This window comes from Triturus cristatus, chromosome 5_2 (genome assembly GCF_964204655.1).
Source record: "Triturus cristatus chromosome 5_2, aTriCri1.1, whole genome shotgun sequence".
NCBI classification, from domain to species: Eukaryota; Metazoa; Chordata; class Amphibia; order Caudata; family Salamandridae; genus Triturus; species Triturus cristatus.
Window position 1 is genome coordinate 964,721,006 of NC_140588.1, and position 144,179 is coordinate 964,865,184.

Sequence of the window (144,179 nt, forward strand, 5' to 3'; positions counted from 1 at the left end):
GAAGGTGAATGTGTGATGCTCATTTTTGTGAGGACACATGCATGTCACCAGATGTGATTGTGCGACAACAGGCGGATTATTTGGTACATGATTCCGTGTAGTTGATGGGGGGGGAGGTGCCGGGGAGGGTGGGTCCTGGGGGTGGTGGCGGTGGGTCTTGTGGCCCTCTTGGGTGTCCGGCATGCATGTTAACTGGCTCCATGGCATCTGTTGTTCTTCAGGTGTGGCTCTAGGCTGGGCTCCCTTTTCTGTTGCAGGCTGCCGCCCGACTTTGCACCAGGTCAGAGCAGGTGTTAATGTTCTGCTGCTAACGCGCCTTATCGCATGTTTCGTGGTCTTTGCGCCGATGTGGCTGGTCGTTGAGAATGTTGTGGAGTGGTGTTGTCGTGGCTTTTTGCACGGGAACGCCTACTCTGCATCTCATTAGCGATAGTTGCTGAGGTCATCTGTGGCGATGTTTTTTGCGGCTGCTATCTAAGTTGGGTGAGCGCCAAGATACTCCCTGGAGTGATAGTAGCGCTATAGAAATAGCTTTTACATTACATTACATTACATTACATTAAACTGGTGCTATGGGCTGTTAGCACCAGCTTGTGAATGGGGAGATAAATTTATCGCAAGTTTGGCTGCGCTAAGGTGCTGTTAACTCAGCGATGGCTCCTTGAGAACATGGCCCATTGATGTTTTTAAAATCGATATTACTTACCTCAAGTCGATATTCTTTTTTTTTTTTTATTTATTTTTTTTGAAAAACCTTTATTGACATTTCGATCATTGACAAGTATGGGCCTACAACCCCCCAGGGCCGGCCGCTAAGCAATCAGAGCAATAAGGTCAAATATAAGCACATGCGGCACCTCGGTAGCAAAATCTTCATACTAAGATAGTTCGGCCCGGGAGCCGCGCAGGTAGGACACCAGGAGAAAAGGGGTTTTTCATTTTATAATGAAACAAAACAGTAGGATCAGGTGCCAAACAATTTCCCAACAGCGATAAAGGGCAGGCCGCATGATAGACGTTAGCAATAAACAGCAATCAATTGAATCCATGGCGCAAACACAGGAAATGACGGGGAAGAATATCAAAAACAGTTGCGCCTGCAGGCCCCCATACCTAACGCCCAGAGAACCCCCGGAAACTGTGGCACACACGGAGAGGCAACGGTTCACAGCAAAAGAGGCGTACCACGCTGATCCCAGAAAAGAAACAAAAAGAAACGGAGAAGAAAAAGGAGGCCATGGAAAAAGAGAGGAAGACTGAGAAAGAAAAGAGTCCCCCCCCCAACCCCCCACCCTGCACCTCTGCAAATGAGTATGGCCCCTCCCCCCAGCAGTGTGCCTGTCGCCCTGGAACTAGACCCGAAATATAGAAGAAGCAGGGAAAAAGGAATAAGAAAGAACCCCACCAGGCGGGGGGGTGGAGAAAATATAATAGACTGGAGGAGGGCCTTCAGAACATACCCCCGGCTTCTCCCTCCCGCACCGTAAGGTATCCCAGCAGCAAACAATAAGTAGCACCAAATCGACCATAACAAAAGGGGGAATGGGGAGCATTGCGCACCGAATATGCTAGTAGGTATGTCCTGGGAGTACACAACCATGAGTCCGTCCGTCTACCAGATGACCACCCCGAGGGATCAGCCTCATCCCTGACCACTCCCGGCGATGCTGCCCATGCCTACCCCTCGACCCAGCGCCATGTCCGATGTTCCAAGGTGAAGGGATGTCCCAAAACAACCGGGAAGCGACGCACACAGGTGGGGTGGAGGTCTCAGAACGCCAACACAGTCCGCATCTCGGAGGGACGTCTTTCCCAGTGCTGCCCCAGGATCTGTACTGCACACAAGGTCCGGGAAGGCTGAAGCATCTAAAGTAGACAGACATTGCTGGTAAAGTCCCTGGGTCACCGGAGGTCGTACACGGGACGAGGCCACCACCTTCCACTCGGAACCACTACCTCCGGAACAGATCAAACCCTCAGTCAGCCGATCATACGGTAGCATACTGTCCGGAGTGTCCGGCTGCGCACTAATCGCAGGGATGGCCGCGACATTATCCTCCTGTGTGCAGTGTAGGAAGTCCCTGCGCAACTGTGGACTAGCATGCCGCCATTGTCCCAACGCTGATGCCACACCGTCGATCTTACTCCCCAAGACCTCGATGCCACGAGCCAAGGAGAAATGAAGGGCACCAAGGGCCTCAAGGAGGTCGCCGTACCCCAGCACTGCTCCCCGCGGTCGCTCTGCCACACTCCCAAAAGTCACACACTCCCAATCCTGCTGCGACCCGGTGGACAGGATAGTAGGCTGCATCGCAACAAAATGGCCGCCGGGGGAGGCCCGGCTCGTATGGGGGCCGGGACCCAGGGACAAGCACCTCGGGGTCCACGTCGCTGGAGACAGGGGTCCGGGGGCAGGTACAAATTCAGCCGTTGCGTGGACTCGGGCAACAGTCGGCTCCACCAAGGACCAGCGGCCGCGAAAATCCGGGAGCAGTCTGCAAGGATCAGGGCGAGCTAGGGGCGGTGTCCGGGCAGCTCACCGTCAAAGGCAGGGGCAAACACCGAAGAGTCTGAGAACTGCACCCCCGGGCATGCCCTCGATCCACTACGCTTCAGCAACGGGAGCGGCCGTGGCAAAATGCAGGCCGGGGGCAGCACCGCTCCGGTGGACCGACTCCACCCAGTCACCACAGGCCGTTGTTGTTAAACTGCCACCCGGCCAAGGCGTCCACTCGAGGTCCCGGCTCCGGGGCCGCACGGGCCGCAAAGTTCATCCGCAAATTTCTCAGGCGGTACAGTAGCCAGAAACCCCGGAGTCACACGATCGGTTGCCACTCTCCTTCACAAACACGATCCCATGGCGCAAGCTGAGGATCTAGTACAGGATATCCGTGCGGGATGCGGAGGTTCACGGAGCCGGGAATCTACGCTGCCGTCTCGGTCGCCATCTTGGCTCCTCCTCTCAAGTCGATATTCTTGACCACGATATTCTTGCTGTCGATATTTCTGACCCAAGATATTAATGACTCGATATTGGTGCAACTCAATATTTTGTACTTGATATTCTGTCTCTGCACCGACAGGACACAAGACCTACTCTCCGCTAAATTGGAGGTGCAACTCTTTAAAACAATTTATAATTATAGGAGAATTAATTCTGATTGTCTTCAATGCGTGGCTACAAACACCGAGATTGCACATATGTTTGCCACATGTGTGAAGCTATGTGGATTTTGGAGGTGAATCTTAACTCACAACTTATTTAACTTGGGTAAGACAATCTGGCTCTAACAGACTCAGCCATTTATTTTTCAGTCTTCGTGCCAATGGAAATCGCTAGAAGTTGTATTGCCACACAATGGCTGGGATCTGACCCACGGCCTATCAGCAGTGGCTCTCGCTGTCCATCCAATTATTACTCTTACCATTTATAAACGTAAAGGGACAAGAGCAACTTAAAAAGGGAATCAGATATTGGACCTTTCTCCAAAACTGGCTTAACTTGATACAAGATGTATGATCAGGAAGATGAACTGGCCACTCTAGGCCAGTGGTGCATCAAGGAATGATTTATTCTTTTCAGTGCTTCACCGGGTCTCGTTATAATTTGTATAGCTTGAATTTATTTTCACTCAGCAGACTTTGCTCATTGTCATGATTATTATACTGGTACATGGATATATTTTAAATTATCATCAAATATGGTAATGAATTATTTATTCAGAATATGTTAGTATTCATACTTTGCCAGAAACAAGTGTATGATTAGTGAAATCCCTGTAGTATTATTTATCATCTTTGTTTAATCTTCCCCAAGGAAAAAATAATAAAAAAAGAAACCAACCAACAGAGCAGAGAAACAAAAATAAATGGCCCTGATGCACAGGAAGATTTCTCACTGTGCAGTTTTCCTCGCATGCCACGTAGGGTGGTCCTAGACAACAACAATGTGCAGAGGAATACCCACCGTAAATGGGACCTTCTGATGTACATCAACCGGCGTAAGGTTGTTTAAGATAACTGAGCCAGGTAAGTTTCTTCCATGAGAAACCTGATGATGTCCTGCTGATTTATGATGGGTCTAACGCCGTGCTAAGCTATGCATGACCCTCTAAGTTTAGGGTTATATTTATTGACTAAAATTGTGCTAAAAGTGTATGATGCCAAGGCAAAGGACAACATTTTTAGGGCACTAAAAACTGGGGGGCAGATTTACAAGAAAGTGACGCATCTGTACAGATGCGTCACTTTCCCTGCGCCACCCTTAGAAACCCTTGCGCCACCATAGATGCGCCGTATTTACAATACGGCGCAAGTATTGACAGATGCGTCAGAAATTCTGACGCATCTGTTGGCGGAAAAGTCACGCATTGCTGGAGTTGTGTCGCAAGTACGACGCAACTCCAGCAATGCGTGTTGAGGCCTATTCCCACTACACTGCGTCACTACTTACACCTGCTTGAAGCAGGCGTAAGGATTTGACGCAGTGGCGTCCTAAAAGTGGCGCAGTGAAATCTTGTAGATTTCACTGAGTCACTTTTACGAGGCCTTCCTGCGTGGGAACGCCCACCCTGCATACATTATACCTGACGCAGGTATAATGTGACGCAGGGCTCTACAACGTGACGCATCTCCCTAGATGCATCACGTTGTAAATAGGCCGCATTGTTTGCGCCGCTGTTGCGTCGAAACAGTGACGCAACTGCAGCGCAAAAGTCACGCAAGGGGCTTATAAATCTGCCCCTGGGTGCTTGTAAAAGTAAGAACATTGAGAAGAAATTTTATAGAACAGATTTGAGTCCAGTTTTACTCACGACAATATTATGGTGAAATCTATCGATAGATATGTATGTCATGCCAGAGCCATGATTCCCTGGTATCCCTTAGTTCAGGTATGTTTATCCCGCAATATTTAGGGGGTAGACAAATGTGGGAACACCCAGAGCTACTCACGGGTGCTGCTAGAGCTGTGTTTAAAAAGAAATATAAAGACTAGATTCAGCTGCTCTAAAGCCCCTCTGATTGAGCGCCTAAATATCAATGATGGCTACTGAATTACAAACATTGTACCTATACATTTGTTTGTCTATTCTCCACTTTGCCTCTGTTACTAAAAACTGGGCAGTACTAAGCGGCACCTGCGGTTGTTGCATTGTCTCTAAAAAGACCATTGTCCATCCCTCGTTTGTTCACTGTATGACTCTTGGAAATCTCTATTAGTTAAGCCGTATTGCTGCTATACTCTCCCAGTTGTTCCCGCCAACTCTCCCTTTGTTAAATATGCCATGGAATGCTTGTAAAGTGAGAAGAAATTTGAGATTACTATTTGCTGTCAATTTAGATGTTTGAATGAATCTTTCTCTAATTTAGAATGAGATTAGAAGTCTTAGGTATGATTAGTGTGACTCTCTATTCTACTTGTAACTGTATTGATTGTTAAAATATTTATTTTAATGTAAAAGTAATGCTGGAGAATGAGAGTGTATTGTAAGGTGATGCATTTAACTTTGTATTTTTAACTTTTAGGGGAGATATTTTTTGGTAAGACTATTGTCATTACAAAACTCTTTTAACATGAAATTATACAAAGCCTTGTTCTTACACTAATTCTAAGCCCCTACAATTACCATAAATCGCATTAATTAAAGCTAAAAATAACCACCATATACATTTAGTTCAATACAGTTCAATACTATTATTCTAACCCCAGGTAGAAATAATTCAGTTAAATGTAATTAAATTGATAGTAATCATAACTCTTTCTTTGTTACTAAATTACACACACAAAAATAACAAAAGTGAATATAATTTAAAAAATAAGCAGCGCTATCCTGCATTTCAGTGTAGATTCTTTCTTTCTTTGAAGTGATGGTATTTCTCAGTAATGGCGTTGAACTAAGGAAGTAGTTGAAGTGATGTGAGCAAACTAATAGCCAGAAGACGTAATGGGGTTAAACAATTGGTGGTACTCCTACTCATTGTGTGCAGAATTTAAGGTACAATGGTGGGTACCATTTAAAAAGTTGTGCACCAGGGTGGGTGTGGGTGTGCTGTGTTGTTCCTAGTTGAATTTCATAACGAGTGACTACTTTGAGATTGTTGAATAAAGTGTGAGCTCTATCTTACCGCATGACTTTATGTGGTGAGTGTCGTACCTGATCTGTGGGAGTATATTGAGGAGTAGTATTTGTAGTATTTGTTTGTGGAAGCGCATGTTGAAGATCTGTAATAGTTAAACTGCTGGATGTGTGTCAGAGCATGGGGTCGACAAGTAGTAGTGGGCTGCTGGGTGGCTATTGGGTGTACATGAGACATCAGTGTGGACCAAGAGCAGCTGGCTATTAGGTATTCATGAAAGCGCAGTTTGGACCAGCAGTAGGAAGCCACTGAGAGTGAACTATAGCATGACGTGCACCAGTGCAATGGTAGCCAATAGTTGGCTATGGTTTTAAATGAGAAAAAGTTAGGGAAAGGTACCAGTGGATTATTCCGTGTGCAAGACAGCAATGTATGGACTAGTAGCAGTAGGCCATAGGGTGAACCAGCGGAAGATGTTGTTACAGTGAGGAAGAGGTAGAGTGCCTCTCTTTTCTGTATACACTTGGTATGGCTAGGAAGAGAAGCCAGGTCTCAGTTGAATGTATGGTGGTGAGCAGGTTTACCCCATTTAATATTGATGGTGAGTATGAAGAAGAGGCAGGTGATGACTTTAGAGAAGACACACTTGTCCTAAAATACATGAATGAATGAATGAATGAATGTGGTAGTTTTATAAAGCGCGCATTACCCAAGGGTGTCTTAGCGCTAAGCAGATCCAGACCAAGAGAAGGTATCAAACGTTTGAAGAGAGCTCGCACCTGGGCAATCAAGCTGCTCAGGTGGAAACAACCAAGTCTTAAGCTGCTTTCTAAATAGCTGCAGTGCTGGCTGTGAACGGAGAGCCAGGTGAAGGGAGTTCCCCAACTTTTTCCCCCTGATATGCTAGCGATCTGCCTCCCCACTTTACTCTGTTGATTCTTGGAAGCTTGACCATGAAGGCAGAACTGGATCTAAGGCTTCTGCTTGGCTGGTACCATGAGCACCGTTCTTGAAAATAAGATGGGCCTGTCTTGTGAAGAGCCTTGTGCATAAGGCACATTGCCTTAAAGGAGATCCTCTTCTCTACCAACAACCAGTGCAATCCATGCAGTAAATGAGACACCGGTTTAAACTTAGGAATTTTCAAAAGTGTGCAGACTGTGGTGTTCTGAAGAGACTGCAATTTTGTAACCAGATATTTGGAGGTGCCAAGATAAAGTGTGTTACAATAATCCATTTTGGAAATAATGAGGGCCATCAGCACAATCTTCTGTAAGTCAAATGGAATATACCGGAGAACTTCTCGGAGAACTCGTAGCATTAAAAAAACCAGAAGAAATTGCATTGATTTGAGCTGAGAATTAAGTGTCGAAAACTACTCCTAAGTTTCTTGCCTTCTCCATAGGCTTCAGAAGGTTGCCCAGTTCTGCCGGCCACCAGGACACATTCCAAAAGGAGGTCTCTTTCCCAAAGAGTAATACCTCTGTTTTATCTGAGTTTAACTTAAGGCAGTTATTCATCCAACCTGCCACTGCCGTCATACATCTGCAAAAGTCATCTGCATCTTTTTCAACCTGAGATGAAATGGTTACCACTATCTGTGTATCGTCCGCATAGGACAATACAGTCAGACCAAAGCTGTGGTAAATTTTAATTACCTAGACTTAATTTATGCGGTAAAGTTCAATAAGAAGAACTCAGTAAAAATAAGAGGCAGAATCCGTGGTATTTGAGGGTTTAAAAGGGGATTTATTCCTTACAAAGGAATTGGTTCGAACCAGGCAATCGGATTCCGTCACCACGAAGGTTCGGGAAGGGATCGAGCAATACTTTATTGACAGGTTGTCATATATATAGTCAATGCATTACAGTAAAGGCAAATGCAGGAGGCGTAACAGCTGAGAAAAGAGATAAGAATACACATACGTAATGAAAAAAAGGCGTTACACTAGGCGTGCATAAGGGCGTGTACTAGAAACGTCATTCTGAGGATGTCACAGGTGGGTGGATCCATAAGAGAATCCTGCAATGTCAGCAGAAATACATGGCAGAGGTGCGCGCACGTCAGCATGACGTGTGATTGACGTGTTACTGGAGGGTGAAGGGGACTTGACATTTAGCCCTACATGAGGAGACAGAAGTCGGGGATGTCAGAACAACCTAATCCCAAATCGTATCTAATATCTTGTGTTTAAGGAACTGTATTATCTGGAAGGAAAGGTCTCTCAGGCAGAGGCTATCCTATACTGACTTCTAGTGCGTGTATAAGTGTCTACGTGTCTACATGAGATGCGAGGGGGCATGGGCCTACCATGGTAACAGGAGCTATGAATTACTTGCACGGAGACAGTAAGGCCGGGCCCTTTGCTCTGCAGCTGAAGGATGTTTACCTAAACTACTAGACAGGAATGCATTTTCTCGAGGAGCGGAGCAGATAACTTGAAGGCTAAATACAGTCTTGGCAGGCAACAGGCCGGGCCAGGCACCGTTAGCCGCGCAGGAAGTAAGACAAAGGTCATGGATACAGATGCAGGTCCAGGCTGGAGCATTCAGAGGCAGAAAGCAGGAAAAGCTCGATGGCAGAATTCAGGGCCTAACTTGCCAGAGCTGAAAAACGTGAAAGGTACTCTATAAAAGACGGTGGCAAGGCATACTTAAGAACGGAATATTCGACCCATTCATGGTGGATCTGAAAGAGGACATGTTAACGTTGGACGCATATGTATTTGCGTCTTCATAGCTGGAAGTGGAGGGAACATACATGTACTTGTAGCATGTACATGGAGCCGTTGGGGTCTAAGATAGGGGACACAATTGATCATAAAAATTCATATTTCCTCATTCCCTCCTTGTCCCCTACGGACCCTTCATGAGATATCGATCCTCAGGAATCCATCAATCTGTTCATGTAACATCATTTGTTCTTCTTTCTTCTTCCGGGATTTTGAATGAGAACTTGAGTGTGGAATACATGATGTGGCACACAGGCCGCAAATCGCTGGTCCACATTGTAGACACAGGCAGCAACTGAATACTATGAGAAGGGCAATACCTAGGAAGGATAGGACTTTCCATCCCCAGGCTGACAACACGCTCCAGAACCAACCGGACCACGTCCAGGTGCCTGGATTCTGGTGTATCTGACTTGCAATCTTATGAAGACGAGTTATGGCTTTATATACTGATGGCGCGTTTTCTGGAATGAAAACACAGCAGCTTGATCCGATGACTCTACAGGCTCCGCCCCTATCGGCCAGGATGACGTCAAGGACAAGACGATTTTGGAGAACAACAATCCGCATCGCAGACTGCTCCTCTGTTAAGTTGCCTAGGGCAGAGGTGGTTTCATTCACTACTGCTTCAAGGGTTCTGGTTAATCTGTGTATCAGTTTACTATTAGAGACAACACCTATGTAGGGGAAGAGACCTTTATTGAAGTCTGTGTATTGCTCCCATGCCGTTTCAGTGTAGTCGACAATCGGGAGATCTCTCTGGGGTCTATTGTGTACTAGATGGGTGTTTCTATGATAATCAGGAGGGGCTAGGAAAACAGGTGGCAGAAGGAATGCAATGTAACAGGTACCATCCCAATCTAGAGGTAAACGTATATATGCGGTATGACCACAAACGAAGTAGGAATGACGGGAAGCTCTAAATGTAGACTTGCCTTGATCACTGAATTCGATCACAGTAGTACATTTACTATGACCCAAGTGTACTGTACCATTCTTTCTTACACATAATTCACCTTTGACTGGTAATACGGACATAGCAGGCAAGACTGGTGCGGCTTCGGATTCAACATTCAGAATCATGAGGTTAAGTGTAAAGTTACCTAATCCATATACTTCATTTTCTAGATCAGTTCCTGTCCTTTTGGGAAGTCCCTCCTTGTTAGGGTAGCAGGCTTTAAGCAAAACTAAGTTCAGGTTTCCCCATACCCAGTTGCTCTGGTAAACTACGGTATTTGAATCTAAGGAATTAATCAAACTAAACCATGCACCACAGGAACCATTGTGTGTGAATGTATATGGAAAGAGGGGCAGAACTCCCTTGTATTTCTGGTAGGGAGGGAGTCGGCCACATATCCAACAATTTGTAGCGTTGTTGGCCTGATGGGAGTGATGTAACATACTAATGAATGTGTTATTGCGCAGCGCAAGTCTGTAGGGCAACTCATGTGGAGGTAATTCGCTAAAAGAGTGTTCGGCAGTAACATCAGAAGCAGAATGTGCACGCTTGAAAATAGGGTAGTATATGTGCAACAGTATACTTGCAGCAATAATCAGAAGATTTAGAAAAAACATAATCAATAATGTCACTATACAGTGACTACGAAGTAATTTACAATATGCACGTTTCTTGAGCTGTTTCTGTCTATCTTTCTCTCTGTTTCGGTCTAGAGGATGAATGTCAGAGACTAATTTAACCGATTCACCTAGGAGAGGACTTAAACAATCAAATTGTCTGACTTGCTAGACCTTAGTTTCAGTTTATATTCCTGGGAAGCAGTTTTCTCGACCAGGGGGAGTTTTGAGTCAGTCTGTGGAGGAGGGTAGGGCTGAGAGTTCAAATCAGAAGGCAGTCCATGAAATTTCTTGATATGGCTCGAATGTAGCCAACCCTTGCGACCCTCAATCTTCACTGCTGTCCTCGTGGTCAGGAGTACTAATTTCGGCGTTTGCCAGCGAGGCTCCAGCGGGCTCCTCCTGTCGAAATTTCTTATGAAAACGAAATCTCCGGGAACCACTTCATGGGGCTTCACCTCGGTGTTGTCGGGAAAGGCTGCAGCTACCTGTGAACGGCAAGATTGTAGTGCAGACATCAAGGAAGCAAGGTAATCTGTCAGCATATTACAATCAACATCAGTGATTTTACGAGGTATAGGCGTCCCCCACATATTTGGTGGCCTACCGAAGACCACCTCGTACGGGGATAGCCCTGTTCGAGAATGTGCTATCATTCTCATGTAAAAGAGCGCAACTGGTAAAGCTACTATCCAGTCGACGCCTTTCTCTCTACAGATTTTAGAAAGTCGTATTTTCAGAGTCTGATTATGACGCTCCACGAGACCTGCTGCCTCGGGATGCCGGACACAGTGGAATTTCCATTGATAGCCTAACAGGAGTGAAATGTGTTTCATTAGCTCGGATGAGAATGGTTGACCATTATCTGAGTACACGATACGGGGCAGACCATACCGTGGGAAGAATTCACGAACCAGCTGCTTGGCAGTGGTCGGGGCTGTGTAATCTGAGACTGGATATGCTTCTGTCCAACGGGAAAGTGCGCATACAACTACGAGGACATATTTGAATCCTCGACAACTTTCCATCTGGATATAATCCATCTGGAGGACTTCAAAAGGGTGATCGGGAGGTTGAAATCCACCTTGCTCTACAGGAACGCCTTTACCTGGGTTGAACTGACAACAAATCATGCAAGTACGCACTTTCTGTTTGGCTGCAGCTCGTAAGTGTTTATTAAACCAAATGTTTCGAATACTGTCTAACATAGCTTTCTCTCCTAGATGTGCTGGACTATGTATTGTGTTAATGATAACTTGAACCATGGAGTCGGGGAGAAACCATGTAGATTTTCCCTTCGTCATCCATCCCTGATCTGTTTGGATCCCTCCTAGTTCAGTCCATTTCTTGATTTCCTCTGGTGTAGCATGTGTCTGTATGTCAATTACATCAAGGGCGGGATCCCTAACTGTCATGCAGTGTGTCGTTGTTGGAACTATTGTCTTTGTCAAGTCAATTGCATGAGTCCGATTCTGTGCTGTTTGCTTAGCTGTTCGGTCTGCTAGGTCGTTACCCTGGGAAATGATATCGGTAATTTTTGTATGGGCCTTACACTTCATGATAGATATCGCAGTAGGTAGATGTATTGCATCTAACAGAGCTTGAATAAGGGGACCGTGTTGAATGTTGGCACCGTGAGAAGTTAAATAACCTCTCTCTCGCCAAAGGACTCCGAAGTCGTGTACAACTCCGAATGCATAACGTGAATCTGTGTATATGTTGACTCTTTTATTTTTGGCTTGAATACAGGCTTGTGTCAGAGCGATGAGCTCTGCTGCTTGAGCTGACAATGTGTCAATACAATTCGTTTCAATAACTTCGGTGTCTGTCGTGACTGCGTAAGCGGCCACTAACTCTCCTGTACTTGTTCTCATGCATGAACCATCCACATAAAGTGTCAGGTCTGGATCTGGTAATGGAATGTCTGTCAAGTCTTGTCTGGGTTTCGTCGTAATAGTAATGACTTCAATACAATCATGTGCCAATGGGTCTGTTCCACTTAATGGCAAAAGTGTGGCAGGATTTAATGTACTACAGCGTCTGATTTCTATGTGTGGCTGGAACAATGTTAATTCATAACCTGTCAGTCGTGCTATAGTCAAGTGCTGAGTCTGAGTTCGGTTTAAAAGAACTTCCACGGAGTGTGGAACTTGCACTATCAATTGATGTCCTAATACTATGGAATCGCTTTGTCTGATCGCTAAAGCTGTCGCTGCGACTGATTTCAGGCACGTAGGCAGAGCCTGGGCTACTGGATCTAATGTGCTAGAAAAATAAGCACACGGCTTGTGTGAACCTGCTTGTTCCTGAGTGAGTACTGACAAGGCAGTACATTCCGTTTTTTTGTGACAAAAAAACGGAAAAGGCTTACTGTAACATGGTGTCGCTAAAACAGGTGCTTGACATAAGGCTTTCTTTAAGTCTTCAAAAGCTTGTGTATGTTCCTGAGTCCAAGGGAGGACAGTCGAAGTCGCTGCCTCCTGGGTTGTCAACTGAATGAGTGGCTTTACTAGAAATGCATATTGGGGAATCCATTGCCTACAGTATGAAGTGAGACCTATGAAGGCCCGCACCACCTTTTGTGTCTTGGGTGGTGGCATGTTTACAATTAACTGGATGCGGTCAGGTGTGAGCTGTCTCCCCCCTTTGGACAGCAAGTGCCCAAGGTACACAACTTGCTGAACGCAGAATTGCAGCTTCGAAGGGGACACCTTGTGCCCCTTGTCGGCCAGGAAATGTAAAACCGTCAGTGATGCTTTTTCACATTCGGGCTCGCTTCGGGCGGTGATCAGCAGATCATCGACATACTGAAGCAGGGTAGTGTTAACAGGCATGTGGATACTGTCAAGTTGTCTTTTCAGTGCTTGGCTGTAGATGCTGGGGCTTTCTGTGAATCCTTGAGGTGCGCGTGCAAATTTGAAGCTTCGTCCATTTAAACAGAATCCGAACAAATATTGGCTTTCCGGATCGATTGGGACGCTAAAGAAGGCGTTCTTGAGGTCAATCACAGTAAAGAACGTTGCTTCTGAATCAATAGCTGTTAATAATGAAGAGATATCTGGAACCACGGGATACTGTGGTAAAATGCATTTATTCAATTCGCGCAGATCAATAATTAATCGATAAACGGGGGGTGCTTTTGGATCAGTTCGTTTAAGAATTGGAATAATAGGAGAATTACATACATTGGAGTCGGTTTCCACAACCACTCCTTGTGCAATGAGCTCGTCAATGATTTGCAGCAAAGCCACTACAGCATCTGGAGGTAACTTGTCTTGTCGAATTCGTGGTAATACCACTCCTGCTTTGAGTGTAACTCGATATGGTGTAATATGCATACAACCTACATCAGTGGGGCCTTGTGCCCATAAATGTGCAGGGACATTCTGTAACCGGTGATCCATGTCTCTAAATACATAGTGACCTTTAAAGTCACGCAAAAATAATCGTACCCCTTCTGGGGAACAACATATTACAGCTCCTAGAGCTTTCAGTGTCTTTATACCTAACAAGTTTTCTGGGCATGATTTTGTAAGCAATAAATCTGTAGTCCGTGTCAATGGACCAACTGCAAGAGGAAGAGGTTGCGATACTTCGTTAACAATAGGCTTTCCTGAAAATCCAAGGGAAACATTCTGTGAGCCTGAGAGGGGTACCCCTGGAACCTCGTCGTGACTTATAGTTGTTCTGCTTGCCCCTGTATCAATTAAAAACTTTCTGTCCTTCCCTAATACTTGACTATGTACATAAGGACCCTCTTGATCTACAGGAACCTCAATAAGGGGTAAGCCAACCTCCCTCTCTAGGCTGTTTCATGTGTATCGCTGATAATCGGGATAGTCATTTTGTGCATACTGGTACATCTGTTGTGTCGTGTTCTGTGTTGCGACACTAGGCTGTGGTTGTGGTACCGCTACGGTCTGTTGTGAAGCTGGCATAGGCTGTACATTCTGAGGTACTTGTGGTTGGATCTGATCCTGTCTAGGTGGACGTGGTCTCTCCTTGGTTTTACCCGTAGAGATATTATGTTTCAGAACTGCACAATCATTTATATAATGACCTGGCTGTTTACAATAGTTACATGTCCCTTTAACAGGAACCGCTGAATTACTGGACTGTGTCGCACCCTTTTTATGACTGTCAGCTGGAACTGACTGGGCGACAAGCATTTTCATTTTCGTGTCTTTCATACGTCTTTGTTCGTGTTCTTGTTCTTCTCTAATTCTATTCTGATGGTACTGTAACATTTGTAACATTTGTGAAGGGGTATTAGCTTGCCAAGAGCTCTCTACTTTCAATACTCTGTTCTTAACCTGGGGCAAGGAATTCTCGACTAATTTTGTTACAAAAAGATGTGGATATGAATCGCTACTTGCTTTCAGGCCGCTATTAATACCAAAACATTTTTCAAATCGGGAATAAAAATCACTAGTGTCTTCATCGGGTTTCTGTTTGCAAGCTGAGATTGCACCACAGTCTTCCTTTTTTGTGGTTAATAAACGTTGCAATACTTGCACTAATAATCCTGGTAATGCTTTAGTTTTGTCCCCAAGCCCTAGGCCTGCAGTTCGGGCATTTTCTTCGTTTTCTAATGCTGCCCAATCAATCTTTTGTTCTCCCACCTCCCATTCTTTTTCTTTTAGTTTCTCGTAAATACCGGCAGGCAATAATACTTTTAATATTTTCATAATGTCAGGATAGGTATAATCACCCATGAGTAACATGTCTTTTATTTCACGGTGAAAACCTGCTGGATCTCTGTCATGGCTAGGCACTAACTTTTTCATTTCCAATAGTTCTATTTTAGTTATGGGCGTGTACACAAACACGCGTCTAAAAGTATTATCATCATTTCTAACTGGGTGCACTTCGCGTAAGGGATTCTGTCTGTCTATGTAATACATTTTTCTTTCCATGGAGGGAGCTGGATCAAGCTGTGGACACAAAAAGGCACTATATCTGTGCCGATATTCTAGAAGTACTTTAATTAGATCGGTACCTAGACCTCTCCATTTATTCATGAGTAGTTCTATCAGTATATCAGGTAGGGGACCAGGATCGGAATGTTGACCTTTATACAATATAAGGAGATGTTGTATCATGTACATACCAGCTAAACGCTGTTCGGCTGGTGAAAGATTAAAAAACGTGTGTACTAGCGCGTCATCACTATATTTATCAGAACTGTCAGCCCATTGTACTGCTGACCTGGCTAATTCTTGTTCATCCATAGAATCGAGTACATGGTACCCCATTCGTTCTTGAAGTATTTTATCAGTAGCCTGAAATAAGTGTTCAGGGGTCTTTGGATTTGACATGGCTGCTTGAAAAATTCTCTTACTTTCTGGACGTATCGGACGTATTGAATTATTAAAGGATCTTCCCTTACCTACATAAGCTATCATTTCTCTAGCTGGTAATTGTAATTGTCCTGTTGTCATTTCTAGTTGTTCCTCCTCCCCCGAGGACTCAGTCTTATCTGCATCTGTTTCTCGTTCAGGTTGTTCTCTTTCACATATTTGTTCTACTGTTTTTCGGATCCTTCGGTACATACTTTCTATACTATTCTGTTTATCATGTTTTCCGTCCGCTATATTCTGACCCCATTTGTTAAGTGCTTTCATTTCTTCCGGGTCTACACCTGGCCTATCTCTGTGTCTTTTCAGGCAGTTTATGAAGAAGCGTAACAACAGTTTTTGCGTGTCCACTTTCTGGTATGCCATGGCCTCGCCAATACTTTCAGGACCTTGCCCTGTTTGGACAAAGTGATATATTTTGTCTAGATGATCAATCATTCCTGGTAGTATCATTAAATAGTTCGCAACTCGTCGTAGACGTACTGATGATAGCATCATTCTGTCGTCTTTACCGGGTACTGGATCATATCTACAATCTGTAAGAGGCTCTTTAAATATGTCATAATTCGCTGTTTGAGGTGTACGTTGGTGTGCTAAATCCCTATAAGTCAATCGACGCGCTGATGGCGGCGTATGAAGACTTCCTGTCGCACCTCCTGAGGTGCTAGGTCCAAAAGGATTTGTTGGGTGTAAGGTAGGAAGAATAGATGCAGGAAGGAGTGAAGGAACGGGCGGAAGGTTTGCAACAGAAGGAGGAGTATGTTGCTGCGGAAGTGGGGGCAGATTATCTCGGGGTCGAGCGCCGTTAGCAGGTGGTGTGCGTGGCGGCGGAGCATTAACATATTCGGGGGCTACATCGTCTAAATAGGAAGAAAGGAAAATGTCCTTTGCGGTCTTGGGGAGCAATTTAGTCGGAAGCAATGGAGGTGGCAGATCTTTCGGTACTTCCAGGGTGGCCTTAGGTAAACCCTCGGCCAGAAGAGGATACATACCATTCATAAGAGTGTTTCGTTGTCTGTCTACTTGTTCTGCTTTTGCTCGGATACCTTCCTCAATTAATACGTTTTCTCGGGCTTTGTCTGAATCTTCCCTACTTTTCTCTTCTTTTCTGAGTGCTTTCTCTGTGCGTCTATGCGATTCTTTACGCCATAATTCAATGGCATCTTTCTGTGACTGTCTGGCTTTCTTTTTCCATAATGCTTCTTCTACTCTCATGATGCAATCTGCATCCCATGTCCCAGCGGCGGGCCATCTCTGATTCTCTGCTAAATCCTTGGTGTAGTCCACCCACAAATCGAGATATAATACGGCATCTAGGCCATGTTTATGGTACATAAAGTACCCTGGAGTGTCCCTAGGTGGAATGGGAACGGCTTCCTCGAGTATCCCTTTTCTAGTTCTAATCTGTCTTAATTTTGAGAATAACGGCATCTTAAACCTTGCTACTTGATTCTTTCTCGGACTTGAACACAATTAAACACAGTACTGAAGATCGAACAATCACTCATACCACGACATTTAAAACATATCAAAACATTTTAAAACGAACAATAATAATTAGAATAAAACTAGCTAACTGCATAATACTAGATGTACTGCTAAACAGTACAGATACACTGCTAAAACAGTGCAGACCGTATCTGTGTACCCAAACCTGTCTTGACCGGCACAAACCAATGCGCACGTCTAGATGCGTCCCCAGCAACGGTACTTACCGGGAAGCACGGAACGGAACAGAAGGCCTCGGAAACTCTGGTCTGGACTAGACCAGACTGGACTCGACTCGACTCGTGACGTGGATACTTCGGAACTTCGGACCTGGTGGGCCTCTGTATACCTCGGATCTTGCTCTCTCAGCTAGGCTCTGGTCGGGATCCTCCGCACTCCTCACCGCCTCGTCTGGGTGTTGATCGCAGCCTCAGTCACCTCCGTTGGCCTGAGGGAGGTACAGGAAATCCTGCAGGTACGCGTAGTTGTCCGTCCGGCTGTGGCAGGAGACCGGGTCTGCAATGCACCTCCGGCGCGTGGGGTGGGGGAGGTGTCCCTGTTCGGGCGCCAATTATGTGGTAAATTTTAATTACCTAGACTTAATTTATGCGGTAAAGTTCAATAAGAATAACTCAGTAAAAATAAGAGGCAGAATCTGTGGTATTTGAGGGTTTAAAAGGGGATTTATTCCTTACAAAGGAATTGGTTCGAACCAGGCAATCGGATTCCGTCACCACGAAGGTTCGGGAAGGGATCGAGCAATACTTTATTGACAGGTTGTCATATATATAGTCAATGCATTACAGTAAAGGCAAATGCAGGAGGCGTAACAGCTGAGAAAAGAGATAAGAATACACATACGTAATGAAAAAAAGGCGTTACACTAGGCGTGCATAGGGCGTGTACTAGAAACGTCATTCTGAGGATGTCACAGGTGGGTGGATCCATAAGAGAATCCTGCAATGTCAGCAGAAATACATGGCAGAGGTGCGCGCACGGCAGCATGACGTGTGATTGACGTGTAACTGGAGGGTGAAGGGGACTTGACATTTAGCCCTACATGAGGAGACAGAAGTCTGGGATGTCAGAACAACCTAATCCCAAATCGTATCTAATATCTTGTGTTTAAGGAACTGTATTATCTGGAAGGAAAGGTCTCTCAGGCAGAGGCTATCCTATACTGACTTCTAGTGCGTGTATAAGTGTCTACGTGTCTACATGAGATGCGAGGGGGCATGGGCCTACCATGGTAACAGGAGCTATGAATTACTTGCACGGAGACAGTAAGGCCGGGCCCTTTGCTCTGCAGCTGAAGGATGTTTACCTAAACTACTAGACAGGAATGCATTTTCTCGAGGAGCGGAGCAGATAACTTGAAGGCTGAATACAGTCTTGGCAGGCAACAGGCCGGGCCAGGCACCGTTAGCCGCGCAGGAAGTAAGACAAAGGTCATGGATACAGATGCAGGTCCAGGCTGGAGCATTCAGAGGCAGAAAGCAGGAAAAGCTCGATGGCAGAATTCAGGGCCTAACTTGCCAGAGCTGAAAAACGTGAAAGGTACTCTATAAAAGACGGTGGCAAGGCATACTTAAGAACGGAATATTCGACCCATTCATGGTGGATCTGAAAGAGGACATGTTAACGTTGGACGCATATGTATTTGCGTCTTCATAGCTGGAAGTGGAGGGAACATACATGTACTTGTAGCATGTACATGGAGCCGTTGGGGTCTAAGATAGGGGACACAATTGATCATAAAAATTCATATTTCCTCAAAGCTGTGGATGAGCTGCACCAGGGGGGTAACATACACATTAAAAAGAGTGGGACTGAGTGCCGAGCCCTTTGGCACCCCACAGAGGAGTAAGAAATGATGAGACTTCGCATCTCCCAACTCCACCCACTGTGTCCTGTCGGCCAGAAAGGACCTCAGCAATGTTAGTGCAGTGTCCCTGAAGCCTAAGGCATACAGACGCTTAATAAGAAGCGCATGGTGGACCGTATCAAAGGCAGCGGAGAGATAAAATAGGAATAGTGCTGCTCTGCTGCCTTTGTCCACCCTAATTCTTATTTCCTCCGTTGCTGCTACGAGAGCTGACTCCGTACAATGGCTTGCTCCGAAACCATATTGGGCAGAGTCAAGCAGCTGATGTGTGTCAAGAATAAACAGAATTTCATCGTTCATGGCCTTTTCTATCAGCTTAGCAGGAAAGAAGGTCGGGAGATAGGTCTGTAATTTTCCACAGACATGGGGTTCAGAGAGGGTTTTTTCACCAAGTGTAGAATAGAGGCATTTTTCCAGATATTTGGATAATGCCCAGAGCTAAGCACCACATTTAATAGAGCTCTCATTGGTCCGTCCACCAGGCTGGCCACCTGGTTGAAGATCATCGGGGCAAGGATCCGATGGGGCACCTGATTTGATGGAGCTCATGAGACTGATTATTTTATCCCGTGAGAGAGAGGAGAACTCCACAAATACCGGGGGCGCTCTGTCCCCTGAAGATGCCGTCCTGGTCACCGCCTCCACCTGATGAAGAGCGAGCTCGGAGCTTCACGCTTTTAAGGAAAGAGCTTGAAAGATGGAGTTAACCTTGAGTTGAAAGAAATCAGCCAATTAATTGCAAAAGGATGCATCAGGTTCGAAAGTATTACTGTTCTTCCAATTGGACAGGTTTTTTACCGTTTTAAAGAGTTCCCTGGTGGAATTTGCAGCTAGGCTCATTTTTTCTGAAAAGTATTTTGTTTTACAGCTTTTATTAGTTGTTTATAGATCCTAGATGATTGCTTTGTCTTTCTTTTTTTACTATTGCCGGTATGATTGTGCAAGTTACAGGGTTTGAATGTGGTTGTAATATTGTCACATCTATACTTCTGATCTGTTTTCCAGTGTATAGGAGGAAGGAGTGTAATATCCTTCTGCTCTGTGTGCATTTTTTCATATGGCTTGTGATGTTTCATGGGATGAGTGTGAAAGTTGGACAGAACCTTGCCGATTCTGAGAAGGGAGTTGTTCCCTGCAAGGAAGTCCCATGCTTTCCTAGATCTTGCTACCTAAAATGAAGAGTAGGTTGTTTATACATGCAGCTCTACTACCTACTCTCAACCTACATGAGCTGAAACTTCGATATTGCACTATGGATCTGATGGAACAGGAAGAATGATATAGTGAGGGAAAAGGTTCCTCATCTTTTCAAGGAATAATTTTACTAAATGGATAGAGTTTTTTGTTATGCCTATACGGATCAATGAGAGAAGAACTACTAAAGGATGTAGTTGCAAAAAATGTAATGCAATTATGTTTAGATGAAATGAGGAAATTCCCCACGGAATACAGTATTCAATACTAACACATATTAGATGGAGAGGGCATACTGTATGTATAGGTGGAGAGGGCATACTGCATATAGACGATTGTACAAACAGTGTTAAGAAATGGATAGGGGTACTATAGAGGACTAGAAGAAGTTAGGAGCATAGGTCATCTGTGAATAATGTTGCAGGCTGAGAAGACAGAAGCTGACTTGCAACTGAATCTGGGGTGGTCCCAGAGTACCTCTGAAGAGAAACATAGTGATACCAACAAAATGAGGGTGCCCAATAATGTGCAAGGAGATTGGGGCAACATAGTTATGGGTTGGGATGCTCCAGGTTGATGAGCGAGAGATATGTGGTGAAGTTTGCAAAAGAACATCTTGGACGGAATTGTTTCCTTAGCCTTGGACGTATTAGAAGGAAGGTCTGTAAGCTGAGGCATTAAATACTGCTTGGAATCCTGAACTTTATTGCAACTCTGGCATAGTAACTAGAAAGACTTGTGGAAAGTAGCCTGTGTGTGTAAGGTCAGAGCCAGCTTTGCTAACTGGTAATTAATGAATTAATGGAATTTGGAAATCGAGCTAAGGCTAGGAACTTGAACCAATTCTTTTCATGGGGCATCTAGGGGCATATCAGCAACAACCGGCGATAATTATGGCTAAGCGCACTTAGCGCTAGGATAATTATCGCCGGCTAGCGTGGATTTTTATCGCTAATATAGCGTGCTATTAGTAACGCTTATCTCAAAAGCGATAAAAATCCTAGCGCTAACTGCCAAACGTGAGATTATTCCTGGAAACCCAGCGATAATCCCATGAAGTTTGGCGATAGCTTGCTGAGACGGCCTAACATACTTCCATAGGATATCATGGCTAAGTCAGTTTCAAAGCAGGCGTAAGGAAAGTAGCGATAACAGGGGTTATCGGTACTTTTCTTGTCGCTATGCTGCTTTGCGTGAGGCTTGATAATAGGAGAAGTGTCGCTTAGCGACATTTCTCCCGTTATCCTGGGGAGGGACGCCCCACTTTGCATCTCATTAGAGATGAAAGATGGGCGTTAGGAATTCAGGTGCTAAGGCAAGGTTTCACGCGATAGCGTGACCTTGCTGATATAGTGATAAAATTATCGCCGCTTTTTGGCCGAATACGGCAGCAAAAGCGGCGATAATTTTATATCGCCGCCTTGTAGATATGCCCTGATTTACCCCATACCTTGCTCCACGCCGGATTGTGACCAGTACATCGAGGAGGGCGGGACTGCGAGGACCAGCTCCCACAGCGCCTGGAGAAGCAGCGGCGCAGCTGGGTCCTCTTCCAAGCCCCTCCCCTTACTAACGAAGCGGCGGCTCGCGGCCCCCGCTTCGCGGGAGCCGCTCGCGCCTATAAATTGGTGTGGACACTTGATTCCTCTGTGCCCTGATTTACCCCATACCTTGCTCCACGCCGGATTGTGACCAGTACATCGAGGAGGGCGGGACTGCGAGGACCAGCTCCCACAGCGCCTGGAGAAGCAGCGGCGCAGCTGGGTCCTCTTCCAAGCCCCTCCCCTTACTAACGAAGCGGCGGCTAGCGGCCCCCGCTTCGCGGGAGCCGCTCGCGCCTATAAATTGGTGTGGACACTTGATTCCTCTGTGCCCTGATTTACCCCATATCTTGCTCCACGCCGGATTGTGACCAGTACATCGAGGAGGGCGGGACTGCGAGGACCAGCTCCCACAGCGCCTGGAGAAGCAGCGGCGCAGCTGGGTCCTCTTCCAAGCCCCTCCCCTTGGTCACTAAGCTCTACATATACCGCACCAATATCCGCGCTAGCGGAACACGTGCGGAACGAAGAGCGGAGCGAAGACCGGGCAAAGAGCGGGCCGTTCGAGGACGGCCGAGGCACGGCCAAGGCCCCACCGTGTTAACAATCCCAGCATTTAGTATTGGAAGATTTGGACGAGAATGGCGGCCAGGGAAACTAGAAGCAGATCTACTCGGGCCGCTGGAGCGCCAAAAGGCCCCCTAGACACTTACTTTGCTAAAGCTGGTTCTCTAATCATCGACGAAATTTCTATTCTTGAACGGCGAATATCCCAGGAAATTGACTGGGTTAGAAGATCTTCACTAGGGCCCCTGGCACTTGCTACCACGCCTGAACAAACTGTCGCCCTAAACAGGACAGACCCAGGAGGATCAAATGTTATCCCTGATCTAGCTGACCAGTGCAGTCCTATTTCAACTACCACTGACTGCGAGATGTCCGCTATCACGGAATTAAGCATCATGCCTCTCCCTCCTGCCAGAATGCCATTACTTCCCTCGAAGGGTATTTCAACCCTCCCTTCCGGTGACATAATCACTGACAATTCCATCTCCACCTTAGACTTAACACGGAGGACGAGGGAAGGGGCAATACCGAAAAAGAAAACCCCAAAAAAGGTTGGCTCCTTTGGCGGACGTAAGGTGAACGCTCCCAAGCGTCACACCAAAAACGACTCGTCCCATAAGATCCCAAAACCTAAGTCATCAAGCCAACCTGGGCAAAATGGGGTATCATCTGTTACAAATATGCCTGTGTCACCCCCCATTTCTAATTGCACAACAGGGAACGAGGTACCTACTCTCTTGGATATCCGAAACCTCCTAAGGGAAATCCTCAATCCCCTGGAGGCTCGCATCTCCAAGATAGAGTCACTTCTAGTGCAAATTCAAACGGATCTATTATCCACACTAGAGGGGAATGAGTCATCCAATGGCAAGACTAGCAAGGAGAGGGATAATAATTTTGAACACCCACCCAGAAGAGGCCTACCGTTATCCATGCCCATTCCAACGCAACAACCTTCTGCATGCACATCAGGGAAACCATTACCATCCAATCCAACTAGTGCTAACACAAATCGACAAGAAGCCTCGGCTCCTCCCCCTCCAGAGACACCAACGATGGCCCCACAGCACAGGATAGTTAACCTCCCACCTCAGGCTATTCCATACGTGGTGATTTTGGCAGGTATTCCGGAATTAACCATCCCTTCCGGAGAATCAGTGGGTGCACTAAAAAACAAAATTATTCACTGGTTGTCCATTAACAGACCCTTGCCTGAGGGCTCACACAGCGAGATTCTTATGGTGAGAAGAACCCCCTGGATAGGCTCCACTAGGAAGTCTATTCAGGGAGACTGTGTTGTGATAAATTTCAGGGACCCTGCTACTGTCAAGTACATTTGTAGTTGGCCCCTGAACACGCAGGGGTCGCCAATTCAAACCCTCCCCCTGTCCTTCTTTTATCCCGCAATGGGACGTGAGGGGGAGGGAGAGGGAAAGGGATGGGAACTTGTGTCCAGCAGAAGGAATTGGAGGCGGAGATCTACTGTACATAAAATTCACCCTATTCCTAGAAATATGATGGATGATTATTTTCCAACATACAATAGGTTCAGTTATTTAGACAGAGTGGACTGACTGGATAGGCAAAACTCAGGGGAGGCGGAGAACCGCAACAGCCCCCTACTACACGTTGCCCCACCAGACATTCTTACTCAGACTATTGGACTCCAGCAGACGCAAACGAATCTGCAATCTTGTGAAGTGTCTCCTACTGAATCTAGTGGTGCGGTACGGGGGAGCCTTGCACAAGATCAACTCCATGTCAACTTGAATGTAAATCCCATGGACACTATATCGTTATCTCCCAACCCAGGGAATATCAAAGTTCCCCTTTTAAATATTTTATCCTGGAATGTGGCAGGTTTGTCCAATAAACTTAATTGCCCGGCTTGGAATACCTTCATAGAGAATAGGAACATTTGTTTGTTCCAAGAAACCTGGCTGAGGGAAGATTTTACCTGCACTGGCTTCGCCGTTTTCTCGAAGAATGCTAAATGGTGTGGCAAGGGCCGCCCTTCTGGAGGTCTTGCAATTTGGATAGCCACAGATTTAGGCTGCAGGGCTGCCCCGTTGACAATAAATTCGGAGGATATTTTGGCCGTACTTCTAGAATGGCCAGACTCGTACCGCTTCTTGGTAATAAATGTCTATTCAAGGCCAGTTAGTTTTTCGAAAGAATCAAGTACTATTGATGAGCTTGATCTTGCCCTCAATACAATCCCTGAAGGCGTCCCCTATATAATAGGAGGAGATCTCAACTGCCATTATGAGCCCCTTATGGGCTCATCGGATAGCTTGACCAAGGAAGAGGACCTTGTCTGGTCTATACCCCCCTCCCAGCTACCGGCCCCAAGAGCCTGGTCTCCTCTGGCGGTGCAAATCTCATCACTTACTTTCAAACACGGACTTTGGGCCTGCAACGGAAGGTTACCATCAGATATACCTCCAAAATGTACCTTTCACAGGGGAAATATAACATCAAACCTCGATTACATTTTGGTTCCACTAGCATTATGGGCAAAATTAAGTGACTTTCGCATATTGCTAAGAGAGGATAGCGACCATAATGCTCTGGAGCTTGAGCTTCATTGCGCTGGACTTGAACCCTTGGAAAAGAACAGAGAGTCTCCAGATGTTGGGTTACTTCTTTCCAACAATAGGCGAAGAATAAAATGGGAGACTATATTAACGAAACAAGGGTTGCTATCCAAGTTATACGCCTTAGTCACCCCCTTGCTAGAGAAGGTTCAAGTCTTAAATATTGGTTCTAGTACGATGGGTCTATTTACGGAATTGGGTGAGCTACATGCAGATCTCACTACATCTGTGTCAGAAATTTTAACTAGCAAATCCCACAGGGCCCGTGGGACTATCACTGGTCCCCTCTGGTATAATTCCGCCTGTAGGAAGGCCAAAAGCAACCTCCTATTCTTAATAAAGAATGGACACGATCGGGACGAAATCAGCGAACAAAGAAAGGCATATAAATTCTTAATTAAGAATGCAAAGCTAGAATGGGAACAGGAAAAGTGGGAGAAATTAACGAAATATCTGGAATGCAGAGACTCAAGGAAATTTTGGTGCTGTGCAAACACAGGCTCAGAAGAGCTGGTCTCTGCGGTCGAACCCAACATTTCAGCTAAGACCTGGCAGGACCATTTCCAGTCCCTATGTATGCCATCAGAGGGGACGGTGGTGGATCCTGACCAGGCACAAACAAGTATACCCTTGGGCTCGTCCCTATCCCTCTCACTTAAAGAAGTCAAAGTAGCTATTATGGGTTTGGCGTCAGGAAAGGCACCGGGTCTGGAAGGCCTCCCGGGAGACCTGTTCAAACAGGAACCTGAAGTTTGGGCACCTTATTTTGTGTTTTTATTCAATTCTATTCTAAAGGGCATGAAGCTTCCTGATACTTGGCTGGGAGCAGAGATCGTCCCAATTTTTAAAAAGGGTTCGCCTCTGCTCCCAGCCAACTATAGACTAATTAGTCTCATAGACGTCTCCCAAAAATTATTTGGGAGACTTATTCTTAACCACTTACAAGAGTGGATAGATGAATCAAACATCATGAGTACATATCAGGCTGGCTTTAGGAGGAAAATCTCCACCCTTGACCAGATTTTTAGATTAAACTGTATTCATTGGAAAACTTTTTTAATAGAAGGTGGCACTTTGTATACTATTTTCGTTGACTTACGTGCCGCATTTGATTTAGTCCCACGGGACAAACTTTGGGGCGTCCTGGACGACATGGGGGTCCCCAAGGATATATTAGCCATCTTAAAAAGACTTCACTCGGGAAACTATGCAAGAGTGAGGTTTGGAAGGGGGGGCACCTTGACTGACCGATTCCCCGTTGACAGGGGGGTTAGACAGGGCTGTGTGCTGGCGCCAACTCTGTTCTGCCTCTTTGTCAATGGGGTGATCGGTCATTTAAATGCGCTGGAAAATATTGATGCTCCTAGACTCGGAGGCACAGGGGTACCTGCTATTCTTTTTGCAGATGACACCCTGTTGCTCTCAAAGTCTCCAATGGGTATCCAGCGGATCCTTGATGGATTCGCAAATTTCTGCGCGATTCGGGGGTTGGAGATCAATGCTTCGAAGACCAAGTATATGATCTTCAACCCCCCCCAGAAATTACGTCCCAACCCCACTCTAGGACCTATCAGGCTGGAAAGGGTCTCCAAATTTGAATACTTAGGGATAACACTAAATGAGTCCATGACTTGGGACTCACATTGTACTAAGACTAGACTCAAACTAACCCAAATGACAGGTGGACTGGCAAGGATGTCCCGTGGTTTGACTTACCAGCCACTTTCCTCTCGGCTACAGATCTATAGGATGCAAGCAAAAGGGGCAGTGACTTATGGTGCTGAATTATGGGGGCATTCTGCCACCCATACTCTTCAGGTCACTGAGAATAATTTTATTAGACAATTAGCAGGGCTCCCGTCTAGCACCCCTCTTTTGCCACTGAGACTGGACTTAGGCCTAAGACCGATTTTGGAAAAATTAAGTCTGAAACCGATATTGTATTGGCAGAGACTATGGTCGGTACCAGAATTGTCTAATTTTAGAGCCGAGCTTCAGGAAATAATGAGACTGCGCAATCCTGCACGGTTTCCTTGGCTCAGACATGTCAAACAAATATGCGAGGTATTGGGTAGGCAAAATTTATGGTCCAACCCAGAAAACATCTGCCCTAGAACTTCACGAAAGTCTCTCTCAAAAGCCTATTATGAATACCAACTGCGTACTAACATAATCAACGCAGAGGAGAGATCCCTGACGGGCAAATTCTTGGGGGTAAAAGACTTATATCTCCAGGAGGATGTTTTTGACAATATTTCCCCCCCAATTACCAGGAAACTTTTTCTGCAGTGGCGGTATGGCACCCTTCCTCTCAAAGCGCATACTGCACGATGGACAAATGCTGAGAGCTCACTCCAATGCCCAGCTTGTGACTACTGGAGGGAATGCGATTTGCATATAATATTCTTCTGTCCAGCGTACAGGAAAGCAAGAAATTACTGGCTTGTTCCAATACTGAGAAACCTGGGCTTTAGGCGCTATTATCTTGCTTACAGGATCTTGAAAAGTGATCTGTCCGCCCCAATTGTTTTTGCGGTGGCAAAATTTTTAACTTCAATGTGGCGCAGACGCACTCAGTGTATTAAGTTATTGAACGAATGATGGCTTTACAAATTGTTATATTAACTGTAAATTGTACTGTATTCCAATGTTATGAACTTTTTTTATGCTGTAATTCTTTTATGGTCCAAGTGACCGAAATAAAGAACAATTGAATTGAAGATATGCCCCCTAATGCTCAGCTGAATGCTTATTTTTTGCCTGATTCATATAATTTCCGGAATTATTAACGATTTTTGCTTTTTTGGAGGTATAACTGGGAAATTACAAATATCTACATCAAGTGTATGTCGCTAAGTCGAAAACTTCTTTTCGGGAAGTTTGATGCTCAGTCTTAAGTCGATCCCAGAGTTAAATCTTGGAAAGAAGAGTGCCCAAGTCGCAGGTGAACAATTTGTTTTTTTACCTGTCGTTTCATTAATTTTGGAAACAGTACCCTTTTCAGAATAATTTGTGATTTGGTGTTACAGTCTAGTTGCTTACACTATGTATTGCAATTGTTTGACTGACACGCCCTTCATTTTAAGTTGGAGGTCCAGGCCAGGGGCAGCTGGTGTGACAGAGAGGACAGCAGCACCACATTAGACTGACAGATTGTCTAATGTAATGTTGTTCCCCGTGCTTGCAAGCATTTTTCCACCAAAACTGCTCTAGGGTACATGGGGAAGGGACGTCATCTGAAAAGTAATATGTAACTTGAGGTGCACCATACCAATTCAGAATGACAGACTTGTCACTAATGCCAGTTTCAAAGTGAGAGGGGTTCATTAACATTCCCTATTCAGCCCATATGCTAGTAGTTTGCGCCCGGCACATACAGGCCATTTGCTTTTTCACTTTTTCTCTTGGGCTATCTTGATATAGATGCAGACCTGAACAGTGGAGCTCAGATACCCTTTGGATGTGTGTTGGGTCCACCGGTAGAAGCTTCATCTTTCCATTTACTGTAATTAAGGCAACAAGTCCAAGATAAGGAAGGGTGGGAGATCTATCCTTTTCAACACCATCCTGTAACTGAAATTGAGGTCCATTATGGTGCCCCTTTGACGACAGCCTTTGAAATCATCAGGTCTAGACCAAGACAGTGCATAAGCTATCTCTTGCAAGATGTATTGTTTTCTAACAGTGGGCGTAGTGGCCACACACTAATTACCTTTGGTTGGCTTCATTGTCACTCTCAGTTGCCTTTGGTTGGCTTCATTGTCACTCTCATTTGCTTCATTGGTCAGCTGCCGTAGGCTACCTTCCTTTTCACATGTTTGTCCCTCCTGTGGAGCATGAACACATTACTCGTGTCCTTCCACTGCTCATTTTTGTGCTATGTTTTCTTTGTGTTTAAGCACTCTACCAGACTGCATCTTTTTCAGCTGTTTCTCTCGTGTACTTCCCCCTTCCCGCCCCTCCACTGTCTGTTGTGTTTCCTCCCCATCCACCATCCCCCGTGCCTGTTGTCTGTGTTACTCTCATCCACCCTCCCTTTCTCCATTGTCTGTGTTGACCCCACACCTGCCCTCCCTCTATTGTCCATGCTGTCCCTCGCACCCGCCGTCACTCCATTGTTCATGCTGCCCCTTGCACCTACTTTACCACTTCCACCAGCCCTAACCTGTTCTCCATGTTGCCCCTACCACCCACCCTCCATTCATTTTCTGTTTTGCCTCTGCCACCTGACTTCCCTCCATTGTATGTCTTGCTCCTGCCACCAGTCCTCCCTCAATTTTCTCTGTTACCCTTACCCGCAATAACAAATAAGCTCTGTCATGGCGCTTTTCCCCACACCCTCTGTTGTCAGTGTTTCTCCCCAAACTCCCTCCCTACCTTGGTGCCCTCACCACATCTTCAACAAAGCAAACCACATCATCACACCCCAACTCCGGAAGATCATCAATAGCTCCTTCAAGACCGCCACCTTCCCGGAAAGCTGGAAGCATGCCGAGATCAACTCCCTACTCAAGAAACGCACAGCGGACCCAAAGGACCTCAAGAATTTCCAGCCCATCTCCCTGCTCCCATTCCCGGCGAAAGTCATCGAAAAGATCATCAACAGGCAACTGACCCACTTCCTCGAGGAGAACAACATACTGGACCCGTCCCGATCTGGATTCTGCAGAAATCACAGCATCGAAACCGCCCTCATTGCTGCCACAGACGACATCAGGACCCTACTGGACAATGGCGAAACCACGGCCCTCATCCTCCTGGACCTCTCGGCAGCCTTCGACACCGTCTGCCACCATATCCTACGCACACGCCTACACGACGCAGGAATATGCGACATAGCCCTGGAGTGGACCACCTCCTTCCTCACCGACAGAACCCAGAGGGTCCGCATCCCCCCATTCCGTTCTGAAGCCACCAAGATCATGTGCGGCGTTTCCCAAGGATCATCCCTCAGCCCCACCCTTTTCAACGTCTACATGGCACCGTTCGCCAACATCTTCCGCTCACACAACCTCAACATCGTCTCCTACGCCGACGACACTCAACTGATCCTCTCACTCACCAAAAACCCCGCCACCGCCAAAACCAACCTCCACGAAGGAATGAAGACCGTCGCCAGCTGGATGCAGACCAGCCGCCTGAAACTTAACTTGGACAAGACAGAGGTCCTCATCCTCGGATCCACCCCCTCCTCCTGGGATGACTCTTGGTGGCCAGCTTCCCTGGGAGCCGCACCCACACCCACCAACCACGCACGCAACCTGGGGTTCATCCTGGACTCAACACTCTCAATGACCCAGCAAGTCAACGCCATCTCCTCCTCCTGCTTCAACACCCTTCGCATGCTCCGTAAGATCTACAGATGGATCCCCACCGGAACCAGAAGGACGGTAACACAGGCCCGTGTCAGCAGCAGACTGGACTACGGCAACGCCCTCTACGCAGGAACCACGGCCAACCTCCAAAAGAGACTGCAACACATACAGAACACCTCCGCACGCCTCATTCTCGACATACCCCGCCACACCCACATCACTGCCCACCTGAAAGACCTGCACTGGCTCCCAGTCAACAAGAGGATCACCTTCAAGCTCCTCACCCACGCCCACAAAGCACTCCACAATGCCGGCCCAGCATACCTCAACAAACGTCTCACCTTCTACACCTCGAACCGCCAGCTTCGTTCCGCCAACCTTGCCCTTGCCACCGTCCCACGCACCCACAGGACCTCCACCGGTGGCAGATCCTTCTCCTACCTCACCGCCAAGACATGGAACACCCTCCCCACACAGCTGTGACAGACCCAGGACCTGCTGACCTTCAGGAGACTTCTCAAGACCTGGCTGGTCGAGCAGTAGCTGCAACCCCCCCCCCCTCTCAGCGCCTTGAGACCTTCACGGGTGAGTAGTGCGCTCTACAAATTGTTTGATTGATTGATTGATGTTGGCTTCCGCTAGCAATAAATAAAAGGCCATAACACGTGGCCACCTCATAGTGCTTTATTTTTACTTTTAGCCATGCTGCACAGCAGCCACACTGTTGTACAACATGGCGAAAAACATTGACAAAGCCATTAGCTCGCATAGGGAAGAGGTATGGGCTTTTCCAGTGCGTGTTTTTGTTATGTCTGTGACAAAGTGCGTGACTTCATTTTTCACCACCTTATGAAATTCTCTGGAAAACAAATGTTAACATCTGGTTAGCATCAAAGATTGCCTGTGGTATAGTCAGCAACATAAAGATGCAGCAGTTGGTGTTTGTTCCTTTCGCATTGGCACTTCCCATGTTTTTGTTCTAAACAATTTTGCTAATGTTCTTCCAAGTTGAAGGACTTTGTGAAAAGACTTTGTTGCAAAATACTGATTGCAAAGTTTGTTTCTCACTAATCATTAACAGAGTTAATGGAAAGAAGGACAGAAACACGAGGAAGCCATGCATTCCCAGCAGTGCACCTCTTCTGCTTCCTGTTGTGCCTCCTGACAGGCCTGCAGGATGGTTGAGTGAGGTAAACATGGACTGTTGACACATGTGTTGATGGGCAGGTTCAAGTCTTGGCAAGAATGACAGGTCCTACCATCCTTTCGAAGTTAGTGAATTGGGTAAGGAAAACACATGATATTTACAGCTCCCTGAAATGGATGAAGTGGTATGCAGTGCTATATCAAATCAATGTCACATTAGGCCCTGGACCAGATATACCCATGAGAGGTAGCTAGGCGTCCTTTGTTCTGATTGTTCTTCTTTTGACACTGCCAGATGCTTTCTTGTACAGTTTGGGATGATGGGAATGCATACAGGAAGTGTTGTTGGGTGTGGGACACCAGTGGTGCATGGTGTACGTTTTATTGTATTCTACCATTGACTACGAAGGAGGAGCAGAGATGCGTGATGGATATTCGAAGCCAACCTCTCATTGCTGGCTAGGCCAATATTTCACCAAAAACAATGTTCCTTGTATAGGGCTGGTGCAGGAACGCGTCAATCCCTCCTCGCTCTAGGTTTGCTGAGACAGCTAAATTTGTTATTTGGTTGGAAAATGGCTGCCATGTTTGAAGCATTATATGAAAATATCAAACACAGGATATTTGATAATGTTAGAGAAACAAACACAATCCCAGCAGACTGGTTTCTTTGGTATGGTCTATTGACTAACGCTGTCTGCTTGACTTTGTGCTGTGAAATACCTTAACCCAATGTACATCCTGGACTGGTCACGGTGTTTACTCATGAGGTTGGTAGGAAGGCAGTGATGTCAGTTTGCATGGGACTGGTTGATAGGTCAGACCCTTCCATGGGGAAGTTCAGAACAGCCTGTGAGTCTGATTTTGTAAAAGGTTTTAGTGATGTGTGGGAGAAGAATGTGTGTTCTCCACCCAGGGCTTCAAGCAATGCTAGTTTTCAACTGATGCAGTGCAGTCTCTACCTTCCTTGAGTGACACCAAGGTATTCAGATCTCCACCAGAGCTTGTGCTGGTCCGAGTGTGTTATGTTAGACATTACAAACGAATGCATGGGCGGTATGTTTGTCTGGTAGCCCTGGAAAGTCTAAGCGAGAGTGCTGACTCAATGACCTAGCATTGTTGCTGGAGAAACGTTACATAATAATGTCCTGGAAATCAAAGAAAGGCCACATATTCAAAGTGTGGCAAACAGACAGGTACAGCTGGGTGAGGGCAGAAAGCAATGTAAGCAGGGAGCACCCACAGTGGCAAGGTGGCCATGATCCCGCTGCAGTGCGAGAGGTGATGCTGCATAATTGGCCAAGATTAACTTGCCGCTTTACCTTGTAATGGAGCACTGCTAGTACAGTTGTGTTGCAACATGGATGTATGTATGGGAAATTAACTAATGGGGATGATGGGTTTTGAAAAGTTTTTATGGTTATGTTGACATGTCTTCTGGCTTCTGTTATGCCAAACTTTATAGACTTACGATTTATATCACCGCACTTTGATGAAATGTGAGTTTATTTTTATTCTGCTACCTGAGCTGAGGTTATATTAATTAAATCAATCAATCAATCAATTAATCTTTGATATTACAAATAAAACACACTTAAAACAATATTACAAGGTTACCTACTGTAGGAGAAGTTATGAAGGGTTGCTGGAGGGTGGTGGAAGTTTTAGATTGTTTGCCATTTTCTGGTGGTGAAGCCAATGGAAGAGGAAGTTGAGGAGGAGTGGCTATAGCCATTAAACGCTGTTCAGTATTTTTGGGTTTCCTACGATTATTTGGCGGTTGAAAAAAGTATTATGACTTATGGAAGGACTAAAGAGAGGACAAGTAAATGGAGAGTTATAGGGAGGAGGATAAAACCCGCCTATAGTTAATACTATTTTTTTTTATTTGGTTGTTGCCAGTAATATGTTGGTGGCTTTTGTTGTTTCACAGTCTGACGCTTGGCATTTCCGGAGCAAAGTCAGCCATTTTGTGTGTTGGACGTAAACTAGGCTCAGGCTAGGCAGCTCTTAACTAGAAGCTATATCTGGCCCACTTCTATCAACCTCCATAACATGCTTCATCGCAAAATAGTATGCCATACGTGGCAGTGTGGTGCGCAATATGTAGTTAAGGAGATTGGGTGTTTGTCCAAAGTGAGACCTCTGCCTTTAACGGAATGGGTGGATGTGGGGCGTGGAGGACATGAAGTCATGGCGTGGTGCGGATAAGAATATCACTCACAGGCAAATGGATGGCTGTTGCTGCTTGGGAGACTTATCATCATATATTGATGGTTATTCGGTAAATATTTGGCATCTCAAATACATATTTTGTGAAACATAGCAGGCAGCGCAAGACCGCCAGGATCCTGGGACACCCATTCCCAGAATGCCTGAGGTTCTTGAACACACTTGACTCATTGTTGGGTTTGTTGACGGAGGGCAGAGCAAAGTCTTTAGGATGACACTCATGAGAGCCAGAGGGATGCCATGAACAGATGGGAGGCACACTGTGGAGTGGGAGTGACGAATGGGGAGTGATCCATGCCCTCAGGATACATGGTGAAAGTAATTACCCAAAAAACATGAGGGTCAAAAATGCCCAAATCAGTGCGTTGTGTGCACATAATTGATTCTTGTTATGCTACACAGGATTGATCTGAACAGGGTTAGTGGCTGTCCAGGTGTACTTACCAGTGGCCGCCTTCTTCCATCTGGGAGCAGGTCTCGGACAGCTCTTCTGAGAGTAGATGGCTGCATGTGTGGATAACATGGAAGACACACCCACCGAGTACCTCTACCTTCTCAACAAAGATTTTAAAAAATGATGTTGGGAAATGGACTGATGCAGACAAGGTGCTCCTTAAAGTAGTCAGGGGGTGACAAGGTAGAAGAGTGCATATGTTCAAGAATGTTCCTACACACCCTACTGATCTCAAGGACAGTATGATCCTTGAGGCACGAGCGAAAGGACCATATAAGGAAAGTTTCAATATGTGCTAGAGAGTGTCAAAATACGTGGCACTCCCCCTGGTTCATATGATACAATTGCCAAGAAATTGTGTCACCACTGTTGTGTACCTTTATGTTTACTCCTTCAACTCATTGTGTTGTATTTGGTTTCCACAACGTGGCACGCTTTATGTTGATTGTTGTGATGATGTTTTATTTTGCAGCATTGAGAAAAGTAATAAAGTCTATTTAAGTATCAGTTAAATGCAGGGAAGGTGTGCTAAAAAGCCTGCATGTGTCTGAATGTGTGCAGGCTTGAAGGAGATGAGGGAGACGCCTTACTGTGACAGTCATCCATGGTTGGGAGATCAGTGGAGATTGTGCAGATCTCAACAGGAATGGCTGAGGAAGTTAAATTAGAGAAGGCGTGACAGGAAGACGTGCATTGAGCCACTACAAAGCTGTCCCTTTGATCCTCAAGCACGTCTCTTCTTTCATGCTGTCAACATACATCCTTACTCATATGAAATAAAGTTGTTCGTGTTCTGACACAATCTGATGACTCACTTGGATTGCAAAGGTGCTCACAGCTGCTGAAAAGGCACCCAAATTCCATTTGGTCACTTTTAGTTTGATTGTGTGGTATAAAGTTAGTACCGTTTTATTGTTTGCTAGATAAAAAATGTGGTTCGTGGGGGAATTCATCTCTCAATTATTAAATGTTTTTAATGTATTTGTGTGGTTTTCCATGTTTTTATCTTTTGTGATTATGATGTACAATCGAATAAAGATTCTTTCAATCATCTCTCAATTATATGCTTTGCTGGGCAATGTCTTTAATCTGTAGTAATTTTAACTTCTACAAACAAACTTCATTTTCCATTGTCAGGATAGTAGACATTAGCACTACTTACTTTGTACACTATCCACCAGCCCCTGATTTTAAATTGGCTGAATGGCTGATGGGTGTTGGTTTTTATTTATTAAATGGTTTGCATAGGAGGCCCTGGTGGGCAGAGACATATTCCTAAAGTGAGTGCTAATCAGAAGGGAAAAACTGAAAGCTCCAGGGGTGCAGGATGCCCCCTCCTTCTGCAGTAATGGAGTGGATAACCTCTTCCAGAACTGTAAGCTCCTGCTTATCATGTGACCCCTTCTCAGGACTGGCACACGCAAGGGGTATGTGAAGCTTGCTTATTTATAGCATGGCTAGTCCCTTCACATTTGTAGTTGACCTACTGGTCCTGTGACCTGCAAAAGTCTGTAAAACAACAAAAGTAATCAACCGTTCAATGGCAACAACCAAAATAAATTAATCCAGTATTTACTATGAGCAGGTCTTACTCTCTTCACTATAACACCCTTTTTACTTGTCCTTTTTATAATCAACAATTATGTCCCCCTTTCTTCCAGAACTCGTAATGCTTTTTCCAACCACCCACAGTCGTAGGACAGGAAACATACTGAACAACGCCATAAGTTGGCAGGGTATGCTCAGACGTGAGTCCCTTGCTCACTTTGCCTCTGGATTCAAGCAAGCCTGGCTGAAGACGGCTGAAATGCCAGAAACCGGTCCTAGGAAGCTTGTTTCCGGTCCAGGGAAGGCATGGCTTGGCAGTTCGGGCTGGACTGTTCCCATGAGGCACAGGGTCAGACTGATTTGCATATGGCCATGTCTGAACTGGGGTGGCAGAGTGGGCTAAAGAACGGTGATGGATCAAACCCACATCTGTTGACTGGGTGTGAGTGTTTGATTGGTTCTGATGCTCCGTCCATCACCACCCCTTTTTGTACCGCTTTGTTCGCCATAAGTTGGCAGGGTATGCTCAGACGTGAGTCCCTTGCTCACTTTGCCTCTGGATTCAAGCAAGCCTGGCTGAAGACGGCTGAAATGCCAGAAAACGGTCCTAGGAAGCTTGTTTCCGGTCCAGGGAAGGCATGGCTTGGCAGTTCGGGCTGGACTGTTCCCATGAGGCACAGGGTCAGACTGATTTGCATATGGCCATGTCTGAACTGGGGTGGCAGAGTGGGCTAAAGAACGGTGATGGATCAAACCCACATCTGTTGACTGGGTGTGAGTGTTTGATTGGTTCTGATGCTCCATCCATCACCACCCCTTTTTGTACCGCTTTGTTCGCCATAGGTTGGCAGGGTTTGCTCAGACGTGAGTCCCTTGCTCACTTTGCCTCTGGATTCAAGCAAGCCTGGCTCAAGACGGCTGAAATGCCAGAAACCGGTCCTAGGAAGCTTGTTTCCGGTCCAGGGAAGGCATGGCTTGGCAGTTCGGGCTGGACTGTTCCCATGAGGCACAGGGTCAGACTGATTTGCATATGGCCATGTCTGAACTGGGGTGGCAGAGTGGGCTAAAGAACGGTGATGGATCAAACCCACATCTGTTGACTGGGTGTGAGTGTTTGATTGGTTCTGATGCTCCGTCCATCACCACCCCTTTTTGTACCGCTTTGTTCGCCATAAGTTGGCAGGGTATGCTCAGACGTGAGTCCCTTGCACACTTTGCCTCTGGATTCAAGCAAGCCTGGCTGAAGACGGCTGAAATGCCAGAAACCGGTCCTAGGAAGCTTGTTTCCGGTCCAGGGAAGGCATGGCTTAGCAGTTCGGGCTGGACTGTTCCCATGAGGCACAGGGTCAGACTGATTTGCATATGGCCATGTCTGAACTGGGGTGGCAGAGTGGGCTAAAGAACGGTGATGGATCAAACCCACATCTGTTGACTGGGTGTGAGTGTTTGATTGGTTCTGATGCTCCGTCCATCACCACCCCTTTTTGTACCGCTTTGTTCGCCATAAGTTGGCAGGGTATGCTCAGACGTGAGTCCCTTGCTCACTTTGCCTCTGGATTCAAGCAAGCCTGGCTGAAGACGGCTGAAATGCCAGAAACCGGTCCTAGGAAGCTTGTTTCCGGTCCAGGGAAGGCATGGCTTGGCAGTTCGGGCTGGACTGTTCCCATGAGGCACAGGGTCAGACTGATTTGCATATGGCCATGTCTGAACTGGGGTGGCAGAGTGGGCTAAAGAACGGTGATGGATCAAACCCACATCTGTTGACTGGGTGTGAGTGTTTGATTGGTTCTGATGCTCCGTCCATCACCACCCCTTTTTGTACCGCTTTGTTCGCCATAAGTTGGCAGGGTATGCTCAGACGTGAGTCCCTTGCTCACTTTGCCTCTGGATTCAAGCAAGCCTGGCTGAAGACGGCTGAAATGCCAGAAACCGGTCCTAGGAAGCTTGTTTCCAGTCCAGGGAAGGCATGGCTTGGCAGTTCGGGCTGGACTGTTCCCATGAGGCACAGGGTCAGACTGATTTGCATATGGCCATGTCTGAACTGGGGTGGCAGAGTGGGCTAAAGAACGGTGATGGATCAAACCCACATCTGTTGACTGGGTGTGAGTGTTTGATTGGTTCTGATGCTCCGTCCATCACCACCCCTTTTTGTACCGCTATATCTGATCCAGGCATTACGTTTTTTTGTTGTTATAGAACGCTGCATCCTACTTCTTTTAGTTCGAAGAACCGTACATATCATTTCATTTCATTGCCCATCTTCAGAAAGATGGAAGGCGGTGTCATTTGAACCTGCACTTCACACAGATGTCCTGGACATTAGTCCATGTTTACCTCACTCAATCATCACCCTGCTGGCTTTGCAAGAGGCCTGTCATGAGGCAAACCAGGGAGCAGAAGAGCTGCACTGCTCGGCCACTGAAATGTTTCCTCTGGTTTCTGACCTTCTTTCGATTACCTCTGTTAATGATTTGTGATAACCATGCATTGCAGTCAGTATTTTGCAATAAAGACTTTTCACAAACCAAGAATTAGCAAAAAAGCTCAGAACAAAAATGATGGCCAGTGCCAATTATATAGGGAAAAGGCTGCACTTTCCATCTGCTCCGCCTTTAATTTTGTTTCATATAACATAGGGAATCTTTAACGCTGACCAGATGTTCAAATGTATTTTCCATGGAATTTTAATGTGTGGGCAAAAGTGAAATTTTGCACTATGTCACAGACGTATTTAAAATAATTCCCAGAAGCGGGAGAAAACGTTGATGCTTCAAAGGCAGTGGTCACAAAGACACCGGAATTATGGCCAATAGAAAGGAAACTGCTTGAGTGGTCAGTTATGCGGCACGCTGGTGGCAGGCTTCTGCCATACTTTCGATTGGACTGTAGCATAATTTCTCAGCAGGACTGCCATGCTTTTTGTGAAACAAAAAATGCAATTCTCTGGAGGGCAGCCATACCTTTACAGTTACACTGCCAGCACTTCTTATCAGGGTTGCAATACTTTTAAGGAGCTGGGACCAACTTCTCAGCAGCAATTTTCTGCTTTTTATCAGCAGTACTTCTCAGTAGGGCTGCCATACATGAGAAGCAGCCCCATCATGACTGAGAAGGGGTGCTCTACTTCGTAAGCTACAGTAACAACAATCCTTGCTAAACGTTACTTTTAATTATACTAAAGGCAGACATCTTTGCAAAGTTGCTACACTTTTGAATGGATATGACTTGTGCTTCTCAGCTCCTTGCTACACATTTAATTGAACAGGATGAGGTAGCGATGAAAGCCCAGCGTGGCAAGGATAACTTTGTCACGCTGCCCATTTTTGACTTTTTTTGGCCTGCTATCCTTTTTCACCCAGACACCACAACCTACGAGTCTACTAAAGCTGGTTCATGATTGTAGGTAAGAGGAGTATTATGTGGTGTGGGGGTTAGACCTCACCATGTAATACTATCACGATAACCCAAAGATGGTCTTTGGATTCACACTAATAAATCCCTAGCTCAGTCCTGGTAGAGTGGCAAAGAACAGTCAAGCTTTACTACAGCAGCATTTCAGAGTACTAACTAATATGGACGATAAGTAATTGACACAACTTGAGAAACATTTGACACCAATTTATAATAATAGTATATCTTTATCTTAATTTAGACACCAAAACAAGTGGAATTGCATACATATAACCAGAGCTATCTATTTTTGAAGCAATATATAATCCGTGCCGAATAATAGAGTGAAACTTTATCATCACGGTCAATAGGAAAAACCACTAGTGACAATCGGTTACTTGAAGGTCGAGTTTTGTGGTACCCTTGCAGGGTAAAGGTGATGCAGGTCCCAGGACCAAGACACAACAGTCAGTTAAATTTTACCTGGCCGTGGCGCTTGGGTGCAGAGTTGTCCTGGCTGTCTCTGTTACCCGATGGTCAGTGATTCTCCAGATTCGGAGCGTTATTTTACCTGCAGTTTGCAGGGAACTAGTGCCACTAGTCCAGGGGAGTCTTAGGAACTTCAGGCTTCTAGAGGAGTTCCTCTGTTTGGGGGAACTGAAAGATAGCGTAGGACGAGTCTCGATCAGGCAGTTCCAGGAGCGTTGCCACAGGTGCAGGGTATCCCTCTTTTTCTTTGGGCAAGATCCTAGATTTATAGGATTTAGCAGTATAGGAGCAAGTAGCCAATGGGCTATTTGTCTCTACTGCTAGTCCGCCCCTGAGATGACCACATCTGGGGCTGTGTGGTCACCTTTCCTATCCAGAAAGTTCTATTTTGCCACCCTTAAAAATGGCAGAAATCGAATTTTAGTGTACAGACCAGGCTGCTCAACCTGGAGGTGTGGCAAGTCTTCTGGGGGTGTACACCGCCTTGACCGGCTGTCTGGGTGCAAATGTGCCTGGGGCATGGGGAGGGCTGTTTCCTCCTCTGGAAGTCAGCCCTGATGCATATCAAAGGTGGTGCAGCCTTTGAAGCTCACCGCCTTGATGTGGCACTTCACTAGTCTGCTTGGGGGGAGGAAGGTGTGACCTCCTTCCTACACAAGCGTTTGTTCCTGACTCCTGGAAGTGTTCACACTGCCTGCCAGGAGGTCAGCATCCTGTCTTGGTGGCAGCAAACACAGGAAATATGGGCTGGCCAGCCAGAACACAGAGAGACTAGGGCATCCAGGTGGGCAACCTCTAAGATAGCCATGTGGTTCCATGCCACATCGTCCTCAACACATTATTTGCGTGAGGGGTGAGAAGGCACGTTGTTTGATACCAAACACAACATAGTTAGGCAGTATCATAATGGAGCTGTCAACCTTGGGTTTGCCCGGGTGCCTGCCCATGTTATCCTAAGGACCGTCTATCGCTTATAGTGTCCTTGGAATAGTAAAGGGCAATATAGCGTCAAAGAAGCTTGCAGTTACATTTCCACACCTTTGATATAATGCAACCTGCCTCCTGGGCTTTAGGAGGGCTTCCTTAGGAGTGACTGGCATATATCATAGATAGCGCATTGACTTTGCCACACATGGTGAGGGTAAAGTTGAGTTCGAGCAGTTCGCACTGCTCCTGATGTCTGCGAAGGCAGATCTGCTGTCAATAGTTTATCTGGGTCACTCAGGGTGGCACAAACAGTGGTGGAAACCCTGGGGAGCACTTTACCACACATGCCCTGTGTACCACTAGTACCACAAACTAGGGACTTATAAGGGGGGTAAAGTCCTTGTCAATTGGGATTGCCAATTTACACATAACAGTTTTAGAGAGAGAGAGCACTGGCACTGGGGCCTGGTTAGCAGGCTTCAGTGCACTGTCACAGTCATAAATCAACATCTAGGGGTCTAAATGGGAGCAACAAATGGGGGGACATCTGGAAAAGCACTGTTTTCTTACAATGATTTGCTAACATTACTCAGTGTTGAACCAGACATCCAAATTGCACCCCAGCCTATTATCGACAGTGGCTACTGTCTATTAAACCAGGTTATTGGTAGACTACAGATTCTAAGTTCAAAGGCATAGAACCTTTTCCCTTTATCCTTGGTGTGAAGGAGCCCTACCGACCTAACTGTGTAAACTCGGCTCAATCACCCATAAATGGGGTATGTACACCCTCTCCCCTCCAATATGAAACTGACTGACTGAATTGACTTGTAACACAGACTATCTTGTGGGTGCAGTTCCTTGGTATAGATATGTGCAATATGGCATATCACACATGGGCTGTGTGCCTATGAGATCATGCATGGTATGACTGGTGTCCTATGGAGGACCTAGTGAACATTGAGCACAGGGCAATACATCTACTACAGGTGGTCCTTGTGAGCATGAAATTACTGATGTTGCTGCCCCTTGTGCCTTAGCTTAAAAGCCTAGTAAATGCCTGCATGGCCTAGGGAAACTCATCAATTTCGTGTAGCGTGCAGGCTCTACTTCCTGTCTGTGTTCTGTTGGGAATTGGACAGCAATGGAGAGACCTAGAAAGGAATCTGTCTGTCCTCACCTCATAATGTTCAAACTGAGAATTTTGGTGTCTGCCTCTTTGTCTTCCTCAAAGGTCCAGGAAGAATGCTCATGACACTTGGATAGGGCTAACTTGCATTTCAGAATGAAAAGGCCCACTCTATTCTTACAAGGTCTCATGTTGCACAGAGTAAAGCTGCAGCCTGGTGGTCTCTATTATAACTGAAACAGCCTGCAACCATTGGACAAATCTCACCTGGTTCTCTTCCCAGGACCTCCTCTGTATTGTGTGCCAGATACAACCCTAACTGGACAGTTCCAACAAGGAGAAATATTACTCTATCTGATTGTCATGTTTATGGAACCGGGTTTCTCCAAGATGATTGTGAACACAAGCAATGTAGCAATTCTCCATTATTTTTAGAACCTAGAGGGTTTTACAGAGGCAGAGTGAAAGGCGCCTGTTGGTGCTCTCGGTATTTTGCTTTCTGCAAAGCCTGCAATGACGATAGCTATTGGACCTGTGGCAGGTCAGGTACAATGTTAGAAACTGTCCTGAGAGAAAGGTGGATGTGGTGTGACTTCCACAATATACAGCAACAACAAGGTGATGGATGGAATAGGTGAATAAATCTCAGCCAGTGGCAAACGCTTGGTCGGTATTCCAGTCCATGGTTTTTCACCCACCAATCTACTCTAGACAGAGGCTCACCTTAAGCAAATCAGTACTGACCCTGCTCCAGTCCGTCCCGAGCTGCCAGGTAAGGCCCCCGAGAAGGGATCACAAGGAACCTTACACCGGTTTCGACCTATTTAGGTCTCTTCAGTGAGCGCTGTCTTGAATCCTATGACGTAGTGAGCATGGACCCACATCTGGGCATACTCTAACACTTTGGGCATCAACTGCAACAACAATAAGGTGATCCACGGAATGCCTGAATTAGTCTCAGCCACTGACAATTGCTTGGGTCATATTCCGCAGCCCAGCAGTTTGGTTCCGGATCTCGCAAATAGACCAGGCCACCATCCTTGTAAAGTGACACAAGGTGCAAAGTACCACCCACGTGGACACCCCCAGTGCTCGAGTCTTGTTCTCACAGCGCAAGCCAGCAGTTCTACTGCCCAGGCAAAGAGCATGGGGAACAGAGGACAGCCCTGTTTTGTCCCTGTTGGAAATGGCCCTTTTTGCAGGGTTATCCCTACACTTTTAGCTTTTTCCTCCTATTTTTTCCTGACCTGTGTGTGTTGGTTTTAGGACTTTGGGCACTTCACCACTGCTGATCAGTGCTAAAGTGCATATGCTCTCTGTGTAAACTGTGTTTTGATTGGTGTTTCCATGATTGGCTATTTGATTTATGTGTCAGTCCCTAGTAAAGTGCACTGTGAGTGCCAGGGCCTATAAATCAAATGCTGTTGGTGGGCTGCAGCACTGGATTGTGCCACCCACGCAAACAGCCTGTAATGTAAAGTGTGTCTAAGGCCTGCCATTGCAGAGCCTGTCTGCAGCCTGGGGCTGCCATGTCGACTTGGCAAGTGCACACACTTGCAAGTCCCTAAACCTTCCCTTTTCTACATTTTAGTCACCCCTAAGGTAGGCTCAAAGTACCCCTGTGGGCAGGGTGCATTGTATGTGAAAGGTAGGACATGCCCTGGTGTGTGTGGCATGTCCTTATTGTGAATTACAGCCATTTTCGTTTCTCACTGTTGCAAGGTTACCTGTTCTCCATAATATACGAAAACAGAACGACCGACCAAGGTCCAGCGTCCAGCTCAACCAAAACACATGTATTGTTAATAATCAAAGACTTTGGTGCAAAAGGCACTTCCTACATCTGTCGTCCAAAGATGCAAAGTAAATCAAAACATAAATCCAAAGGTGGAAGGTGCACTCATTGAGATTGAACACATTAAATCAAATAGTCCAAATAATGTGATGTTTCTTTCTTTTTAATTCTGATGATTGTAACACGGACAACGTACAGCCAACGCGTTTCCTTCCTTGCAGGAACTTCGTCAGGGCTATTTCCGAAGTACACAAAGTATCAAAGAGTGATAAATATAATCTTTGCGATCTTTGTTCGTCTTGTGTATTGTTAATAATGTAGTGAAGTATATACAAGGCGGACCCTCATATACTCATAAAGATGGTACATATGAAAGATGGCGAAATAGGCAATTGAAGGCAAAAATTATCCCTCAAAGAAAACGTCGCGTCTCAGCATGGTTGCCGTAAAGTATGTCATACCCTACTGTGCCAAATATTTGCTCAGCATCGAGGGTTGCCAAAGCATATTCATCTTCGAAGGAGGCCAGCATATGCATGATATAATTTGGATGCCGTAGGTTGTACATGGTACTCCTCCCCAGGATAAACCCAGTTTGATCTGAGTGTATTAGTGTCTGAACCACCCGCAGAAGCCTGTTGGCCAACACCTTGCACAGCAGCTTAAGGACCGTATTTAACATTGATAGGGGCCTTTAGGAGGAGAGCTTGGCCGGTCCTTCCCTTCTTTAGGTAGAAACATAAGTGTTACCTCCCTCATAACCTGTGGCAACTGCCCTTTCTCTCTCACCACCATGCACACTTTTAGCAGCTTTTCAAGTAGGGCCAGCTATAGCATCTGACACAATTCTGCTGCGAGACCATCAGTTTGCGGGGTCTTCCCATGCTTCATATCTCCGTTTGCTGCTCCTTTAACTCTTTCAGCTCTATAGGGGCTTCAAGGAGTTGTCGATCCTGTTGACCCAACCTAGGCAGAGCAGCCGTCCGGAGATTCTGTTCCAAAGCATCTGCGGCCTCCAGTGGCACCTGAGCAAAACCCTCCCACAGATAGTCTGCACAGGCGGTGTTAATCTGGTTGCGGACCATCTCTACCGACCCATTGCCCCTGCACAGACTGAGATTATGGGATTGTGGCCTGTCCTTTTTCAACAGCCAGGCCCTCATCCTACCCGCTTTGTCTCCTTCCCTAAACAACCTTCATCTGTATTGAGTGTGGGTGTATTTCTCAAGGCATGCCAAGTTGTCTCCTATTTGTGGGTTGATCTGCGTTATCTGCTGATGGGCACTAGGTTCCTGGTCTGTGTGTCTATCCCAGCCTGCCTGTCTCTCTTCTAGATCTGTGAGGTCCTGCTCCAACTACTCTCATACACCATGCGTGTAGCCCTCACACTCCCCTCTCAGGGCTACTTTATATGCCTCCCATTCAGTCAACCTGCTGTCAGTAGTGTTCGAGTACTCTTGAAAGAAACATATAGATAACTCTTTCATTTGTTGCTCAATCAATCAATGAGGGGTTTGTAAGCGCACTACTCACCTGTGAGGGTCTCAAGGCGCTGGGGGGGGTGGGAGGGGAGGGGTTTGCAGATCTGCTTAGCCAAAGAGCCAGGTCTTGAGGGTCTTTCTGAAGGTGCTCAGGGAGGGGGAGCGTCTGATGTCCGTCAAAAGCTCGTTCCAAGTCTTGGCCGCAATGTGAGAGAAGGATCTTCCGCCTGCCCTGGCTCTGTGGATGTGAGGGGGTTTCGGCTAGTGCGAGGTTGGAGGATCGGAGGTTTCTTTTGGGTACGTGGAAGTTGATTCTGTCGTTGAGGTATTTGGGTCCGATATGTAGGCATTTGTAGGTGTGGATGAGGATTTTGAAGGTGACTCTTTTCTCCACGGGGAGCCAGTGGAGCCTTCGTAGGTGTTTGCTGATGTGTTCGTACCGGGGGATGTCGAGGACGAGTCTGGTGGCAGAATTGTATGGTCTGGAGTTTGCGGAGTAAGGATTTGCTTATGCCGGCATAGAGTGCGTTTCCATAGTCCAGTTTGCTGGTGATGAGTGCGTGGGTGACCGTCTTTCTTGACTCGAGGGTGATCCATTTGAAGGTCTTGCGGAGGATGCAGGGGTGTTGAAGCATCTGGAGGTGACGGCGTTAACCTGTTGGTTCATGGTGAGGGATGAGTCAAGTACGATGCCAAGGTTTCTGGCGTGGTCCGAGTGGGTTGGTGGGCTTCCAAGGGTGTTCGGCCACCAGGTGTTGTCCCATGCTGAAGGGTTGGTTCAGAGGACGAGGACTTCTGTCTTCTCGGCGTTGAGCTTTAGGCAGCTGTTGGTCATCCAGACTGCGACGTCCTGTATTCCTTTGCTGGCATGCATCATCATGTAAGATTTCCGCACAGACCCTCAAAAGCGGGATCTTGAGCCTGACCAACCCAGATAATAGCATAGGGTTAGAAAACGGTTTCCACTAACCTTGAATCTAGCGAGTTAGCAGGAGTGAAGAGTAGGCTGCCAATATTCCCTCCAGAGACTAGAATCATCATCAGATGAAGCCCTAACTGTGACTAAAGTTGTTGAAGGGGAAGGAGGATGGGATAACAAGAGAGAAGGAAGGCACTGATTCAGTCCTGTCACTTCACTTCATCGTCTCACTGAAGGAGAGGTATTGAGCTTCATCCATCCTAAACAATGAGTTGCAATCAAAGCCTGTGGAGTGTCTACTAGAAAAAACAATGAGAGGTCAATAACTGACCCTACTCTCTTACTTATACCTCCTGTCTTCATCTTTTTATCACTTGGGCATGTGTGGGCAAATGTCGTGCACCTTACCTCTACTCTGGGGTCCGTCTAACTTTTGGGCTTGGCTCTTGAGTTAGCTCACGCTAGTATTGACACCTCGTGGAGAGGGTCTCCCTAATAGACTTATTAGAAGGAGGTCTACGAAAGTCGTCCCCTCACTTAGACTATTTCCTACTGTGTCAATAAACACCTGCAATTCTTATTCTCTCCTTCTCCTTATGGTAAGTGGCATCCACAATTTCATAAAAGATGTCTTGTATTCAAATATCACCTTTGTCTTTAATCAGACTGTTCTCTAGTATTGTCCACTTGGTCAACTATTGTCTTTGACCTTTCCAAGCAATTCTACCAATGTGCACTAACCTTATGTCCAGTGGGCTGCATGTTGCACATGTGATGCATTCTTAGCAAACGTACTCTAAGGTCTCTTTTTCTTTTGTGCTTCTTTTGCAGGTTAAGAACTCTGAGCTGCTGATCAGGACGCAAATCTTGGGATGTTGATCAAGACGAGAATAGGCCAACTTCTCATGAGGCGAGGTGGGAGAATGCCACTGGGCTCGCAGTGAAGATACTCTTCTTGAAGGAGCATCAAAGACAAGCCAGGCTTAGGGGCATAGGCATGGTCTTTATGAGGCTGCATCCAAGATGGCTGCTGTCTTCTCCCAAGTCTCACAGGAGTTTAGTAAAAACTCTGAACTGGTTGCAGGCCTCCAGCGGAGAGTGTCCTAAGCTGGGAGGCGGAATTTGGCGGGGGACCCAGGATGTGATCTGGGGAGGGAAGAGAGGCTAAAGTGTCACATGGGGGTCAATCGTCTACGCACCAAGGAACAAAGGGTGCAGTGGAGGGAGGGGAGGCTATGGGGCACATGGGGGGAATCAATAGTCTTGACACCAAGGAACAAAGGGCGCTGGCTGCCCCATGCATGACAGTAGCAAGTAATGGGGAGTGGTCCAATAAATATAGGTTGAGGTTTGCGGAGATTTTAAACATATCCAGTTCTTCTACTCACCCCAGCCCCATATCTAGTCTGCTATGTACCCCATGTACAGGTGAATACAAGAAGAAGCTGCTTTAATTCAGGGAATGAGGTCGCCAGACTTCCAGCAGGTTCAGGCTCTCCAGAGTCTCCCTCAGGTAGATCTCTATATGGGGCTTGCGTCCTCGTCAAGGGAGAGCCCTATCCAACCTCCAATCAACCACACCATTAAATCCCCCCAGGCTAGGTGCATGTGCAAGTAGGGATCTATTAATATCAGCCTCCTAGGGTAAAATTCTTTGTCATCCACATTGGGCGCGTAAGAATTCACTATACAGGTTTCATACCCATTTAGTGTCCCCACCACGATAATACATCGCCCATGCGGGTAAGATGTACCTCCCTCTGCGAGAACGGGACTCCCGCTATCCATGGGACCACTCCCCAGGCGTAGTTAGAGTATGTAGCAGCAAGCATGTGTTCCAGACACCTTTTCCCCAAGCGCGAGGCTTCCGTCCGCAACAGGTGCCTCTCCTGGAGAAGTGCCACCTGCACTTTATATCTCTGCAGGTAGGAGTGCGCTCGGTAGCGTTTAGTCCAATTATTTATTCCCCGGACATTCTAGGTAACTAATGTCCTATTCATAGTGTTGTTGGGTAGTGAGGGGGAGAGCCTTCCCACCCTTGGGGGGCATTAGTGGGGTACAGGTCCTCCAGTCTCACACACCTCATGGAACTCTCCAAACTCAAGCACATGTCTCGGTTGCCGCCCTCACCATACTATAAACTGGGTCCCAACAACTCCTGCAATGATCTCCAAAATTAGAATGATCCTCAATCCTAAAAGGCACTAATATCTTGTGGTGTTTGGGAGAACTGGACCAACAAAGAACCTGTTTTATTGTTTGGCCAAAGGTAAACATGGCCTACTTCACACCTGGCTTCGTCGATGCTACGAGGACCTAGGGTGTCATTTAAGGACTGATGGAGCGGGATGAAGCGGATTTTCCCTGCACTATCTGCAAAGTCAGGCATGGGGGACCAGGCAGGGAAAATCAACCATGCGCCCCCCCCCCCCCCCCGCGCAGAGGGAGACCTCCATGTGCATTAGAGCTATTGATTTGTTTGCTTTTGAGAAAAACACCCTGACTTTGGGGTTTGTTTCTGAAAAACAAAAAAGCATGCTGTGTGGGCTGCAATCCCATGGTGACCTTCTCAGCATTCATTTATGACACAATTGCTCCACAGATGTCATCTGGACCATCTTTGTCTGAAAGACACCACCAAACAGTTGGTGAGCCCTAAATAAGGTGGTCGGTCTGTCTCAGGGTGGGAAGGCGGGGCCTCGGCCACCTCGTCAGGGTCAATGGACTGCCTGCTGGCGAATAATTGAGTCCCTTACTCTGCAGGTAGTGCAACACCTGTGGAGGTATGTGACGTTTTCTGTTTGCTTTGTTTTTTTTACACAAATCTTGCATAGATTTCAATTTTTAGCCTACCCTTAGATCGCAGACTTGTCTCTGTTTCCTGTGTTGGGGCCCTGGCGTAGTTTTCTCCTTGAAGCAGTCAATATCTCTCCAAGATTGCTAATAGATGCTGGAAATGGGTGCGCCATCTTCTGGCCAGTTAATTTAGAAATGATTTTTCCACACGACTTAAAATCTGAATCCGTATTGGCGGTCTATTTTTTTTAAGAAACAACTGGAAATAGGTGCGAAAACTTTTTGAACACCGAGAATTAATCTTAGTAACTATTCGCGAGAGCTGTAGGAAGTTAGCAAGAGAAATTATTTGGATCTTCACACACCCCTTTGTCGAAGCTGGTAGGGCTGGGAGGAGTCAGTTACCTTGTGCTTGATAGGCCGTCGGATTCTTCCACTTAGTGTGGAGAATATCAGTGATGCAGAGACAAGCGTTGTGTCACCGTACCGGGCTTGCTTCCTCAGGATGTCTCGCGGAGGTCGATGGGGTTGGGGTTGAGTCAGGTTCACGTTTAACACTTGGCTGTAGCTTATGGTGGTGGACGATGGCTCAGGACAGGAACGCTGGACAGTAGGACATTGCAGATGGAGGTCTCGTTGGCCTCGGTATAGCAGGCACTTATTCCTGTGGGCTTGTCTTTTGAGCTCCAAGGCTGGCGATTGGTACTTTGCGAATCATATTAGATTACCGGCCCCATCGATGCCCAGACGTTCGTGGTTCCTCGGGGCGCAACCACCCACCCACCTATACGGTTTAAGGTTGCAAGGAAATGGCACCCCTGACCTTTCACTTGACATGAATGTCTGGATGCAGTTCTTATTATCCCGGTTCTCTCTGCTCCCAGGTCACCTTCAGACCGAGTTAAAAAAAAAAAGTAATTAAAGGTTGCAGTTTACCCTTTACGGGAACACCCCACCCCTTGTTGTAGCAGCTGCTGTGGCTGGTAACTGGAATGGACAGGTTTGTAAAAATAATCAGGGCCAGAATCATGGTGCCCTGTGACCAGTGTTACCCACACACACTCACTCCCCCCGAGTCTGCATAAGACACGGTAAGGTGCGTGGGTTGAGGGATCGTGATGTTAGTCCTCACCAAGGTAGCAGGTAGCACAACATTAGACTCGTTATCCATTCAAAACATCACAGGACGTCAGCATAGTTCCCAAACACCTGGGTTCCCTAAAGTCTCTCATCTTTCTACGGCATTGCTTTACAAGGACGTCATTAAACCCGCCCGGCTTTCCTCCGCCTGAGAGAAAATCACTCTGGAAAGGCTCTCTGCCTGTCAACAATTCATGTCGGTTCACGCGCGCACCGCTCGCGGCGTCTTGGACAAGTTCCTACTACAGTGGAATTCCTGTCACAAGACCATCGACTCAGCCGTGATCTAACACAGCCGTGGACGCCGCCGCGTTTCAAAGAGCTGCCTGCGAAAGCAAAATGTGCTAATCCTCTGTTGGGAAATAGGGCGGTGTTCCAAGGAGGTGGAAACGGCAGGCATTACACAGACCTTGACAAAGCCAGTCGTTCTGGCTTTTGTGTAATGGTATGTGACCACTTGGCGGCCATATCTTACATGAGTGTATATTGAGAGGTATAAAGGAAGTGTCAGTACTTCCTGTTCCTTTCTAAGACCTCTCCTGCACCAGTACAAGGAGAAGAGGTAGAAGTGGGAGAGCCACTGAAAGCTCGAGCCAGGCTCGAAGTTAAAGCCTGGCCCGGGCTCAGCTCGAGGTCCTATGGAACCTTGAGCTCATAACCAGCCGAACCTTCAAGTGGCTTCTGCTTGTCACCCATGCACTAACCAGGATGTGGCATTACGGTCAGAGCTGCTGACTGTGAACCTAAGGAGGACACTTGCAAAAGAAACAATTGATGAACGAAATGCCCGACAATGCAAACATTCACTCCCAGTCACAAGGATCTGGGTTTAATCCATCATCATTATTTTGCTCAATCCATCATCATTATTTTGCTCACCACACCACCCCATATTAGACCCAGCCATATGCAAATCAGTCTGACCCTGAGCCTCATGGGAACAGTCCAGCCCAAACTGCCAAGCGAGGTCCTCTCTGGACCGGAAACAAGCATCCTGGGACCGGTTACAGGGCATCACCCTTCATCAGTCAGGCTAGCTTGAATCCAGGAGTGTAGTGAGCACGGGGTTCAGGGCATCACTCTTCATCAGTCAGGCTAGCTTGATTCCTGGAGTGTAGTGAGCACGGGGTTCAGGGCATCACTCTTCATCAGTCAGGCTAGCTTGATTCCTGGAGTGTAGTGAGCACGGGGTTCAGGGCATCACTCTTCATCAGTCAGGCTAGCTTGATTCCTGGAGTGTAGTGAGCACGGGGTTCAGGGCATCACCCTTCATCAGTCAGGCTAGTTTGAATCCAGGCGTGTAGTGAGCACGGGACCCACGTCTGGGCATACCCTTCCCACTTAGGGCGACACTTGCAAAAGAAACAATTGATGGACGGAATGCTGGACAATGCAAACATTCACCCCCAGTCACAGGGATCTGGGTTTAATCCATCATCATTCTTTTGCTCACCACACCACCCCAGATTGGACCCAGCCATATGCAAATCAGTCTGACCCTGTGCCTCATGGGAACAGTCCAGCCCAAACTGCCAAGCGATGTCCTCCCTGGACCGGAAACAAGCATCCTGGGACCGGTTACAGGGCATCACCCTTCATCAGTCAGGCTAGTTTGAATCCAGGCGTGTAGTGAGCACGGGACCCAAGTCTGGTCATACCCTTCCCACTTAGGGCGACACTTGAAAAAGAAACAATTGATGGACGGAATGCTGGCCAATGCAAACATTCACCTCCAGTCACAAGGATCTTGTGTTTGCTTTGTAAACCTAAGGAACCAGGTTTGAGTCTTGGGTTTGCTCAACAACCTTATATTCTGGGCCAATCACTTCATCCAGTGGTGTAGTGAGCCCTTTGGCCGCCTGTGGCGGTCCCTGAGTTTTCCGTCTGCTGGTAGCCGCATTGAAGAGGGGGGAGCCCCGAGACGGTAGGTAAGAACGGGGAGAGGGAGGCTGCCACCCCCAAAACCTGTGTCACCAGGGTGGACTGCCATCCCACCGCCCCTCCCCTGCTACGCCACTGACTTAATCTCCATGGCAATAAACAATGCAAGTGATCTTGTGTAATATAACAGGTGCTCGTATAGGGCCTCTAATACCATTGGGTTGAAGTCGAGCTTTATTTAAAAAACTGCAGAAAAATGCACTAAGATGTAAACAAAGCCTTAACATATACGGAAAGACAAATTGGTACCCGTTTACTGGCTGATTTGTACAAAGTGAAAGCAGAAAACCTGGATATCTCGAGGCTTCCCCACTTAAATGGAGTGATCTTAGACAAATATTCAATTTCATCGAAACTCTTTTTTCTTCATTATCACCCATAAAAGCAGGTTCACACATGTGAGTTCAGACTACCAGTTGTACAAAACTATCACATTTAATAATTATTTCTTGGTGCAATGCTTTAGTATGCCCTATTTATGTCAAAGCTTCCACATGTCAAAGAAATACACTTTTTTGAATTTTGAAGAGACTTTATCATATTTTACATAATGTTTGTTGCATGATTTACATAGGAACTATATTCAGGGCTCGGCTCGTGCATGGGCTCTAACATCCGAGCCAGACCCTTGGCTCAGCTCTACCTGTTAATTTATTGATTTGTGCACTTCTGAGTAGAGGTGCGAGGCCCAATGGCAGGGGCCGAGAGTGGTTGCTGACCTCGGAACCTGGGGTCACAGTTCGAATTGCAGCCTTGTTGACAGGCCCAGCATTGTGGGATTCTAGGCAAATCACTTAATCTCCCTGTGTTTAGGAAAGTATTTGTGTAATGCCCAAATGTTGTGAATGATCTACAAACGTCTGTCAACCTCCCCATGTCCCTATTTAATGCACAGTGCTTCCAGAGGGGTTTGCACTATATAAATACCATTACATACATACATACCAAGTCACCTGAGCCTCTATCCCAGCAGCTGCCCTGGCTGGTACCCAACTGCACTGAGCAGCACTGTAGCTGGCGGAGGTGGGAGCAGGGCAGAGGAGATGAGGACAGGAAACCATCCCTGGGAGTGGAAGATAGACTGGAGGTCAAGTGAGGTGGATCATTAGGAGGAATAAGGCATGGGAAATACAGAGGAGCGAGGATAATGTGAAAAAGGAGAGTGGTAGCAGGAGGTAGGTAGAGCGCAGAGATAACTTTAGACAAAGGAAAGAGGTAGAATGGTTTCAAAACAGATACATGTGACCAGTTTGAGAAGCAGACACTGGTGAGCAGTGAGAGAAGGCACTTATGGGCAGTGGAAAAAGATGGCACTTGTGTGAAGTGTGAGGACTGGGTGCCGGTGGGCAGGGTCGGACTGGCATTTAAGACAATCAGGCAATACCCAAATGGGCTGGTCTGACAGGTCAGTGCGTGGGCCGGTTTTTACAGTTAATTTTCCTGATATAACCACAAATATTGCCTGCAGGAAACAACTGCATGCACTCACCCATACCTTGCAAAATACCCATACAAGTTCAAAACTGGCCTGGTTTGGAAATGCGGGCCACTTTTTATCTATTCGGTTGGCTAATGAGGGTCACTTGTATTTTGGTGCCCGGGCCTTGTTTTTGTCCCAGTCCAGCCCTGCTGGTGGGTGGTATTTGTGAGCAATGTGGCAAGTAGCACTGCTGAGCAGTACTAGGAGCTAACGCTGGTGTATGGCATTAGGCGATAGCATGTTGGAGAGTGTGAGGATCTGGCAATGGGAGACCATGTGAGAAGCACACACTAGTGATCCGTAGAGGAAGAGAGAATGTGGCCTAATGGCTAGGGTGGTCGACCTTGGAACTGGGGAACCGGGTTCGAGTCTCGGCAGGGGCGCTCAACATTCTGTGATTCTGGGAAAATCCCTTAATCTCCCCGTGCCTAACAAAAATGAATGTGTCTGTATGTAATGTAACTGGTGCTCATGTAAAGTGCTCTGATACCTCCGGGTCTAGTTCGCACGATATAAAACTCCCCCCAAAAAAAGGGGGATGGCACTTTTGGGCAGTCTCAAGAGCTGGATCTAGTGGGCAGTCCGCTGTTGGGCAACAGAAGGAGTTGGCGGGTAGTTTAAAGATCTGCCACAAGTAGACTGTGCAAAGCACCAGGGCAGCACCAGGAGAAGCTCACATAAGTAGGTGGTGTGAGGAGATGAATCTGTGGGTCAGAGTGAATAATTGGACTTGGTTGTGAGTGTAAGGCGGACGTTAGTAGACACTGTGAGGGTCTGATGCTGGTAGTGAATATAAAGAGATGGCACTGCAAGCACTGGGAGAAATGAGCATTGGCGGGCAGAGTCAAAAACTGGCATGATGGGCAGCGGCGAGCAGTGTGAAACAGCATTGTGGGCAGCGAGGCGCTGGCAATGGTGAGCAGTGTGAGAATTGGGCTTCAATCACAAGAGAACTCCACACGATGTGTGGAGGGGGGAACTAGAGGCGTGGGGTTCTAGGAGCAGCAGCCTCCAATATTAAATGTTCATCACAAAAGAGCTGCTCCCAGTGTGATAACCCAAAGCGAGCTACAAGAACGTCGTGAGTGTGGGCATCTCACAAAAAGATACGGACTGGTCTCACACACCACCTGGTATCATGCTTCATCATTGACCAGTCCTCGCCCTCCAAAACCTTCGTTTGATGGAGGACGGGCATACACTTGACGACAAGGATGCACTTCTAAGTGATGGAGTGGGGGCCCGTGACTATGTGAGTGAAATTAAAATTAAAAATCATTATAGTAGTCAGTAGCAATTCTTTAATGTGAAGTGAAAACTATATGATATTAAAATAAGAGTGACGGTAATTGGGATATTTATTGTTCCCAACCGTCTAGTGAATGATCTCGTGGATGGTCGACATGTTTCTGCCTGGGTGGCCCCGAAGGGTCCGCGGCATTCATCAGGACCTAAATAGAATAATAATGGGCTCCGTTCTTACCACAATTTGGTAATGTGTCACCACTGCGGGAGTGTGGTATAGGTCACACTTCACCGTCTAAGGGATGCTTCCAATAGTGAAGCCTGAAACAAAGTTTTAATAAGAAACAATGTAACTCGCTGGGTCAGTTGTACCTGTAAAAAGGAAAAAAGACAAAACAATGCATGCATTGGGTGTCGTGCGTGACACAGGTGTGTGCGTGACTCAGTGGCACTCTATTTGTGGACACTAGTGCGAAAAATTACCCACGTGAAATCGATTCTGGCTAACTGCTTCAATTAGACACGGGGATGACAGCCGTTATAAACCCCGCCCGCTCCCTGACATTTGCACATCCGGGAGAACGATGAGCGGACGCATAGGTGGCAGGACGCGATGATCGCGAGTAACAGTAAGAGTATGCCTGAAGTGTGTGGTGGTAGCGCGAGTAAGACAGCATGAGTATGTGGAATGTGGAAGTAACTTTACTCGCCTTTTGAGGCTGGCTATACATGAGGACTAATCGCCTTTTCACATAACGCTTTTGTCTGAAATGTTTTCTCTTACAGAGGAAACACAGTTGTGGTTCTCTTCTCCGCCTCTTCTCCCATGAGGCTACTTGTCCATATTATTAGGGTAAGCCTGGTGGCAGCATTGTCTACCACCATAATTTTTCGCACTAGTGTCCACAAATAGAGTGCCACTGAGTCACGCACACACCTGTGTCACGCACGACACCCAATGCATGCATTGTTTTGTCTTTTTTCCTTTTTACAGGTACAACTGACCCAGCGAGTTACATTGTCTCTTATTAAAACTTTGTTTCAGGCTTCACTATTGGAAGCATCCCTTAGACGGTGAAGTGTGACCTATACCACACTCCCGCAGTGGTGACACATTACCAAATTGTGGTAAGAACGGAGCCCATTATTATTCTATTTAGGTCCTGATGAATGCCGCGGACCCTTCGGGGCCACCCAGGCAGAAACATGTCGACCATCCACGAGATCATTCACTAGACGGTTGGGAACAATAAATATCCCAATTACCGTCACTCTTATTTTAATATCATATAGTTTTCACTTCACATTAAAGAATTGCTACTGACTACTATAATGATTTTTAATTTTAATTTCACTCACATAGTCACGGGCCCCCACTCCATCACTTAGAAGTGCATCCTTGTCGTCAAGTGTATGCCCGTCCTCCATCAAACGAAGGTTTTGGAGGGCGAGGACTGGTCAATGATGAAGCATGACACCAGGTGGTGTGTGAGACCAGTCCGTATCTTTTTGTGAGATGCCCACACTCACGACGTTCTTGTAGCTCGCTTTGGGTTATCACACTGGGAGCAGCTCTTTTGTGATGAACACTGAGAATTGGGCTTGGCAGGCAGTGTGAAAAGCTGGCATGAGCAGTGAGGAGCTGTCGGTGGACCGCAGCATGAAAGGATGGCAGTGGTGAGCAGTGCAAGAAGCTGAGATTTTGGGGAGTAAGGCCTGACAGTGGTGAGTAGTGGAAGAAGAGGGAATTGTGGGCAGTAGGAGCAGGCCCTTGTGGGCAGCATTAATAGTCCATGTGACTTGGGACACTCTCTCAATCTGGCCTCTTTCACAAGCACCACAGTCCCTCTGACCTCTCACACACGTGTTGCCTGAAGACTGTCTGATATCATTAAATCCCCTTATCCTGACAACACCCAACGCGCTGCTAGGTGGAGGCAGAAAATAGAAGCTATGTCTAGTCATCCACACCACATACGGGGAACAAGAACTTAGGTTAGCTCCACGCTCTTCTGACACGGGCATTAGTAGATTTGTACTTCAGGCACTTCTGTCTCTTCAGTGGCTTACTTGATAAAATCATCTGTCGTATTGTGCACTCATCTCTCGCCACTTCCCCGTCCCATTATGGCGCTCAGTCCCTTGCCGGTCTCACTCCTGGCCTGTATCCTTTCATGGTGCTCAGACTCTTGTCAGTCTCAAAGCCTGCCTGTATCCTGTCATGGTTCTAAGTCCCTTGTCAGTCCCACCCCCTGCCTTTATCCTGTCATGCCGCTCAGTCCCTTGTCAGTCTCACTCCTTGCCTGTAACGTGTCATGGCACTCAGTCCTTTGTCAGTCTCACTCCATGCCTGTATCCCGTCATGGTGTTCAGTCTCTTGCCAGTCTCACTCCCTGACTGTATCTTGTCAGGGTGCTCCGTCCCCTCTCAGTTTTAATGCCTGCCTGTATCCTGTCATGGTGCTCAGTCCCTTGTCAGTCTCAGTCCCTGCTTGTATCCTGTCATGGCGCTCAGTCCGTTGTCAGTCTCATTCCCTGCCTGTATCCTGTCTTGGCGGAATTATCCTGTCATGTTTCTCAGTCCCTTGTCAGTCTCACTCCCTGCCTGTACCCTGTCATGGCGCTCACTCTCTTGTCAGTTTCACTCCCTACCAGTATCCTGTCATGGCGCTCAGTCCTATGTCAGCCTCACTCCCTGCCTTTATCCTGTCACGGCGGCGTTATCCTGTCATGGCGCTTAGTCCCTTGTCAGTCCCACTTCCTGCCTTTATCCTGTCATGGCACACAGTCTCTTGTCAGTCTCACTCCTTTCCTGTTTCCTGGTATGGCGCTCAATCCCTTGTCAGTCTCACTTTCTGTCTGTAGCCTATCATGGTGTTCAGTCCCTTGTCAGTCTCAGTCCCTGACTGTATCTTGTCATGGCGCTCAGTCCCCTCTCAGTCTCAATGCCTGCCTGTTTCCTGTCACGGTGCTCAGTACCTTGTCAGTCCCACCCCCTGCCTTTATCCTGTCATGCCGCTCAGTCCCTTGACAGTCTCACTCCTTGCCTGTAACGTGTCATGGCACTCAGTCCTTTGTCAGTCTCACTCCATGCCTGTATCCCGTCATGGTGTTCAGTCTCTTGCCAGTCTCACTCCCTGACTGTATCTTGTCAGGGTGCTCCGTCCCCTCTCAGTTTTAATGCCTGCCTGTATCCTGTCATGGTGCTCAGTCCCTTGTCAGTCTCAGTCCCTGCTTGTATCCTGTCATGGCGCTCAGTCCGTTGTCAGTCTCATTCCCTGCCTGTATCCTGTCTTGGCGGAATTATCCTGTCATGTTTCTCAGTCCCTTGTCAGTCGCACTCCCTGCCTGTACCCTGTCATGGCGCTCACTCTCTTGTCAGTTTCACTCCCTACCAGTATCCTGTCATGGCGCTCAGTCCTATGTCAGCCTCACTCCCTGCCTTTATCCTGTCACGGCGGCGTTATCCTGTCATGGCGCTTAGTCCCTTGTCAGTCCCACTTCCTGCCTTTATCCTGTCATGGCACACAGTCTCTTGTCAGTCTCACTCCTTTCCTGTTTCCTGGTATGGCGCTCAATCCCTTGTCAGTCTCACTTTCTGTCTGTAGCCTATCATGGTGTTCAGTCCCTTGTCAGTCTCAGTCCCTGACTGTATCTTGTCATGGCGCTCAGTCCCCTCTCAGTCTCAATGCCTGCCTGTTTCCTGTCACGGTGCTCAGTACCTTGTCAGTCTCACTCCCTGCCTGTATCCTGTCATGGCACTCAGTTCCTTGTCTGTCTCACTTCCTTCCTGAATCTTTCATGACGCTCAGTCCCTTGTCAGTCTCACTCCCTGCCTGTATCCTGTCAGGGCGCTCAGTTCCTTGTCTGTCTCACTTCCTTCCTGAATCTTTCATGACGCTCAGTCCCTTGTCAGTCTCACTCCCTGCCTGTATCCTGTCATGGCTCTGAGTCCCTTGTCAGTCTCACTCCCTGCCTGTCTCCTGTCATGGCGCTCGGACCCTTGTCAGTCTCACTCCCTGCCTGTATCCTGTCATGGCTCTGAGTCCCTTGTCAGTCTCACTCCCTGCCTGTCTCCTGTCATGGCGCTCAGTTCTTTGTCAGTCTCACTCCCTGACTGTATCCTGTCATGGCGCTCTGTCCCTTTTCTGTCTCACGCCCTGCCTGTATCTAGCGCCAGCAGGAGGCAACAGTTCCCACCGCCCCCCACAATAGCATGCATGTTCTTACGCATAAATAAAACACACCACACAAATTCTTTGTTTGGGTAAGAAACTGCTGCAGGTTTATTACAACACCATTATGTAATATGGTGGGTTATCTTACGGGCGATCCAAGGGCAGGCAACCAACTGGGCCGCCTGCCCGCCTGATGAGCCAAGCAGCACTGGGGCGAACCCCGTCTGTGCTGCCCCTTCGGTGATCCTCTTCCCAGATCACGGTCCCTTATTACTCACGCCCCTTTCAGGGCGGAGCGTAGCAAGGCAAGCCCCCGGTTGTTCAGGCCCACAACCGCCGAAGGACTAAAGGGGCGCCGATACGGTTTTCCAGGAACCTCCCATGAGGCTCCTGGGCTCTGGCTCCCCCTATGGTGCCGCGCAGAGGTACCCTTCGGTACCCATTTGCTTCCAGATCGCCCGGTAACTCCACCTGCAGCGAAAAAACCCCCAACATTCTATGCCTCCCCCACTGCTTCCACGCCGGGTAAGCGGTAGGGTGGGAGACGGCGTGTCCAGGGCACAAAAAGAGGAAGGTCAGAGGGTGGGGGAGGCCCCCGTTCCTCGCGCCCCGGAAGTGACGCGTCCTGCGCGCCGCAGCCACTGGCTGCAGAGAGGGGGCACCCCTCCCCGAGGGGTCCCCTAGTAGAAGGGGGGGGCTGGTGCCTTGCTGGCACTAGAGGCCCGCCCTTCTAGGGCACCCTGCAGGTGCCAGGGCAGCCGCATAGCGCCAGCAGGAGGCAACAGTCCCCACCCCCCCACAATAGCATGCATGTTCTTAAGCATAAATAAAACACACCACACAAATTTTTTGTTTGGGTACGAAACTGCTGCAGGTTTAATTCCATACACCGTTATGTAATATGGTGGGTTATCTTACGGGCGATCCAAGGGCAGGCAACTAACTGGGCCACCTGCCCGCCTGATAAGCCAAGCCGCACTGTGGTGAACCCCGTCTGTGCTGCCCCTTCGGTGATCCTCTTCCCGGATCACGGTCCCTTTCAGGGCGGAGCGTAGCAAGGCAAGCCCCCGGTTTTTCAGGCCCACAATCGCCCGAAGGACTAACGGGGCGCCTACACGGTTTTCCAGGAACCTCCCTTGAGGCTCCTGGGTTCTTGCTCTGGCACCCCCTATGGTGCCACGCAGAGATACTCTTCGGTACCCATTTGCTTCCAGATCGCCCTGTAACTCTGCCACAGCTCTGGAGGCGGCCACCGTCGCTGCCAGAGCCCCCCACCAAAATAGCTATAGTCTTGCCCGCTAAATCTACTGTCTAGAGCCTCCTGCAAATCTAGATGAAAGAACATCCCTACTGATTATCGATGCCCCATCTATAGCCCAATAGCCCTAGACGTTAGCTTGGATCAGCTAGTGTCTGATGAAACAAACGCCCAATGCCTGTGAAGTTGTGCCAAGCACTAATCACCTCACGCCGCAAAGTTCCACTGCGTCATATGACTCAACCCCGTCCCACACAGGGCGGGACAGTTTCAGACACCCTGGCTCACGATGCCCCACCTATTTGCTGATCACACTGGATGCCGCCCTTCTGGCACCGTGTGTGACTGGACACATGTGTCTCCGATCGTTGGGACAGCACTCACTTGTTAGGAGGCCGTTCCTACCCCCACTAGCCAACTAGGCTAATAGGGCGGGAAGGATTATACTTAACCTAGGCACCATCCCTTTACTTGCTAAATCAATGCGCACATGGATGTCCCTAACAGCGTAAGAACATTGAGCACAGCTGCACCCTAGCGCTTGCCCTGCATCCCCTATTCTTTATAGGAATTTCGACCGCTCAGCTCCCTCTGAGAAGTCCCCTAGGCATACCCGCTTAGAGAATCTGCTGATTCGATACAGGGCGCACTGTCTGTAATCTAGTGCCTAACCTTAGATGTGGGAGATGCCACACACCGCCTGGGTCATGGGGATCTAAAGGAGCACACCATTATCCCCCAGGCGTACCTCTAAGTGGGACTGGCTCCACCCAGCTGTAATGCCAGAGACACACCTCTTAAACATCTTACTCGTTATGCCACTTGGCACCCTTCTGGTTGCAGCTTTGTGTATTTGTAAAGCGCGCCTGCCCCCGGGGCACGATGGCGCTGTTAGCCAGTGTATGCTACCCCCTCGCTGATACCTATCTCTCCTAACTGCCTTTACTTGGTTTGAGGGGTTGCTGAATGCTACCCCAGGACTGAAGACTTAATGCTCCAACCCACTTTAACCCCAGAACTTGGGGACAACCCCAGTGGTGACCCTGCCTTACATGGTACATCTACCCCAGCGCTCGTCTATCAATGAGTTAGGGACCCCAATCCCAAAAGATGTCCGATCTATTGTCTGTTTATAGCCCGCAGAAGGATAAGCCGTGGGGGGCAGACAAGTCTGCGGTACCAGGGGGGAAAGTTGTGTGCAAATACCTGCCCTTTCCTGAATTTTGGGACGCCAAAAGGTCGAAAATACCCTGTCGCCGATTTGCACTATGCAGAGTTTACCAAACTTTTCCGCGCCACAGCACACAGGTTAGCTGACAACTACCACCACCCGCCTGCTGCCCTGGTTGACGCGCGGATGAATATGTCTTACTGAAGCTACCTGATACCAGCCCATGGCTGCAGGGGACTGCCCACCCAGTGTACATGGTACCTGATTCTATATGGTGCCTGCAGGTGTTCCCCATGAAGGCGCTCGTAGCCAAATGCGCAATGCAGTCCCAGTATTTCGCGGTGCCTCTCTTTGCGTTGAAATTAATTGAGTAAGTGTAAAATTATACTTTCCCACCCTTGGGCTGTTAACCGGTGGCAAAGGCCGGCTGTTATTTTGCGGCTTCTGACCTTGCCTCTGTATATGTACTACAAAACCCAGTACCTTACTACACGTCAGTACCCTTGGCTTTAACAATGCTTGTTAGTGTAAAAGATAACTGAAGCCAAAATTTTGGCTTCCCTGCGTAGCATATTGAGGCTGCTTACATTCTGAACTGGTGGGACTGTCACCTTAACGTGATGAACATTCATTAACTGTCTCCCTCCGATGAATGGCAAGCTCAACCACAAATGGGACCAATACACTAATCAACTTCCGCAACAGCCAGACAGGTCACCTGCACGTGAGCCAGGTGCCTGAAAGCGGAAAGCAGGAGCCCTCTGGAAATGGAATAGTGGCACACAATCCCCGCGTAGGAGACAAAAATTGACCTTGTTGTACTGCGAGAGAGGCACATGCGAGACAACATAACTATTCTTTGCCAAAACAGAGCCTGTCCGTAACTTTTGTCTATATTGGGACAGAGGATGAACCAAGATAATATCCCTGATCAAGTCTGTGATGTCATATACGCTACCTCTGGCATATTTATCATAATTCCCATATATGGCTGACACCGCACTCTCCCCCTGTGCTTTGTATGATCTTGGCCCACTTTGGTGTGAGCAGAGCCCCATGAAGTATACTTGGGTTTTAGGCCGATACTGCCAAGTGTTAGGTGAGAAAGATGAAACCATACTTGCCGAGCCCCGGCCAAAACCGACAACCATTTTACCCTTTGTCAACAGTAGCACATACATCAATAAGACATTGATAAGGGCCACATGCATAACTCCTGGTGGCCATAGGACCTTGTTGGCCAAGCAGCGAAATCTTCGCTCAATGCAATAATACGAAACAGATTTCTCATGGCGCACACCACCCAGGCGCCAGACAGGACACCGAGGTTTGCACCGAACATCCCGACTCCAAAGGAAAGGCACCACAAACCCAACCCTCTGCGCAAGTTACCGTGAAAGCTAATTAATTGAAGACCAGTGACCGAGGTAACTCCTCAGGTGTTTATACTCGCAAAGCTGGAGTCATGAGACACAACACGTTTAGGATACCAGAGCCTGTCCAAACGATCCCTTAATATCCTTCTTGAATGCTTTAAACCTATGATGCATCAGGCTGCATAGACCACCTTTGCAATTGCCCACATTAGTAAAAAGTCCCTAGGTTGTATGTTAGCCACCCACCGGTTAGCCAACTCCATGTGCTTGCAAAGAACACAGTCCCTGCTCAAGTTTGTGCCAACCAAGAACTAGTTTCTTTTTGATCCTCTAAACCTGTGGGAGCAAAACTAACATCAATGGTCGCACTACCGACCCACAACGCTCCAACTACAGACCCCGGTATGCCTACCTGCAAAGCTTCACCATGCGCTGCCTGGGCCAAGTGTTCCACACTTACAACGTCACTACAAGGGGTTTCTTATGATCAAAGCCGAACCTCCTAGATGCTAAGTGGTGGGGTGGCCTATTATTTCGGAATAATAGTGAGCTGCTGCTGTGTGACCATGTTGAAAACGCGTCACCATCCCTGAATATTGGATGCAAACTCATTAGAAATTGGAAGAGTGTGTCCGTGCACTGTCAGTAACTTACCCAAAGTGGGCATAAAAGCTGGATTGTATCAAGTACAACGCTGTTTCAAACAGGGGCCCCCAGATAAGTTTCTACCACGGGCGGCTGCTACTACTACCGCATGTGCTGTTATGCACGGGTAGGCACTCCTGACCTAAAACCTACAAATTGCCGTGTTAGCGGGCCAGAGCCCCCCACGCATCCTGAAGAAGACAGTGCATTGCCAACAGGGCGAAGGTGTTAATCAATCAATGTGCCCCCCGGCAACCTCAGGCACGCCTGTGTTTCCCCAGCCGCCCAAAACATTTGCTGTGATACGATAACTAAACATCAAAAGCCCCCCCGAAGCAGTTACAGCAAAGCTTTCTCTCCTCCGTAACGAGGGTAAGGGTATGGCTAACCCGTGCAAGCAAAGTTCTTTGCATGGCAGTGGAGTCGCACGCCAAGTATGCTGCTGTTTCTGCCCTTGCATTCTAATTACATTGATAAACCCAGAACAACAACCTGCACATGTCAGGCTTCTTGGCTTTGTCACAGGTTGTTGGTCACCTGAGGTAAATACGCAGCACTGGGCTTGTGTCTGATATTGAAAGCTTTCACTTAATGCCGCTAATACCATGACAATGTCGCAGCACTGCCCTGACCTCATTCTCGACAGACAATGCAGTGAAGGACTCGATGTGCCCCCATGCAATGTGCGTATTACACTTTCTAACGTACAGAGCTCTGTATTTTCCGTTTTCTTAACCACCACAATGACACAAGGCAGGGGGAGATGGAAGCCACCAGGCACCCGCAGCCCCTCCCGTTCTCACATTGAAGAGCTCACGCGCCAGGGAAGCACAATTTATCCCTAATAAATTTCACGGCAGCTCCTGTGCCCCGCAGCCGTAACGGGGGTAGGACATATCTGGGGCAGGCGCGCGGGGGAACAGTGCAGCTAGCCAGTTGACATTCGGAAACATTTTCGGAAACACTGCCTCCTCAATAAAACCTGTTTATTAACTACCAAATTGCTGCACCTGGTATTCCCAGACAGTCACCATCCAAGTACTAACCAGGCCTGACCCCGCTTAGCTTCCGAGGTCATACGCCTTCAGGGTGATAAGGCTTGAATATGCTAGCTTAACTAGTAGCAGGTTAACCAGGACTGTGTGTAACAAACACCCGCAGTGATTGCACCAGGGGCTGACCGCAAACCGAAAGTGCTTGTGATCATCGATGCATCGGCCATTCACACTCTGTCAACAACCACCAGCAGTTAGACCTCCCACGAGGGGCGGCTGCCATAGAGAATCCAGCAGACCCGACGCTGCAGCAACCTCAGGAAACGCTGTCAACGCTGACTGTGCCACAATCAGAACCGTCATGCGCCTATATACAAATACAAATTGCAAAACATTTAAAAAGTGCGCAGGGACACCGCAGCAAGCCTCCACACTTTGCAACCGAGAGAGGCTGCGACCCTTGCTTCTGCCGACCGCAGCATGCTCAGTGACACCTATACCCAGGTGCTCATGCTGGCGCCATTGTATCTGCAATGAGCTCTCCCTGCTGGGTATAACGTTAGTGGGCCGAGCAATGGATCCTTGTTTTGGCCACACACGCCTATGGTCCCCAGTGATGGCAGTCACTGACAATGCACGACAAGGTGCAGGACCATGAGACAGCACCTAAACGCTTGGCCTAACTGCACACTTATCTAACACGATGATTGCAGGGACTGAACTTGCACACTTATCCTCCCGCCGTATAACATAGCACCTAGGCACGGAGGAAAAGTGGTTTGCCCAGAAGCCCCGACGGTATTGGCGCGCTAACGTGCGTGGCCACGTTACACTGCACAATCGGGCACCGGGGTCAGTATACCCAACAGCACAGTACGGCCTAGGAGCGCTAGCAGTGCCCCGCATCCATTGCACAGGGGGCCCGGGAGATAAGTGGATTGCCCGGAAGCAAGAAACGGCATGGGGGCGCTAGCATGCGCCATGCTTTACACTGCCCGCACAGGCACTGGAGGAATTTATTTGCTCTAAAGCACAGGTCGGTATAGGTGCGCACCGCCTTACATAACCTTCAGGCGCGGGAGATGGGTGCCTCGCCCCGGAGCACAGCACGGTACTGGAGTTCTAGTCTGCACAGCGCTAGCATAGTACCTTCAGGCAAGGGAGATAAGCATTTGCCCAGAGGCACCGGGTGTGGGTGCGACGCGTCTCCATCCCTACCCAGACACGCTCATAGAGCCTCACCTACTGCTCCTAAAACCCACGAGCAATCGCATCGCCCGCGTCTAACCTGCAGCGAGGAAAATGAAGTGAATCGCTACCCTCACTGGATGGGGGGTGCACCCACAGCTCGCCGCACTCAAGCTATTCTGAGTTATGGTGGCGGCAGAATCCAGCACACGGGCACTCATCGCCCCACCCCACACCTTCCGAGCCAAGCCCACGACATGGCTGAAAACGTATGCGATGCAGGCCACGCTGATTTAATAATACCACCCTCGCTTCAAAAGCCACCCGATGAAACTCCTGATGGTGAAAAGGTACTGCGGAAAGTGACCCCCCCCAGCGAACCAGCTACACACAACATGTAACACGCTTTTGTAACATGCACACCTGTCACTTTTTCCTTTTGTAACGATCGTGTGCTGCCTTTCGCATTTTGTATGCTCTAGATACTTGCACAATTAACACTATTGCCTCATGTGATGTAACGTTTGCTTTTGTAACATGCTCACTTGTTATTCCTCCTATGTATCAGCACTGTTCAAGTTATGAAGCGCTCTGACACCTAAGAGAAAAGTCCGCGCTCTATAACGCATGAGATAATTAAATAAATAAATGAATTGCTGCCCCCAACCTCTTCCAGGCCGGGTCACCGGGAACACTGCGAGGCAGCGCTATCGCCGCCAAGACCACCGAACATGAGGCTTCGAGTGCGCGCACGCCACCGCCGATACCCGGACCCACGGGGCTGCCTGGATGAGCGAGCGAAACCCGCCGCTGGCGCAATAAGCTGCTGCTCCGACCACCCGGGAACGGCCCGGCAATGGGCGGAGCGGGTGGCCTCAGATCGTCATTCTCTAAGGCTTGGGAATACGTAAGGTCGAGGGGCCGTCAGGGTTCGAACTAGCGGACTGCGATACGGGCAAGTCCAACCCCCCTCCCTGTAAATGAGGATGGGTAGTTTCCGGGGGGGGGGTCAGACCACTTGAGCCGCGCTGATCCCGCCAATGGCGAGCAGGGACCGGTTCACATGACCCGACCTGGGAGTGCAGCCATCGCGTTAGACTGGCCGTGAAACCGGCCGTGCTTCCCTCCGCTCTACAGCAGTTTAAGCCGATGCGCACGGGCTGCAGATAGGGGCTTGCGGGTCCAGGGAAGGCCTGCGAGTGACCTGGCCCGCCTCACAGCTCCCGCAGCATGCACAGTCCAGTCTCCCCACTTGCCCCCCCACCTGCGCATCTCTACGCATGTGTACACCAGCGCTGCCCTCTCCCCAACCCAAAGGGCCTCCAGGGCAGCTGGCGGGAAGGGGAGGCTGCTGCTGGATTTAAATGTTCCAGGCCCCCCTCTGGTTGCCCGATGCCGTCTCCGACCGAAAAGCATTCCCGTGTCTGGATCTCACAGAAACCCGCTCCGTGGGCTGTTCCCCACCTCCTCCATCGGCGGACCAGGAATGGGCAATGGCCAATACCGGCCGCACATACTAGTGAGGGGAGGAGGGTGGGGAAGGGGATACACTCACCGGAGAGTCAGATAGGGCACGGACTCGTGGAGAGACGTGGCAGACGGCGTGTCCAGGGCGCGAAAAGAGGAAGGTCAGAGGGTGGGGGAGGCCTATATACCCCCCCCCCCCCCCGTTCCTCGCGCCCCGGAAGTAACGCGCCCTGCGCACCGCAGCCACTTGGGTCCCCTAGTAGAAGGGGGGTGGGCTGTTGCCTTGCTGGCACTAGAGGCCCGCCCTTCTAGGGCACCCGCATTTCATGACGCTCAGTCCCTTGTCAGTCTCACTCCCTCCCTGTGTCCTATCATGGCTCTTAGTCCCTTGTCAGTCTCACTCCGTGCCTGTATCCTATCATGGCGCTCAGACCCTTGTCAGTCTCACTCCCTGCTGCAGCCTGTATCCTGTCATGACGCTCAGTCCCTTGTCTGTCTTACTCCTTGCCTGTACCTTTCATGACGCTCAGTCCCTTGTCAGTCTCACTCCCTGACTGTATCCTGTCATGGTGTTCAATCCCTTGTCAGTCTCTCTCCCTGCCTGTATCCTGTAATGGTGTTCAGTCCCTTGTCAGTCTCACTCCCTGACTGTACCCTGTCATGGCGCTCAGACCCTTGTCAGTCTCTCTCCCTGCCTGTATCCTGTCATGGTGTTCAGTCCCTTGTCAGTCTCACTCCCTGACTGTATCTTGTCATGGCACTCAGTCCCCTCTCAGTTTCAATGCCTGTCTGTGTCCTGTCATGTCGCTCAGACCCTTGTCAGTCTCGCTCCATGCCTGTATCTTGTCATACAACAAACAAATGATGGACGGAATGCTGACAATGCAGACATTCTCCCCCAGTCAAGAGATCTGGGTTAAATCCATCGTTCTTTTGCCCACTACGCCATCCCAGTTCAGACATGGCCATATGCAAATCAGTCTTGACCCTGTGCCTCATGGGAACAGTCCAGCCCGAACTGCCAAGCCATGTCTTCCCTGGACCGGAATCAAGCATCCTAGGACCGGTTTCTGGCTATCAGCCGTCATCAGCCAGGATAGCTTGACTCCAGTGGCGTAGTGAGCACGGGACCCACGTCTGGGCATACCCATCCCACTTAGGGCGAAAAGCGTTACAACAAACAAATGATGGACGGAATGCTGACAATGCAGACATTCTCCCCCAGTCAAGAGATCTGGGTTAAATCCATCGTTCTTTTGCCCACTACGCCATCCCAGTTCAGACATGGCCATATGCAAATCAGTCTTGACCCTGTGCCTCATGGGAACAGTCCAGCCCGAACTGCCAAGCCATGTCTTCCCAATGCATTGTCAGCATTCCGTCCATCATTTGTTTGTTGTAACGCTTTTCGCCCTAAGTGGGATGGGTATTCCCAGACGTGGGACCCGTGCTCACTACGCCACTGGAGTCAAGCTATCCTGGCTGATGACAGCTGATAGCGAGAAACCGGTCCTAGGATGCTTGATTCCGGTCCAGGGAAGACATGGCTTGGTAGTTCGGGCTGGACTGTTCCCATGAGGCACAGGGTCAAGACTGATTTGCATATGGCCATGTCTGAACTGGGGTGGCGTAGTGGGCAAAAAAACGATGGATTTAACCCAGATCTCTTGACTGGGGGAGAATGTCTGCATTGTCAGCATTCCGTCCTTCATTTGTTTGTTGTAATGCTTTTCGCTCTAAGTGGGATGGGTATTCCCAGACGTGGGACCCGTGCTCACTACGCCACTGGAGTCAAGCTATCCTGGCTGATGACAGCTGATAGCCAGAAACCGGTCCTAGGATGCTTGTTTCCGGTCCAGGGAAGACATGGCTTGGTAGTTCGGGCTGGACTGTTCCCATGAGGCACAGGGTCAAGACTGATTTGCATATGGCCATGTCTGAACTGGGGTGGCGTAGTGGGCAAAAAAACGATGGATTTAACCCAGATCTCTTGACTGGGGGAGAATGTCTGCATTGTCAGCATTCCGTCCATCATTTGTTTGTTGTAACGTGTATCTTGTCATGGCGCTCAGACCCATGTCAGTCTCACTTCCTGCCTGTATCCTGTCATGGAGCTCAAACCCTTGTCAGTCTCACTCCCTGCTGCAGCCTGTATCCTGTCATGGCGCCCAGTCCCTTGTCAGTCTCACTCCCTGCCTGTATCCTGTCATGGCTCTGAGTCCCTTGTCAGTCTCACTCCCTGCCTGTATCCTGTCATGGTGCTCAGTTCCTTGTCAGTCTCACTCCCTGCTGCAGCCTGTATCCTGTCATGGCGCTCAGACCCTTATCAGTCTCACTCCCTGCCTGTATCCTGTCATGGCGCTTAGTCCCTTGTCAGACTCACTCCCTGCCTGTGTCCTGTCATGGCTCTTAGTCCCTTGTCAGTCTCACTTCCTGCTTGTATTCTGTCATGGTGCTCAGCTCCTTGTCAGCCTCATTCCCTGCCTGTATCTTGTCATGGTGCTCAGTCCCTTGTCGGTCTCACTACCTGACTGTATCTTTCATGACGCTCAGTCCCTTGTCAGTCTCACTCCCTGCCTGTATCCTGTCATGGCTCTTAGTCCCTTGTCAGTCTCACTCCCTGCCTGTGTCCTGTCATGGCTCTTAGTCTCTTGTCAGTCTCACTTCCTGCTTGTATTCTGTCATGGTGCTCAGCTCCTTGTCAGTCTCACTCCCTGCCTGTATCCTGTCATGGAGCTCAGTCCCTTGTCAGTCTCACTCCCTGCTGCAACCTGTATCTTGTCATGGCGCCCAGTCTCTTGTCAGTCTCACTCCCTGCCTGTATCATGTCATGGCATCAGTCCCCTCTCAGTTACGAATCCTGTCTGTATTCTGTCATGGCGCTCAGTCCCTTGTCAGGCTCAGTCCCTGCCTGTATCCTGTCATGGCGCTCAGTCCCCTCTTAGTCCTTTTAGGGGCAGAGCGTTGCAAGACACGCCCTGGTTGCTCAGGCTTACAACCACCCAAAGGACTAGCGGAGTGCCGACGTTTCCATGACGTGAAGACTCCTGGGGTTTGTCATAGAGCACCCTTGCTGTGCTCATTGAGAGGGTATCCCTTAGTACCAATCAGCCACCAGATTGTTCTGTTACTCTGCCAACGCCCTGGATATAGCCACCGTCATAACCGGGTCCCCCCCCACCATGGCAGGCTCCATAACTTTCTGCAACCTGCAGTTGCCAGACCTGCTTGCCGGAACAAGTACCTATTCACCGTGTGTACCCTGTCCATATCTGAGAACCATGTGGTGTTTGCACTAATGAGGCCACGCCCTATTTAACCAAGCCCTTCTTGAGAGCTGGGGGCCTGCTCCCTGCTGGTCCTAGCTGCCACTTTGTGACAAAACTGTACTTGTACATGCTGGGTGACCCAGCGCTGCTGTCAGAATGAGGGGGGGCGCTTCAACATGTCAAAAGTTTATCCACTAATAAGACGTTGCTTAACGTCAGCCAATTCAGTTATCTTACCAGCTACCGCTGTTTGCCAGCTTCCACAGCGGCCCCCTTCCCCGATCGATTTAAAACTACTGCTCTCTTCGTAACCACAGTTCTGTGTGATATAATCCAATGTGCACCGTGTGCAAATTTGTGCATTTAAATTTGGGGGTTGACTAAGCCCTTGCTTACCCCTCCCCCTACTTGGCGAGTCCCAAATTTGCGGGTTCCAACTGATAACCATGTGCAGCACCCATCACTTCATTTGTTGCCTTTGGTAGATCCCTTAAAGGTGCCACCCGGTGAATGATTTCACAATAAATCTCAAAACCGACGTTGAAATCATCAAAGAAACAAACATTCTAGAATGTCTGTTAGTGAATGCTGATGATGCAGGACTGGGTAAAAATCAGGGCCGGATTGGCCATAGCGGGCACCGGGCATTTCCCCGGTGAGCCTCCAGGGTTGGGGGCCAGTTTTGGTACCCTGGGGGCCGATTTTGTTGCAGGGACGTTTTTTGCAGCATAGCTGCAATATCGGCTGCTGTAACGAAATCGGCAGAAACCGGCCCTTGTAAACAGCTCAGCCGCTCCCCCAAACCCCTGGGGGGCTGGCCAAGCACTTTGCCAGGGCCACTTTTGGGTCCCAGTCTGGCCCTGGTAAAAATAACTCCTCTTTACTTTTCACTGGAGGGCCCCTTTGAGTGTCTGGATCAGCTGGCTCCCACTTATCTCATTCATAAAATTAACTGCTACTCTCTTTTCAACCTAGCACAGGAAGATAAGCGCTCTCCTGCAGATACTGTAAGCCAGTCCCATTACACAAGGACGTTACCCCATTTCGGTTCAGGCCCCTGTCATTTAACATATGGGCCTTTCCTCTGACCATCTTCAAGGGAACACGAACAACTACCTGTAACGTTTAAATGAATCAATATCCAGCCATGGGTTCAATACCAAGTAGAGGTTTATTCATATACACCTCAGCCATCAAGATCCTCCAGTAACTGACTTTTCAGAGCATCCACAGAAATTCTTTGTGTTCTATGTTCCATAGAACATAGAACAAAATACCATAGAGATGATAATATCACACTACCCTGTTTCGAAAGGCAGTATCTTAAGTCCCGCGCCAAGAGACCCAGTCGTGCGCTGAGCACTATCAAGGCACTATTTGTCAGGGGGAACAACCTTTACAACGCAACTTTTACAACGCACTACACTTACAATGCATTTTTTACAACGCAACATCCACTACAACGCATACCATTACAACGCAGGACACTACAACGCATTTTTAAAAACTACCTTTACAACGCATTCCATTACAACGCATACTACCTTTACAACGCATACTATTACAACGCATAATATTACATTAAAACCCCTACACTATCCAACACTTGCCCTACTGTTGCACCCCCTGGAGTTAGAATAGTAATTTTTACCCCTATACTATCCAACACTTGCCCTACTGTTGCACCCCCTGGAGTTAGAATAGTAATTTTTACCCTATACTATCCAACACTTACCCTACTGTTGCACCCCCTGGAGTTAGAATAGTAATTTTTACCCCTATACTATCCAACACTTGCCCTACTGTTGCACCCCCTGGAGTTAGAATAGTAATTTTTACCCCTATACTATCCAACACTTGCCCTACTGTTGTACCCCCTGGAGTTAGAATAGTAATTTTTACCCCTATACTATCCAACAATTGCCCTACTGTTGCACCCCCTGGAGTTAGAATAGTAATTTGTACCCCTATACTATCCAACACTTGCCCTACTGTTGCACCCCCTGGAGTTAGAATAGTAATTTTCACCCCTATACTATCCAACACTTGCCCTACTGTTGCACCCCCTGGAGTTAGAATAGTAATTTTTACCCCTTTACTATCCAACACTTGCCCTACTGTTGCACCCCCTGGAGTTAGAATAGTAATTTTTACCCCTATACTATCCAACACTTACCCTACTGTTGCACCCCCTGGAGTTAGAATAGTAATTTTTACCCCTATACTATCCAACACTTGCCCTACTGTTGCACCCCCTGGAGTTAGAATAGTAATTTGTACCCCTATACTATCCAACACTTGCCCTACTGTTGCATCCCCTGGAGTTAGAATAGTAATTTTTACCCCTATACTATCCAACACTTACCCTACTGTTGCACCCCCTGGAGTAAGAATAGTAATTTTTACCCCTATACTATCCAACACTTACCTTAAATCCAATGTAATATTATGCGTTGTAATGGTATGCGTTGTAAAGGTAGTATGCGTTGTAATGGAATGCGTTGTAAAGGTAGTTTTTAAAAATGCGTTGTAGTGTCCTGCGTTGTAATGGAATGCGTTGTAGTGGATGTTGCGTTGTAAAAAATGCGTTGTAAGTGCATGCGTTGTAAAAGTGTGCGTTGTAACGACATACATCCTATGTCAGTCAGCTCGCTACCTCTCCCCACCTCGATATGGCAGTCTGCCTCCGTTCACAGTTTACAGAGAAAGTGCACCTTTGTGTGACGTCAGCACGCTAACAAGAATATACAATCAGGGTAAGCTGCTGATACAGTCTTCCAAAATAATAATTTTTTGTCCTTTTTTATGCTTGAGCAGGGTGGAGTCAATATCAACTCAAAACTCTCACTACTACCTAAAATATACAATTTTTAAAGAGTTGCTATTTTTCCATGACATGCACACATTATAGACATACATTCTAATAGTCAAGGCACATACATAACATTTAAAAAATCGTCTGATTCTATTGTCAAGCGATATTAGTAGCCGTATGGAAAAGTAATCTAGGAGGAAAATTGAACCAAAGTCCAGAGATTTAAGTCTAAAACCAGAAAATTACCAGGTCTTGTCAAAAGCAGAGTGAGCAATGACAATGGCATTCTCAGACTTCCCTACTCCACAGCAGGAGAGCGGAACCATATACTTTATTTTTTATGGTGAGGGAAGGTTGCATGTTTGCTGCATGTGGTTGTACCTGCCCAAAACCTGCACTGCCGCTGTCCATGTTGTAAGAGTTATGTGAGTATCTGAGCGGATCTTGCCTGAGTTGTACCTGTCCTGTATGTGTAAGGAAGCTTACACCCTTGCTGCTGCATTGCATGTGTTATCTCTGGTGCAGGAAGCTTACATCATTGCTGACACTGCTGTACCTGTTGTGTGTGTGTTTGTGTATAGTAAACATTCTGTACTGCTACAACCTGTGGTGCACTTGTTCTGTTTGTGAGTCTTGCTGACACAAGTCTAACTCTAATGTGTGTGAGAGAATATTGCGCTGCTGCTGGCACAGCTCCTCTACCTCTTGTGTGTGAGGGACTCTTTCACTGCTGCTGGAACAGCTCTACCTCTTATGACTGTGAGGGAAGCTTGCGCTGCTGCTGGCACAGCTCTACCTCATGTGTGTAAGGGAACCTTGTGCTGCTGCTGGCACAGCTCTACCTCTTATGGCTGTGAGGGAAGCTCGCACTGCTGCTGGCACAGCTCTACCGCTTATGTATGTGAGGGAAGCTTGCACTGCTGCTGGCACAGCTCTACCTCTTATGACTGTGAGGGATGCTCGCAGTGCTGCTGGCACAGCTCTGCCTCTTATGTGTGTGAGGGAACCTTGCTCTGCTGCTGGCACAAGTCTAACTCTTATGTGTGTGAGGGAAGCTTGCCCTGCTGCTGGCACAGCTCTACCTCTTATGTGTGTGAGGGAACCTTGCGCTGCTGCTGGCATAAGTCTAACTCTTATGTGTGAGGGAAGCTTGCACTGCTGCTGGCACAGCTCTACCTCTTATGACTGTGTGAGGGAAGCTTGCACTGCTGCTGGCACAGCACTACCTCTTATGTATGTGAGGGAAGCTTGCGCTGCTGCTGGTTAAGCTGTACCAGTTGCGTTTATTAGTGAAGGTTGAGAAAACCTTTTTAAAATAGTACAAAAAGCGGAACCTTTTGCCTTTGCCAGTGGTTGTTTCTCCTGGGCTTGACATCAGCAGTGTGCGCGCGCGTGCGGTAGTCAGACAGAGGCGGGAGAGGATGCCTGCTGCCTGCCGCCTCTGCCCCTCTAGCGCATCCCACATTGCCGGGGAGGGGGGGGGGGACTGGCAGCGCTTCCTGCGTTCCGCAGCGTGCCAGTGTCAACACTGGCGTTCTCTGTCTCCTTCCTCGGTGTCACGTTAGTGAGAGAGCGACCTGTTGTGTTGTCGGAAACTATGGCGTCCCAGGGGACGGAGCAGGGAGTTCTCTGGCGAGCCGACAGGTACACTGTGTTCTGGAGGAGCGCGGCGGCATTATCAAGCGAGGCGCAGCAGGATAGCAGGAGGTGTCTAGGACGGCTGATTAGCAGGGCTGCTGGCGAGCAGGCGGAGTCAGGAGGGTGGCCGGGATCGAGTGAAAGTGATTCATCACAGCGCTCTATGCACGCCTCAAGTCTTATAGCGCCTTTCGGCGAACCCCTGTTGAAAATTGGGAAGAGGCCATTAATGGTGTTTTAATAGAAAGAGTTGAGAGATTATTTATTGGTGCTTTCGGCATACCATGATTTGCCTTTCGCAGAAGCATATTTACATCGCACACCTAAAAAAAGAGAAATTAAAACTGCTGAAATGCAATCAGAGCCTGGGGGGCACAGTGTACCAGGAGCCTAGCGTGAGATACATCGGTTAGTCTAGCTTCCAGTCTGTTGTTCAAGGTCTTCCCTCTCAGGTCCCAGCTTCTGACCAGGTGTGTTGATGTCTGCTTGGGCGTCTCACTAACAAAGCAGAAGATACATTCGCCATCCATCCAATTGAGATGTTGTTTGTCAAGGATGCATATAAGTGGCGCTCCTGATGTTATCACAGGACGAACATTTTAACAGAAAATTCGAACTGTCTTCGGTTTTATTACAAAGACAGCCCTGCCTGGTTTTTAGCAGGTGGTTTAGATGAAGGGTACAGCTTCCGGTTCACACGGAAAGCCTTCTAAAAAGAGGGGGCTGACTTAATAGAGGAGACATGGTACATTGATGTGCGATTATCCGGTTAAAGATAATATCAGAGGCAAAAACAATGTCTGATTCCTGTTTTAAGAAGTCTTGTATTGTGGACGTGTGAAGATCAAAGTATCCACTATTGATTGCAAACTATTGCGAATGTGGCTGTAAAAAGGTGATCCAGACCCTCTAAGCTGCTCTCCTGGAATTTACAGCTGCAGATGAAAATCGTGCAAAGGACAGACAGATAATGCATTTATTGTTACCATCAATTAACTGAGTTTACCTTGATATGTGTAGTAAGCACATACCATAAGCTGAACCACTAATGTCATTAATCACTGTGATCAGTGAATAGTGTAATATTGTTTTTGTGTCAGTTTTGACACCTTGGCCTCAGATGGTTCTAGACCTTCTATTCTCCTGTGCTACTCCTGATTAACTTAACTAACTTTCCTACACATAACAACTGATCTGTTTTTAAAAATAAATAATAGCTGTGTTTTGAAAATTATTGTATTGTAATTTTAATGTAATTATTGTGTCATACTGTGTATAAGTTGCAACTCAACTTTCACCTCTAGGAGTCAGCTTTAACCCCTCATCCAAGCTGCATTTAGAGATTCTGAAAAACAACGACCATTGGGGCATATTATCAAGGGGCGACGATAATATTATCGCCGCTTTAGAGCCCGTTTTCGGGCGCAATGCGGCGATAATATTATCACATTATCATCAAGGGAACGCTAGCGCGTGATTCCTTGATGTATCGCCCCTTTTTGATACGCTTCGCCTCGCATCGATAATGAGATGCTAAAGAGGCGTGGCTGTGAAAAGCAACATGGGATAATATCGCTAAGGCAGCTTCGCGATATTATCAAGGAGGGTTAGCAATAAATAAAATCGCGTTAAGTATGCCTTAACTCAGGAATTTAACGTCTGTTAAATTCCTGACTAAGGCATACCTAACATGGGGGGGTGGATTGTGTGGCTACGACCACAGGCCCTATTATCTAGGATATCGCCGTTTTCCACCATGGAAAACGGTGATATCCCATCTATATCTGGAATTTTTATCGCCTCGGCGATGCGCGTTATTGATAACGCGCTAACCGGGCGATAAATTCCAGAGATAGCCGGCGATAAATATGCAAGCGCTAAGTGTGCTTTGCGATATTTATCGCCGGCCCTTGTTAATATGCCCCATTGTAGGTTAGGCAATAGTTAGGTAATAGTATACACAACCTTTGGACATCAAGGCTGAACTACAAACCCCCGTATTCCACACACGTTATATTTTATAAATGTACTAATTAGCATTGTTGCCTTTTTTCCAACTCACAGCCGTGGGTACCCACCCTCCACTGGATGGAAAATACCGTAAACAGAGGTAAGGACCTCTCCACTGGAAAGAAAATACAATACACACAGGTAACAGACTCTTTTTTTACCTTGAGGTCACACAGAATCCTACACAAACATTTTCAAAGAAATTATTTTATTCATGAATATTTTCATAAAAATCATCAATGTGCTTCTGTGTCATTGATTACATTTTATTCTGTTGTTAAATATAAAGCTTATCATCCTTGAACACAAAATATTTATTTTAAGTCAATGTAAACTATCATGAGCCAAGCCTTTGCATGTTTCTTGTATGTTCGAAGGTAAGTGGAGAGCAGGCTCATTCCACTTCATGTACCCGAGCCCCGCTCCATCATGGTCGGCCATAACTTTAGACTTTAGCCTGGATTCGCCCAGCTGGATGTCCATGGTTGGCGCTTTGATCTTTTAGGTGCTATTTTACACTTAAAACTTAAAAAATTCATAACTCTGGTTCTACTAATTGGATTTTTGTTGTTTTGGTGTCAAATAATTTATTAAAATTTTCTCTTTTTTAAAAAGTATTGTGGGATTTTTCTTGTGTTGCGTCTTTACTTTATTACTGTTTAAGTGCTGTATAAATACTTTACACATTGCCTCTTAGTTAAGCCTGACTTCCTTTGTACCAAGCTACCACAGGGTTAAGCCCAGGTTAATTTAGTGAATTTTTGTGTTTCACCTTGACAAGGACATTGGCTGTTGCTTGAATAGGGTTTCACCTCCCCTTATCCAGCAATCTGATTTCTCACAGTTATTTAGACCAGATTGCAGAAACGGGAACAATCGTTCAGTAATTCAGTGAGAAGGGTTGAGCAAAGCAACCTCACACAAAAATACAAAGGTTTGTTCCAAAAATAAGTACATGAAAGAGGGGTTTAGCAGCATACAGAATGGCTGCAGTGTAGGGAGCATGGTATCAAGAACACCAGCATTAGTATTTGTCATAAGACCAGAGAGTTCATTGATTCTGAATAGGTAAAGAAGCCAAGCACACGTTGGGATTAGAAATGAGAGTAGACAATGGAGGTAGTTGACAAAGATGAGAGTCAGATGTAAGTTTGGAAAAGCATGATGGCCTAGAAGGAATTCAGTGATGTTGAGCTATCAAACGGAGAGGAGAAGGAAGGACTGCAGGAAAAAGACTCAAGGGTGGATTATTACGATCAATGAAGGGGAAGATTGAAAGCGTGGGTATGGCAACAGATGTTGGTTGTAGAAGAAGCGCAATTGGGAATGATGACAGATAGGAGACAATTCTGTATACAGGTGACCATGGCAGCTGAGTTTTAGATGGCAAAGATTGAGAGACAAGGGGAAAATTCAAAATACTCGGGCAAAAAAAGGAGCTACGGATGGGTAGAACCAGCATGTTTGATCTACCTAGCTCAGACGCCCCTTGAGAACTTAAAAGATTATTTTAGGATGGGGATGGTAGCATTGGGTCGAGAGTGTGTGACTGAGGATACTACAAGAACGGCAACAGGTGAGAGGATAGGTATATGGTGGAGAATATTATCCACGCTGTGTTCAATGAAAGTGATGGCGTTACTGTTGTGAAGGAAGATGCAGACACACTAGATGTAATTAACAGGTTTAATTCAGTACAAGATAGGAGCAGACCTTATCCCAGGCCGGCCAATCACCAACTGCCCATCCCACCAACCAACCGTTCCCACCACTCTGGAACCCCCAGCAATAGGTATGACGTGTTATGCACGAGACATGGAGAGCAGTGCGCAAACTCAACATAAAGTTACCAGAAGAGTGAGGTGGTGTGAGGTGATGCAGAGATGCCCAATGTAGGAATAATAATCCAGAATGTGGGAAGGAAAGATACTGGAAGGTGGAGATAGTATTGAAGGACCATGTGAAGCTAGCAGCAGAAAGAAGAAATAAACTCCAGGAGCAAGAGAATAATAAAGGGGAATTAGAAATGTAGCATATGGAGATGGATCAAAGGAGTTTAGAAGAGTAAAAGTGAGCTGAAAGAGAGGTCATTGGCTGCATAGACCAGAAGGACAGATGAGCGGAGTTGTTGTAATGAATTTGTAGGGGCCAGGAAAAAGGAGGAAAGATAGAGACACATTAAGGAAAGAAGAGATTATGTGGTTATAGTTCTGTTGGCCAGGATTGAAAACAGCCTCCCACTAGTCACAGGTTCTGGAAAGTGAGCTAGGATGGCCTTTTGTGAGAATAATTTTAGAGTTACAAAACTTTGAAAGGGGAATGCTTAGGCAGGATGATGCTGCCAGAGCGAGCAAGGGAGAGGGAGAGGTAGGAGAAGCAAGTGCTGAAGGAATGTTAGGGTCGTGATTAGAGACATGTTCGAGAAGGGGGGTTTAAGCAATATCTCACATGGATCTTCTGAGGGGTCCTCAGTGACCGACGGCTACAAGTAGCACTGGGAAAGGGGAATTAGGAACATGTAAAGATTTAAGGAGGAGAGCAAGCAAGGGGCATGAATGTGGGCGAGGAGCAGCAGGGCAGGTTGCGCTGTATGTGTGGAGAGTATTCAAATATTCTAATGAAACTAGGGGCATGGTCAAGGGGACAGCCATTCTTAGAGCAGCATGTGCAGTAGCACCATGGCCCAGTAGTGCACATGGCCATTGCACCAGAGTAATTTGTGTCTTTTGTTACCTAAATGGATCCATTTTTCTTGCTTGTGGTAGGGCCCACAGTACCCATGCTATGACACTGAGCAGGAAAACTCGGTAAACTATTTGGAAATTCCCACAAAATCAGAACTGTGCTAAAATATGGACAATTTCTTACCTTTTTGTCGATTCGTTAGCGATAAAAAATAGTGATATGAAAAGCTACTGCATTGCTCTTGGGACACTAGCCTTGACGGACTTTTTTTTTTGCACAAAACATTTTTTATTTATGGAATTAAAACATACATACGAGACAATACATAATGCCGTAGCTGTAAGGAAAAATATGTGAAAAATCACCTTACGTAAGCTTATTAGAATATTGTGATGTATAAACAAACATATTTAAAAATAAAAAGGACTACTGTATTGAAAATTGTACGGACTTATTTTACCTCAAGGAAACGTCTGAAAACGACAGCTTTATTTGCATGTTCGTGTTTTCAGTTCTCTTTCCATTTCCTGCAGGGTTTTCTACAGTCAGCCTTTGTGGGACCTTGGAGCCGGTTGGCCTGGAATGTGTGGAATGCTTTGTGAAAGAAACCACCCCCACGTGAGCCCACCTTAGGTCATTTCCCAGCCTCATTAGTCCTGAAGCCATTTGCCCAGGGGCATCCCCCTTTTGGGCTTTGCTATCAAAACATGGAGCTGTGGGCCGGTTGTGAGCGAAGTATGTGGGGCTGTTGTGTTTCAGAAACGTGATCTTTCAGATGTGGTATTTACAGGGCAAGTCTCGGATACTAAGGTTGTTTTCACTGTGATGAGAACACAGGTGTGCATTGGGTTTTTCGTTTGGACTTGTAGTAGGCGGGTGACGAATGCCACTGCTATGCACCCTAAACAGGTACATCATGTTCATAAAGCAATTTGTAATAAAAAGCCTTTATGTCACGAAAAGAAAATCACAGCATAAGAAGCGAAAGTGGCCTGCAAACGGAAAATCGGGTCGTTTGAGACAGCTAAAAAGGCTTGCAGTATGTACAAAGCCTATTTTGCGAGTCAGTAACCTATTACCAACTTGCAAACTTGGGTTTGCGAGTTGCTATTAGAAAGGGGCGTGCCAAGGGCGTCCCTTCCTAATAGCAAGTAGCACTGGTATGTACAAATGTTTTACATCCGCAAATGTCGCAAAACAATCGCAGTTTACCACCTACTTCAAGTAGACGGTAAGCTAGTCGCAAATGGGAAAGGGTCCCAATGGAACCCCTTCCCATTTGTGAATGTATGCGAAAATAATTTTTAAGGGCAGGTATTGGTCCTATGGACCACTGACAGCTCTTAAAAAATGAAAACAAAACTTTCAATTTTTTCTTTTAAATTCATCCCGTTTTCCTTTAAGGACAACAGGCTGCATTCGGAAAAAAAATTGCTTTATTTAAAAAGCAAGCACAGACATGGTGGTCTGCTGTCCCCAGCAGGCCACCATCCGTGTGATTGTAGCCCATTCCCAATGGGTCGCAAATGGTGATCTGTCTCATGAATAATGATGAGGCAGGTCATTTGTGACGCCATTGGGAATCGCAAAATGTGTCTGAGACACATTAGTCTGTTTTGCGAGTCAAAAATTTAGATTTGAAAAAAAATCACAATTTGTGACCCGCAAAATGGAATGGTCGTACATCTGGACCCTGATGTACTAAAAGACTGGTTGCAAAAAATGGTCGCAAATGGCACACTATATTCACAAATTGCATTTTGTAGTACAATTTGTTGTAACATTGCAGTACGTTTAGGAGTACTACAAAACATACTACAAAATGCTATTCGCAAACCTACTTGCAGAGTTTATCTCTTCGTTTCTCCTATCTTTTTCTGTACAGAGATCTCCACCCCATATGAGGAGTCTGCACACGTAAGAATACATTTTAGGAGTAAGTGTGGGAGGGCCAGAGGAGAGTAGCTGGAAAATGGGGAATATCTACTTTTAAAGTAAAGACAAATAGGGAGGAGTAATAGGGGAGTAAGAGAGGATCAGGGAAGGTTTTTTTGGGGGGGCGCCTACCCACCCACTAAAGAGTAAGCCTGCTCCTTTTCACAAACAACACTTCTGAGGCTACTACAGCCACAAATGGACCCAAAATGGTGGTAACATACTCCAGCTTCGAGCTGAAGTAAGTCCAGCACCACCTGGCTAACTACTGGTACTGCTACACCCTCCCATTGAAATCAATGGAGTTAGGGACTAAACCCCATAGAAAATAATGTTACATTAAATTAATTTAATAGTTAGAAATATAAATACATATTATTTAATGTTAAAAAATATGTAAAAATAGAACATATTTGTAATTTATTAATGCAACATTTTACTATTTGTTTTTGTATATAAGCATTAATGTTGCAATTCATTGTATTAAATATAATATTTTTACTGTTAGTACATTCTATGCATCACTTGTAATAAATAATTATTAAAGCATAATACAACATGTTTTTACTTTAGGCAGGAATTTATTTTCTAATTAAACTTGAGAAAAATTATTTTAATGTAAATTAATATATTTTAAATAGTTTAATTTGTAATTCAGAATCTAGTTTATAGTGCAGGGCATTTTTTATTTAGTTCTACATTTAAAATACACACATAAATGTAATATATGCTAATATTTAACATAACAAATATTTTAAGCATTTTTTCCCAAGATGAGTAAACTTTTTTACTTTTTCCTCTACGTTGCCATAGGGAGACACTGCACTCGGGTGGAGACCTATGGATTGTAAAGTATAGGGAAAAGTAATCTATACTTTACCATAGGGAGATCTCAGCAGTTGGGGCGGAGATCTCTCCATGGTAAACTATTGGGTAAAATTCCCTATACTGTACCATCCACAGATCTCCACCCCAGTGGCAGAGATCTCAGTATGTTAAAGTGTAGGGAAAAGTAAAAGGGTTTATTAAATTTGTAAAACGTTTGTAAAAATATGTTTATATTAAATTGTAATGCAAATGAATATTATATATGTATTTTAAATGCAGACATAAAGAGAAAAAGATACAGCACTAATAACTACACTTTAACAAATCTTTAATAATTTATTAAATTAAATTAAAATATTTTTCTCAAGTTTAAATTCAAACATACATTTCCAACAAAAATAAAAACATGTTTTTTAATGATGGTAAGCAAATAAGTAATACGTTTATTTCTAAGAAATTATCTTATCAAAATACAAGTTTAGAATACATTTTTATAATCAATCAAAATAAATACACAGACTAGAATAAATCCATAATTATACAGACTGTATCAAACTGCAGATTAATTTCTCTAGTCATGGTAATAATATCCACAAAATAATAGTCATTAAACTTAAAAGAATTTCCTAAAAGTCAAAATTACAATCTTCATTTCATTTAGCATAAAATAGACATCTTATGAAAAACAATGACAGTCTTGATTTCATTATTCCATATTAAAAAGACATTCTCTTAATTAGGCCAATCAATCTAATAATAGGCACAACAATATCACATTTTCAGTAGAAAACAAAATAGCTTCCCACTACGTTTTGTAATGCCCAGTAAGAAATGAGTGGCTTGGACTATCACCTGGGTGTCTGCTACCCTGCACCAGCAAAGTTTACCCAATGTCTGCACAGATTTTATTGACGCCTCCCATAGGACCATTCAATAATCAACAGTTGAATTTTTGGCCTAGAACCTCCTTGTTCTCTGGGGACTATAACTGAAAAGAATGCCCAGCTCTCAAGTTACAAAAGTAGAATTTTAGCATAGATCTTAGATGGTGTATCTATTAGTGATATTAACCTATATTAACCTATAATTGACAGGATTGCCCTTGTCTCCTTTCTTATGGAGTGGTTTAGTAATGGCACCATGCTTTAAGTCGGACAGAATTTCTGTTGAGGTCATCCATTTAATAAATAAAAATGGGCTGAGCAAGTTTGACCACCAAACGGGGTCTGCTTTGAATAAAACAGCTGGCAGGCCAACCATCCCAGTGCAACTCTGGGTTTTTTCAGATTAGCTATGATGTCTCTGATGACACCAACATACCCTGTAGATAAGAGTTGGGTAGTCTCTGCTTGTTCAATATTCCCCATAGCGGTTGTTCCCTAGAGAGGGCTTCTATATAGGAGTGAAATGAATTCCACCAATTGGTCTTCATTTATCTGTGCCTCAAGGTGGTTAGGAGATAATACCATCTACTTATTCACCGAGCGCCAGAACTTTCTTGAATTGACTGGGACATCACTTCATTCATTGTGCCCACTGTGAATCAAAGCAACCTCTTCTTTACATTACAACAATGAGTTATATTTCTGTTTTGCTTCTTTCAATTCTTGAATAACAGATGTACTCTTATTTCTCAATAACCTGCATCTGATCTTATTGAACAACCTTCTCTCTGCTTTACAGTCTTCATCAAACTAACCTGAGATTACTTGAGTATTATTTCTAGTATTTGATGGCCTTTACTGGCAAACTGCCTTTAACACCGACTGGATACATTTTAACAAATTGCACATGTGATGCCACTTGATGTCACATGAACATCCCACACTTGGAATAAGTTCCTTCAACCTAATCTTAGACAGGACCTTAAGGTTATCATCAGACATCAATACCCTGTTCCTATTATTGTAGATCAAATCTTCTACTATTGATACTGTATTCCTTGTATGGCCTGGAGTATTAAACGTCAAAACCATAGTGTAGTGATCACTAGGCCCCAGATTGACAACTCTAAAAACATCAATTTATCTAATGTGCCCTATCGTATCAAATAGTCAACTGGTGCCTTTGACTTACTGAATCTAAAAGTAGCATGCACAGGGCTATCACCTGGGAGGTGACCATTGGGGCTAACCAGATTTTGTTGCTTTACAAGAGATAGCACCTGGGTGGCTCTTCTACAGTTTTTACCCCCGCCAGCAACCGGAAAAGGAATGTAATTTATTTTTAGAAACTCAGAGTATTCGGCATCTGAGCTACAAGTTGTGTCCAGCTCCTCAATCTTCCTCCCGAAAAGAACTGACACCAGAGTCATTACACCACTGGATAGGTGCCCTCACAGACTTGAGATCGCATTTTTTACGCAAGGCACATACGATCACGGAATGGGCTCTCCCGCAACCATGTGCCATGAAAAAATAATATGAATGTTTTTCTGCTGTAGGATTACTCAGTAGATTTACCAAATTCTTAGATCCATGAATGTTTCAATGGATCTTAATGGTGCAGGATGCCCTTTGATCTATAGACAGGAACTCATGTTCTTCTACCCTGCAGTGAGTTTGAGAATTGTTTGACTTGTAGATGAGATGAAAAATAGTGATTGAGGCCATAATGGCGTAAATCGTTATGAACTAAGGATGATATTATTCTACCGGGGGTGTTTGAGTCCCCATGCTTAGACTCCTGAGTGTTAGGCTGGGAAAAATGGAGAAGTTCAACTTGTGTTGTTGCCAAACCGCTGTTCTTTGTAAAAATGGTGATTGTGATGGGTTGGTTTGGCTGGACTACATCTGCAGGTGCCCAGCAGAATTCAGTACCATGTGCGGATAGTTCTGTTGCAGCTTCCTGAATGATTGAGCTAACTAACTTTGAATGAAATTTCGCCCAGAGTGCTTTGCGCCCGTTATTTATTACAAACCCCACTACATCCAAGTCTGAGTATCCTATTTCTTTTGATCCAGTGCAAGATTGGGACTCAAGGAATACATACAGATATCCTCCCTGCGTCGCAGACCCGTTATCACACTAGCTCATTCATACATGCATTCATTGGTGGGGCCCATAACACCAACACTCGCACATCTCCATACACAAGTCTGCACACAGGAGGGATGAATAATTCAAGCGCTGGACATGTGGGGGAACACCTTATAACCTATAGGGAGAGAAAAATTATTTCTACAAAAATATACATTAACATCCGTCGTCTATAGATCCCTAATCTTAAACATCAAGGCACTCCACCCACTTGGTCGCCGGACCAATTAGTTGGATTGGTTGATAGTGATTTGGAACCAGCTAAAACACATTTTAAAAATCAGAATCCTTATTTCTCTTAATGAAAAACCACAAACTCATATTTCTTGTTAATCAATTTTTGTTTATCTAAATCTTCATAATGATTTATATTTGCATTTGTCTCGTCAAAGTTTAGAATTTCTAGATCAATTCAAGTAAATCGCAGAACATCATATTTACCTAATCTGGCTATTTGGAGTCCTCTAATTCATTGGCTCTGCATAGCCGAGTTTGTCGTAAATTGTCCGAATAAACAGGCCAAGGCTCAAAGTTCAAAGTCCTCTGCTCAGCACGTCACAGTCCCCAATTTTATCAAAGGACCAGAAATCGTGCAAGCATCTATCATAGCCCGTGGATTTGGAAAAGTTTGCATCCATCGAACGGTCGGGCAGCATCTGGACCATCAAGAAAGGCGTCGCAAACTCTCACCTCTCTATTCTACCACCCTTTTTTATAATGATTTCAGGTTAAAGAAGATATATTTTTTGGACAAGAACAGTGGTGATTGGCTGGTTGGGATCATCTGATTCTTATTCCCAGATTCTCAGTACAGTTTGAGGGGTGAGGTCACTTGTCAGCTAAAGTGTCGGCTTGTTCCGGTTTACTGTAAGGTTGATTGTTCCCCTATCTTGGCGAACCACCATATTCTTATCCTTGACCGGGAACATGATGAGCAAAGGTCGCTAAGAGGTTCACGATACTGTTCGCACATGCGCAGTTCACTCCGCGCCTCACGAGACGTGCGTGCGATGTCAGCGGCCACATTGGATTAGGCCCAGATGTCAACTTAAGCAAAACAAACACAAAAGAATAACGAATACATAGAAATGGTGATTCTAATGTTAACCCCTTACTAATCCCTCTATGTGCTTGTATTTATCTAGCATATAGCGACATTTAAAGCCATTATATTCACCTTTTCCGATCCTCCACGACGATGCAACGTCACAAAGCAACATATATCATGCGATATTCTATTACCACATATACTATTCATTAATATGCTTACAGATATTAGTTATGAGTTATTAAGCCATGCAAATAGCAAATCCCATGTGTAGTTTATGTTTTTATAATGTTGATTAGTATACATGCAACACTCGTTTAATAATATTATAGTTAATAGATTATATAATTTGTATTTTCGTGCAAGAATAGAGGAGTTATACAAAAGTTTGCACTACCTGCTCCATCAATCCCCCCTTTGGTGATTATATCACCACAATACCTAAAATTTTGTAAAATGTATTATAAAAATAAATGAATTCACATATTATTAGTTCACATTTCTGTTTCAGCAATTTCTTCTCCTCTTGCTTTTCTATACATACTATCTTTCATTTCTTCTAATTCTACTTCTTCCAATTCTCTTTCTCGTCTTTTATTCTCTCTCTTTTTCAAAGTTTCTCTTTTTAAATGTTTCTGTATTTCCTTTCTTTTGCAACATAAACATCCTAGTCTTAAAATTAATACTAGAAAAATCACACAGGTTAATGGAATTAGGATCTTACCTATAAATGTACTACCTAATTTTAATAGGAAATCTTTAATAGAGGATAATTTCGTTTTAATCCTTTCCCAAACACCTTCAACCTCCAGTGGTGCAATTTCCTCATGCAAATCAGTTATATTTTTAATGTACGTCTTTAGATCTTGACTTTCGTCAGGAATATAAGTACAACAATGTTAAACTTTCAGCATTCCACAGACTCCACCCTCTTTTCCCAAAATTATATCAAGGGCAAGTCGATTTTGCATTACCATGGCACGCATGGCAACCATCTCTGTATTTACCAATAAAAATCCTCCAGCGGTGCTTGTTGACAAGCGATCCACTACTGTTGATAATTTTCTAATTTTGTGTGCGTTCAGAGATATTCCTACTGCTGGTATCAATGCTCCAAAAATGTCTCTCACAATTTCTGACCATGTTTCTCTTTTTCTACGTGTTAGTTGACTACCTAACTCATGTACACCATCTCTTCCTCTTCCCACATGGAGTAGTTTTGGGAAAAACAGGCCTACACAACATGTGCCAAGCCAATGGTCTGGTAACCGATAATATGCTTTGTTCCCGTAGATAAAATATAATCCAGGAAAAACTGGATCATTTCGTCCTTTAAATCCCCATCCACCCATGATTCGATATGTATCATGGCAATCACTTGTGCCTACAAAATAATTATCATATACAGTTTGATTTCTTCTAATGCACAACTTTCCTTTCTCGGGCCAATCTAAAGCCATTGTTGGACTAGCTTCTCCTTTCAAATGTATTTCCCTTTCAACATCCCAAACTGTCTTTTCTTCTTTTCCTTCAGGTATTTTCCTTTGCATCTTTAATCTCCTTTCTTCAACCATATCTAAGAAAATCCTTTCCTCCTTCTTTAAGCTACAAGTTAGATTATGTCTAAATATGAACTCTAATGTTAGTTCTTTAGTTTCTAAGAAAAATTCACCTAACACCTTTGCAGGCTTCACTTTATTCAATTTGCTAACTACAGGTACTTGTGAAAATATGTTATCTACATCTGAAAAATAATATTCTAATTTCCCTATTTTGTAAAACAAACTTGCTATTACACTACATGTTATTCCATATGTTACTGGGAGGTGATGATTTGTCTCTCCCTCAGACACAGATGCAGGTAACTGCATGCAGACGTAGCCGTCCCTCACGTCCATCGTCTTTACTTTTTCGTATAGTAATTTTGAAAATACATTGTTAGAGAAATCATATATAGACCTGTCTTTATGTAAATAATTTCTATCTATATTGTTATGTTATGTTATGTTACTGTTTGTTTTGTAGAGCGCTCAGCTGCTCCAAAGAGCGTCCCGGCGCTAAAGATCATCACACCAAATACCAGGAGCAAACAAACAGCCATAGCAGAAAACATAACCAGAATTAACCATAACAGCATTACAAAGCAAACAGATAGGTTTTAAGTCCTTTCCTAAAAACCGAGAGATTGGTGCACACCCGCAACGTCAAGGGCAATGTGTTCCAGAGGCGGGGTGCAAGGTAACTAAAGGAGCGACCTCCACAGCGAGCACGCTTCACTGTTGGAACAATAGCCTTGGCCTGGGCAGCAGATCTCAGAGGTCTAGATGGAAGATAGAAATTGACCCTTCTCTGCAGATATTCAGCGCCGAAATTATGAAGCGCCCTAAAAGCTGTAGTTAGGGTCTTGAAGAAGATACGCTTACGAATCGGCAACCAATGCAGAGAGACAAGGAGATTGCTGGCCCTAGATCTTCTAGTTAAACCGAAGATTGCCCTGGCTGCAGAATTTTGAACTATCTGCAGACGAGTCAGCAGATACTCAGGAAGACCTAAGTAAAGGATGTTGGCGTAGTCTAGGCGCGAGCCAATTAATGCTTGCACCGTAATTTTCTTATGCTCCAAAGATAAATAGGGCAGAAACTTGCGCAACATCCTTAAGATGGCAAAGCACTTCCCAGTCAAGCCGGCAACCTGGGTTTTAAAGGAAAGAGTGTTATCGACCATCATTCCCAGGTTCTTCGCTGTAACCGAATCGCTGGCAGGGGGAGACATGGCCGAAGGCCACCATAGCTTCCAACGTGGGTCTGCAGGACAGCCAAAGAACAATATCTCGGATTTGTCGGAGTTGCATTTGAGGCCATTTTTCCCAAACCAGTCAAACACAAACTCCAAACACTTCCGAATGGCTGCTCCATCGAAGTCACAGCCCCTGTCACAAGTGAACAGGAGCTGTGTGTCATCCGCATAGGATATGATCTGGGCCCCTAGCTCCTCCACCCGTGCCGCAAGAGGTGTAAGGAAGATATTAAAGAGGGAAGGACTCAGTATGGAGCCCTGCGGGACCCCTACCTTAAGCTGCGGCATCCGGGCGGAGAAAGGGGGGGCCCAGATCGTTTGTGTCCGATCGGCCAAAAAAGACTGAAACCATGCGAACACCGTACCCCGCAGCCCAATCTCCCAGAGTCTAATTAGGAGGAGGTCGTGGGGGACGGTGTCGAAGGCCGCCGACAAATCAAGCATGATAAGCAGGGCCTTTCCACCCCTATCGAGGGTCTCCTTCACAATCTCAGTAACCTCAAGAAGAGCGGTCTCGGTGCTCAGGTTAGATCTAAATCCAGACTGTGACTGATGTAAAAGGGAGTTGCCCTCTACAAAGTTGGTAAGGGTGGTATGAACACACTTTTCAGTGATCTTGGCCAGGGCAGGAAGCAGCGAGATTGGCCTATAATTAGAATGCAGTTTAGCATCTGCATTTGGTTTTTTAATGAGGGGAAGAACTAAGGCCTGTTTCCAGGAGGAGGGGACTTTGCCCGACTTCAAAGATGCATTAATGAGAGGGTTGATGATCGGATTAAGGGCAGGTGCCAGGGTCGCAAGACACTTGGCGGGGCAAGGGTCCAGAGGAGAGCCAGATTTCAGGCTAGACAAAAGGTCAAGCGAGGCCTGAGGCTCTAAAGAGGGAAAACAGTGCAGGGTAGGGCCCACAGAATCCATATGCATAGCTGGTGGGCATAACCAGGGGTTGGAAAGGCCATCGACCTCTGAACCTTTGCTCAAGATGATCTGGGTTCCTTGTAACGCTGACTGGATAGTACGTATTTTATTAGTAAAAAATACTGCAAGCTCCATGATCCAAGGTTCCGAGAAAGCAGATGCAGAAGTGCAGCAGGAGGGAGAGATGAATTCTTTAACAATCTTAAAGATCTCTTTGCAGGAGCTATCTGCTTCCTCGATCCTTCTGGCCAAATAGGATTTTTTCTCTGCAACGAGCTCCCTGTGATATTCTTTCACTGCTGCTCTGTAAGACTGCTTAGCCAATGTATCATAGTGCCTCCTCCAAATTCTCTCCAGCCTCTTGCAGTGCCTTCTCTTGGCCGCCAAGGCAGCAGAGAACCACGGGGCTGATGCTCGTGCCAGTTCAGATCTAACCTGGCGAGATGGTGCCAAGGCTTCCAAACGTGCAGTGAGCCAATTCTGAAAACACACCACATCATCCTCCAGTCTGCCCGTAAAAACACAAGGATGGGTATCTAAAGCCTGGGTGATCATGGCCGGGGTGACTTTGTGGAAGGCTCTAGAACTACGAGCAGCGAGCCGCTGCGAAATGCGGGCGGCCACAGGCTGATGTCCTAGCGTGAAATCCGCTAGGAAATGGTCCGACCAAAGAACTGGGGCAAGGGAGGAAAAGACCACCGGAACGGTCGAAAAAATTTGATCTAAAATATGCCCCTTCTCATGTGTAGGGGACTGTAAATACATATGCAGTCCCACCGACTATGTCATATCCAGAAATTTTTGCACTTCAGGATCCTCGCCCTTATCCATGTGGATGTTAAAGTCCCCGAGTATTAGGCAGTGTTTTGTTCTAAGACTCAGTGTGGAAATGATCGATAGCAAATCCTCAGTAAAAGAGCCAAGAGGGCCAGGTGGTCTATAAAGCAAAAGCCCCAGGCAGGATTGATGGGGGGATAGGGCCAGGGAGAAGGCAAGGATTTCACAGTCAGGTAAATCATCCGTCGACAAGATGGTACAAGGAATGTGCCTTTTAATGATAAGTGCCACTCCGCCTCCCCTTCCCTTGCATCTGTCTCGACGGAAAATAGCATATGAGGGAGGGATGGCAATAGCCAGATCAGGTTCCGAGCCCTCACCGAGCCATGTTTCTGTGAGAAAGAGACAATCTATGTCATCTTGTGTTAAGAGATTATATATGTCGAGAGCGTGCTGAGGAAGAGACCTAGTATTTAACAAGGCGCAGTTAGTACCTAAAAGAGGGAGCTTGCCAGGACAGGGAATTGTGGGGTCCGGCATCCACCCACACGTGGGGCACTTAGTAATATCCCCAGCAGAGCAGGGGATAGCTCGCTGACATGAAGCAGTGTGTACATTGTAAGACAGAAGATCATCTCTAGTGTACATCGAGCCAAGAGCTAAAAGGAACCCACCAGAAAACGTTCCCGAGCGCTTCCGGGACGCTGACGGGCGCAGACGGGCTGACTCAGGCGAGACTCCGGCGCAGCGACGGCGCCCCCGCAAACGCGACCGCTAGCGCGGTGGAACACTGTTTCCTAATATGTGGTACACTAGAGCGCTCCCACCACTCTAGCCCCCACTCAAGATGGCCGCCGAGTGCAGAGAAGCCTGAGCCCGGTTTGAAGCTCTAACGGCAGCTAGCGCCGTGATAGATGGGCGAAAATGCGTGCAAGTGTATCAGAGGTATGCTGAGTGCATTTACAACATGAAAATCACACAGTTTTAAAATTAATTAAAAATCACAAAAAACGATCCTTTTTGCTCAGGGAGCACTGAATACAATGCACATGCTCTGTGCTTCACCAAAAACGATTCTGACTGGTATAAGGGATAGATCTCGCGAGCGCTGCTTCAGGGCTCCTTATATGTGGTACACTAGAGCGCTCCCACCACTCTAGCCCCCACTCAAGATGGCCGCCGAGTGCAGAGAAGCCTGAGCCCGGTTTGAAGCTCTAACGGCAGCTAGCGCCGTGATAGATGGGCGAAAATGCGTGCAAGTGTATCAGAGGTATGCTGAGTGCATTTACAACATGAAAATCACACAGTTTTAAAATTAATTAAAAATCACAAAAAACGATCCTTTTTGCTCAGGGAGCACTGAATACAATGCACATGCTCTGTGCTTCACCAAAAACGATTCTGACTGGTATTAGTTGGATATACTTTCTGAATCTTTTCTACATTAGTTTTATTCTCACTATGTCCTTCTATTGTTTCTAGTGTAACTTTAAATGAAATCATTAAAGCCAATGCACTCCATAGAAGCATTAGTAATCCTGTACAACAACAACACATTTTAAACCATCTTCTAAGAAATACACATTTAGTTTTTCTACTTTCTGTGTTTGCCATTTCGAAAAATGATCAGTGTCTTTTGACTTAGCCTCTTCCACTTCACAACTAGTATTGTCTAACCCAAGGCTCTAAGCACCCACTTGGTTCTATCAGTTATGTCTTTTCCAGTAAATTGTCTTTCCATTGGAATCACTTTTGGTCTTTTCAGTTTGGCATTTGATCGTCTTTCACTTTTCTTTCATAATCTTGATACAGAACTTCCTGAACATCCGTTTCTTCTCCAATGTTGGACAAGATAACTCTCAGGATTTCCGATTCTTCGTCTTCCTCAACCACTTCTGGTACAGTCACCTCTGGATTTTCTTGGCCATCCGCCTCTTCTTTTATTTCAGGCAGCGCCACATATGACCATTCCGGCGACTTATACTTCTGGTTAGGTTTTCTCGTTCTCTTATTTTCCTCTGCTGACGCTTTTCCCTTGTCTTTCAATTTTTCTCGACCAGATACTTCATTAACTTCTTCAGCTCTAGATGAATTCACTCGTGTCAATCGGTATCTCAATCTCTTTATTTTGTTTGGCCAAATTTCATCTCTTGCTGACCTTTTCAATTTATTTCCCTTATCATTTTTCTCAGCTCTCCATGCTCTTATTCTCAGGACTCGACCTTCTGGTACTTCTTCATCACTGTCCTCTGATTCTGATTCAACTTGACTTTTACTTTTGACTGTTTTTCTTTCCACCACTTCTTTTATTTTCCCTACTTCTGTCCCTCCTCGTGGTTCTTCCACACAATCTTCCTGCTGACTAACCGTCCCTTCCTCTAACTGGATGTTTGAATTCCCTACAACTCCTCGGGGGTCTTCCGCAAAAATCTTTCCCTCACTTTCTGTATCTGGTACCTGACCATCTGCTTTTGTTACTTCAGGTGGAATTTCTCTCAACTTTCCATCAGGAACTTCCTTATCGAAAATTTCTTTAATTGTCTCTTCACTGCTTTTCTCTTTTCCAGTATATACCTGTGTTTGTTCAGTCTCTGAGTCTGAGCTGGTGTCATAAATCTGCAACTTCCTCCTCAAGGGAATGTTCTCTGGGGCAAAGATCAAATTTGGTTCTGACTCCCCCCTTTCAGAATTTTGTCTTGTTCTGGTGTCTTCAGTATCAGATTCAGAACTAGTTTCTGATTCTTCAAAGTACTCTCCTTCCTTGTTATCCACTGGGTTTGGAATTCGTAAGGTATGACTAGCATGAATCCAGTTCTTTACTCCTGCACACTTCACAGCTGTTGTCGTAGTTAAAATCACTTGTCGTAGTTTTCCCCAACGTGGGACCAAACAGTTCCTTCTTCTGTGCACTTTAATTCTCACCCAGTCACCTGGGCTTAGATCATGAGCTGGCATCTTTTCAAGGGTGGTGGCATCCGATCCAACCTGATGAAACACAGAATGAACGGAGTCAGCCAACCCCTTACAGTAATCCAACACCAAGTCATCAGAAATAGGCAATAACTTGTTTACTGGTATGAAGACATGCCTCATTGCTGTCCCCATCACAATCTCGTGGGGACTCAAACCTGTGTTCCTATCTGGAATTGATCTAATAGTCATGAGTACCAGAGGCAAGACATCAGGCCATTTCAATCCTGTGGCTAAACACATCATTCCTAATCTGTTTTTAATAGTGCCATTTACTTGTTCCACCACACCAGAAGCCTCTGGGCGATAGGCACAATGCAGTTTTTGTTGTACATTCAATGCCTCACAAATTAGCTTCATGATTTCATTATGGATATGTTTTCCTCTATCTGACTCAATTGTGACTGGAAACCCGAATCTAGGGATGAACTCCCTCAAAAGTAGTTTTGCTACTGTAATTCCATCACTTCTTCTTGTGGGATATGCTTCTACCCATCTAGAAAACAGGCAGACCATCACTAAAACATACCTCAACCTGTTACAGGGGGCCTCTCAATGAAGTCGATTTGCATTCTGGTGAAAGGCCCTCCTTCTAGATCTATCGTTCCTAGACTTACCACTGCTTTTCTTCCAGGATTGAACTGTTGACATATAAGGCATCTTTGACAAAGGCTCTCAGCTACAAGTCTGAATTTTGCATTATACCATGTCTGTTTAAACAATCTAAGCATTGCATCTCTCCCTACATGTGCTTGTCCATGATACATCCGTGCCATGGCGGACACCATGCTATCAGGCATAACTGGTCTTCCATCTCGATAAACCCACACATGAGCTGTTTCCCTTGGTGCACATCCTGCTTTTACCCACTGTCTCATTTCCTCATCTCCTGCTTCTTACTGTAACTGCCTCACTTCTTGCCATGAATTCACAATGTTAGTAAACAACAAGGGACATGAATTCATTTCCTTTTCTTTTGCCCAATTTACAGAATTCTGATTTCGCGCACAAGATTGAGCCATATCGCTTGCATACTGGTTCCCAGCTGCGATATAATCTCCAGTCTTTGTATGTGCAGCACACTTCACAACAGCCAATTGCTTAGGCAGCTGTATCGCCTCAAGCAATTTTCCAACCACTTCAGCATTCCTTATAGGGGTTCCACTTGAAGTTAAAAACCCTCTTTGGGACCAGATTTGGCCAAAATCATGCAATACACCGAAGCCATATTGACTATCGGTTATCACAGTCACTCTTACATTCTTTCCCAACTTGCATGCTCTGGTTAACGCAAACAGTTCAGCAACCTGGGCTGATTTTACTCCCTTTAGGTAAGATGCTTCCATTACCGCTGCTACCGTGCATACTGCATATGCTGCACTCAGAATTCCTTCGTCTGTTCTCAAGCATGACCCGTCCACAACCATCACATAGTCACTTTCTGTCAAAGGTACATCTTTTATACGTGGATTGGACGTGGATTGGTACAGAAATCAAGCACATCCAAACAGTCATGATCCACATCATCTCTGACTTCCACATTCTCAGCATCAGGCAATAAAGTTGAAGGATTCATATTCAGACATCTTACAAGGCTCACATTTGTTGCACCTAATATGACTTTCTCATATTTAGTCAGTCGACTATGCGTCATGAACTGAGTGCGGCTCCTTGTTAAAAGGATTGCCACATCATGAGGTACAAACAGTCACACAGAATATCCCATCACAATTCCTTCACTCTGTTCTAGGCTCTTACAGGTGGCTGCTACAGCTTTCAAACAACCAGGCAATGCTACAGCTACAGGGTCGAGTATAGCTGAAAAATATGCAATTGGTCTTCTCAGTTTTCCATGTTTCTGTATTAATACAGAGAGTGCGCATCCATTCCTTTCGCTGCAGTATAGTTCAAACTCCTTCTCATAGTCAGGCATACCAAGTGCTGGCGCTTCACACAAACTGTCTCTCAATTGTTTAAAGGCTGTTAATTCTTCCCTATTTAATTCAATGGGGTCTTTTACATCACTTCTCGTCAGGCGTACCAAAGGTTTTGCAATCATGGAAAAGTTACTTATCCACTGACGACAATATCCAACCATTCCAAGAAATATTCTCACTTCTCTTTGCGTCATTGGGGCTCTCATTCCTTTTACTATCTTGATTCTCTCTGCAGTTATTTTTCTTAGTCCTTTTTCAATTTTATGGCCTAAATATTTTACTTCTTTCTGACAGAATTGCAATTTCGATGGGGATACTTTAAGTCCTCCATCTGCCAGATGATTTAGCAATGCTAAGGTATCCACTACACAAGCTTCTCGAGTTTTTGACGCCACAAGTAGGTCGTCAATGTACTGTACCAGTACTGAGCTCTCAGACATCTCTAGATCTTCTAAGGACTTTTTCAATATCTGGTTAAATATTGAGGGGCTCTCTGTATACCCCTGTGGGATTCGGCACCATGCCAAAATACGTTCGCCAAACCGGAACGCAAAAATCTGCTGACTGTCATGATGCAATGGGATGGAAAAGAAAGCATGACACAGGTATTGACCTGTGTACCATTCCGCATCATGAGGAATCTGATACAAAATCACAGATGGATTTGGTACAATAGGACAACATGACACAACAATTTTGTTTATTTTTCTCAAGTCTTGCACTATTCTAAACGTTCCATTAGGCTTTTTCAGGCCCATGATTAGTGAATTACATGGACTACTCATTATTTCTCTCAAAATACCTTGTTTAATCATTTTCTCTACTATAGGAGTAACTCCTTCAATTATTTCGGGTGTCAATTTGTACTGAGGAATATTTGGGTAACTTATTCCTTCCTTCGCAGTCAGTTTTACAGGATCTACATTTTTCATTAATCCCACATCTTCTCCTGTGAAATCCCAGACTTCCGCTTTTACTGTCTTTTTCAGTTCTTTTGGTAGTTCTTCAGGGTTAAATACAGCAAATGCCTCAGTAATCTTAGGTGCCATATTAGCCATAGTCATTTTATACAGTACATCTTCATCAGGGGTCTCAAATGCTATACCATCGGGAGTGCAATATATGGTGCAATTCATTTTGCACAGTAAATCTCTTCCTAACAAATTTATAGGGCTTGAATCGCACATGACAAAACGGTGCATTTCAGAAAATTTCCCTATGTTAACTTTTACTGGTTCAGTGAGATACGTTTTAATCTGTCTGTTGGATACTCCAACTACTTGGATTGTTTCGTCCGAGAGAGAAGGTTTTTAACATCAGCTGACCTGACAGTTGAACGAGTAGCACCATTATCTACCAGGAAAGTAATATTTTCATCATTTACCTTTCCATCCACAAAAAGACCTGTCTGGTCTACTTCTAGAGTTGCGCCAAGTAAGCACTCTTCTTCCTCCCCTCGGCACTGTCAATAGCTTTCTTCTGACTCACTCTCATCGCGTTGTAGTTAATACTGCGAAACAGCACTAGCGCGCGGCAGCTTAGTTACCTGTTCGTCGTTGTAGAATCCTGTCTCATTACTGTATTTCTGAGGATTTACGCTCTGTGGAAAAGGTGGTTTTGGCGCCTGATTCTGTTGGGCAACAACCTGCTGCTGTCGCTGTGGTTGACAACTCACCTCTTTCTGCACCTGCGAATTCAATGATGCATTATCACCATTAGTACTCGGGGGAAATTTACACTCGGATTTCCAGTGCCCTATTCTTCCGCAATTATGACATGGCCACTTCTTTTTGGCTTCTTCTACATTAACCCCTTCAGTGCCCATGACGAGCTGGACTCGTCATGGGCCGCGGTGGCGCTGTGCCCATGACGAGTCCAGCTCGTCATAGACCCCGCCCGCTAATGCAACGGCCGGCACTGGGCGGGGAAAGGGGCGGGCACTGAAGGGGTTAAATTGTCCCTTTCTTTTTCCAACATTATATTTGGGTTTCATACCTGCACCATTTGCCTGTTCAATCAATTGAGCTTCCTGTTTTTCTGCCACTTTTACCTGTGCCCACATAGCCTTTTCTTTTAACTTACGCTGTTTGGCTTCAATTTCATCACTAAAATATCTTGCATGTCTCAGTACTTCATCTATTTTCTTATTTTGCCAGTCCACTGTATGCTGTTTAATCATTTCACTTATTTATGGACGCAGCCCATACACAAATCGGTATACAAAGTGACTTAAATCTTTTTCACTCAAATTTTCATCAGCACTAAACTGCTTAAAGGCGAGTATTAACCTTTCATTATAAGCATGTACCGATTCTTTAGCTTCTTGATGAGTTCGGTCAATTTTTACCCAATAAGTCTCCTTGGAAGGTACTTTGTTTTTCAGAAAGGTAATCCCCTGTTCATATTTTTTCATCACTTCAGGATCAGGGGCACCAATTTTTGGGTCCCTAGGGTACTCTTGTGTAGGCCAGCTAATCATAATTTTACATTCTGTCCATAAATCTGCTGGTACTATTATGTCAAAAAGAGTATTTAAATCAATCCATAAAACTTTTGATAACTTTACAAACCTATCTACCTGCCTATAAAACTCGACTGGCTTTTCGCGTAGTTGAGGGAAATCATTGGTAAATGAGAAAATATCTTGTCTAGTCCAAGGGACATGTACATATCCTCCTCCTGGAATTTCTCTCATGGGACATTCTGTTACTACCTTTTCCTTTTCACTTACGGGGAAGGCTGCAAATGTTTTGTCTGAGACATCATCTCGTTTTCAAAACCACCTACTTTTCCATTTATCTACATCTCCCCATTTTCTTAACAAAATGATTAAGTCTTTAATCGGAGTTGTTCTTCCTGCTGTGTTCAGATTCTCAATATCCTTTTCAGAAAAATCTACTCGGTATGGTTTTTGTAAAGCCTTTACTCTTTCAAAGTCTATACCCATTTCATTTGCCACTTCTTCTAGTCTTTCGTGTACATTCCTTGCTCTCCAGGTTATACTTTTACATAAAAATAATAATTCTTCATCCTGATAGGCTTTTAACTTCTCCGTGGGGATAGTCCCTACTATTAATTCTTCCAAAACAATCTTCAGCTTGGCCACATCTATAGATTGGGATTCTGTATCTTTCCGCTGTAAACTCCTCAGCCATTCACTTAATTCTTCTGAATTAGGCCCTACAGGATTTTTCTCATTATTTGATTGTGCTAAACTCTTTGGTGATCCTGGGACTGATTCTGTCGTCATTATTATTCTATCCACTAAACTTTGATTTAATGTCAAATTTTTAGGCGTACTTTGTTCTAAAATACCTGCAGTTTGTTTCCATTGGTTCTCATCTGAATTTTTTTCTGGCCTCTCTGTCTGTTTATTTCTGTTATAAGGAATTGTCAGACAATGCTCACTATCCTTTTGTTTATCAAAAATAGTTATTACAGGTCCTATAGTTACAAGAACGGTTACGGCTTCCAAATTTTTGGTCAATTCCCTAATCTTTTCAGTTAACTCTAAAGTGGTTTTCGCTAGTTCAGCTGAATTTTCATTACCCGTTTTACCATGTTGTGTTTTCTCTATTTCTCTAAAGGGATTGTTTCTTCCTACTTCTTGTGGTACTGATTAAATTTTTATATTTCGTGGAGTCTCTCTCATTGGAGCACTTGGTGTCAATAATGTGGAATCTGATTGATATGGGGGTGGATTTTTATAAAACATGTCGTCAAGAACATCATCCTCCGATTCATGCACGCCATACCCTCCTGATTCTGTATTGTTTCTCTTTTCCATACATTTTCTATTGCTAATTTCTTCAGCACTTCTCACAGGAAACAACCCATCAGTCATTTTTGCGCTTCATCATCTCCTCATTCTATCATCATGATTCTCCTGTCCATATGATCTACCAAACATATATTTGTACCTTCCGCCACTCCTCTGCCGTTCTCTGTCAGGCATCTCGTCTTCCCATTCTGTCAATGCTTCAAACTGAGTTGGTCTAGGTCTCGGTTCTAGATTCATCATTCTCTCTCTCAAATTTCTCAATACTGCTAAATTGAACAAACCATGTTCTGGAAAAGCTAAAACTCCATAATCTTTTGTATACTTTGCCCAATTGTCCAACCAAATACAAGTATGATATCCGTATTTCGCAACCATTAAGGATGCGAGCGTTTTTGGTGGAGGAAGCAACTGTCCCTCTCTAGTCAAAATCGGTTTGTCCTTTTTAAATAAACTCTTGATCTTTCCGAACAAGGACTTTTTCTCTTTTTCTGGTGGATCGTAATACATCATTTTGTCTTTTCATTATCGCTAGATTTTTCCCTACGACTATTCTGTTGTTTTAACCAATCGTAGCACGATTCACACTAACGCACCAATCAGGAGCGTCTATGTCACTTCTGTAATTCTCCATTCCCAGCGCGATTTACACTAAAGCACCAATCAGGAGCGTCTACGTCACCCTGTAATTCTTCACTCTCAGCGCGGCATACACTAACGCACCAATCAGGAGCGTCTATGTTTCTTACTGACTGGCCAATCCCAGCGCGGTCTTTCTGACGTCAGCTTTTCTCGCTACTCCTGCCGACCCCTCCTTTACAAAATGTATCGGCAAACTTTTTACGTTCTTTCAGACTCACAATCTGTTAGTAACAACATAAACACGCCACCATTATCTGTTTCGCTAACAAAAGAATAGTTAATGACCTTTCTTACAAGAATTCCGTCTTTCCCTAGAGCAGCGAACAGCGAACAATCTGCCGTACTACGGAATCGTTACTTCCGTTGATAATGTAGCACTCCCCTCTACTTTACCCTTCTAGCAAGCATTAGCTAACTGTTTCTCTAGAATTAAGACACCTGTTGGAGACGCTCTGCTCCTGAGAAATAAAACCAGAGTTTCACAATTAACCCGAATGCTATTTCATTCACGCACTTTCATACGGAAAATGTAGTTCATTCCCACAGAATTCTGTCTTTCCCGAGAACAGCGAACAGTCTGCCCTACTACAGAATTATTACACTTCTTAATAAAGTAGCACTTCCCTCTACTTTATCCTTCTATCAAGCTTAAGGAACACCTATTACCTTTCCAGTGATAAGCGTAATCAGAGTGCCTTTTGGACTCCTGGTACCTAAGACCAAAATTTCACAGGTGACCTTCGCTACCATATATTTCTCTCATACAGAAAATGTCCCTAGAGGCAACACACGATGATGTTACGAAATTGAACCCAGACAATGCGTCGTGCAACTCCAATCGTCACACATTTTCCCCGTGTACCTACAGGGCAACAACAACAATTCTGTCTTTCCCGAGAAGAACGCTTACCTCTGCTCTACTACGGAATCGTTTCAAACTTCCGACTTCCTACATCCCAGAAGCCATCAAACAACATAGAACTCAACACAACTCAACATAGAGTGTTAATACATAAACCAATACTTATCCCCAATCAATAATCAATAAGCAATTTACAAGCAATAATCACCAAACCAATACAATAATAACCATCATACTGCTACCAGAAAAACTGATCCAGCGCAAGATTGGGACTCAAGGAATATATACAGATATCCTCCCTGCGTCGCAGACCCGTTATCACACTAGCTCATTCATACATGCATTGATTGGTGGGGCCCATGACACCAACACTCGCACATCTCCATACACAGGAGGGATGAATAATTCAAGCGCTGGATATGTGGGGGAACACCTTATAACCTATAGGGAGAGAAAAATTATTTCTACAAAAATATACATTAACATCCATCGCCTATAGATCCCTAATCTTAAACATCAAGGCACTCCACCCACTTGGTCGGCGGACCAATTAGTTGGATTGGTTGATGGTGATTTAGAACCAGCTAAAACACATTTTAAGAATCAGAATCCTTATTTCTCTTAATGAAAAACCACAAACTCATCTTTCTTGTTAATCAATTTTTGTTTATCTAAATCTTCATAATGATTTATATTTGCATTTGTCTCGTCAAAGTTTAGAATTTCTAGATCAATTCAAGTAAATCGCAGAACATCATATTTACCTAATCTGGCTATTTGGAGTCCTCCAATTCATTGGCTCTGCATAACCGAGTTTGTCGTAAATTGTCCGAATAAACAGGCCAAGGCTCAAAGTTCAAAGTCCTCTGCTCAGCACGTTACAGTCCCCAATTTTATCAAAGGACCAGAAACCGTGCAAGCATCTATCATAGCCCATGGATTTGGAAAAAGTTTGCAGTCATCAAACGGTCGGGCAGCATCTGGACCAGTAGGAAAGGCGTCACAAACTCTCTCCTCTCTATTCTACCACCCTTTTTAGGTCTCGCCAGACCCAGCGCATGCGCTGGTCTGGCGAGACTTATTGAGAGGGCTCCAAAAAGTGCTACCAGGCCAGCCTAGGGCTACAGTGCATGTGCGCGGGTGTGCTAGCCGCGCTTGACCGCAATTACTTTCACTTTCGCGGCCGCTTTGATGTTTGATCGCGATCACTTTTGCGGCCACACGGCCGCTTGGCGTAGCTAATAGGTCTCGCTTTTGGGACCTTATAAGTATTTTTTTGTTTACCCACGAGATGTCTTATTCCATTCTACTCGTTTCGTGCTTTTCATTCAGCTTACTGCTGCCTCTTTACATCTAATCACTTTTCTCCATATATTTCAGTAGCTTCTTATTCTTGACTTTTGACCGTTTCTCTTTCTTACTCTCTTTTCAAATTGTTTCTCTTTTTCTCGATTGTTTCACTCCCTCGCCTTCTCGCTTGAGATTTAACTCTTTTTGTCTCCCCACCTCTCTGCTTCATTCTCTCTCTTTCTGTTTATCTATCTCTCATCTTCATCTTTATAGTTCTCCCCTTATCTCTTACCTCCCCCTTCCTTTGCAGCCCACTCCCTCCCCATTGCTTGTCATTTTTAGCTTGACTCTTCCAGTTTTCTGCTGCTTCTGACAGGCTCACAGATCCTGGGCTCAACCGGCCCTCGGGCCTCTCAGGACTTTAACCTCAATTCTGTTTGTTCCTAGACAATTATCAGGTGTTTGAGAGAGAAGTGATGTGCCGATCTGTCATATCTGATGCAGGCAACCACTCCGACTCGTTTTAAGTCTGCAACTGCACCGCCCAAAACTGATTCACAAGCCCACAGTGTTTTTTTCACGAAAAAGAAAAATAGATGCCGATAATTGTTGTAGAATGCTATGATAACTAATGTTTGGTCTCTTCTCTTTTTTGTTCCGCTGGCATCCCCCAGGGGCCCATTATGGTCATTTTTCTTCAATAACTGGCAAATTGCTTAACGAGTTGGATGATAAAGTAGCAAGCAAGGCAGAAATTTGCATTTTAATACAACTGTCTAAATCACTGTCCCACTGACCGGCCGGATGGGACACTTTACAGCTCGCTGACGTCCCCTTGTTTTTTAGGTTTTTTTTATTTTTATTTTTATGAGCTCAGTGTTTTTGGCATGCCCGGAACTTGATAATGAGATGTGGCTGTCAGCAGCGGCTCAGAATATCTTGTTTAGTAGTGTGTTGACATCGCTCGCGGACATCGGCGGTCATTCCCTTTTGAGGGTGGGCAGATACAGGAGCGCTGCCGCTCTTATAACGGAACGTGCTTTGAAATGCACCTTGGTTGGGATCCCATGCTTGCCACCAATGCTAAGGGTGAGGCTCTGGTGGCTTCATAATCCCGCAGTGTACAATCAGTGGCGTAACGCAAAATGATGGGGGTCCCCTGCAGAATGTGATGAGGGACCCCGGCGTCTAACGGAGCGCAATAAAATGCTTCCTTCTTGAAACTAGTAAGTAATAGCTGTAAATTGATTGATTACTTGTTATTAAATGCTTTTTTGACATCTGAGTCTGTAACCCTACTGCAAGTCCCTAAGTCAGCCTTGGGCTGCTTGACTCTGCTGCCTTGAGTGACAAATGCTAAAAGGGTGTACATTGTGCTTAGGTTTGGGCTCAATAAGAATGTTAAACGCCAGGTGACCAGCAGAAACAAGCACTGGCATAGCCAATAGGTCTTGCCTTTGGGACCTTATAAGTGTTTAGCCATGCAGCGGTTGATGTTGTTGCACCAAGGATATTGTGCTGCATAACTAAATACTTATAAGGTCCCAAAAGCGAGACCTATTGGCTATGCCAATGCTTATTTATAATGATTTCAGGTTAAAGAAGATACATTTTTAGGACAAGAACAGTGGTGATTGGCTGGTTTGGATCGTCCGATTCTTATTCCCAGATTCTCAGTACAGTTCGAGGGGTGAGGTCACTTGTCAGCTAAAGTGTCGGCTTGTTCCGGTTTACTGTAAGGTTGATTGTTCCCCTATCTTGGCGAACCACCAAATTCTTATCCTTGACCGGGAACATGATGAGCAAAGGTCGCTAAGAGGTTCATGATACTGTTCGCACATGCGCAGTTCACTCCGCGCCTCACGAGACAGTGGCCACTTCTGCGTGCGATGTCAGCGGCCACATTGGATTAGGCCCAGATGTCAACTTAAGCGAAACAAACACAAAAGAATAATTAATACATAGAAATGGTGATTCTACTGTTAACCCCTTACTAATCCCTCTATGTGCTTGTATTCATCTAGCATATGGCGACATTTAAAGCCATTATATTCACCTTTTCCGATCCTCCACGACGATGCAACGTCACAAAGCAACATATATCATGCGATATTCTATTACCACATATACTATTCATTAATATGCGTACAGATATTAGTTCTAAGAGTTATTAAGCCATGGAAATAGCAAATCCCATGTGTAGTTTATGTTTTTATAATGTTGATTAGCATACATGTAACACTCGTTTAATAATATTATAGTTAATAGATTATATAATTAGTATTTTCGTGCAAGAATAGAGGAGGTATACAAAGTTTGCACTATCTGCTCCATCACTTTCAAAGAAAGAAAATTGAAAAAAGTAGCAAAAAGTTTACTCTGGTTAATCGGTTATCCCTTAGATCTCCTCTTTCTCTCCTTTAGGGATTTAAAGAGCAAATAATTTGTGCTGTTTACCTCGTGTAAACTGAATACACGAGGTGTGGCGAGGGGAGAGATGTGGCCAGAGCGACTGACTCTGGAGCATGGGATTCACGGTTCGATCTCCAGCAGCAGCTCAGCTCAGAATCATCTGACTCTGGGCAATAGGTCACTTAATCTCCCCGACGGCCCCCAGCGCCTTGAAACCCTTAAGGGTGTGATATTTTTGCTAAGTTTTTCTATTTCCTTAGGAGTCTCATTGTTTCTTCCAGAGGAGAATTTATTGTGGTGTTACTTTTAGGTTCTCCTGCGTTGACCATATTGACCTTGAAGACTGGGACTGATTTGAAAAATTGGCATTATTTTCACGGACCTCTCCCTTTCCATATGTAATAGGAGATGGATTAAACCTTCCCATACAGCCCCGTTCTTCAATCTGTTTGAGCCTATGCCATTGGTTGGAGATTCCCTAAGCCATTTAGAATGCTTTTGGGGGTCCTCTTTCTTAGGCCCTCTCTTACGATTTCCATTTTGATGATAAAGATTACACCTTCTACTTTTCCCATATCTTTCCCCAAATTTATAAACCAAGGCAGGTACGTGTGGCACAAAAACATTTTTAGATTTGCCATTCTCAGCAGAGGAGTTTGCCATAGGTCTTTTAACCAATTCCTCAATACAGGGCATTCCAATTGGCCTCACAACTAGTTTGCTAGGATTGCCTCGGTTATTAGTTAATGCTGTCCTTATACTTTAAATGAGCGAGACTTGCTTAGATTGCTGAGAATTTGAAAGGACCAAGACCTGTAACATTTTGTGAAATGTTGTTTGCATAACTAAGAGCATGTTCAGCATTGATAACTCAAAAGTACCTTCAGCCTCAAGTGAACTGAATACCAATCCAGGCTGACAGCTATTATGAAAAAATGTGATGGCTCCGCTTGTCGACGCTGTGGCTGTAACAACAGCAACTGCACATGGTACTGGTGCAAGAGGATGAAGATAATCTTGATGGACGAATGACGGACTCATGTAACAAATAAATCACAAGGTATCTGCGGATAAGAGCAAGAAACTTTACTGGCTATCTTCCTTAGGTCCGTCTCCCTCTGGGTTCCAATTCTGCTTGGATTGAATTTTCATACTGAGAATGAGCTGCTGATTTTCTTGCCTCTGACAAGGTATCCCAAGGAAAGGAGGTTAAGTCAAAGACAAAGGGGGTGTCAAGATTTTGATTAAGGTAAGTCAAAATTAAATCCTTTTTCATAGGTAGATCTGAGTCGTCAGAAAATGTTAAGTGCTCAGTAACAAAATATCTCAAAGTGGATGGTAGAGAGGGCATGTTAGGATTCACTGTGTCCTCATAGGTGCCAATGAGATCTCCTCTACCTTCCTGCTCTTTATGATGCTCTGCACAAGAGCCCAACTTAAGCCCACAGTTAGATCGTAGGTTCCTGTTTGACATTAGCGTCTTCAGCATTACCCACGATTCAGCTCCAGTAAAAAATCCCACCTGCTCAGTCTCTTTGGCCACAGTAGTTCTCTAGATAGACTGCCCTTACTCCACTCTGCCATAAGCCTGCTCGTCGAGCATTCCTATCAGATAACAGACCACTGTTACTCCTCCAACCAACTTCAAAGCTAATGGTCAGCTCCCCTACACCACTTGCCGAGGAGGCTGGTGCTAAAGTACAAACACAACAAACAGGAACACACAGCAACCACCATGGTCAATTTCTGAGATTTAAATCACAGATTACAGCGGTGAAATATCGCACTTGGAAGTGTAAGGCTGAGCTGAACGGATCAGAGCTGAATTGAAGGGGACTAGCAACTGGGGCCCTAATCAGGCCTTCTGCCCAACCTGTGCCAAAACCCTTTTCAGACGGCTGCTCCGTTGAGCTGGATTAAGGCAGCTTCTCTGGTGGTCCACAACACTTGGGTGGACTCTAGCAGTTTAGTCCTGGTGTCTGTTGGCGTTCTCCGATGCCTCTGACGTCACATGACCACACATCACGCATCGCAGGGCTTCTCATCAGCAACTTCCACCTCTCTGCAAAGTCTCTGGAAAATGGACTGACATAAAATCCAAAATCCAACAACTTTCTCAACAAAAATTTGAGTTTGGCCATATGTTATGCTATGCTTACTACTGCTTTTTTCAATAATAACTTACACTTGTACTTTCTTTTAAAAAGTATCTTACACTTGTAAGATAGGCGCCTCCCCTTTTTTAGGAGGCTACATCTACACGTCCTCAGCCTACAGACACACGTCTCTGTTTTGCAATTAATTTCTTTTTGGTGACCTTTAATGCATTTCATTGTTGACTGAATGGGGCCCCTGGGCCAAATGGCATCCGCCAGACCATTTTTAAGTTGGAACCTGACTACTGGGCCTGCCCTCTATCAATGCTGTTCAGTGAGGTGGGCTTATCGAACACACTACCTAAGAGCTAGAGAGGGTCAATAATCAAGCCGGTGTGCAAAGATGGTGACTGGTCAGACCTGGATATTTACAGACTAATAGCCCTTATCGACTGTAAAGCAAACTATTACGCATCACTCATCCTCAACGAACTAGTAGAATGGTCAAAAGTCAAAATATGATTCTGTGTAACCAGACAGGATTCCACCGAGGGTTCGGCACTACAACAAACTTCTTAGCGCTGGGTCTAATGGCTGACAAGAGCATTTGAAAAGCCTGTACTTATGTTTCATAGACTTCAAAGCGGCCTTCGACTGGGTAGATAGAGGCCTTCCATGGGAAAAATTAAGGATGTGGGACCTCCCAGATAGAACTCTCCGAGCCATATTACAGCTGTATACGGACACATGGATTTTGATTAAAATAACCGTTGGTACAAGACTATTGTGGAAAAGACTTACTGAGAAGGGCCTCAACCAAGTCTGTGTCTTAGCCCTGCATCTGTTTAACTTGTTAATGGACGACCTTTCCCCAAAATTAGATCAAGTAAATTTGCATCCTCCGGTGGGCGCTAGGTGGCGCACAGCGGAATGGCTGCCTGTGGGTGAAGCTCCCGCAGCCCAGCGACGAAATCCTGCAGAAATCCTTCCTGACCGTCGCAACTCCTGTCAAAACAGGCTTTCGTGAGCTGTCCGACATCTCTGACGACGATTGAGCCCTACATCACCCTGAGTGACCCCGTGGTGCCGGACTGGGGGGCTGCTGCTGACCGCGCCGGCCGGCGCGAACGTTCTGCTGGAGCCGAGGTCGGGGTGCGGCCGCTACGTGAGAGCGGTGCTGTACACGTGCGCGGGAGGCCTCAACTCTGACCTCTGAGACGCGGGCGGCTGCCCCGCATCGGAAATACAATGGCTTCGTAGTGTCCCGCCTGGCGATTCTATCCGGTGGCGGGGTGACTGCCGCGGCGACGACCACGCCGGGGGCACACGGTGGACTTTGGCGGTGAGTGTGCGAGCTGGCCGCTGACGCTGTGGCCGCCGCGGTCGCCTTCTGTGCTCTCTTTGGAACTTTGTGAAACGCAGCGCTGCTTCACCTACCTCGCTCCGCGGTGGCCGTCCGGCCCCCGCTGGTGTCTGACTGCCGCCTGCACAGTGTGGCTCGGAGATCGGCGAGATCGGCTGCAGTCTGTGGACAGGGGATATTGCCTATTGGGAGCGGCCGTCGCTGGACTGTCCTGCCTGGGCCCGCGCTGGTGATCGCGCTGAGGTTGCTGCGGGACTGTGACGGGTGCCATTGGCCTGAGGGCGCGAGACGGCGTGTCCTGGCTTCTCCCCTACCTGAATCCTGAATGATGAGCTGCTGCTGTCGGGATCCTGCTGTGTGCTCCTAGGGGATCCGGATCGGGCCTCCCCCCTCCCGCCCCCCCCTGGTTGGCTGCTGGAGACTGGAGGCCTGGGGAAAGGTCACTCCCGGTATCCTGGTGGCGGGCTGGCCGCTGTGGCAGTGTGTGGCAGGCCCAGGCGGTCGCGGCCGGTTCCCGGTGGGGGGATCTGTTACTGACGCGGCCATTCGTTGATTGTGGAGAGGACCCGATTGTGCTCCTGTGGGGATTAAAGTGGGACTGGAGGATTGCCTCACCTCCTAGATAGCTGTGTCCTTTTTCCCGTGGACTAACCTGCGATCCGGACTGTACATTCCCGGCCACGCTCCTGTTGAGGTCTGCTTGTCGGTGTCACCATGGGGAAGCCGGACAGCCGTCAGCCTCGCCTCACCTTTGAATCAAAAAAGACCACCAGGTCCCGGCCGGAGGACGGAGCGGGGGGGTCAACCCCGTTGGACGCCCAACCGGTGGATGATGTCAAATCCATACTGCTCGACATGCGGCAAAGTGTAGCGACCTTAGTGGATAAAATGGACTCTATGCAGTCCCGTAAGGACTCAATAGTACACAAGGTAGACAGTCATGGAGAACGCCTCACAGAGACGGAGCGGCGTATTTCAGATTCTGAGGATCGGGCATCACAGTTATCTGCCACTGTGACGAGCATGGATAAAGTCCTCCAAGTAATAGCGGCCAAGAATGAGGAGTTGGAGGCGCGTAGTCGGAGGAATAATATTCGCATAATTGGCATATCAGAATCGACCCACACGGGCAAGATGGAGGACTATGTGGAGGGTCTACTGAGAGCGGTGATGGGTACGGAAACCCTATCTCCTCAGTTCATCATCGAGAGGGCGCATAGATCACTGGCCCCGAAACCGCCGCCGGGGGCTCCCCCCCGTCCCATCATCGCTCGCTTGCTGAACTTCCGGGACCGCGATGCGGCGCTTCGGACGGCGAGGGAGAAAAGAAACCTATCATACGACGGCAATAACTTCACTATATTTCCAGACTTCACCCCAGTTGTCCAAGAAGAGCGGAAGAAGTTCATCCAAGTCAAGCAAAAGCTAGGAGCTGCCCAAATCGACTATGCGCTACTCTACCCAGCCCGTTTGCGCATCACGCATCAGGGGAAACAGATCTTTTGCACTAAACCCCAACAAGCAGAGGAATTCCTGAAACGTGTCAAGAAGCGTGAACTGGAACGTCCCTCCACGCCAGCCTCAGAGTGAAGGCGCCGAGTCATCGTCGCGCAGCATCTGGGCCAGATGCTCAACGGTTGGTAAGAGGGTGCGAGTGCATGCCGCTGCGGGACATGGTACGATGGCTCTTGGGCCTGGCTGACTTATAGTACGAGACAGTAACCAGAGTCCTGCTCCTATTTCCCACGCGCCAGACTCTCAGGACTTTTCATTTCGCTGGGCACCCTTTGTCCACGGAGAGGGCTCGGTTGTTGGCTGGGCGTGCTCTCCTGGGTCACGGGGATACAGAGTCTTCACCTAGATTGCACCCCCAAGGGTATTACCCCACTGTTTTCAAGTTTGAATGTTGACCCCTTATGGCACTGGCTATGGGGGGGTGTTGTTGCGGGGTGGGGGGAAGGGGGATCATCCAGATGGCATGATTGGGATGCTGCTGTGGGTGGGGGGAGGGGGGAGATGTTGGGGATTCGTTGTGACCGATAGTTTCGACTGGCATGAAGTGGCATTTGCATCGTCTTCCTTGCACCATTCGGGGGGCAGTGGGTACATTGTGTTACATCATTTGAATATTATTGTTACCTATGAGTGTTCTGCAGACAGGTAGGGACTTTACTGGACAGCTTAACTTCCTGACTTAGAATGTGAGAGGTTTGGGAGACCCTAGAAAGCGTAGACAAATTCTGCCATACCTGGATAGACATCACATTGGCGTGGCTCTCCTTCAGGAGACTCATCTGGATCCCTCCAGGCCTTCGCTGTTTGCATCGCGCTGGGCTACTCACCGTTCCTTTTCCTCCTATTCCACCTACTCGCGTGGAGTCGCAATCCTTATTAGGAAACACACCCCCTTTGTGTACATGGGAGAACGCACCGATAGGGCGGGCAGGTATTGTGTCATCTGGGGACGCATGGGTATGGACACACTCACTCTTGCCTGTTATTATGGTCCCAACTCGGATGATCCGAATTGCCTCCAGACGCTCTGGAATGAGATATTAAGCATTGGCTCAACTTTTCTAGTATGGGGAGGTGACTTTAACATAGCTGTTGATCCCGCAAGGGACAGAGCGAACCCTGGCCCTCAACATTACTCCCGATCGCAGGCGTATGTCCACAGTCTCCTCAATGAACGTCACCTGTTGGACACATGGCGCTATAGATACCCTGCAACCCTCGAGGGTACACATTGGTCGGCCGCGCATTCCACATGGGCGAGATTGGATTACATATTAGTTTCTCCGGGGCTCGCTCCTATGATATGCTGGGTAAAACATCTTGCTCGAACGTACTCCGATCACGCCCCGGTTTTGATGGGCTTGAACTTGGGTGACCTAGTTGGATCCCCGATGTCGTGGAGATTGCAGCCTAATGTCCTGCTGGATGAGGTCTTCCGGTCTGAAATTGCACAGGAGATTGAGGGATTCTTTCAACGTAATGGGGGAACTGTGGATAGTGTTGCTGTGGTTTGGGAAGCCTTTAAAGCCACAATCCGGGGGCTGTGTATTTCGAAAGGGGTGGGAGTACTCAGGGACCTACGCAACACCCTTCGTAAACTAGAGGCTGACCTTAAAGATCTGGAGTCCACCCCCACATTTACCACTGATGCTGGGGCGCAGGCCAAGTTCCGAGATATGCTGTCTGACTATAAGGAGACCGCGGACAGGGAAGTCAGTTTTAGGGGGAAATATTTTCAGGCCCGCAGGTACGGGGAGGGCGAGCGGCCGGGCAAATTCCTAGCCTGGGTGATACGACCGCCCCGTTTTAACAATCATGTCCTCGAACTACGAGGAAACTCGGGGGAACTCCACAGAGACACCCGGTCCATAATGCATGCGTTTGTTACTCACTACACTGACCTATACTCCTCTGCTCGTACACACTCGCCGGAGCTGGGCAAATATCTGGGGGAGATCACACTGGGGTGGCTCTCTCACGCGCACAGAAAGTTCCTAATGGCTCCTCTGGGTGTTGACGAAATTCGAGAGGCCATAATGCAAATGGCCTCGGGGAAGGCCCCAGGCCTAGATGGCTTCCCGATAGAGTTCTATAAAACTTACGTTGATATCCTTGCTCCGATTTTAAAAGTGGTGTTCGAAGAGGCCCATACGCTGGGGGTGCTTCCCCCTTCTATGAGAGAGGCTCTAATTACCTCCTTTTTAAAGCCAGGTAAACCGGCAACCTCCCCGGACTCATATCGCCCATTGTCCCTCCTTAATTGTGATGCAAAGATCCTTTCTAAAACATTGGCCAATCGCCTGACGCTCCTCATGGAGGGACTGGTGCTCCCGGCTCAATCGGGATTTATACCCGGTAGGGCGACGTCGTACAATTTGCGCACGTTATTCGCAATACTACAGAATGTGGATCCCAGTTTCCAGATGGTGGCAGTCTTTTTGGACGCCACGAAAGCGTTCGACACCTTGGAATGGGATTATTTGGTAGCCGTGCTAACTCAAATGGGCTTTCCTCTGGTATTCCTGGGATGGATAGCTATTCTTTATGGTAGTCCGCGCGCCAGGGTCTTAATCAATGGCAGGACGTCGGAACCCTTCGGAATTGCCCGAGGGACCAGGCAGGGGTGCCCCCTTTCCCCACTTTTATTTGCACTGGCGCTTGAGCCTCTTGCCTCGAAGCTGCGACAACACCATCAACAAAAGGCGTTGTTCTGTGAGCAGAGACAGATATTACTCTCGTTGTATGCAGATGACATTACATTGTATGTTCGGGACACTCAAAATAATCTGAACCCACTACTCCGGGAATTCTTGATATACGGGGAGATGTCGGGCGTAAGGATCAATTGGTCTAAGTCCCAGATTTTCCATCTGACAGACGGTTCTCAGAAATTCTTGCTCGACTATCCCATAGAATGGAGCGACTCCGAAGTCAAGTACCTAGGCATTATTATTTCTCGAGATAGGGGAGAGCTCATGCGGTTAAACTACGGTAGGACGTTGATGCATGTCTCCTCTTGCGTCGACCGCTGGATCTCGCTCCCTCTCTCAATGGCGGGTCGAGCCGCCTTGATTAAGATGGTAGTGCTCCCCAAGCTCCTGTATTTGTTTATGAACATTGCCTTCCCCCCGGGCAGGCATTTCTTCTCCCGGTTACATTCGGAACTGATACATCTGGTGTGGGGAGGGAAAAGACCTAGATTGAAGTGGGCTGTGATGACCTCCCCATATTCGCGAGGCGGCTTTGACATTCCAGACCTGGAACTATACTATTACTGCGCCCAAGCGCATTATGCGTATTATTGGTTCCACCCAATCGCATTCATGCCCCAGCTCGCTGCGGAGGACTGGCTGGCGGCACCCTTGCCCCTGCATGGCCTACTGCACAGTGTGCTCCCACATAACAATATTAATTACAACGCCTTGCAGGGCACGGTGAGGGCGTGGATGGAGCTATCTAAGCGAGTCGGCAGTTCGTTCCTGTACTCGCCTCTTCTCCCTCTTGCCTATCACCCTCAACTTCCCCTTTTACAAGAGAGATTGTTTCAAGATCTGCTTCGCAAATTGGGAATTCAGAACTGGGGGGATCTGTTCTCTGGAGGGATCTTTCGTGACAGAGCACATTTCTTTGACGGTCATGCACCCACCCCCCTGGAGCTTTTTACCTATATTAGACTGAGGCATGGAATGAGGGCCATATTGAAGACGTTCCCGGCTGAGCCCGAGCTCCTCGATCCCTTACATAGGATTCTACAAGCAACCTCGCCCTCCCACTTGGTCTTGATACTGTACCATGCGGTTCGCTCCGACACTGACATCGACGTCTCCAGGGCTCGTAGGGAGTGGGAGCGGGAGCTGGGGTTGGAGTTGGGGGATGACAGATGGACCTATTGTTGTACACAAACGGGGCAGATTTCTGCGAGTAGCAGACACCGTATCCTTCATTTTAAGTTCCTGAACCGTCTTTACTGCACGCCGGTGACCAAGTACAAATTCCAGCTGCAGGATTCTGATAATTGTGAGAGATGTCACGCCCCCCAGGCAGACTTCTTTCACTTGGCCTGGGCATGCCCCACTATTCAGAACTACTGGGCGCTGGTGTACTCTGCCACTGCACAAATGGTGGAGCTACCCCTCGCACCTGAGCCGGTTCAGGCGTTACTGGGATACACCAAACAAATCCCACGCACATGTCGCAAATTTGTCACAACAGCGCTTCTATTAGTAAAACGGCGTATTGCTTGCCGTTGGGGATGGGGAAGGGCCCCGAAATTTAAGGAGTGGCTCAAGGATCTTATCTATTGCCAAGAGCAAATACTGGCATACTCCGAATTGCTTCCCATTCGGTCTCGCCCTGCCAATATATGGGGACCATTACAAAGTTACCTGCTACGGTGCCCAGAGGTTCTGGCGGAGGAGGCCCCGCATTTGGCCACTGAAGGCCCAGGCCCCAATACCCGTGGCGCACATCATACACAAGGTGGGAGGTGACCTACTACAGGCTTATGGGTGTGGTCGCAATGTTCTTCTTTTCCGGTTTTGTTGCCTCTTGTGTTATTGATCTATGTTATTCCATAACACGCGGATTGTCTTGTATGATCTATGTTCAGATTTATCTGCTGCGGTCACGCCGTGAGAGATGGGCGACACATCGGGGAGCTCTGCCCGAGAGATCCCGTACTAATACCGGATGATTGTACTGTGTACTGTCCCTTTGCCTGATGTCTCTATCGCATGTGGCAGCCACTGTACTCAAGATATGCCGTGTAAGGTTGTTCGCCTGCCCCCTGGAGTTACCATGGATAAGATATCCCTATGACTGCTGATCTTCATTGCCACTTGCTTTGAATATGGTTTTTTGTATGAATGTGAAACCCACAAACAACAAACATGAAAATTTCAATAAACAAAGTTAAAAAAAAAAAAAAAAGTACATTTGCATCCTCCTCGACTAGGTATATTACAAGTAACACACTTTTCCTACGCAGATGACATCATTTTACCTAGCCAAACGAGAGTGGGCCTCCAAAGAGCTCTTGATGAGCTTTAAGCTTTCGTCAAAACCAACGCACTGGTAATAAACACAAGAAAAACAATGACAATCAGGAATCACCATCAAAAACAAAAGCAGTACACAATCAAGAAAGAAAATGGGTTGATCTACGCCTTCTGTTTCCTTGCAAAAAGATTGAATGGTCCTTCCTACAAGCCTTTGCTAGCCTTTTGCTAGCAGTTATAACTTCTAAATTCTTACCAACAGTGGCATACACAAGCGTGGCTTTTCATGGGAGTGATGAAACACTCCTCGAAAGACTCCAAACAAAGATGCACAAAAGAGTCTTTGGCTTTACTCAAAACGCCTCTCTGCCACAAGTTTGGCTGGAATTTGGACTATTGCAAACAGTCCATAGGAAGAAGATATGCAACAATAAAAGGATGGTATAAGATATGGATAAATCACACAACTTTATTAAATAATGCCCTCTGGCAGGCACAGGAAGATGACCCTCAATCTGTCTACAATGAATACCTGAGATCCGCTTTGATGATAACAAAAACGACAAACCTGTGGCAAATAGTAGTAAAATGTCTCGATCCTACGGACCCGCACCTTAACGGTAAAACAATGAAATTCTTGCTTTTATAAGAAAAACTGATTAGAGCAGAGCAATTGACTGGCTAGGATTACGCCTTACAGGAAAAATTACCAAACTAGAGCACTGTAGCTCTTTATGGTACTGCATTATTGTCCCATAGCGTATTTTATGACTATCATTAATATAACTATCTTTCATATGATAGTACAGTACTATTTTAGGATACTTTTGATTAACAAAACTCCAAATCAACTGCATATCCAAGGACGATGAACATTTTTTTATGTTTTATAATAATTGTTCATATTTGGACTGTTTTTATCGGAAAGTTGTTATGGTTTTTCTTAACTTAAACAATAAAGAATTTATAATAATAATAAGAATCGTTGACTAATCTTGTTTGGGCTACTAAGACTTCCAGCATGGGACTGAAGAGGATGAAAAGGCCATGTGAAGTTAGCGGCTGGATGTTGCAGATATGAAGTTAAATAGTACATTAGTGAGCTGCAATATGTGGTTGACTGGTTGAAAAGACACTTGATGAGAAACAAAGGTTAGGTGATTGTTAAACTATCTAGTGATTCTTCTATTTAGGTCCTGTTGGAGGAGAAGATCGGCTAGTCTTGCTTTCCCAATGTGATCAGAAATACATCCTATATTTGACATCTGATGCTTTGTATGAATTTATTAATTGGAAATCTAGTTTACCTGGAACTCCATAACACATTGTCTCTGAGTGATATGGATGCTCTGGCCAAAGTCAGCTGTAGTCTATTGGGAAATCTAATGATGTGCACCATTAAATTCTGGCACCCTCAGTGAAATATTTGGGATTTCCAGCAGCCATTTTGAAGACATTAGCTAACTTGAAAGAAGTACTTAAAGGAAGACGGCAATGGTTTCTGGGCAGTTTCTTTTAAGCGAATGTAGGCGGAAATCTGAGAAGTTTGGACTTTGCCATTCTCCAATGAACATGTCCAGCCACTTTCATTCTAGCCATTATAAAATCTCATTTGGAGTATTACACGATGGTCTATTTTGGCTGCCTATGAAATTGGAACCGGTGTACACCTGGGTGTTTGAGCAGGTGAGTGAGAAAATGAGGAGAGTGCGCACATTAAGTCTTAACGTTTTTTGGAGACAATGGTATTGCTTCCTGTATAAGATTATAGACTGAATGCACCAATGAGGGACACAAGTAAAAACACACACACATGCACACACACTTACACTTTTCAGAGCTTCACCGTTGTCCATTGTTTAATAAAATGATGTTCACGAAAGGTAAACAAAACCTGAACATTCTAATTTCAATCAGTGTCCATTGTTAGCTGCAACATGCAGACAACAACTTTTAGCTATCCTTTCTATAAACAGTGTGTTTTTAATAAAGTAATAAGTAGTCTACATAATTGGAAGTGTTTCTCTTCTTTCTATTGTAGACAACTAACCAAACAGTATGATCCATTACTTACTGATTTCAATGCAAACACCCTTTTAAGGTGATTTCAGGATATGATCAAAAAATGGTTCAGTACAGGGTTGGACTCACCTGAGTTTCACCTCATTCAGGTGTGTTATACTATTTACTGAATGACAGGCATCTTAAGGTTACACCACACCATCTATAGTACTGCATGTAATTAGATGTAGTAATCCAATCCAAGTGGATTACCATGATGAAAATGTTTCATCAGTCTTCTGGTTATGGCATGCTCAGCCACGTCTAAGTATCTTAAATGGTTTGTAGGATCCCTTCAGACAACTTTTTTAAGCTTAAGGCCTCACAATAAACATGTAATATAAAATGACATAAAGGGCAATATGTTGCAATCTCAGAGTTCTGGTGATATTAAAAGACACTTAGGAGCCTTTGGCCTTCTGCTTTTTGATGTTACCGGGACTCATTGAAGTAAATATGCTATCATTTTACTCGTTAACTGCTATATGATTGTAGTATAGAATATCATGTATGAAATATTGTGGTACTTTAATATTGTAGTGAAAATATCGAGCACCAAAAATATCAACACATAAGTGAACAGAGGAAGGTATAGATTTCCATCAAAGTTGCCACGAAACAGAAGGGCCCACACAGGAAAGGTATGCTCAAATATTTAATGAAAGCTTGCTGCTGAGATAAACAAGGAGCACAGCTTCATCTTAAAGTACAACCTGACGCGTTTTGTGCCATAGCACTTCCTCAAAGGCATGACAGCTGCTGGCGTGCACAGACAGTTTGCGAGGCACTCTTTATATCCCTTGTGACACCTGCTCAAGTGGGTGTTGCCGCTCGCACGGCATTTTGGTATCGGTAGTGCCCCAGTTTTACTACCGTAAGTTGTCGTGCATCACAGCAGAAAAAAGATACATTAAAATCCAAGTGGGTAGCTGTTAACACCTTCTTTTACCCAGCAGACACATACCCGCTTCCATCAGCAACTCCTGTCCCGATTTATGATCCCGCCGGTTGGCGTAACCTCGGGTCTGCTCCAAAAGCGGGGCTCCTCCCACGACGCTATATATATATATATATATATGTCTGTCTGTCTATCTATCTATCTACATGTGTGTGTGTGTGTGTGTGTGTATATATATTTGTATTTCTTCTTTTGCTAATAACTTTGGTGCAATTTGACAAACCTTCCAAAAATGTCCCAAAAAACATTCATCCACCTCAGCTCCTTCCTGGAATGTTTCAGGGTGATCCATCATGCGGCATTGAGAAAAATTGAGAAATTAGACAATGATACATAAAACCACATGGCCCATCATCACCCCTGAGGAAACTGACCCCACCATGAAGTCCATCCACTCAGGGGTCTCATCGGAACCTGGCCCTCAAAGCGACTTTTCCAAAGGACTGCAACCCATCAGTGCCATGCTCTCACCCATTCTGAATACCTCCACCTCTACCATTACCTTCCCAGACATCTGGAAACACACAACTGTCCTCCGATTGCTGAAAACAACCTTTATGAATGGGTAATGTATATTGGTAGTAGGAAGCTCTTATGGTTTATGGATGAGTAGTGTTTAGGGGTGGTAAAGGGTTTTTAGGGTTCAGGGATGGGTAGTGAATAAGGGTAGTAAAGAGTTTTTAGAGTTCAATGGACGGGTAGTATACAATCACAATCGAATTAGTAAAAAGTGAATATAATTACATTAAAAGTAATAATAATTTATATTTGATATATTATTTATGTGAAAAGCTCTCTGGACCCAGAGTTTTACCTACAGATAATTCTATCAGTACCTCGAGAGCATCTACTTCACAAATTTACATGTTCAGTTTATCCTTTCCTCGTCAGGATAAATTACATATATCAAACCTTTTTTAAAAGTCTTTCTTTTTTTTTTGTTATTCATATCTTCCTTCTCATATAACTTTGTGTAAATGTTGCAAGCATCATTTACAGTTGAGTTCTCATTTCAAAGGATGTTTTCTTCCTGGTCCATAATCATATTGAAAAATTTCTAGTTTACTCTTTTCTTAGTCTGCGTGATAATAAACGAGCATATTTTTCACCTGTGTTTCCATAGTTCTGCTTAACACAAATTATGATCCTTACATATTTTATTTATATCATGCATTTTCACTATACCTTTCTTAAGTCATTTCTATCTATAGCATATTCTTTCTCCAGTGCTTTATGCTCACTTTCCTTCAGTATTAACTCATTAGCCTATTCGTTCTTCAAAGTTGAATTGTATGCAATTAGTTTGCCTCTAATTGAGGCCTTTATGGCTTGGTACATATGAAGGAAGCCTTACATTTAAAGTGAACTGTTCTGCAGGGTTTGTCTTACATATGTAGACTTGGGCTGTGATTAAGGAAATGAAAACTGCCACTTGATGTGAATAACTGATGTTCAATTAATGGATTCAAAATATCTTCATTAAAGGCCCTTGATGACATCCATTGAATACTGAACGACTGAGACTCCTGACTCCTCATTGTGCTTGATCTTAATGTAGCATTCTGTAAAACTGAACTCAGTTGAATGCTCTTCCGCCTTGCCCTCCAATTGTTTTCCAATTGAAAAGATGGAAGGCATTGTCTCCAATACAGCTCCAATTAGCTGTGGACTCCACAAAGCTCCATTCAGGCTTCTAGTTTCTTCAGGGTATAGTTGGAAACTCTCTCTTAAGTTTACAAAGAAAGAGGTGTCTCTAATATTCCAATACATAGATGATACACAAATCGATTTGAAACCACAACACTCCTGGACATCCTTACTTTTCGAACAGTCCTTCGAACATTCAGATCTGGGTGAAGAATGTCCTCTCTTTGAAATCCCCAAAATACTGAATTCATCTGTTCTCTCCCAAAAAGTAAAAAATCATTTAACCCTGTCCTTCTGAAGCAAATAAACCTTTTAGAATTAACTCTCTCTCCTTCACCCACTGTGTCATCTCTTGGTATCACACTGGGAACTTCCCTACCTATGATAGCCAACATAAATAAATTATTAAAACAGTAAAGTTTCACCTCCATGTTTAAAAAAAAACTGCTTTTGTCTCCTTACCGCCTAAAAACTGCCACTCATGCACTAATTCTTCTACTTTTGGACTTCGGTAATGTTGTTCTGGTAGGGGCCTCCAAATACTTTTTTCTTCACCAAGCAAATATGACGTCATCTCTCCAATCCTTGTTGAACTACACCGGATTTCCATTAAATACAGAATCAAATTTGAAATGGCTTATCTTGCCTACAAGGCAGTCCACTCGAGATCTTCACCCAACATAGCTAATCTACTCAAAATATATGGTAACATGAGATATTCAGGAAGCAAAGACAGCTTTCTTCTGGGAGCCCCAACTATGGAACTTTAGATGCTTTATATCAGTCATTTGTTTGGGCTCCCTCTCTCATCTGGGGCTCCCTACCTCTTGAAATGAGGTTCAAACATATCCTTCAGTCCTTCCACCTGTCACAGACTCTGTATCATGAGGATATGGAAGACAATCCCCCCTCTCTCCCTAGCGGTATACCCAACCCCTTGTATTAGATCAAGAATGGTAACAAAGACCTAGGCTGAAGGGAAAAGAGAGGTGAAGGGAAAAGAGGGTGAGAGAAACAGAGAGAGAAAGAGAGACCGTCCTGCAGGTGTGTAATTGGAAGATCCTGACTAGATTCCTTAGGCACAGCATCTTGATTCAGACTTATCAACCATAGGTCTCCACCTATGGGTGTGAAAACACAATTGCTAGGATGTCAAAACAAAGGAGGGAAGTAAAGGATACAAATACCATAGCTTGGAACTTTCCTGATGCAAGGAGATGGTACACTGGAACTAGCTACCGGTGTACTATGAAACCAACTCAGGAGCAAAAGATGAAGACCACTGCAGCACTGGAAAGGAGGGAGACTGGATTGGAAATAAAACTTGACGAAAGGGTACAAAGGCAAATAGCAAGGCATAACAGGAGAGTGCACAGGTGAACTGAGGGAACAGGGCAGGGGAAAAACCACAAATGTGAAGGAACGAGTCAAGCCGAGTGCAAACTAATGCTAGGAGTCACAACCGTTGTTGCCACAAAAGGGAGCTCAGTGTGAGTCAGGCCTAAATATCTGCCACTATTGACCTAGACGTTTAACAGGTCCTTTTGTTTTTGTGGCTGCAACTCTGACTCTGTGAAATGTAGTTTTATGTGTCAAATGGTGTGATTTCCATTGTCCTGACTGCCACCTCTTGTGCCTCACTGTGTCTGGTGACCTGACACCAACGTCTGCTAAAATCCTATCTGTTTAAGCTGTACCTGACAAACAGGAAACAACGAGGAGGACGATTTTGAGGCGATCCGCTGCACTTAAACAGCAGGAACCATTGAGAGGAGGTGGAGTAATTGAAAACCCTCCCCGAGCTTTAAGAAAGAGAAGCTTGGTTGCCGTTCAGGGTATTGCGCACATAATAAACACGCCAACAAGGTGCTAATTCCTGGCAAAATCTGGGGACGGACCCATTTTTAAGTACTGAATACGACAAAACGAATTGGTGTGGTATTTATACACACTAGAAATAGGAAAATAATGATAAATAAGGACAATAACAGAGAAAAACTAATCTACAGTCTTGAAAAAGATGGAATGAAAAACTAAACCATCGAAACGCGTAGACGCAAATTGATTGACATAATCTTAGGGCTAATCCGATCCTGAAGTTGCACAACGAAGAGTGCAACCCGGGTTGGGTGTTCAACACCCCTTTTTGATGTGTTATACCTAAAGACAGAGTGTATTGTCTAGAAACGTTTTCTCTTGTGTTTATATTGTGACGTATGTCCTGTATGAAATTGTGATTATTGTATGATTTGTTTATACAAAGTATGAGATAGATGTTAGTGAGATTTAAAAAAAAGGGATAAAAGTTTTTAATTAGATTGTTTTTACTGTGACACTAACGATGAAATAAAAATGTTTTGTATTTTTATAATTGAATGAGTCTGCTGCTGATTTGTATTTCTGTATAGGTCGTACTTTGAACAGAGTGTAGGTTTAATTAGTTGCATTCCAACTTAGCAGTGGGATTGGTGATATTATATGCACTGGCTTCCAAGGGATAGTTTGTTTTAACTAAGATGTACCTGACCCATTGACTCAACTGCAACATAATTGCTGATGTTTAATGCCCCCTTTTCCTTTTATTGTACCCTATAATCTGGTTGCTTACACTCTCTCTCATCACCGACTACGAATCTGCTACCATTTTCTACCACACCTTAAACCCTTGCTCTCTTATCTCTCTCCTCCTTACTCTCTTCCTCCTCTCTCACTCTCTCTCTTCCCCACCTTTATGTCATACTTTCTCTCGATTCCAACCTTTCCCCCTCACTCCCCTCCACACTCCAACCTCCCATCAACCTCCACCCCCTGACTTCTCTTCTCTTCCTTTCCACCTCCCTCTCTCCTCTCTCATTCTCTCCTTCTCCGTGGCCCTTCTGTTCACCTCCTTCCATGCTTTCCCATCCATTGTTCTTACTCTTGTCCTTCTCAACATCACTCTTTTGTTCCCCTCACCTTGTCATCTTTACATTCTTACTCCACATTTTACTTCTCCTTATTTTCTCCCCTTTTCTTCTCTCTTCTCTCCTATTTCTCTCTTCGTTCATCACCTTCTCCTCCCCTATGCTATACCTCCATCCCTCCTGCTCTATCCCTTGTCCCTCTCTCCTTCCTTCCCCTCTTTTATTTCTCTCTTCCTGTCACCTTATCTTTCCCTATCCTATCTCTCCAACCCTTCTATCTACCTTGTCCTCCTGTCCACACCTTCCTTATTCTGCTCCTTCTTCTTGCAAGACCTTTATACCGCTGTTACTGTTACTATATGGATACTGTTGTAATTGGAACTCCGTTCCTTTTGTCTCCTCCATCACCTTGCCTTTTTCTCCTTTCCATTCTCCCAAGTCCCCCTCGACTCTTCCTCCCATTGGTACATACCTTCTTGTAGAATCTTCAAGTGAAGCTCACTGTAGAATGTTGAGTGCGCTTCAAAGTCAGCTGGTGCCTGAGGATCTAAGTCGAATACACGTTCTTCACTTTATCCAGAGTGCTTCGTTTATTCTACCAGATATCTTATCAGCAAAGTCCTTATGAATCAGATTTGCTGCTGTACAGAAGCCCCGAGCAGAGGAAACTTGTTTCTTCAGCCCAGCGGCAAAGCACCTCAAGCAGTTTGGCTTGGCATGTTTTCGCAGTCCTTCGGAGGTCTTTTAGTTAAATAAAATGCCTAAGTCCCAGGTCTTCTAGGGATGTTGGGGGGAGTACACTTTAACACACACAAGGGTCCCAGGACCTCACGAACAGCACTTGGGGGGTCAAGATTCACTTCAGTAGAGATCATCTACGGGGTCCAGGTCAGGTCCAGTTGGTACTGCTCAACTGGGCTCTTCAGGGAAACTGCATCCTGCAGCTTGTTATTGCCCTTTAGCTTACATAGGGGGTCATCTAACTGACCCTTGTAGTCCAATTATTTGCCCTGGGTTTCCGTGAGAGGGGGCCCAGCCCTTCAGTAGTCCTCACAGTTCTCAGAGCAGGTAAAGTCCTTCTTCTGTTCTTCCACAGGTCAATGGTGTTTTGAGGAGAGTGCCAGGGAATTCCACATTTACAACTGTCCCTAGCTCCTAGTCCCTCCCTACCAATAGGAAAAAGTTTCCAGTGGTAACCCTACATAGTTTTGGAGCAGTTCCTGTGTGTGTCCCTCTGCAAACAATCCTGCAGTGCCCCTCACTCATTAAATCCAATATGGAGATCCCCTTCTCACCTTGTGCAGACCCTATGTGCCACCACCTAGATGTAGCCAGGGCAATGATCCGTCCCCTCTGCCTTGGTCACTCCAAATCCGTTCTGAGGGACAACTCTCCCCTCACTGGGTTAGGAGCCTGTCTGGCTTGGAGGACACCAGAGAGGGCCTGTCCAGGTGTGAGGTGCATCTGTGTGTGACAGGCGAGTCACCTTTGAAGTAAATTAAGCTTCTAGACACTGTCCGAGAAATAAAGCACCTCCGCATACCCAGGCCTTTGTCTCTGCTCTGGGAGCAGTTTTCATACCTCATCAGGGATAGTCACCAGCTAGGGGACAGTTGGATGCTAATGCAAATTAGCCTCCCGGAGCTTCAGCCAGGGAAAAGGTAACTTTATGAAATTATTTATTAAATGTATTGAATAATAATAATAAATATTCAAAGTTGTCCTTGAATTATGTTTCTAGCTGGTCCCTAGCCTGAGATAGAAACATTATTATTTACTATTGCTTCACAGTGTTTCTCTATGGGCCAGACAGCCTTCCTACTTTAAAAACAGCTTTTGGTTGCTAGTCACTGTATGGACATGTTACCTTTAGATTTCTACATGTCCTACTTTTAAATACCATGCATACTTCTTCGTGGGCTACATGGCCTACATAGGCGTGACTTATTAACATTTAAAAGAAAGGGTTTCTCCTGTCAAAAAGGGTTAATTTTGCAGGTGGATTGCAGTTTTAAACTGCAGCTGCCAGGGTTCAGTGGCAGGCCTGGAGTCATGTTTGCCTGGTGACATAGTGGATGTCACAGTAGTGCTGTAGTGCATTCAACTTTCCCTGCCATAGGAGCCCTTTGGACTTATAGGAAAGTAAAAAATACCAATCAGATGTTAGCCAATTCAACATGTTTTAGGGGTCAGAACTAGGCCTGGGCGAAAATTTCGTTCCGTTCGCGGAAATTGCGATAATTTGACATTTTCGCGTTCCGCGGAGAGCGCGAAAATGTAAAAAATTCCGGTTTCCGCAGCTTGGCGATAATTTGTTTCTTGCTCGTGCTGTAAAATAATACATTCTCGCGCGCGCGATCGCCTTACCTGAATCCCTGCGTTCGCCGACAAGTTTTCTTGATCCGGTCGCGTTCTCCATGAGATGTTGTATTGTTTTTAGCCATTTGCGCTGTCTCGCGACAGTTGGCGCCCGCAGTGACGTCATGCGTCGCGCGATTACGTCTTTCTTCTCGCGATCATGCACCGTGAGACAACTCAAAACAAGATGGCCGCGCCCGCAAGCAACCACTTGGGTAAGTTGGCGACCCGCAACCATGCAGAAAATCTCGCGAACATGCCGGAAAAAAACTTCCGCATCTTCGCGATATTTCCGCTTGTTTGCGATAATTTTAAACATTTTCGCGATAATTTGCGAAAGTTAATTTCGCAAATTCCGCCCACCCCTAGTCAGAACACATGCACCGGGACCAGGTTAGTCCCAGCAACTAGAATCAGAAAACAGGAGCATCAGACCACAAAAAATGGGGGAGACCGCACATAAAGAGACACTTTCTCACTCTTGTTGATTAGTGCGGGCCCCAAACTTTCAGTTATTTAGGCTGCTTCAATTCTTCACTATAAGGAGCCTAACTGACGGGTGTTGCAGTAAGGGTATTTGAGGCAAAGCACACGCCCACTCATTCCTACCTATTTCTCTTACTTCATGCCTCCATCTTCTCAGTAGTGTTTAAAGTGGCCTAAATTCAAAGCCAAGGTAAGCACCAGTATGACATAACTTCAAGCTCCCTTTTTCCATCATACCCACCAACAGTCAACTACCCATCAAACAGAAACCTCAGCAGTACAGACTATGATCTGCACATAAATTGGGTATGGATATAAAATACCTTAATGGATCTTTTCCATTTGTTGCCTCTCTTATTACTGCTCATTCATAAATCTCTCCATCACATTTGGTTGAGACAATGAAGTAGACAGGGCATTCTAATTACATTCATTTTGGTGTATTTGTGCTGGTCTAACATGCAATGCAGTGTTTGGTTTAACATGCAATGCCAGTCATACTGTGACACATTTTATGAAGGAGTGGGGGCAGCAATTGGAAATGACCACTACCTGTTCAGATAATTAGAGTTTGTTCAGATATCAACAGTTGCCAAGAACAAGGATTTGGGTGATGGTTTTGGATAGCAAGAAAACTGTGTTGTCTGAGTAGACCTGAATTTAGCACATACACACCATAACTTGTCACATTATACTCATAGCCCGAGCCAGAAATAAAAAAAATCAGCAAACCTGCCAATGAGTTCCACTCAAACTATTGTTTACTTTTCAAATAAAGACGAATGTGGAAGTAATTAGACAACTAAATAAACAATGAAGGCCCCATTACAAAAGGGCAGTTAAAAATGCACAATCCCCTGTTGGCTATTAAGGTAGCAGGAAGAACAAGTTGCTTTCAGAATCGTAGATGGTTAGTTGCTAATGAAATAGTCAAGATAGATGGTTTCGGATGTTAAGTAGAAGGAAGGAAAAACAGATCTTTTCCCCAGCTGAGATCGATGAAACATGTCCCAGCCAGTGCTTAATTTGAGCAGGTGGTTTCCGGTGCTCAGCACCAGCACTGAATCATCAACACCAGTGCTTTTCATGAGAACCAGTTAAGGACACATTAATTTATGGTAGGCACAGGGAAATTAAGTAATTTACCCAGTATCACAGGATGTTGAGCCAACGCCGAGACTCGAACCTGGTTCCCCAGCTCTGCCATCGGCAGCTTGGCCATTACACCACATCCTCTCACCACTTTCATGGTTAGTAGTTGGTTCTGTTTTAGGCGGCCCTAACAGGAGAAATGGGCTGGTGCAAGCTGCCTCCTGACGAGATGCCCCGGCACTTATTTTTTTACAAATTAACCACTGGTCTCAGCTGAGCAGACACGTATGTATATACGTCCACATATGGGGATATGTTATGCACATGCATAGCGTCAAACCAATAGAATGCTGTAGAGAGGGCGCGGTGCGGGAGGGATGGGGAATTCAGGATGGAAGTGTAGAAGGGAGTCTTGTGCTGCCGCTGTGTCATCGAAAGTGTTAAAATAGGAAGTGATTTTTGCAAAGGAGGGCTCTCGTTTTCTTTCTGTTGTGAGAGAGTTCTAGGTCTTTGGAGCCTAGCAGGAGAAAGTGTGGTGTCTTGTTTTTTTGTCTAAACCCTGATATTATCCCTGCTGCAGTTGTTAATTTGCCCACTGATCTTGCTTGCCAAGTAAGGGGCAGTGCTTGGGGAAATGGCTTTCTAGGTGATGCAGTGGGTGATAATTTGATGGACTGTCTGATGATCAGAAGAGCAGTGACATATAGATCACTCTTTGGGTGGAGAGGGGTCAAGTCAGAGTCTGGGATCAATTGAGATGCAAAAGAAGACAAGCTCACTTGGTTTAAAGTGCATTCAACCTGTAGAATGCCCATATATAAACCAAAAAAGCATGTGAGTATATCTCTCAAATACTATACTAGGGTTTCTCAAACTGATGCAGTGGGACATTAGTGGCAAGGGACATAGACGGTCTATCTTTCATCTCTTTCCTTGAGGCTCTGAGGACATTTTGGATGCTCAATGAAAAGTAGTGCCTGACAGCACAAGGAGCAAAGCCAAGGGCACGAAAAACCTCCAAAGCACAGGATCCCAATTGTAGGACTGTTCTTGCAAGGCTTACGTTTTGGATCTGGGTAAGACTAGTACTGGAGCCGAGCTGTAGTAAGTCTAGGACTGGAGCAGAGCTGGAGCTCACAGGCCTGGACCAGACTTGGAGTAAGGGTAGGACTGGAGCAGAGCTGGCTGGCCTGGAGCACGGTTGGAGTAATACCAAGACTGGAGCAGAGCTGACCAACCTAGAGCAGGGTTGGAGTAAGATCAGGAGTGGAGCAGAATTGGAGCAGACTAGGAGTAAGACCTAGACTGAAGCAGAGCTGGCAGGCCTGGAGCACGGATGGAGTAACGACAATACTGGAGCAGAGCTGACCACCCTAGAGCAGGGTTAGAGTAAGACCAGGACTGGAGCAAAGCTGGTGCTAATTGGCCTGGAGCAGACTTGGAGTAAGACTAGGATTGGAGCAGAGTTGGCTTGGCCAGGAGCAGGGTTGGAGTAACACCAAGGCTGGAGCAGATCTGGTGCTGACAGGCCAGGAGCAGAGTTGGAGTAAGACCAAGACTGAAGCAGAGCTAACAAGCCTGGAGCACGGATGGAGTAACACCAAGACTGGAGCAGAGCTGACCGCAATAGAGCAGGGTTGGGGTAAGACCAGGACTGGAGCAGAACTGGAGCTAACTGGCCTGGAGCAGACTTGGAGTAAGACTAGGATTGGACCAGAGTTGGCTTGGCCGGGAGCAGGCTTGGAGTAACACCAAGGCTGGAGCAGAGCTGGTGCTGACAGGCCAGGAGCAGAGTTGGAGTAAAACTAGGACTGGAGCAGAGCTGGCTGGCCTGGAGCACGGTTGTAATAAGACCAGGACTGGATCAGAGCTGAAACTGACAGGCCTGGAGCATACTTGGAGTTAGACCACGACTGGAGCAGAGCGGGCAGGCTTGAAGCAGGGTTGGAGTAACACCAAGACTGGAGCAGAGCTGGCTAACCTAGACCAGGACAGGAGCAAAGCTGGAGCTGACAGTCCTAGAGGAGACTTGGAGTAAGACCAAGACTGAAGCAGAGCTAACAGGCCTGGAGCACGGTTGGAGTAACACCAAGACTGGAGCAGAGCTGACCGCAATAGAGCAGGGTTGGGGTAAGACCAGGACTGGAGCAGAACTGGAGCTAACTGGCCTGGAGCATACTTGGAGTAAGACTAGGACTGGAGCAGAGCTGCCTGGCCTTGGGCACGGTTGTAATGAGACCAGGACTGGAACAGAGCTGAAGCTGACAGGCCTGGAGCAGACTTGGAGTAAGACCACGACTGGAGCAGAACTGGGGTTGAGAGGCCTGGAGAATGGTTGGAGTAAGACTGGAGCAGAGCTGGCAGGGCTGGAGCATGGTTGGAGTAACACCAAGACTGGAGCAGAGCTGTAGCTGACAAGCTGGAGCAGACTTGGAGTAAGACCAAGGCTGGAGCAGAGCTGGCCAACCTAGAGAGGATTGGAGTAAGACCAGGACTGGAGCAGAGCTGGAGCTGACAGGCCTGGAGCACACTTGGAGTAGACCAAGACTGGAGCAGAGCTGGAGCAAGAACAAGACTGGAGCAGAGCTGGAGTAGACTTGGAGTAAGACCAAGACTGAAGTAGAGCTTTCAGGTCTGGAGCGGGGTTGGAGTAACACCAAGACTGGAGTAGAGCTGGCCAACCTAGAGCAGGGTTGGAGTAAGACCAGGATTGGAGCAGAGCAGGGGCTGACAGGTCTGGAGCAGACTAGGAGTAAGACCAATGCAGAAGCAGAGCTGGCAGGCCTGGGGCACGGTTGGAGTAACACCAAGGCTGGAGCAGAGCTGGAGCTTGCAGGCCTGGGGCAGACTTGGAATAAGACCAAGACTGGAGCAGAGCTAGAGCAAGACCAAGACTGTAGCAGAGCTGGAGCTGTCAGGCCTGGGGCAGACTTGGAGTAAGACCAAGACTGGAGCAGAGCTAGAGTAAGACCAAGACTGGAGCAGAGCTAGAGCAAGACCAAGACTGGAGCAGAGCTAGAGCAAGACCAAGACTGTAGCAGAGCTGGAGCTGGCAGGCCTGGGGCAGACTTGGAGTAAGACCAAGACTGGAGTAGAGCTAGAGCAAGACCAAGACTGGAGCAGAGCTAGAGCAAGACCAAGACTGTAGCAGAGCTGGAGCTGTCAGGCCTGGGGCAGACTTGGAGTAAGACCAAGACTGGAGCAGAGCTAGAGTAAGACCAAGACTGGAGCAGAGCTAGAGCAAGACCAAGACTGGAGCAGAGCTAGAGCAAGACCAAGACTGTAGCAGAGCTGGAGCTGGCAGGCCTGGGGCAGACTTGGAGTAAGACCAAGACTGGAGTAGAGCTAGAGCAAGACCAAGACTGGAGCAGAGCTAGAGCAAGATCAAGACTGTAGCAGAGCTGGAGCTGGCAGGCCTGGGGCAGACTTGGAGTAAGACCAAGACTGGAGCAGAACTAGAGCAAGAACAAGACTGGAGCAGAGCTAGAGCAAGACCAAGACTAAAGCAGAGCTGAAGCTGGCAGGCCTGGGGCAGACTTGGGGCAGACTTGGAGTAAGACGAAGATTGGAGCAGAGCTGGCAGGCCTGGAGCAGGGTTGGAGTAGGAGCAGTACTTTGAACAGAGCTGGAGTAACCCGGTATTTGTAAAGCGCAAGGACCGTGAGCCCCGTGCTCGGAGTCAGCCGCCCTGGCTGCTACTCCACACCTCTCCCACCAGGAGACCAAAACTGGAGCTGGTAGGCCTGGAGCAGAGCTGAGGCAAGACCTGAGCTGGAGCAGAGTTGGAGTAAGATTAGGACTGAGCAGAGCTGGAGTTGGCAGGCAGGCTTGGATCAGAGCCGGAGTAAGATCAAAACTGCAGCTGAGGTGTAACTGGCAGTCCTGTAGCAAAGCAAGGAGCTGAAACAGAACAGGAGTGAAGAATTCAAAACAGGAGCAAACTGGAGGAGCTGAGACAGACTGTTACACTTATCAGAGGCTCTTTCTATGCAGGTAGAACAGGAAGGGGTTTGCCTCTGAACAGAAACCACCTGACAGGAAGGGGTCGGACTGTGAGCAGAAAACACCTGCCAGAAAGGGTCTGGTCTCAGAAAGAGACATCCTAGAATGGTGGTGATGTTTGAAGGCCATCTTGGAGTAGAGTCTGTGTTTTGTGGTCATCTTGGACTGGCGTCTCACTAAAGCAGAGTTGAAATGTAGCTCCCCACATACTGCTGTGGTTGTTGCTGGTGCAGACCATAACAATCAGTAGCCTCAATGCAAAGCTGTCACGCAGTTGCTTTTTGGCAAGGGGTCAGTAAATCATACTGATTAACTATTGAGTATCGTAAAATTAGAGGCACCGGTAAAGTGTCACTGTCAGTCGGTTTACTAAAGGAAAAAGGCGCTTCTTTGATGTACATTTTGAGAAACCCGAAATTGAGAATATAATTTGAGAACCAGTTTCATTGAGTATACCTCTCTTATTTGCAAAGTCACCCTTCATAGTTGAATAAAAAGCCAGCTGAGCAATTTATTACCAGTGCAGCGATTGGCTGGTTGGGTGCCACACACAATTTACATGGTTACAACGTTGAGTCTATTGGAAATGTGAATCACAATACACTGCAATGCCTCTGATAAGTATGAAAAATTCAAAATCAAGACAAAGACCTTAAGCCACGTTACATAAAAGACATAATTGTGTAACTGCTTTGAAGCTTAGGTGACCACTGATGGTAGTTACATCCTTTTACAAAACGTCGGTGGTACTCAAGCCGGTGGGCATTATTGTATGCTTGGACGGCCCACATTTTCAGTGAGTGTAAGCTGAAAATGGGATTGACTACCTAACATACCCAGAAGTGGGATACCACTGCTATAAGCAATGCCAGATGTGAGCAAATAACAAACTTCTGTGGATCTAATTCTGGGTAGTGTTTTAGGGTCTTGGGGAGAGGATAAGAGATGTTCCTGGAACCTAGGAACCTTTCATTCCCCAGGATAGTTAGCCATTGGCCAGTGGTTTGATTATTTATTCGCAAATCGGTATATCAAGATGTAAAGGAATTACTGCGCACCTAGTGGTATATTCACAAGAACGTGTGATAAGTACCGCAAGAGTAGCCTAACTCAACTCTCAACATCGCAGTCTATCGCGGGAAAATTACGCCGTGCCAACCAAGTATTCACAACGCGGCGGTACCATGCGATAGTCACCAGATAACACATCAAATGCAACAATCAACGCAAAAAATCATGCGATGAGGTAAATTGCGGTACAAAAAGTAGCGTAAACCAGCCACAGGCTTACAAATCCCATGCGGCTGGCGGGAAAATGCACCATAAAAACCACAGAAACAACAAACCAGAAACAAGCCCAAGCACATAGCAACATGGATGCACCCTGACCGAGCGCAGAGGCCAACGCGAACCCCACAACCCCCACAGATCACCAGCAAGGAACGACGGGGACGGCCGAGGAGAAGAGGGAGAGGTAGACGGGGTGCAGTCCGCAGCAAAACCAGATCAGCGTCACGGAGGTGACAGAACACTACCAGCAACTGACCCACAAGTAGACCACCTGGAATGCAGTCGGAGTGCCGAGGTGGACAATCGAGGAAGCCAAGAGGCGCTGGCATGATGTGACAACCTAAACCAGGCACAAACCCGCTGCCAACAGGAAGGCTGCAACGGCGACAGGAGGTGGCAGTCCTGCACCACAGGAGGAGCTTGAGGAAACCGAGGCCGCAGTCATCAGTGTGGAGACGGTGCAAGGAGTAGGGAGTACGGACATAGTTCGAGTGGTCCTTACACAACATCAACAGGGTGAGTAACGACCAGGGACTGGGGGACGGGGGGAGATGGGCACAATGGCACACATGCCCAACGAGGCGTAGCACACTGCACACCCACAATTACCCTGGATCATGTCCCTCATCCCCTTGGCACACTGCAGCAAACACACATAGCAAGACCAGCACACCCACATTGACGACAACGTGGTACAATGTGCAAAGCCGACACTGAAGAACAGAGGATACAACTGGCTCCGCACATGCACAGAAACATGCCTACTACATCTGACAGAGCAGGAAACCGTGAAATGGAAATGTACGCGTACGACCTCACATCCGTCATGTAGTCCAAATGTACACTGTCCTGCAGCAGTAGTCAGCACCTCCTAAACAGTCACAATGTACATTGTCATACAGTCTGCATGTAACCCAGAACAACGCGCCAACATACATGTCAACACAATTTCAACATGCATCTCCCCTTCTCATTGCAGAGGGGCACACAACACCTCCAGCAGAGCACAGAAGACAACACATCTGTGATGCCGGAGAGGACCACCACACCTTCGACACTGATGCCCTACAACAGCCCAGGGACATCCCACGCAACCCACCACCAGGACCCGGGCAGTCAAGCTACTTAGAGGAGAACACAGTGCCTGCAACAGACCACACAGCAGGAAGCACCTGCAAGCACAGCTGGCTCACGACACTTCACCCACCCACACATGGCAACCCAATGCCATGTGTCAGCACGCCAAAAGGAGGTGGCCCAACAGGTGTTGGTGGGGTCTCAACCGATGGAAGGCGAACTAGATCACATACGTTGGTGTCTATTACCCTCCAAAGGAGACCCACACTGCCATAGGGACACATGCAGATGCACATTCACAGTACACAACCATGCCCAGGGGCTCGCACATATCAGTCCCACACCCACGTTGGCCCTGCGTACGATGGCCCAGGCCACTCCCCTTACGAAATGAGTGGGTGATGACAAAGCTACATGTCCAAGCTCAAACCCGATGCCTGCGGTGACATGCCTGCATCCGCTGTACACAGCATAAGGTAATGTCGAAGGGCCCTGGGCCCCATGCATACAACAAGACCACAGGGACACACGCAGACATGATGTTGAACTGGCTATGGGCACGTGCGCCCAGCCCCTTTATTGGCAGGGCCACATGTACAGTGACACCTGTGCTGGATGTGTGTGGGGTGGGTGCAAGCCAGCCCTCAGGGAGTTGTTCATGCTGGCAACAAATACAACAGTTAACACAATGAATACATAAACAGACAACACCAGCATCACAGGGACAACTGAGGAGCATCATGGAGGTAGCCTGAGCAAGTCCACAGGGCACACAATGAGCAAACAGAAATGTCCGTGAGTTACAGCGCACTGAGGTCTGGGCACTACAGCTGAGCGCGCCCATGTGCAGAAAAAGTCTCGGATTGTGTCCCTTCGAGATATTCCTGATGCAGATGCAGTGGAGTGTGTTACACCTGCATCATCTTCCTCATCAACACCCCAGGTCTCCCACACTGCTTCTGATGACATCGCTGCGCAACCTTTCCACAGCACAAAACTCAATCAGTAACGGATGATGGCTTGCGGTGCACTGAGTCAGTGGCACCAGGAGTGCCGAGCAGGGTATCAGTCTGATGATGGCATCCACAACAGGTGTGAGCAACTCCGTAAGTCTGTCAGGACCACCGTTTCGACTCTGGCAGATGGCGGTTGAAGGTGGTCCTGGCAGTGGTGACGTGTGCCTCCTGCGGTGATGCGAAGTCCGGGCCGGTCAGGACTCGATTTGGTGTGTGAGCCCTGGTGGACCGCAGTTGAGGCCGGAGGCAGCGGACAGCACAGAGCCACAGACACATGGCGTCAATGACCCTAAGGCCATCGCCTCAGAGGCCATCTAATATCTTAGAAAGAGGGGTCCCGGACCTGACCAGCACAGAGTTAGTGGCCCCGGATGCACAGTGGCCGGCACAGGCACCCTGCCACGGGACGTTGATTTCCGGTGCACTGAGGTAGGTCCACGCGCAGTGAGCGGGTCTTCATCGATGTCGAAGGTGAATGTGGCGGGGGACAGAGAAAGGTGTCCTCCAGGGCATGATGCGGAAAGCCTGGTGTTATCCGGAAGCAGCAAATGGTGGAGTGGAAAGCGACAGCCTCATTCTCACCACCAATTCAGTATCAGCTACATGAGGATGAAAACTAGCCCCTAGTCCATAGACTCAGACACCAAAATGTACGACCAGAGAGTATCCATGAATGTCGGGGAACATACTTAGTGGCACCGGTGCTGAGAGGGGATGCAGTCTGCGATGATGCCTGTATACTAATATGAAATCCGCCATCGCTAAATCAAGACTCTGTGACCTATTGGACTGCAGTGTAGGCCGGAGGCAGCGGTCAGCAGTGGCTCACACCCACCTGCCGTTGGCTCGCGATGTACAGAGTTAGTGACACCAGGGCAGTTGACGGTAGTGTTCGATCAGCTCCGTAGCGTTGATCCTCTTCCCTCCGGACTGCAACGCGTCGTCCACTTATGCCTCGCCTTGAATGCGATGATATGTTTTCTGCCTTTGAATAATTGATGTTCAGTTCCAATTCTGTGACCTAATCTTGTGCAGCGTTTGGCTGAGGGCAGTAGTCTGCGTAGGCCCACAGAAACGTGTGGTTGTAATACTATGCACAGACTTGGTAGCACCACATCGAAGGGTGTATAGTGACATGAACTCTGCCTTAAATAATGTTCACTGCCATGGTGTAATCAAGACTCAGTTCTAAATGTGTGACCTACTTGACCGTAGTGTAGGCCGGAGGTGGCAGTAGAGTACGTCAACGAGAAAGGTCTAAAGCGGGCTTGTGTCGTGGAGGTCATGATGGTCTTAGAGGCTGCCAAGGTCGTGGGCCTCGGGCTTGTAGCTTGCGCAGGCATGTGGTGGGCCCTTCTTGACACACACCGGTGTCAGAAGGTGATCAGTGTGGCCTGGCTGCGCAGGGGCGGGCCTGACGGGTTTGGGTTCCAGCGGGCCGGGATACGTCAGGTGCACAGGATCGCAGGCAACTCCGCTCACAAGGATGGCGTCGGCCTCATGGCATGGTGACGTTGGGCTTTCCGGAAGAGGACCACACCCAGGGCTACGTGCTTTTTATTCACACCCCTACTGGCCTGGTGTACGCCGGACCATCCCACTCCGCTCACGTTTCCGGAGGAGCGTAACAGGCAACATTTCCGCGAACTCCTCCGCTGGCTGGGGTGACATGGTTGCGTCGACTGTCCACTACACTCCATACACCAGAGGTGTATGTCGCCATGGATATTGGTGTGTTCTGCATGCTGCGGTCTGTCCAGCACATCTCCGCAACTCTTAGCATTGTGTGCTTTCCCAGTCATGGTTCTCCTGCCTCCTTCACACATGCCTGGTTGCCACCTCCCCCACATTGGGCAATTGTGTGGCTGAGGTGCCATGCCGTTGATGGCTCATGTTCACGGCTTGCCCAGGTTACCATTGTGAGTTGTTCTGTCGTGTCTGATGGGTGGGCATGTTGTTTAGCATGTTGGTTTTGATTTTGTGACGTGTGCATTGCCAGAGTTATGGTTGTGGAGCTGAGGTGAGAGGGGTGTTCATTTGGAACTTGCCAAGGGACTGTGCATTTCCCATGGTGCCATCCTGGGGACGCTGGTTGCTGATGGAATGTCGGAGGATGGAGGAATCGTGCACACTGGCTGGGTATGTGGAGGCGACATTGGTGGAGGTTCCACAGTTTTCGGTTGTTGCCTGCACATTGATGTGTGCCCTGTGCTTTTTGTTGCGGTGATTGTGTGCTGTGTTGGCAGGGGGCAGAGGTATGACGTGTGCTGTGGGTTGCCCCCAACACGTGCGTGCATCCAGCTATGGCGTATGGGCCTTGCTTGGTGTCCAGTGGATCCTGCGCATTGTGTTGGGCGTATAGGGACTGGGGTACCAGGCTGATGGTGATGTCCAGGTCAGGTGTGAGGGACTTGGATGTGGCTGGCTGTGTGTCTCCTCCGACTGTGGCGGGTGTTGGTTGGGGGTAACAGGGGCCAACAAGTGCAGCACAGCCAGCAGCTTTGTGTGGGGTGGGATGTTGGTTATCCGCTGTGTTGTTGCCGTCGGCCCGTTGGGCATTGTTGGTCAGGATGCATACGATGGTTGTCCTTTTGAGCCTGTAGTGGACAATGACATTGTCAGGTGTTGGGTCTGTGTGGCTGGTGCGTTTCCTGGGGGTCCGCTGTCTTTGTCTACGCTGCCTCTGTGGTGGTATGGGGGTGGGTGTTCCGGGTGGGTGTTGGGGTCCTGGAGTGGTAGGTGTTGTGGCCCTCCTGGGTGTCCGGGCCGCATGACCAGTGGCTCCATGGCATCTGTTGCCCTTCCGATGTGGCTGTGGGCTGTGCTCCCTTTTGTGGTGCAGGCTGTGGTCCGACTTTGCACAAGGTCAGAGCAGGTGTTATTTTCCTGCTGCTAACGCGCCTTATAGCCTTTTTTGTGTTCTTATCGCAGTTCCGGCTGGTCGTTGTGAATGTTGTGGAGTGGTGTTGTCGCGGCTTTGGGCACGGGATCGCCTACTCTGCATCTCATTAGCGATGGTTGCGGGGGTCTTCTGTGGTGATGTTTTTTGCGGCTGCTATCGCAGGTATACTGTTGCTGTGGGCTGTTAACACCAGCTTGTGAATGGGGTGATAAATTAATCGCAACTTTGGGTAAACCCTGAAACTTTGTGCTGGGAAAACACAAATATACTGTGTTTTGAACCCTAGGACGGGGAAAAGCACATGGTATTGATGCATTGTCTTCAACACTGATGTGTGTAACCTGGAACAAGTAGGTAATACTGCACCCAATAAATGCTGTAACCGGGGTATCAGAACTGACCGGATATGTCATTACCACACTAAAACGGCAGCCTCATTGTGTTAGATTGTTTTTCGGGGTTTATATTTTGTGGATTAATAATGACAATTAATATGACTTTTCACATCCTGCATACATAGTTTGAATTAATATGATTTTAGTTGAAACAAATTTTGTATAATGATTAGAGGCGAGTTTATTAATGTGTTATAATTATGTCACATTTTCCCATCAAACCCCATATTTACAAGATGGATGCCATATCTGTCAGTCATTCCTGCTTTTTCCTTCTTGCGTGCATCTTCTTCCTACAGGCTCCACAGAAGCTGAGATGTTATGGTTTATTTCCACTGTTGTGATTTCTTTGCTTTTAATTAACTTCTTCTTTTCCCTATGATTTGAAACATTATCAGGTCTCTTCCGCTGCCTTCCTTTGTGCAGCCTAGTACATTTATTCGCTGAAAGTTCCATAGTTTAAATGTTTCATGTTGGTTAGAGAACATCTCTGGCTGGTATTAGCATTGAGGGTGCAGAATACGTTTTTTGAAATGGGATGGTGCTTATGTGTTAAGGTAATGACTTGTATTTTTCCTTGTATTCTGTTTTGCCAAAGAGATTATGTTTTTCGCTCAGAACCAGGATGATTTTGCAGTTTTACTCATTTGTTATGCAATAATTGTGTATAAGAACTCCTGGATTTTGGGGGGCGAGCCAGAAGGCTTTCTCTTAGTTTTGATTTTGCTGCTCATTTGGGAATTACAATAATTCCTAATTTTGCATTCTCTGCATGGCCCTGCATCTGAGAGTCTTTGTAGCATAATTTCTGAATCACTTATTTTTTAATGTGGTAATAATCTCCATTAACTTTTTACCAATCTAGAACTCAATTATTGAGTGGACCAATTACTTATCTGAAGTGTTTTACTCTGCAAATTGATGTTTAACGGATGTCCTAACACGCAACTCAACCGGTGAGAGAACCTGGGGCCTTGTTACAGTTAGTGCCCCGGGGGCGCAATAGGCGTTTGCGCCCGCTTTGCATGCCTCCGGTGCACTTTGGTATTGCAGAAGGGGCTGCAGACATTTGTGCCACACCTTCTGTAATACCAATAACACAGGCGCACATAAAGAGCAGCGCTGGGGGCATTCCCTCATTTCTATGGGGGTGTTCCCATGCAGATGAGGGAATCCCTTTACCTCTGCACCCGTGCCGTATTGCAGACGCAGGCGAAGAGGCAAAGAAGCCCTCAGGAGGCGCACTCACAGTGCGCCACCTAAAAGGTGAGTGCGCCTCCTGGAAGCAGCCATCTGGCGAGGTAAAAGGAGGTCCCATGGACCCCCCACACATACCCTTGCAGGTGGGTGCAGTCACTGAGAGCACCCGCCTGCAAGGGGATCTCTATTCCCCTTTGAAAGGGCAGGCGGGTTGCCGCATTCACTGTGAAACACGGAGCGGCTGTAAAGCAGCCGCTCTGTATTTCACTTGACTGCGCTGCCCACAGGGCAGCACGAGTATGCGCTGCCCTTCTCCATAATGCGGCACACTTTCCTTCATTGCACCAGGCGCACCTTTATGAAGGTGTGCCCAGTGCAATGAGAGAAGGTCCGCCACATGTGTAATGCGGCCCCTGATGAGGTAAAAATTTGGGGTGTAGAAATTTCAGGATATCCACATTTTGTGGTACGGATTTGCACCTACAATAAGAAGTGCAGGCCCAATTTTTTTCTCATTCTGCTCCATATTCATTAAAGCCAAAATTAAGCAACAAAATGTATGTGAATAGGATAAAATGTGTCCCAAAGACAAAATGGGGAAATAAAATATACCACCATACTTAGCACCCTGTGCATCAGTGGGGTTATGCCTCGATAGAGGAATTACTTATCTCTCTGTCCTAGTCACTTAAGTAATGCAGTGCACTCAGGGCATACCATATTCTCTCTGGTTTTTGCCACTCTTCAATAACTAAATGACGACTGCCCTCTGGGCTGCTTTTCACTTCAGCAGCTTTGATGGCCCACGTCAAAGTGTGTGGTAGACGTTCCAACTTTTTGTTTTGATGCAGAGCTATTTTGCTGCATGAAAAGCTCTCTGACATGAAGGGCACCGCATCCTCTCTATTGTCAGGGCATCGCAGAGCATTGCCCAGCAACCGTTGCTATGCGAGCTAATCTCAGCAGCGCACTATTGTATGCCTTTTAGATGCTCAGGTGGGGATGCAGTGCGGCCGCTGAGCAGGATGGGAGGGGCCGCCAGTTCAATGTTCTGCACAGACTGACTGAACGCTGCTTCTGTAATGCTCATCAGAGCAGGGTATGGGATGTATAGCAATGCAGCTCGAGAAAGTAGCTTGAGAACCCCAGTGGTCGCTGCTTAGCAAAGTATATAGATAGACGAGATCTATACTAATGAAAGTAGGTCCATTTCACTAGAATGGGCATGCATCTAATTCGTATTTCTCGAGTGAAGTTAATTTACTCTGAAGGTCGCCTATTATTGAATATATAATAAAATGCATAGTGGTGTGTCCTTTATATCTGCTCTTTTATACCCTCATGTTAATTAACCTTTTCTCTTTTCCTCCGTTAAACTTTCTGTGTTCATTATATAGGAACATTTAGTTAACATTATCATATTTTTAGCTCGAATATGTGAATTTCTGTACTTTGTTTTGTTTAAATAGGTAATAAGAGTTTTTTATACAAAAAAAAAATGTAGAGGTTACGAATATCATGACTTTGTATATAAGCCTTGAAACGAAACCATGTTTCATTTAGAGAAATAGAGTGAACAAGGAAGTGATGTGAACTACCGACTTAACAGGGGCATCAAGGGAATGATGTCACGAAAGACATCAAAATGTCATCAAACAGAAAGACCTTCTGCATACTTATTGTTTGTGACAGTGATATGCGATTTTGTTTAAGAGAACTGTCTTTTTTCATTTTCCCAGGGTACCCAAATCAGTACTATTTTAAGAAAGTTGGTTCGAAACATGTATCAATAAAACGATGCAGTCATTACATTGTTTTAATTTTCTTTGACATCTAATGGTCTATGCCCTTATACACAAATATTCATCAGCATATTATATAATGATGATAGAGAATTCTATAGGATTTATGTCATAAACTGTGCTAGGCACTCTTGATATCCAACTACTAAGCCCCTGATAGCACTTTTAACTGGACACAGAGGGCCATATTCTCAAGGAGCTATCGCCGAGTAAACAGCACTTTAGTGCAGTCAAAGTCGCGATAAATCCATCGCCCCATTCACAAGCCGGTGCAAATTGCCGATACCACCAGTCTTCCTGTGATAGCATCCTCAAAAAACATCGCTACAGATGACCCCGGCAACTATCGTTATTGAGATGCAGAGTAGGCCTTACCGAGCAAAAAGCCACGACAATACCACTCCACAACATTCTCAACGACCTGCCTGATTTGCGATAAGATCATAAAAGAGGCGATAAGGCGCATTAGCAGCATGAAATTAACACCTGCTCTGACCTGGTGCAAAGTCGCACGACAACCGGCTGCAGCCAAGGGAGCACAGCCCATAGCCAAGCATGAAGAACAACAGATGCACCCGATCAACTGAATATACAGCCTGGAGCACCAAGAGGGCAACAACACATACCCCCACCCCCACTCCGGACCCCACCACACCCCCCCCCTCCCTCCTGACAAGGAGAATGCACATCAACCCCACGAAACCATGACCCAAACAAATCCCCTGAAGTCGCACAACCACAAAACCTAACAGACAGGTGTGGCCACAAAAATTGAGACACTCATCCACATCATATAACTAAAACAAAACCTTTATTACAGATGAAACAAATAAAAACAATCATGAAGAGGCACTGCGTGTCTTCTCCGGGCATGCCAAAAGTCACAGCCTACAAGACAGAAAGACAGATAAGAAGGTGTGTCATGCGTCCATCAAAGGACAGAGAGGGAGAGCAACAGAGAGAGGGACAGAGGGAGAGAAAGAGAGAGAAGGAGAGAGAAAAAAGAGAAAGAGAGAGGGAGAGAGAAAAGAGAAAGAGAGAGGGAGGGAGAAAGAGAGAGGGAGAGAGAAAGAGAGAGAAAAGAGAGAAAGAGAGGGAGAGAGAAAAAGAGAGCGAGAGAGAAAGAGAGAGGGAAAGATAAAGAGAGAGTGAGAGAGGGAGAGAGAAAGAGAGGGAGAGAGGAAAGAGAGAAAGAGAAACAGAGAGGGAGAGAGAAAGAAAGAGAGAGGGAGAGAGAGAGCGAGAGAGATAGAAAGAGAGAGGGAGAGAGAAAGAGAGAGGGAGAGAGGGAGAGAGAAAGAGAGAGGGAGAGTGTAAAGAGAGAGGGAGATAGAAAGAGAGAGTGCCGACACTGCGGACCCAGGCCCCACTGCTCACCTGCAGCCACCGGTATGTCTCCAACCACGTGCCAGAACACACTGCAGTCCCCTAGGTCACACATCTGAAACAGTTGCTGGAGACATGAATGGCAGAGTCCATACAGTAGCACACGCCATCACCGCCTACCTGCCCCTGCGCACACAGGCTGCTGCACCGCAGCCCCTCCCGCCACCCAGCAAAGACTGCCCGCCCCTGCGCGACCAGGCCTCACTGCTCACCTTCCGCCACCGGCGTGTCTCCAAGAGGGCCCACCATGTGCCGGTTGGATCTCCAAGCCCGTGGCCTGCGACCAAGGCACCCTCCACATCATGCACCCATGCACCGCGGGCCACCAGGTCACACACATGATTCAGGGTCTTGATTTCGCAATGGCAGAGAACACATCAGTGCACAGGGCATCATCGCAGGCTGCACACCCGCTCAGCCCAATAGGTGCAACTAACTCTGTGAACTTTGAGGCGACGCCACGTGGCGGGAGGCACGCACTGCACGCTGGCTCAGGCCTACACTGTGGTCCAGCAGGGCTCACACCAATGCCACCATTCCGGAACGCCCGGACGGCGCATCATCGCAGGCTGCATACCCGCTCAGCACTGAAGGCGCCCCTATGTCAGTGCACCGAATGACACCGTCCCGTGGCGGTGTGAGTGTGCCTGCCGCAGTGCATCCGATGCCCCCAAGTCTGTGCACCGCTAACCATGGACCCCTTATGATTGAGTCCTGTGGTGCGGACGCCATCAAGTCAACCCCAGCACCGGGCAATGTGCTGTGCCCGGGCCCTAGGCCCTCATGCATAAAGGATACCCACATGGAGACAACCATTTGGAGAGTGGAAATGGCGTCCAGCACGTACGCCAGGCCTTTTTTATTGGCATGGTCATATGTCCTGTGACGCCAATGCTGAATGGGTGTGGTGTGAGTGTGAACCAGCCGTGAGGGAATGGCCATGGCATGCGGACAACTAGACCTGTGAGCAGCAGATCCCTACAGGGAAGACCTGGGACATGTACCATTGACGTCCCCCCCTGTGAGTGTGAGCGGAGTGGACTGGCCCGGCGTATGCCCATCCAGCGTAGGTGTGTAAACAATGACCCCGGGGCTGTGTGTGTGCTTCCGTTCTGGCCGAGACAAGGAAGTAACAAATGCGTGTTTCCCCGTCTAATGTCCACCCGGCATGCAATTGGCAATATGTCACCCTGTGACCCAAGTCCCACAACATAAGCAACATGGACATAAGGTGCAATCAATGACCCTACATGCATTTATGCCTCCACACTTGCAGGATCATAGACATGACACATCGTTGTGAAAATGAATGCTTAATGCACATTCAATGGAGTGTTGTATGCGGAGCAGTACAGGGCCATGCAAAGCCCACCTTGCCGCGTCGGCTCATGGCGGGCCATCCAGAGTCTTTCTGTGAATGACATGTCCCTGAGTAGTGGAGGAATTCATCCTGCAGTCTGATATCTGTGTCATGGGTGACCAGACTGAATATGGCAGTCCATGTCGAGGTCCAAGGTGAGTGTCGCTGAATGCATCAGGGGACACTGGAAGGGGATGATGCTTAGGGCAGAACCAAGCATTAACAGGCCAAATGGCGGACATGGATGCTACCGCTTCCTTATGACCACAAGGCCAGATTCATCCGCATCTTCGTCCTCTACTGTTGCAGGTGCCTCACATGTGGGTGGTGGTGTTCTGTCTCCAGCACTGTGTGGCAGTGACACCGCTGGGCCCGGAGGTGGAATGTCTGCCACGCTGCATGGCATTGACACATCAGTGGCCGGAGATGTGGATGGAGTGGTAGCAGCAGCATGCATCGGTGCCAGGCCTTGTGGCAGCAATGCCATGAGGATGGTCTTTATGGCATTGAGGGACCCAGCCAACTCTCGCTGGTGTGCAGCCGTGTCAGCCGCTGTTTCTGCACGGTAACCCTCCCTATCCTCCATGAGCCTCCGCATGAGTCCCAACTTCCGGGCCAGCTCGCTGGAGCCACTCTGACTGGACAGTCATTCTTGCCTCTGAGTCAGAACCCTGGCGATTTCAGCCATGGTTCGTTGTAGGGCATGGAGTGGACTGTCGGTGTCTGTTAGGGACTGTGAGTGGTCCCTGATGGGACTTAGACACCCACGTATGGCGTCTAGTTTGGCTGCCATGTGGTCGAACCCCACCTGCACCTGTTCGGCGAGCTTCTCCTCGCATCCCAACACACACAGAGTTGGAAGGCCATGTGTTGGTCGTTGGGGTCCTGGGAGTCAGCCGTAGTGGTGGGTGCTGCCTGCTGTGTGTACTGTGCAGGGGATGGGTTCTCCTCGCAGCAGCTGGGCTGACCTGCTCCTGGAAGTGGGCTTCAGAGGCTGTCCACGAGCTGATGGAGGGCGTCGGAGTCGAAGGTCTGGTTGCCCTCTTCGTCATCAGAGAAGAGAGGTTGGGACTGCTCTGCAGGAGGTGTTGTATTTCCCTCTGCAATATGAAGCGGAGATGCAGTTTAACATTGTGTTCACATGTATGTTGACGCATTGAACATGTTTACATGAAGACTGAATGACAGTGTACATTGTGACTGTTTGTGGGGAGCTGCCTGTGTGATGTGGGACAGTGGAGATTTCGACATCACGGATGTGTGTTTGTACTTGTACATTGTCAACTCACAGTTCCCTGCGATGCCATATGTTATTGGCCAGTTACTGCACACAAGCGGGACCAGTTGTGTCCCCTGTTCTGTTGTGGACGTGTTGCGGATTGTGCCACATCGTTGTCAATGTTGTTGTGCTCTGCATGTGATGTGTGTGCCGCATTTTGGGGGAGTCGCCCCTGCAGCTCTGAGTTGGTTGCCCCGATCCCTTACATGCGGGGTGCCTCTGCCTTCTGTGCTTATACAGTGCTGGGATGTGGCATTCGTGGGTGCATTGGTGTCTTGGTGGGAGTTGGGGGCCTGAGGCGTGGTTTGTCTGATGATGTGCTGTGCTTACTTGTGCATGTGTGCCCATCTCCCCCATCCCCCCAGTCCCTGGTCGTTACCCTGTTGCTGTGGTATCCGGTCCTGTTGAGCAGTGTCCGGGCCCCCAACTCCTGCCACCTTCTCCCCACTGATGACCGTGGACATCATTTCCTCCATCTCGTCCAGCTCCTCCTGTGACGCTGGACTGCCACCTCCAGTCAGCATTGCTGCCTTCCGGTTGTTTGCGAGCTTCTGCTTGGTTTTGCACTTGACATCCCTCCAGCGCCTCTTGACCTCGTCCATTGTCCTCTTCAGCACTCCGACTGTA